The sequence below is a fragment of the Poromitra crassiceps genome (assembly GCF_964638095.1).
Source record: "Poromitra crassiceps genome assembly, contig: HAP1_SCAFFOLD_257, whole genome shotgun sequence".
NCBI classification, from domain to species: Eukaryota; Metazoa; Chordata; class Actinopteri; order Beryciformes; family Melamphaidae; genus Poromitra; species Poromitra crassiceps.
This window is the reverse complement of record NW_028152140.1, coordinates 172,706-284,000: the sequence shown is the minus strand read 5'-3', so window position 1 is coordinate 284,000 and position 111,295 is coordinate 172,706. Positions and strand designations below refer to the sequence as shown.

The window sequence follows — 111,295 nt, the reverse complement described above, 5'->3', positions numbered from 1 at the left end:
GGTCTTAGCCTCTCTGGAGTCAACACTCTCTGATTTTGGATTTTTTTTTTTTTTTTTTTCAAAATCAGACTTGACACCAGAGAGGCTGAAAACCGCACTGAGTCAATGCGGTCTTAGCCTCTCTGGTCTCAACACTCTGTCTGATTTTGGATTTTTTTTTTTTTTCCCAAAATCAGACTTGACACCAGAGAGGCTGAATACCGCACTGAGTCAATGCGGTCTTAGCCTCTCTGGTGTCAACACTCTGTCTGATTTTGGATTTTTTTTTTTTTTTTTTTTTTTCCAAAATCAGACTTGACACCAGAGAGGCTGAATACCGCACTGAGTCAATGCGGTCTTAGCCTCTCTGGTGTCAACACTCTGTCTGATTTTGGATTTTTTTTTTTTTTCTCCAGAGAGGCTAAGACCGCATTGACTCAGTGCGGTATTCAGCCTCTCTGGTGTCAAGTCTGATTTTGGAAAAAAAAAAAAAAATCCAAAATCAGACAGACTGTTGACACCAGAGAGGCTAAGACCGCATTGACTCAGTGCGGTATTCAGCCTCTCTGGTGTCAAGTCTGATTTTGAAAAAAAAAAAAAAAAAAATCCAAAATCAGACAGAGTGTTGAGACCAGAGAGGCTAAGACCGCATTGACTCAGTGCGGTATTCAGCCTCTCTGGTGTCAAGTCTGATTTTGGGGAAAAAAAGAAAAAAAAATCCAAAATCAGACTTGACACCAGAGAGGCTGAAAACCGCACTGAGTCAATGCGGTCTTAGCCTCTCTGGTCTCAACACTCTGTCTGATTTTGGATTTTTTTTTTTTTTTTTTTTTTTCAAAATCAGACTTGACACCAGAGAGGCTGAATACCGCACTGAGTCAATGCGGTATTCAGCCTCTCTGGTGTCAAGTCTGATTTTGAAAAAAAAAAAAAAAAAAATCCAAAATCAGACAGAGTGTTGAGACCAGAGAGGCTAAGACCGCATTGACTCAGTGCGGTATTCAGCCTCTCTGGTGTCAAGTCTGATTTTGGGGAAAAAAAGAAAAAAAAATCCAAAATCAGACTTGACACCAGAGAGGCTGAAAACCGCACTGAGTCAATGCGGTCTTAGCCTCTCTGGTCTCAACACTCTGTCTGATTTTGGATTTTTTTTTTTTTTTTTTTTTTTCAAAATCAGACTTGACACCAGAGAGGCTGAATACCGCACTGAGTCAATGCGGTCTTAGCCTCTCTGGTGTCAACACTCTGTCTGATTTTGGATTTTTTTTTTTTTTCCAAAATCAGACTTGACACCAGAGAGGCTGAATACCGCACTGAGTCAATGCGGTCTTAGCCTCTCTGGTCTCAACACTCTGTCTGATTTTGGATTTTTTTTTTTTTTTTTCCAAAATCAGACTTTACACCAGAGAGGCTGAATACCGCACTGAGTCAATGCGGTCTTAGCCTCTCTGGTCTCAACACTCTGTCTGATTTTGGATTTTTTTTTTTTTTTTCCAAAATCAGACTTGACACCAGAGAGGCTGAATACCGCACTGAGTCAATGCGGTCTTAGCCTCTCTGGTCTCAACACTCTGTCTGATTTTGGATTTTTTTTTTTTTTTTTTTTCCAAAATCAGACTTGACACCAGAGAGGCTGAATACCGCACTGAGTCAATGCGGTCTTAGCCTCTCTGGAGTCAACACTCTCTGATTTTGGATTTTTTTTTTTTTTTTTTTCAAAATCAGACTTGACACCAGAGAGGCTGAAAACCGCACTGAGTCAATGCGGTCTTAGCCTCTCTGGTCTCAACACTCTGTCTGATTTTGGATTTTTTTTTTTTTTCCCAAAATCAGACTTGACACCAGAGAGGCTGAATACCGCACTGAGTCAATGCGGTCTTAGCCTCTCTGGTGTCAACACTCTGTCTGATTTTGGATTTTTTTTTTTTTTTTTTTTTTTCCAAAATCAGACTTGACACCAGAGAGGCTGAATACCGCACTGAGTCAATGCGGTCTTAGCCTCTCTGGTGTCAACACTCTGTCTGATTTTGGATTTTTTTTTTTTTTCTCCAGAGAGGCTAAGACCGCATTGACTCAGTGCGGTATTCAGCCTCTCTGGTGTCAAGTCTGATTTTGGAAAAAAAAAAAAAAATCCAAAATCAGACAGACTGTTGACACCAGAGAGGCTAAGACCGCATTGACTCAGTGCGGTATTCAGCCTCTCTGGTGTCAAGTCTGATTTTGGGGGAAAAAAAAAAAAAAATCCAAAATCAGACTTGACACCAGAGAGGCTGAAAACCGCACTGAGTCAATGCGGTCTTAGCCTCTCTGGTCTCAACACTCTGTCTGATTTTGGATTTTTTTTTTTTTTTTTTTTTTTTCAAAATCAGACTTGACACCAGAGAGGCTGAATACCGCACTGAGTCAATGCGGTCTTAGCCTCTCTGGTGTCAACACTCTGTCTGATTTTGGATTTTTTTTTTTTTTCCAAAATCAGACTTGACACCAGAGAGGCTGAATACCGCACTGAGTCAATGCGGTCTTAGCCTCTCTGGTCTCAACACTCTGTCTGATTTTGGATTTTTTTTTTTTTTTTCCAAAATCAGACTTTACACCAGAGAGGCTGAATACCGCACTGAGTCAATGCGGTCTTAGCCTCTCTGGTCTCAACACTCTGTCTGATTTTGGATTTTTTTTTTTTTTTTCCAAAATCAGACTTGACACCAGAGAGGCTGAATACCGCACTGAGTCAATGCGGTCTTAGCCTCTCTGGTCTCAACACTCTGTCTGATTTTGGATTTTTTTTTTTTTTTTTTTTCCAAAATCAGACTTGACACCAGAGAGGCTGAATACCGCACTGAGTCAATGCGGTCTTAGCCTCTCTGGAGTCAACACTCTCTGATTTTGGATTTTTTTTTTTTTTTTTTTCAAAATCAGACTTGACACCAGAGAGGCTGAAAACCGCACTGAGTCAATGCGGTCTTAGCCTCTCTGGTCTCAACACTCTGTCTGATTTTGGATTTTTTTTTTTTTTCCCAAAATCAGACTTGACACCAGAGAGGCTGAATACCGCACTGAGTCAATGCGGTCTTAGCCTCTCTGGTGTCAACACTCTGTCTGATTTTGGATTTTTTTTTTTTTTTTTTTTTTTCCAAAATCAGACTTGACACCAGAGAGGCTGAATACCGCACTGAGTCAATGCGGTCTTAGCCTCTCTGGTGTCAACACTCTGTCTGATTTTGGATTTTTTTTTTTTCAAAATCAGACTTGACACCAGAGAGGCTGAAAACCGCACTGAGTCAATGCGGTCTTAGCCTCTCTGGTCTCAACACTCTGTCTGATTTTGGATTTTTTTTTTTTTTTTCCCAAAATCAGACTTCACACCAGAGAGGCTGAATACCGCACTGAGTCAATGCGGTCTTAGCCTCTCTGGTGTCAACACTCTGTCTGATTTTGGATTTTTTTTTTTTTTCCAAAATCAGACTTGACACCAGAGAGGCTGAATACCGCACTGAGTCAATGCGGTCTTAGCCTCTCTGGTGTCAACACTCTGTCTGATTTTGGATTTTTTTTTTTTTTCCAAAATCAGACTTGACACCAGAGAGGCTGAATACCGCACTGAGTCAATGCGGTCTTAGCCTCTCTGGTCTCAACACTCTGTCTGATTTTGGATTTTTTTTTTTTTTTCCAAAATCAGACTTTACACCAGAGAGGCTGAATACCGCACTGAGTCAATGCGGTCTTAGCCTCTCTGGTCTCAACACTCTGTCTGATTTTGGATTTTTTTTTTTTTTTTTTCCAAAATCAGACTTGACACCAGAGAGGCTGAATACCGCACTGAGTCAATGCGGTCTTAGCCTCTCTGGTCTCAACACTCTGTCTGATTTTGGATTTTTTTTTTTTTTTTTTTTCCAAAATCAGACTTGACACCAGAGAGGCTGAATACCGCACTGAGTCAATGCCGTCTTAGCCTCTCTGGTGTCAACACTCTGTCTGATTTTGGATTTTTTTTTTTTTTTTTTCAAAATCAGACTTGACACCAGAGAGGCTGAAAACCGCACTGAGTCAATGCGGTCTTAGCCTCTCTGGTCTCAACACTCTGTCTGATTTTGGATTTTTTTTTTTTTCCCAAAATCAGACTTGACACCAGAGAGGCTGAATACCGCACTGAGTCAATGCGGTCTTAGCCTCTCTGGTGTCAACACTCTGTCTGATTTTGGATTTTTTTTTTTTTTCCAAAATCAGACTTGACACCAGAGAGGCTGAATACCGCACTGAGTCAATGCGGTCTTAGCCTCTCTGGTCTCAACACTCTGTCTGATTTTGGATTTTTTTTTTTTTTTTTTTTTTTTCCAAAATCAGACTTGACACCAGAGAGGCTGAATACCGCACTGAGTCAATGCGGTCTTAGCCTCTCTGGTGTCAACACTCTGTCTGATTTTGGATTTTTTTTTTTTTTTTTTCAAAATCAGACTTGACACCAGAGAGGCTGAATACCGCACTGAGTCAATGCGGTCTTAGCCTCTCTGGTGTCAACACTCTGTCTGATTTTTTTTTTCCAAAATCAGACTTGACACCAGAGAGGCTGAATACCGCACTGAGTCAATGCGGTCTTAGCCTCTCTGGTCTCAACACTCTGTCTGATTTTGGATTTTTTTTTTTTTTTTCCAAAATCAGACTTGACACCAGAGAGGCTGAATACCGCACTGAGTCAATGCGGTCTTAGCCTCTCTGGTCTCAACACTCTGTCTGATTTTGGATTTTTTTTTTTTTTTTCCAAAATCAGACTTGACACCAGAGAGGCTGAATACCGCACTGAGTCAATGCGGTCTTAGCCTCTCTGGTCTCAACACTCTGATTTTGGATTTTTTTTTTTTTTCCAAAATCAGACTTGACACCAGAGAGGCTGAATACCGCACTGAGTCAATGCGGTCTTAGCCTCTCTGGTCTCAACACTCTGTCTGATTTTGGATTTTTTTTTTTTTTTTTTTTTTCCAAAATCAGACTTGACACCAGAGAGGCTGAATACCACACTGATCAGACAGAGTGTTGAGACCAGAGAGACTAAGACCGCTTTGACTCAGTGCGGTATTCAGCCTCTCTGGTCTCAAGTCTGATTTTGGAAAAAAAAAAAAAAAAAAATCCAAAATCAGACAGAGTGTTGACACCAGAGAGGCTAAGACCGCATTGACTCAGTGCGGTATTCAGCCTCTCTGGTGTCAAGTCTGATTTTTGAAAAAAAAAATCCAAAATCAGACAGAGTGTTGACACCAGAGAGGCTAAGACCGCATTGACTCAGTGCGGTATTCAGCCTCTCTGGTGTCAAGTCTGATTTTTGAAAAAAAAAAAAAAAATCCAAAATCAGACAGAGTGTTGAGACCAGAGAGGCTAAGACCGCATTGACTCAGTGCGGTATTCAGCCTCTCTGGTGTCAAGTCTGATTTTGGGAAAAAAAAAAAAAAAAAAAATCCAAAATCAGACAGTGTTGAGACCAGAGAGGCTAAGACCGCATTGACTCAGTGCGGTATTCAGCCTCTCTGGTGTCAAGTCTGATTTTTGAAAAAAAAAAAAAAAAAAATCCAAAATCAGACAGAGTGTTGACACCAGAGAGGCTACCCTGGAGAGAAAAATACCCAAATCATAGACAGTTCTCCTGGTTCAAACCAGATGCCTCAATTAAATCTAGAATAGATTATTGGCTAGTGGCAGATACAATGCTTAGCCAGATATCAAGTGTTGAAATCTCCCCTGCTCCACTAACTGATCACTGCAGTATTGATATGTCAGTAACACCTCTAATGCAGTCAACCAAGAATAAAGGATACTGGAAGTTCAATGCCAGTCTCTTGAAATATGACGATTACTGTAACGGCACTAAAGACCTTATTCAAGAAGTCCTACAAGATGATTCCTTAATATCATATACTCAGAAGCGGGAATTTTTTAAATATAAAATCCGCCAATATTCAATCTCCTTCAGTAAACGTATCAAGAATATAATTATATTCTGTATGTATGGGTGGAAACTCAGCAGCTACCGGCAGGGCACGAGCCCCCTCCAGGAAGGCTGGCAGCCGAGACAAAGCGTCTGCATTAATATGTTGTTTTCCAGGGCGATGGACAATTTTATAATTAAAATTAGCCAGCTGCTCCACCCACCGAGCTAGCTGCCCCTCTAAACCCTGGAAATTATGCAACCACCGTAAGGAGCCATGGTCGGTGCGCAAAACAAACTCCTTCCCCAGTAAGTAATGTTTAAAATACTTTGTAAACGCTACCATGGCTAAAAGCTCCTTCTTAGTGGTGGCATAGCGGCACTCTTCCTTAGTTAATGCCCTGCTGGCATACGCCACTACGCGTTCTACGCCACCCTCCTCCTGTGACAGTACTGCCCCTATCCCAGCATCGCTAGCGTCTGTATCTAGGATAAAGCTCTTTTGGGGGTCGGGGTATGCCAGCACTGGGGCTGTACTCAAGCTGGACTTTAACTGTATGAAGGCCTGCTGGCAGTCATCCCCCCACCTAAATCGCTTTCCCATTTCCGTCAGCCGGTGCAAGGGGCGGGCTATGTCTGCAAACCCCTTTACAAACCGCCGGTAATAAGACGCTAACCCCACAAAGCTTTTTACCTCCGTCTGAGTTCTTGGTACTGGCCACTTCCGCACACTCTCCACTTTAGCAGGGTCTGCCCTGATCCCCTGTGCAGAGATTATATGACCTAGATACTTTACTTGGGTGGAGAAAAGGTTGCATTTGGACGGCTTGACTTTTAAATTAGCGGCACACAGCTTTGACAGAACCTCATCCAAACGAGTGAGATGCTCTGTAAAAGTGCGGCCAAAAACGATAATGTCATCTAAATAGACTAAACATGTGGTCCATTGTAGATCTGCTAATACCAAGTCCATAAGCCTTTGAAACGTGCTAGGCGCGTTACACAAGCCAAAGCTCAGGACATTAAACTCAAACAGTCCCTGTCTAGTGGCAAAGGCTGTTTTGGGCCTGTCCTTAGGATCAACCTCGACCTGCCAGTAACCACTGGCAAGATCGAGGGTGGAAAACAGGGTGGCATTGGCTAGGCTATCCAGAGCATCGTCAATTCTGGGGAGGGGGTAAGCATCTTTTGCAGTGACATCATTGAGTTTCCTATAATCCACACAGAATCTAAGGGCACCTCCCTTCTTTCGCACTGGCACAATTGGTGCGGCCCAGGGGCTACATGAGGGCCGTATGATCCCATTTCCCTGCATCTGTTTTATATGGTCTGAAACCTCCTGTTGGATATGCAGGGGAACTCTTCGGGGCCCCATCTTAATAGGTCTTGCATCGCCAGTGTCAATTTGGTGTGTTGTAAGATGAGTTCTCCCTAGGTCAGTGTCGCCAGTGCTGAAGACCGAAACATGCCTGTGCAGGAGGTCACGAACAGACTGCACTTGGACAGGAGTGAGGCCCTTCTCGTCCAAACCAAACTCCCTGAGCAAGGAATCACCTGACCAAGCGCATGTGGTGGAAACCCCTTGCCCACTGTACCATCCATAATGGTTATATCAGAGAACAATTTGCCAATTTTCATGCCCTGTTTTAAGGTGAGGGGGTCGTCTGTGACATTAATTACTCTGACAGGCACTAAACCCTGCTTCACAGTGTTTAGATATAGAGGCCAAAGGCTCCATCATACCAGTAGTACATGCCCCGGGGAGCCCTTCAACAGCCCCTGAAATTATAAATTCACTACGGGCGGGCACAATGGTGTCTGTGTGAACAGTCACCACCTGTGGTGTAACTACATCAGGGGCAGAGACTAGTGGAAACTTTTTCCCCAGCAGATGGCAGCATTGTTTACCCATATCAACAACAGCCCCAAATTTGGACAACAAATCGAAACCCAGTAATATGTCTGGTGTTGGAACATCAGCCACCAAAAACTCTGTGACCAGGGCCAAGGACTCAAATTGGCAAATAGTCTGCCACCGCCCCACTACACACATGGGACCCCCATTGGCGGCAGATGCATCACCAGCATACTCCATTAACTCCCCCCCATTAGTCAGTTTCAACCATATTGATTTGGGGATAATGGAGGCGTTAGCCCCCGTGTCTACTAACACATAAGAATCTAACCCACCTATTTTAGCACGGAGATACATGGCAGACTCATTCTGGTTCGACAAGGCCATCTTGACAGCAGAAGGAAAGGGGGCGGGCATTTGGCCTGCTGTGCACGCCCCCTCTAGTTTCCCGGCAGATAGGGACAGTCTTGCCGCAGATGTCTATTACAGCCGCACTCCCAACACACCTCCCCCCGATTGGGCCCCCAGCTGCTCTGTGTACGGGGAGCTGACGCGCCAGGACGTACAGAAGTAGTGACTGTGGCCCTATCAACAGGTGTTTTAATGGACTGCACAGTGCTCTGTAATGTTTTAACTTCTTGGCGCAGTCCCTCAACTACTCCCAAAAGCAGCTCCATCTGTTTGTCACTTGGGGATTTTTCTATAACCCCATAGCTCAAGTTCTGATGCGAGATTAATTGCAGTCTCTAAAGTGAGGGGCTTGGCGCTACGAAGGTTCACACGCAACTCCCCACTGCCAACATGCTCAATGAAGTGGTCTCTAGCAAAAAGATCGCGAGTATCGGTGTCTGCATTGGGGTATGATTTAATTATCAATCTGCGTAATGCATTATCAAATTCTCGTGCGCTCTCATTGTGCAAGCGCCGCCGGGCGAGAAAACTCGCCCTGTTCCAATCAGCACTGTCACAGGGCTCTAAGCATCTCCCCAATGCGTCTTTCAGCTGTGCATAATCCGCGCGGGACTCTGGAGAGAGACCATTATAGATATCTCGAGCCCGGCCGGCCAATAACAGAGACATACATTTGAGCCTCAAATCCTCATTCCAGTGATTCACCTCCGCAGCTATTTCAAATTGACCTACCCAATCCGACCACTCTCGCCCAATGCCAGTAAAAGTCTCGGGCATAAACACAGGGCGTGCGGTATTCATAGTGGAGGAAGGGTGCTGATTTAACGCAGGTGTGTGGTTCAGCTCAGCTGATGAGCTCGCTGGGATTTGTGCGTCGCCCTCCGTCATAGTGGGACTGGTTCAAATTAAATCCCACCACTGCCACCAGTGTAATAAACCAGCCCGGAAAGGGCTCTGACGGAGGCAAGCAACACAAATCTCAGGAGTATATAAAAATAGATAGCTTTATTATTACAGGCTATTGGCAACAGAGTAAAACACAGAGGTGATCACAGGTGAGTATCAAATACGCTTCCCAACGGTCCCTGGGGTCTATCATAAGGCAACACCACTACACACATGAAGATGAAATCACTGCAAACTGGGCCACAACAGGAGAGGGGGTTGTATCATTTTTTAGTGGTCTGTACAGACCATTGGTCAGTACCACTAGGGGGTGCTAAAGCGAATGGTCCGGACCAGTTGGTGTGGTCCGTCACTGTACCACGGACCACTAGTGTGGTCTGTCACGTGGTCCGTCAGTGTTCCTTCTCCTCTTAATGCATCGCAGTCAGCGTACAGACGCTCTGACCATGGTCCGGACCATCAGTGTGTGGTCAGTCAGGTGGTCAGTGTGGTCTGTCACGTGGTCCGTCAGCGTTCCTTCTCGTCACAATGCATCAGTCAGCGTACAGACGCTCTGACCATGGTCCGGACCACCAGTGTGTGGTCTGTCACGTAGGCTACGTGGTCCGTCAGTGTTCCTTCTCCTCTTAATGCATCGCAGTCAGCGTACAGACGCTCTGACCATGGTCCGGACCACCAGTGTGTGGTCGGTCAGGTAGTCTGTCACGTAGGCTAGTGGTCCGTCAGTGTTAATTCTCCTCTTAATGCATTGCAGTCAGCATACAGACGCTCTGACCATGGTCCGGACCACCAGTGTGTGGTCTGTCACGTAGGCTACGTGGTCCGTCAGTGTTCATTCTCCTCTTACGGCCCAGCCACATCTACGCGTCGTTTGACGCGGGGCTGACGCTGCTGCCCATCCACTTTGTATTGGAACATGCTGCTCGACGCCTCGCAAAGCATGCTGGGAGACCAGACGACGCGTGCAGCATGTTCCAATACAAAGTGGATGGGCAGCAGCGTCAGCCCCGCGTCAAACGACGCGTAGATGTGGCCGGGCCGTGAATGCATCAGTCAGCGTACAGACGCTCTGACCATGGTCCGGCCGTGGTCAGTCAGGTGGTCAGTCAGTGTGGTCTGTCACGTAGGCTACGTGGTCTGTCAGTGTTCCTTCTCCTCTGTGTGTGGTCGGTCATGTGGTCTGTCACACGTGGTCCGTCACGACAAATCCCCCCCAATATTTAAGCCTGATAAAATGTGCCCCCCCAATAAATTGATGTACAAAAATGAGAAAACAGAGATTTACTGCGCGATACAGCTGTTCGTGGCATTACCGCGGAGCCAGCGCTCCTAGGGGAGAGCAGAGCAAGGAACTAACCATTCTACTAACACGGAAATTGATGTAAGGGGTATATATACCACTCCCATAACATGTGTGTATCACTTAGGGTGTCGAGTCATAGTCTATTTTTAATTTATCTTCATTGAATGTTTCAAAACTACATGATCTGGTCCGGCCCATCCACCACCCTGTTGGAGTTTCATACACTCCTCAACACCTGGAATCCACACCTCCGGTTTACCATTGATCACCACCCAGATCGTATCAATTTCCTGGATGTCACTGTATACAAACAGCAAAACAAACTACATTCATCCATCTTTCGAAAACCCACGGACAGAAATACCCTGCTCCATGCCTCCAGTTACCACCCCTCACATCTAAAAGAACCTCCCCACAGGCCAATTCATGCGCCTCCGGAGATTATGCAGCGACAAATGTGACTTCTTGAATAAAGCCACACAGATGAAATTGAGGTTTCAGGAGCGTGGATATGGGCGGAGACCCATCTCACATGCGTACAAACGCGCACTACACTCCCACCGTGACATCCTGCTCCAGCCCAGAACATCAGACCCCCCCTCGCCTAGGGTGACAGCGACCCTGCAGTACTCCCCCTTGGCCAACAGAATCAAGCGGAGCCTGCTCAAATTCTGGAGAGTGCTACAGGTCCATGATGTCTTCGCCACACCCCCCAGGATCGCCTTCTCCCGAAATCAGAACATTAGGGACTGTCTAGTCAAGACGCTTGTCACCCCCAACATAATAACACAAACCACGATCGATTCCCGTCCTCCCCCTATAGGTCATTTCCCGTGCGGACACTGCGCTTGCTGCCCACAGACCACCAAGGTTAAAACACTCATTTTCACCAACGGACACACTGTCCATCTCAAACACCTCACCACCTGCGCCTCGCAGGGAGTGGTGTATGCCATCTCTTGCCCCTGCCCGCTCTGGTACATCGGGAAGACCTTGCGTCCGTTACGCACACGGATCACGGAGCACAAGAGCGCGCTCCGGCGCCAGGACACCAAGGCCCCTATCGTTGATCACTTTATTCGACACGACCATAGTGTTTCAGACCTCCGCTTCTGGGCCATAGACATTGTCAAACCCCACCCGAGGGGTGGCGACCTAGACAGGACGCTTCTCCAGCGCGAAGCGCACTGGATCCACAGGCTGGATACCTCCGCTCCTAACGGACTCAATGAGGAGCTGGACCTTGCATGCTTTATTTAGGTAGATCTTGAAGTCTGTAGTATTGGAAGCGCACTACTGTTATGCTATATTTATATTTATATTATTCATTAATTAGATGCATTGCCCTATGTGATTCTCACATCATATCCTTGCGTGATTTTGCTGATATGTTTGACATCAACATCAACATGATAGGACCTGTATTTTCCTACAGCATTATTGATGTGACATGTAGCCTATTTTTGCATTAGTATTTTTGTAATATATCATCATGTATGTATCTCTGCTAGTTCTGTCTATCCTAGTAGAGCAGACCATTTCCTCTGACGTCAGGGCTCTGCCCCCTTCACGTCACTCCACACTACCTGTGCCACGTAGGCTATGTTCTCTATATAACCTGGTGCGGTGGCCGACGCCCTCCCATACAGCCTGATGAAAACCAACGGTTGAAACGCGTTGCGTTTGTGCCTTGCCCGTATCACCTATTTGAAGATGTACACTGTTAACTGTGAAGTACGCAGGTACAAATTACTTCTTATTAAATTGATTTATCTTTAAAACTCTAAGCAGCTCATTTTTTGCTTTGATATTATAGTTGCCTGCTGAGTTGCTTTGGTCCACACCTTTTTGTGCTTTCCTATATTGTACAGTCTGGCATACTGTCAGTGGACATGACCGGTACCGATACCCACGTACCCGTTTGGGAAAACATACTGAGCTACAGCTCTGAGGACATCGAGTCCCTTCTGGCAACGGGTCCGTCTCTCTTTGAGACCCAACCCGCTTCGCCTGTGTCCCAGGATTGGATTAATATCCTGAGACTGGAGAAAAGAGTAGCTCGCCTCTCACTGCATGCGGGCACCCTGTCTGAATACTGCCGCGCCAAGAGAATCCCCCGTGGACTACGTATACAAAAAGCACCCACGGCATTCCAAGACAATACGGACTTCTCAAACAAATGGTGTGCTATCCTCAATAAATGCTCACTGGACCTGATGATCCTCCTTATCCACACCTCTAACTCTGAGGCCAGTAGGCTCAAAACTGAGATTGCTTCCAACATCACCTCCGTGAAAGACAAGACGACACCTGAGGACTTCAACACCCAGGCCTCCAACATCCAGGAGGCGATCAATAAATTGAAGGAGGAGACAAAAGCCTACAAATATAAGAAATTTGTACGCGACATTAACGACTACCAAAGAAACCACGTCTACCAGTGGCTGAACCCAGCTACACGCAGACCCAGGAGAGTCACCTTTAGGGACTCATCCCCCGACTACACCTGCTCCAGCGGCGATGATTCAGAGGGATATGCACCCTTCCCTGCATCAGCCTCCTCCTCATCGGCCCCTTTTTTTAGACCAAGGCCGTTCCGCGCGGACAGGACGGCAAAAACGAGGCTCCGGCACGAAGCCTCCTCCGTACCGAGGCGGTGTTTCCCAACCCCAGACCCGCTACTACACCAGGAGTGTGTCCCCCAACCCATACCTGTGATAAATCTCTCCTGCAAAGCATTAACACAATCACACCTTGATCTGCTATCTAAAGGTTTGTCTTTTGTCCCCACTGCCAAGTACCAGCCATTTAACACAAGAGTCAATCTACATAAATTCATTCGCAAACTCAGGCTTAGACTGTACTTTAGGCAACATAGCAGCAGTGATAACACCCCTCCAGCTTTGGCACCCCCCTCCTCTTTCATTCCACCTGGACCTATAGACTCTGCCATTGATACCTACAGTAAGCTCATACATCAGGACATTTCCGCGCTGGAACAGAGCATCCCCTCTGTTACACATAACATTACGCGCAGGGAAAGAGCATCTCTTACAGATTTACAAAGGGATGATTCTATTGTCATTCGACCAGCCGACAAAGGTGGAGCTGTTGTGGTCCAGAACCGTGCTGATTATATCACAGAAGCCATGCGTCAACTCTCTGACACATCTACTTATAAGCGTTGCATTAGTGACCCAGGTCCCCGCACCCGTACGACCATTAAATCTGTGATCGACACTGCACTGCAGGCGGGACAGATCACTAAACGCAACCATAGATTCCTGTTACACAAACACTATAGGACCCCAGCATTCTATCTCCTCCCCAAAATCCATAAAAACATAACCCCGCCCCCTGGCCGGCCTATCGTTTCTGGCAACGAGCTTACTCGAGCCTCTTTCTATATTCATCGACCACCACATACAACCTTTTGTACAGAGTCTACCAGCGTATATCCGGGACACGTCTGACTTTTTACGGATCATTGAGCAAATTGACATTGATGTGCCATCTGCCTTACTTGTCACCATGGACATTGAATCCCTGTATACCAACATTCCACAGCAGGGGGCAGTAGATACCATCAATCACACACTGACAGGTAGAATATCCACTCACCCCCCCAATGATTTCATATCCACACTGGCCGACATTAGTCTACGTAACAACTATTTCTTGTTCAACGGAGACTTTTATCTACAGACCTCTGGTGTTGCTATGGGGTGTGCCGCGGCTCCCAGTATTGCCAACCTGTACGTAGGTGCCTTTGAAAGAGACTTTGTTTACAACCCCAGCGTCAACCCCTTCATCTCATCCATCACCCTGTGGCGCAGATATATAGATGATGTGTTCATGATCTGGTCCGGCCCATCCACCACCCTGTTGGAGTTTCATACACTCCTCAACACCTGGAATCCACACCTCCGGTTTACCATTGATCACCACCCAGATCGAATCAATTTCCTGGATGTCACTGTATACAAACAGCAAAACAAACTACATTCATCCATCTATCGAAAACCCACGGACAGAAATACCCTGCTCCATGCCTCCAGTTACCACCCCTCACATCTAAAAGATAACCTCCCCACAGGCCAATTCATGCGCCTCCGGAGATTATGCAGCGACAAATGTGACTTCTTGAATAAAGCCACACAGATGAAATTGAGGTTTCAGGAGCGTGGATATGGGCGGAGACCCATCTCACATGCGTACAAACGCGCACTACACTCCCACCGTGACATCCTGCTCCAGCCCAGAACATCAGACCCCCCCTCGCCTAGGGTGACAGCGACCCTGCAGTACTCCCCCTTGGCCAACAGAATCAAGCGGAGCCTGCTCAAATTCTGGAGAGTGCTACAGGTCCATGATGTCTTCGCCACACCCCCCAGGATCGCCTTCTCCCGAAATCAGAACATTAGGGACTGTCTAGTCAAGACGCTTGTCACCCCCAACATAATAACACAAACCACGATCGATTCCCGTCCTCCCCCTATAGGTCATTTCCCGTGCGGACACTGCGCTTGCTGCCCACAGACCACCAAGGTTAAAACACTCATTTTCACCAACGGACACACTGTCCATCTCAAACACCTCACCACCTGCGCCTCGCAGGGAGTGGTGTATGCCATCTCTTGCCCGCTCTGGTACATCGGGAAGACCTTGCGTCCGTTACGCACACGGATCACGGAGCACAAGAGCGCGCTCCGGCGCCAGGACACCAAGGCCCCTATCGTTGATCACTTTATTCGACACGACCATAGTGTTTCAGACCTCCGCTTCTGGGCCATAGACATTGTCAAACCCCACCCGAGGGGTGGCGACCTAGACAGGACGCTTCTCCAGCGCGAAGCGCACTGGATCCACAGGCTGGATACCTCCGCTCCTAACGGACTCAATGAGGAGCTGGACCTTGCATGCTTTATTTAGGTAGATCTTGAAGTCTGTAGTATTGGAATGCCTACTGTTATGCTATATTTATATTTATATTATTCATTAATTAGATGCATTGCCCTATGTGATTCTCACATCATATCCTTGCGTGATTTTGCTGATATGTTTGACATCAACATCAACATGATAGGACCTGTATTTTCCTACAGCATTATTGATGTGACATGTAGCCTATTTTTGCATTAGTATTTTTGTAATATATCATCATGTATGTATCTCTGCTAGTTCTGTCTATCCTAGTAGAGCAGACCATTTCCTCTGACGTCAGGGCTCTGCCCCCTTCACGTCACTCCACACTACCTGTGCCACGTAGGCTATGTTCTCTATATAACCTGGTGCGGTGGCCGACGCCCTCCCATACAGCCTGATGAAAACCAACGGTTGAAATGCGTTGCGTTTGTGCCTTGCCCGTATCACCTATTTGAAGATGTACACTGTTTGTTAACTGTGAAGTTCGCAGGTACAAATTACTTCTTATTAAATTGATTTATCTTTAAAACTCTAAGCAGCTCATTTTTTGCTTTGATATTATAGTTGCCTGCTGAGTTGCTTTGGTCCACACCTTTTTGTGCTTTCCTAAATAAGAATAGGCTAATTATTATTTTACACCCACCACTCATTTATTTTGGTTAGTTACTTTCATGTAAAAAGGAAGGAACAAGCGGGGAGAAATATGCAAATGTATTTGTCCAATGTGGTCCAATGACATTGCTCTCTGTCAGAACTTGTTTGGATGTCCTTGTTGGTCTTGTTAGTTATGCCACCACTCTGTGTGTCTGATTAGGGGCAGTTCATTCATTCATACTGTGAGCTGCTGTGCTTTTGTTGATGGCTATTGAAAATTGAAAATATTGGAAATGAAATGGCTAAACTTAAATCTTGGTTTGATGAAAATAAGTTATCGTTAAATTTGAAAAAAAACTAAGTTCATGGTTTTTGCTAATAAAAGAAAGGATGAAGTCTCACTATCTATTGATGGAGTTAACATTGAGCAAGTTTCTGAGTTTAGGTTTTTGGGAGTTACAATGGATGAAAAATGTACATGGAAATCCCATATATCATTATGTTAAAAAAAAGGTGTCAAAGAATATTTTTATTTTGAACAAAGCTAATGTGTTAGATTGTAACACAATGAGAATGTTGTACTGTTCACTTAAACTGCCCTATTTTAGTTATTGTGTTGAAGTGTGGGTAACTCATATATAAGCAATATAATGCCATTGTTTTTATTACAGAAAAGAGCAGTTAGAATCATTCACAAAGTTGAATTTAGAGAACATACTAATAGTTTATTTATTAAGTCAGGGTTATTGAAACTTAATGAGATAATAGAACTGCAGACATTATTAGTTACTGTATATGTTTAAAGCCAAAAATAGGGTATTGCCAGAGAACATGCAAAAATTGTTTGTTTACCTCAGAAGATGAAAGTCACAGGAGGAGATTTGATTTTAAGCATCAAGCTACTCGGACCACTTTAAAACAAATGTGTATTTCTGTTATTGGTGTAAAACTTTTGAATTCTCAACAGAAGGACCTAACGGGTTGTACAAATATTTTTCAGTTAAAAAAGTTTTTATAAAGAGAGACAAATTAGACATTATGCACTTGAAACTTAATTGGATGTTAGTTTTATTTGATTTAAGCTTGCAATCTTTTTTTTCCTTTTATAGGTTATTTTTGTTTATGTTGTTGTAATCACGGTGTTGATGGTGTAGGTATCTGTAAATGACAGACCATTTAAGATTCTTTGTGTTCAAGTAAGGGCAGATACAAAATAAGAATTATATTCTTCTTTCTGCTCCTTTTCAGTCATGAAAAGCATTGATTTCAAACATGTATTTTGATGTATTGTGTGACCAAATTTATATTGTACTATTGTGCATTTTCATGACAGGAACAAATAAAAAAATGAAATGAAATGAAAACTAATTACCGGTAGTTCACTTAGTTAAACAAACTTCTCTTCAAAAGTACTTTGAATACTTCTCAATTGACTGCATAAAGTAATTTTACACTTGAAATGATTGGCTACAGATTCCAAACAGCCGACAGTGGTGAGAGTGTTGCTAGCCGACATGGCTTTTGACAGAGTGGACCATGCTAAGCTGCTACAACACCTGGTCGACATGAATCTGTGCCCAAGACTCCTGGCCTGGATACACAGCTACACCACAGGAAGGAGCCAGAGGGTAAAGGCCAATGACACCTATAGCTCCTGGACAGAGGTAATGTCTGGTGTGCCGCAAGGAGGGGTGGCCTCCCCATACAGTACTTATTCCTCCTGTGCATGTCAATCAGAAAAACAGCCTTCAGCGACACTCTGGACACTGGGTATGCTGATGGTATGGCCGGTCTTTCCCGGGCCATACCACTGACCAACATCTACAGCGACAGGTCAATGGAGATGGAGGCCAAGCAGCTGGATGACTGGGCTGCAGAGATGAGAATTTGTTTCTCCACAAACCCTCTGCAGCTGCCCCCTCTCTTCCTGGGAGGACAGGAGGTTCCCATCGTCACCACAACCAAATATCTTGGTTTCCACCTGGACAATGACCTCAGTGGAAACACTCAAGTGGAACAGTCAGTGAAGAAAGCTTCAAAAAGGTTACACTTCCTGACTGTGCTAGCCAGGCAAGGCCTACCCTGCGAAGATCTGGTGACCATCTATACCACCCAGGCCTTGTCTGGAATATGGAGGAGTCCTAGTGGGATGCAACAAAAAACAGACAGCACAACTGGAGAGAGTGCAAAGGAGAGCCATCAAAATCATCTCCAGAGGCAATCTGATTCAGCCTCAACTCCCATCCCTACAAAGCAGGAGAGAAGAGACAACAATAAAACTGGTCAAGGACATGATGAACACACATCACCCACTGCATGACCTGCTCCCACAGGACAGAGCCAGCTGCACTGGCCGGACACTGCGGAGTGGCAGACAGCTCACGACCTTCTTGGCCAGGACAAAACGCCTGACAACAGCAACCCTGCCCACTCCTGTGAGACTCTTTAACACTCAGTCTTAAGAGACTCTTGTGTCTGTGTTTGATGTAGGCTATTATTGTGTTTCTATGTCCTGAAAATGTGACCTGTGATATGTAATCTATTTTTATAATCTATTTTCTTGTTTTTAGCTAGATCTTAACAGTTCTGTGTGTAAATTCTGCTTTTATTCAGTGAATACTGTGAGCAAGAATCAAATAAACTCAAACTCAAATCAACCCCCCCCCCCCCTTTTTTTTTTTTACCCAAATGCATTCTGGAAATAAAGGTGTATGCTACTGTTCTTTCTTTTGTTCAATTCTTTCAGATGTTTTTAAAGGTCCATTTTCATGTACAAGATTTCCCATTTCCTGTTCGTCATTAGTGCTAAGATGTGTAAGGGAAATTAATTTATGATGCTGTAAGGCCTTGGACCATGGCATATAACATATATCCATATAATATACTGTATATGGAAATAACAGGGAAGCATGTGGAAGTCTTGTTTTGATTCAATAAAACTGCCTTAAAAATCTAACTCAGAGTGGGATACTTCCAACACCAATATCTTTTTGATCATAAATTGATCATAAATTACCATTATATTGGTTGATAAGCCTATGATACATATAATCTCAACAGACAACAAAGTATAGAGAGTGATTTCCATAACAACAACTGGCATGTATTTGGCTCATAGTCATAAGGATGTCTTTTGCTTTAACTTGTGTGTTCTGTATGTATCTTAAATAATCAAACATCAAAGCTTAATATTGTCATATCACAGCAGTCATATAGCCTAATAATCTATATAATTATATTTGATGATTCACTATTTTTATTTATTATTATTATTATTATTATTATTATTATTGTAACAGACTGTTCTGTATGTTATTGTGTACTCTTATTGTGAAGTCCGGAAGAGGAAGTGGACAGTTGGTTCACTCTCTGTATCTCTCTCGCCCCTGACCAAGTAAATGAGTGGCTGCAGCTCCCAACAACAAGCGGTCTCTGACTCATTTCTTCACCATAAACAATATATAAAGAACCCAAAACACTCGGTTACATTTGTAATATCCAGTGTACGTTTACATTGAGGCCATCGGCCATTGTTGATGACGTTTCACTGTGCGACACTCAGTTACTCCATGTCAGAAATAAAGATGGACGCACGTCGTATACCAGTCAAACTTATGTCTGTTTATTTAGACAATTATATGTCAATAGAACAGTAAACATAACATTATTATTATTATATTGATATTATTAATTTAGTAACGTTACTTAGTAACGTTAGTAAATGCCCAACAATGATGGTCATTGAAGCATGCATTTAGACGAGAAGGAACACGGACCACGTAGGCTACGTGACAGACCACAGGCACACATGACGGACCACACATCAAGACAAGTGGTCGTGTACACTGACTGACGATGCCTGACGACAAGGAACACTGACGGACCACGTAGCCTACGTGACAGACCACCTGACCGACCACACACTGGTGGTCCGGACCATGGTCAGAGCGTCTGTACGCTGACTGCAATGCATTAAGAGGAGAATTAACACTGACGGACCACGTAGCCTACGTGACAGACCACCTGACCGACCACACACTGGCCTAACCACTGCTCGTCTGTACAAGTCGACGAATCACAGGGCGAAGTCAATCTTTCTAAAGCCAACCACATGCCGAGCCGAATCTTTCAAGAACCAACCACATGGCGAGCCTAATAATTCAGAAGCCTATCAAATGACCAAGTGAATCTTTCACAAAGCCATCCAATCAGAAGGCGAATCCAATCTTTCATTCAGCCAATCCCAGCGAATCCAACCGCCGAGAGGTCACCGCCCTCTTCTTCTTCACTACGGAAGTACCCCAGTGTGTGGTTTGTTTGGCTAACGGATAGCTAGCCATTAGCTCTTATTATTATCCCTACACAACGTTACAGGTAAGCAACTGCCGATCCTTTTCATGTTTTAATTAAATACACATATTTCACGTCCACTTTGGCCATATCGTTGATATTTGCGCATATTTTTGATCGCGGTCTTTGACGTAAATATCACAGCATAACGTAACGAGAAGCTAACTAGCGTTAGCTGTGGCTGTGTTTTCGCTATCTGAACCCAAGTTCACGCTAACGTTAACAGCTAAATAAGAAATAGTAAACCTTGTTATCAGTAATCTGCATAATGAGAAACTCATACACAGATAAAAGTAACAGCAGGTACTGATATAAACAGTAGCCTAAATGCCTGTCTATGCCTGTGTTTCCGTGTGCATGTTTTTAGTATCTAATGTATGTTTGTTTATTGCTGTAAGTATAATTTAGTCTACTGTACATAATTTCAGATGTCATTACGAAACAACAAGGCTATGGCAGGTGACACTGAGTGGCTCTCTACTGGGGCGTCTGGTATGGCCATCCAGTGAGGGAAACATACCTGCTCCTTGCCCAAAAAAAGAGAGATGGCATGACCTTTATAAGGTAAGATTATATATATGGCTTATCCATGTTCAAGTTAACAACATGACCCTAACACAATACACTGTAACATCAGGTACAGTATGTGATGGTACATATATGCAAGTCCAGTTAAGTTACCGTATGTGCATTGTGTGTTTCAGACTGCCACAGCCAGGTATCTGCACAGCTCAGGGATTACTGAAGTATCCCAGCAAGATGGAGCAAGGTGACCCTCTACTCCAAGCAGGGCTTCAGGTATGACCTCACCTTCACCCACTCATGCCTCCTTGGCCAACAAGGTGAAATAGTCATATTTAATTTCACTGGGACTTATTTTTCCCTCTGTGTATCTTTCTCAAGGTGAGCGCCTACACTCCAGACAGCGTGTCCCAGGCATTGGAGTATCTGAAGGAGGTCCTGATCGTCATCCACCAGCACAACCACATCCTGTCTGCACGGGCACACATCCCACCTGCTACAGCGAGCGTGGACCAGCCTGCACAACTCTTGACAGTGAGTACCTGATTGTGTCTCCTGTCCAGATTGTGTTAAAAACATTTTATACAACCTCACACAGACAAGACTCAAGTCATTACTATTGCTTCAGACAAAATCATTTCCAAGGTTGCTCAGTGTTTAACTGTATGGTCTAATCTTAAAAATATTGGTGTTATTTTGATCAAGTTAAGTCATTGTCCTGTACATGCCACCCCCCACCCATTTTAGAAACAAACACTCAGGTCTGTTGTGTCTGGCCTTGGTCCGGACCATGGTCAGAGCGTCTGTACGCTGACTGATGCATTGTGACGAGAAGGAACGCTGACGGACCACGTGACAGACCACACTGACCACACACTGATGGTCCGGACCATGGTCAGAGCGTCTGTACGCTGACTGCGATGCATTAAGAGGAGAAGGAACACTGACGGACCACGTGACAGACCACACTAGTGGTCCGTGGTACAGTGACGGACCACACCAACTGGTCCGGACCATTCGCTTTAGCACCCCCTAGTGGTACTGACCAATGGTCTGTACAGACCACTAAAAAATGATACAACCCCTGCTGCACAACAGGCCAATGATTATGCACACACAGCACACGTGAGAAACTCCAAAGGCACGGTTAGCGTGCAATAGATGCAGTAGCTACACAGCAATTAGGCTACATTTCCACACAGGGCTACCCCAAACCGCCCGGGTTATGCACAGCAAGCAAAGAGCAAACATTCCACACAGGGCTACCCCAAACCGCCCGGGTTATGCACAGCAAGCAAAGAGCAAACAAATATGACACTGACCCCCTTGGAACAATTGGCCGCCTACTAGGACCCCCCGGATCATCTGTGGCTACAAGAAGAATAAACAAATAAACCAAATAAACAAACCAAATAAACAAACAAACATAAACAAGATAAGACTTAAAACTTAACTCGCCTGTCGGCGAGACCCCCCCCCGGGGTCTGAGCTAGGCACCGTCCGACTGGGGATAAACGGCTGGTCGGTGGTGCTGGCAGCGTACGGCGGCGGGCCGGACGCTGGTCTTGGCTGGAGAGCGGGTGGTGACCGAAGTGGACTGTACGGACTCCCCGGCCCTATATCTGCTGAGAGGGAGGCAGCTGTCCTCCTCATGGGCACGGGACACACAAGCACGAAACTCTCCAGCAAACCCCGAATCACTGGCAGGCTCTGCTCTTTAACCCAGAGCCTCACCCCCACCCCACGGCTGGAGGCAATCACCCCAATCAGTCCCCAATCAGTCCTGGCACATAACCCCCCCCCCACACAGGTTTACCACAACATGTTATTCATTTGAACCCAACCTCATTCGGGTGACCGATGCTAGACTGTTGCCCTAGTTGTTGTTTTTCTCATGGTTAAGGTAGTTTTCATTGCATGTACCGGTAGCAGAATTTTAATACTGCAAAATGCTGCTGATTAAACTATACTTGCATCCGAGATGAAGAATGAATGGTGAGTCTCGCTTTGGTTCCCCATGGTGTTCCCCAGCTTTTCTGTTTTATCTTCCCTGACCCATTGGGTGTACATTTTTCCAACTCCAAATTCTATCAAATATAATGAAACCACAAAGATGAACTGTAAAAGACCACACAAAAATATATTGTATAGTCAATTCTATTTAAACGCCCAGCGATGCATCAACATTTTTTTTTTTTTTTACAAATGTCAGATGTCTAAATATTCAGACTTAAACATCATAAACAGTCAGGACACAAAGTGACAAACAGGAGTCATGAGGTAAAGTTGTTTGAAGCCACTGTAGTTATCATAGTCTGAAGTCTCTAGTCGACTAGTCAACGGTGGGACTGTGAGCCGGGTCCCGCCTGCTCTCTGCAGCCCTGTGCAGGTGTTGCTCTCTGGTACAACACACAATCTCCAGCTCTTTCTACGGGTGCTGGTACTGTTCTTTATCAGCCAGCTGGTTGTTATCCAGCCAGGCGATGGCCTGGTGGCACCTCTCCGCACCTTCCTCTGGTCCTCCTCGCTAATCTTGCCCTTCACGTTGAAGGCGTATGACTCCAGGGATTTTTTTTTATTATTTTTTGTGCATTCGTGCAGGACTTCACCTGGGAGGATCGACAGGCAAGGGAACAACTGTGGCCGAAAATCAAGCAAGCCAGATCGCTGGGTAAGGTGGCTTTCTACAAAGGCCACGTCGCAGTAATTGATGGACGTACAGTAAAGGCTTAATGTATTAAATGCAAACAGCAGTCAAAAGAAACAAGAAAAAAAACATATAGACAATATTCCAAGGTTTGGCCTGCCATTAAGAGAACAGTATAAAACTCAATCAATTGCGACTCCAAGAATGAACAGTCTAAATTCTTCGCCATACGGTGCATTACGCAAAACAGCCAGAAGATGGCGATGTTGCCCAAGGCAAACAGCCTGGCAGATAGCTAAAACGTCTAAAACAAGCAGCTATTGACAGCTGTCTATTTTTGAAAGAGCAGTTGGAGTATCAGGATGTTGGAAATAGTCCTGAAAGTGAGACAAATAGTAAAGGGAGAAACTAGGTTTTCTGAAGCTTTGAACCAATTGTGAACCTGGGGACATCTGCTGGTCAAATTTGAAACAGGATGCCCCCTAAAAACAATGATTTAGTAGCCTAGTCTACATTATCCTGAAACAAATCCAATTTGTGGGACTTCATAATAGACATATGTAGGCATTTATAAATGGTGGCGTTGTTCGTGCACGTTTTGGTCCTGGTCTCAGTTGGTGAAGACATGCAGGCGTCCTGAGTTGTTGCCGCCCAGCAAAGCATTCCTTGTAGGATGGAAGGCTGTGATGGACAGCACCGTGCTGAGGTGGTGGTCGTCTCTGAAGGAGTGCTGCAGCTGGCCGCTTTCGTGGAAGACCTGCACCTGGCGAGGCCGCTCCATGCTTCCCACCACAAAGCAGTCCTCTTGTTTAGGGTCCCACACTGCTGATAGCTTCGTCAGCCATCGGCCTGTGTTCAGGTTATGTCTGAAAATAAATTTCAGACAACTTAGCATACAGTATAGTCTGATGAAGAATGTGTTACCCACTTCTAGTAAAATCTGACTGGACTCACTGTAGCAGGAGTAATGGCATGTAAACAATTGCATTGCCTTTTCATGTGGTTTTTTCTACCAAAGAAAAAGAAAAGGAAATCCGCACTGTTTTTTAAGCTCCCACGTGAGTTTTTTAATTACAAAAAAGCAACGGGTCTTCATCAGGCAGTACAGAGAACAAGCTCTCTGTGCATGGGCATATATATAACCTCACATGGGGTGGTGGTGCCCCAATCAGGTGACGACAGACACCTGTGATCATTACAAAATACATAATTGTTGAAAGAGTCCACAAGAATACAACTTTTTTTAAAGATCATATAATAACAGAGGTAAACAAATTCTAAAATACCCGATACAAAAGAAATACAAGAAGTAAAACATGCAGGTGAATATTATTATCCCTATCTATACCAATAAGAAACCAAAGAAATGTAAAAGTATAGTACGGTAGGCCAAGGTAGGTTCAGGCAGGGTTTGAACCCAGGACTCCCAGGTGAGAGTCGTACGTGCTACCCACATGACCGAAGAGCCAGGCACATGTCTACAATGGCCAAGGTGTATACATATAACAACAGAATATAATAAAGTTAAAACATCACAGCAATGGCTTGACGTCTAGTTCTTCATTGAGGCCATACGGTGCCAACGTGTTGAGTGTATATATGTGAAAAGCCACACGTTGTAAAAGTCATTGTTCGTGGTCACCTCCTCTAGGGGGCTTTTCAACCTTCTCTATCCCCATGTACCGGAGTGAGGAGATGCTGTGTCCTGCTTGTTTGAAGTGGACTGCAACAGGGTTACGTTCATCACCGCATCTGATGTTGCTGCAATGCTCGCTAATCCTAGTGCGGAGGGCTCTAGACATTTTCCCCACATAAGCTAATCCACAAGGACATTTTATCTTTAAAAAAGTTGTATTCTTGTGGAAAGACCTACTCTTTCAACAATTATGTATTTTGTAATGATCACAGGTGTCTGTCATCACCTGATTGGGGCACCACCACCCCATGTGAGGTTATATATATGCCCATGCACAGAGAGCTTGTTCTCTGTACTGCCTGATGAAGACCCGTGAGGGTCAAAATGTTGCTTTTTTGTAATTAAAAAACTAACCGTGGGAGCTTAAAAAACAGTGTGCGGATTTCCTTTTCTTTTTCTATACGCGTATTTTTTCCAGCACCTGTTGAAATAATCTTGGATGTGCGTGCACTCTACTCTTCTGCATATTTCTACCAAAGACACACAATTGTTAATTTTGGTTTGACATTTTTTTTATGTACGGTAATTTAAGTGCCGAGTTGGAAAGGCTTGTTGTCGCTGTGATACTGGCTTATAATAAAACTGTAATAAAAATAGAAACAGTGATAAGTATTATGATGACCTGAGATAAACCTTCTACTACCCAAAACTCAAATGTATCAATCACTGTGGCACTGATGAAGATCCGCCATTAGGCCCTCTCTGCACTTTCACACAGAACCAAGCAGCCCTGCCATACAGGAGTGTGCTTTAGATAGCATCCACCCCTCCCGGATTGAAATTAGGCGTGAACCATGGGCGTTAAGCTTATTATGTCTGAGGAGTCTATTTATTTAATTTTATTTTGCCTTTATATAAACAGGTAAATCAGTGCGACCTGAATTTAACGAGCAACTTTCAATATTCGTCTGATCGACTTTATGGATCACAAAGGCAGCATCATGTATTACAAGCTACACGTAACGGAAGGCTTTCTTACCTTTGGTTCCAGTTTTTTTATAAAGCATATACCCATGTTGTGAAGTAGCCTAATTAAGTCCGTTCTGAAAGCGTGTTGACTGGAAGAAAAAAAGTGTGAAACAGCTGCAGTCTGATTTTAATAACGTTATCGACGGCGTCATTATAGACCACTTGGTTTCTACTTCTGGTTATGTCACTTTCAGAAGAACAGAGCGAATCTCAGGCACAGTGGGCAACGCAAGGCACACACCTGCTCAAGTGACTCGGGCTATAGTAGGAGCACAGTCTGAATGCTAACATTAGTTGTTTTTCGTAAGGGAACGCACAACAGGCGAGACAGCCTGCAGATATGCTTCGGTTAACTTATTTCTGATCGGAGAACTTCAATCTGGAGGTTGTTTTCCCTCAGTCCTCCTGTCATTTCTTTATGAATGAGCCGAGATTGCCGTCTTCCCGCGGCTTAGCCTTTTAGACAGACGTCGATTCTGCGCTGATACTACCTCTACCGGGGGAACGAAAGGCGTAACAAAATGACACGCCATTCCGTTCTTGCGACTTTTATACAGGAGGCATCATTCTACAGGCGGCGCCCCCGCCAGGCCAGTAAAATAATTGCAATTTGTTTTTTTGTTTTTCTGCTCTCCCCAAAATTTAAATATACCTTTATGGCATATTATTACAATTACAATATAGCAATAATGGTGTTGACAGTAATAGAAGATGCCAAATCATTCAAAACAATCAGCATTTTGCTTTTAGGAGCATTGTGCCAGCGTGCGGCGCTGTTCCAAAACATGTAAACGTGTCGTTGCCTGCGAAACGCTCATCCCATAATACAAATGTTCGCATCGCATCCCATAATAGTATGATGATACTTGGGATGCCATTGCGAACATAGATGCGAACAGGTTAGCTAAAAGTTTAGCGTCACCAGCGAGGGGCCCCACCGTTGCGGTCGAGGTACATTTCGAAATCCCTCCAGGCCTGAAAATCTTTCTAGGGGAAACACTGCAGGAGGCGAGACATAACGCTGCAACGAACGCGGCTTTCACAGTCTGTGTTAAAGGGGCTATAGATTGAGACAGCTTTCCTGATTTCCCCTCCCCTGATCAGGTAACATAATGACTTTGGAAAAACAGTTAGCAAGCACGACTCCCATAAAGATATATAAAAAGTATACAGGTGCCTGGGTCGGAGGATACTAGTAGGTGACAGATGTCCCGGCACACGCGGTTTAAGAAAAAATATCTTATTTATTGTGGGCAAGCAAGGTGATGAACGTTTCGCCTAGAAGCCTTCTAGGCGAAACGTTCATCACCTTGCTTGTATAATAAGATATTTTTTCTTAAACCGTGTGTGCCGGGACATCTGTAACATAATGACTTTCCCACACTGAGAGGCTATGTTCAAGTGAGTGGATGTACCCGATGGAAGTCAGCAAAGGAGCTGTGGTGGTCATTGCTGAGGTGTCATATATCCTATGGAAAAAGAAAAGAAAATGCACATTCAATTTAGAGATGTAATTCCAAAACAAGTAGTGCAGTGCAAGTGCTTTAAGCTGTGTCAGCCCCACCTAATCGTGTTGTCCATACAGGAGCTGAGCACTCTGTTCCCTGTACTAGGGGAGAAATAAGCACTGGTTATGCTTAAAGAGTGGCCGTGCAGCTGGCAGACCGCCTGGCTCTCGGTCTTCTTCAGACAGCGGCTATCGTAAATACTCACAAGCCTGCAGAGAAGAAGGAAAATTAGTTTGGACTATTTATAGACTGGACAGACTACAGCTGAACTGACTACAAGCAGGCAATCCAATTTAACAACTTTAGAAAACAAATGATCAAAGTGATTACTGCTCTGGAGAAAATATAAATTAATCAAAGATATGAGTCATACCTGCTCTCGGCCACTGCAAAGTACTGCTTGTTTAGTGGATGGACGCTAACACAGTGAAGGCTCTTGGGGTTGAGGGTGTAGAGGGTGTGGAGGGACTCATGGGAGTTGCTGCAGAGAAATTAAAAACATTAAGAGATTAGAAGCAGCTTTGTACCAGTCTGGAAAACATTATGCATGTTTCTGACAATGTTGTTTATGATTAATAAAAAAAGAGAGCAGGCGGTTAGCACTCTTCATGCTTACTGACATTCAACATGATGAAGAGAGATGGTAAAGAATAGAGAAGTGCTGCATTTTTTAAATCATTAATACAACAGTTGAAGAAGATGGCAGTATGTTACCCTGGGGTGCGCCTATCCACAATGGCAACATCTCCACCAAATTGCCCGACAACTAGTGTCATACAGTCATGTGACAGGAAGTCAAAGGTTTTCAGGCCATCTTCAATAGAATACACCTGGTAGGAAGTAGAAAATGATTCAGATCAGCTGGTGAAGTAGGAATATCTTAAAACTGGAGTGGGTTTACAATTCATGCACGATTTTACATCAACTTAATGAGGACATGGAATGTTTTTTTAAACATCTCCACTGATTTATAAGTTTGTTGCAAAGCAGTAATGAGTAAGTCCAGAATATTTCAGCAAAATTAACAGATGTTGTGCTTGAGGGCGGCTGTTCCAACTACAGATTGTTTATTTTTTCTATATGCACACATCCAGGGAGAATCGAATTGAAAACCTTAACAAGCGTTAATGACCCATGCCAGCAGGCGGGGGAGGATTTCTCAATGCAGAAAATATATAGAGAATATATAGAGAAGGTAAACACTGTCCATCTGCTTATATTACGGAGATTGTAAACTGATGCAAAGTGGGTTGAAAATCGGCAAAGCCTTCCTTTAATTACACATAGCTGCATCAAGACTTGTTTGTGTAAAAACTGTTCCTGAAATGGAACTGTACACCTGTGATGTCAGCCCCAGCAGAATGTCCAGCAACAAGTGATGTCACAGGTGTTTAACACCCATTTAGAATCCTACCCTTTTCTCCATACTGTATTTCTGCCCTGGGGGCCTGTATCTTATTATAATATATATAGGGGGGGGGGGGGGTTCATAATGATCATGAGCCCAAAATGTAAATTCATTACCCCCGCCCCCCCCAAAAATAAAATAATAATAACACCGCGCTCTTCAAGTTAAAAGGTATTGGTTCAAACTGTACTTACTGGCTGAAATTATGATTATTATTATCATTATATATACAGTATATATATATTGTTACAGAGTGATATGTGATTGACATGTGATTGTCAGGGACCCCCTTGTTTAACTCATTGAGTGCCAATGACGTCGATCGACGTCAAATGCGTTTTTTGACGGTGGGACGTGGATCAAAGCCTCCTGCATCTCCTGTACAAATATTGTAGCTATTGGATGTGTATAACCTATTTTACGGACTCATTAGGTGGCGACAGTGCTCTCCAGATTAGAGAAAGGTCAGGAAAACAGTAGGAAAAAGCCCCGTGATGAAAGTGAAACCGCTCATGCTGCAGGCGGAGCCATATAGATTGCTCTGGCTGCAGCTGACGTTGGCTGCGAACAGCAGTCAATCCGCTCCCACAACTGAGCCCCTCTGCCTCTGTCTGTCTGTCTGCATAGTTTCTCCACACGATTAGCCGCCAGAAAAGCAGCACCCGACACTGAAAAGCCAAACAATTCTCAGCAGTCCGGTTTGGCTTTTCCGTGTCGCGCTGGGAGCCGGCGCACAAAAACGGAGCACTCCGAAAATAGACGCTGGGTGCGTGAGGCTGTGTGTTAGTGTGGGGAGGAGTTTGCAGCTGAGGGGGGGGGAGAGGGGGGTGGGGCACGCAGGGCACCACACAACTACACCACGTCACTACATCAGAAAATATTAGCTAGAGTCAGTGAATGTGCTTGAAATGCTTCATTTCACAAAAGGCTGAATAACTCAGCTTCTAATTTGAAACGCCTGAAAACGCTGAAAACAACCTATCTTCTCCGGCTCATAACTAAAGAACGGAAAATGGTATCAATAAACTTTTTTTTGCTGATGATACAATAGAGTCTCCTTGTCCTTTGTGCGTGTTCGGTGTTTACATAGTAATATCACACAATATTCTGTGGGCCTCGAGAAATCACTGAAAACGCTCTGAAACTCTGGCACTGGGAGCGTCCGTTCTCCAAAAGTGGCTGGCACTCAATGAGTTAATTATAATATGTCAATTTACGTCTTTGCATCAGAGGATCAAACAGGAAGTGGGAGTGGCTTAGAGATTATATCCGTGGCATTTCAGGTGCGCAGGCCCCCCCCCCCCCTCTCTGCCATGTTGGTCTGCTAGTCTGATCAGGAAGCCATGTATCGCTCCTGTTCCCCAGTGCTCTATTGATCCCTCCGTTTCCACGTGTATGGGTGTGACTGTGTGTGTGAGATATTATTTTGAATTAGCGTCCCCAATCTACTGAACGGGAGCTGCTGATGGCCCGCTCCACACTACCGACTGAGCTGTCCACACAAGCCGGGCTGTCTAGGTGTCATCGCCCCATGCTGATAGCAGGTGAGCTGCTCCCATTCACTTTGTGACTTCTTGTTTGATATTTCTGTGCAAAGACGTTCTGTGTTGTTGTGGCAGGTGTGGACTGACTAGACACGAGCTTGATCCTATTTTGAGAGCCAGATCTGTCACAATATATATATATATATATATATATATATATATATATATATATATATAGTAAATTCGTAGATAGATGCCACTGGGGAAGGGGGGGTGATCAATAAAACTACATTTTATGGAACAAAATTTACATCTTCAAAGAGGGCCTTCTCTACATCCATGCAGCGTAGAGATCCATCGTAGCTGAGGGTCAGCAGGTGGCTAGGATGAGTCCTGGAGAACATCATGCAGCTCACTGGACGCTGAGAGTGGGGCTCAAAAAGCAGCACGCCATCATCACCGTAATCACCACCCTTAACTCATTGAATGCCATGGACGTCCTTCGACGTCCAATTAAATAGTGACGTAGAGTGCCACGGACGTCCTTCGACGTCCAATGCGTTTTTTGACGGTGGGACGTCGATCAAAGCCTTCCGCAGCTCCTGTACAACTATAGTAGCTATTGGAGGTCTATAACCTATTTTACAGAAGCCTTAGGTGGCGACAGTGCTCTCCAGATTACAGAAATGTCAGGAATACACAGCCTGAAATAGCCTTGATGAAAGAGAACCCGCTCATGCTGCAGTCCAGAGCCATGTAGATTGTTCTGGCTGCAACTGACGGTGCGTGCGAACACAGTCAATCCGCGCACACAACTGAGTCCTTCTGCCTCTGTCTGTCTGTCAGCATAGTTTCTCCACATGATTAGCCGCTAGAAAAGCAGCAGCGCGACACTGAAAAGCCAAACCTTTCACTGCAGTCCGCGTGTGGCTTCTCCATGTTGCGCTGCCTGGGAGGCGGCGCTTCCCAGGCTTCCTAGACGCTTGGTGCGAGGCTGTGTGTTACTAGTGTGGGGAGGAGTTTTCAGCTGAGGGGGGGGAGGGGGGGAGGGGGGGTGGGGCACGCAGGGCAGGACACAACTACACCACATCACTACATCAGAAAATATTACCGTATCTAGAGTCAGTGAATGTGCTTGAAATGCTGCATTTCACAAAAGGCTGAATATCTCAGCTTATAATTTGAAATGCCTGAAAACGCTGAAAACAACCTATCTTCTCCGGCTCATAACTAAAGAACGGAAAATGGTATCAATAAACTTTTTTTTGCTGATGATACAATAGAGTCTCCTTGTTCTTTTTGCGTGTTCGGTGTTTACATAGTAATATCACACAATATTCTGTGGGCCTCGAGAAATCACTGAAAACGCTCTGAAAACTCTGGCACTGGGAGCGTCCGTTCTCCAAAAGTGGCTGGCACTCAATGAGTTAAAGAGTAAATAATAAATCAATCAAGTTGTACTGTAACACTGTACTTTTCCCCTAAGTGTCCAGTCATTGATGTTTTACTTCAGGAACTCATTTCCTTGTCATTTTAGCGGACATCCACAGGCTGGCAAAAGTAGGAACCAAATTTATGTATTTTTTGTGTCACTGGAATACGATTCAGAACATCCAAACTCCCAAATTCTAAAAAGATGGTGTTAGCAAATGGTTATGATCAAAGCAAAGAAACTCACCAAGTTCCAGAGTCCTACATGCCCCCATTTATCTCCTGCAGCCATGAGCAGACTGCTAGTGCAGGGGTGGAAGGCAGCAGAGTATATGCGTTGTTGAACCACTTTGGCCACTTGATCTTCAGTTATCCTCATGGTCTTAAGGGAAGAGCGATACCTGCATCACCTGCAACCACAAAGATGAACTGTAAAAGACCACACAAAAATATATTGTATAGTCAATTCTATTTAAACGCCCAGCGATGCATCAACATTTTTTTTTTTTTACAAATGTCAGATGTCTAAATATTCAGACTTAAACATCATAAACAGTCAGGACACAAAGTGACAAACAGGAGTCATGAGGTAAAGTTGTTTGAAGCCACTGTAGTTATCATAGTCTGAAGTCTCTAGTCGACTTCCTCAACGGTGGGACTGTGAGCCAGCTCCCGCCTGCTCTCTGCAGCCCTGTGCAGGTGTTGCTCTCTGGTACAACACACAATCTCCAGCTCTTTCTACGGGTGCTGGTACTGTTCTTTATCAGCCAGCTGGTTGTTATCCAGCCAGGCGATGGCCTGGTGGCACCTCTCCGCACCTTCCTCTGGTCCTCCTCGCTAATCTTGCCCTTCACGTTGAAGGCGTATGACTCCAGGGATTTTTTTTTATTATTTTTTGTGCATTCGTGCAGGACTTCACCTGGGAGGATCGACAGGCAAGGGAACAACTGTGGCCGAAAATCAAGCAAGCCAGATCGCTGGGTAAGGTGGCTTTCTACAAAGGCCACGTCGCAGTAATTGATGGACGTACAGTAAAGGCTTAATGTATTAAATGCAAACAGCAGTCAAAAGAAACAAGAAAAAAAACATATAGACAATATTCCAAGGTTTGGCCTGCCATTAAGAGAACAGTATAAAACTCAATCAATTGCGACTCCAAGAATGAACAGTCTAAATTCTTCGCCATACGGTGCATTACGCAAAACAGCCAGAAGATGGCGATGTTGCCCAAGGCAAACAGCCTGGCAGATAGCTAAAACGTCTAAAACAAGCAGCTATTGACAGCTGTCTATTTTTGAAAGAGCAGTTGGAGTATCAGGATGTTGGAAATAGTCCTGAAAGTGAGACAAATAGTAAAGGGAGAAACTAGGTTTTCTGAAGCTTTGAACCAATTGTGAACCTGGGGACATCTGCTGGTCAAATTTGAAACAGGATGCCCCCTAAAAACAATGATTTAGTAGCCTAGTCTACATTATCCTGAAACAAATCCAATTTGTGGGACTTCATAATAGACATATGTAGGCATTTATAAATGGTGGCGTTGTTCGTGCACGTTTTGGTCCTGGTCTCAGTTGGTGAAGACATGCAGGCGTCCTGAGTTGTTGCCGCCCAGCAAAGCATTCCTTGTAGGATGGAAGGCTGTGATGGACAGCACCGTGCTGAGGTGGTGGTCGTCTCTGAAGGAGTGCTGCAGCTGGCCGCTTTCGTGGAAGACCTGCACCTGGCGAGGCCGCTCCATGCTTCCCACCACAAAGCAGTCCTCTTGTTTAGGGTCCCACACTGCTGATAGCTTCGTCAGCCATCGGCCTGTGTTCAGGTTATGTCTGAAAATAAATTTCAGACAACTTAGCATACAGTATAGTCTGATGAAGAATGTGTTACCCACTTCTAGTAAAATCTGACTGGACTCACTGTAGCAGGAGTAATGGCATGTAAACAATTGCATTGCCTTTTCATGTGGTTTTTTCTACCAAAGAAAAAGAAAAGGAAATCCGCACTGTTTTTTAAGCTCCCACGTGAGTTTTTTAATTACAAAAAAGCAACGGGTCTTCATCAGGCAGTACAGAGAACAAGCTCTCTGTGCATGGGCATATATATAACCTCACATGGGGTGGTGGTGCCCCAATCAGGTGACGACAGACACCTGTGATCATTACAAAATACATAATTGTTGAAAGAGTCCACAAGAATACAACTTTTTTTAAAGATCATATAATAACAGAGGTAAACAAATTCTAAAATACCCGATACAAAAGAAATACAAGAAGTAAAACATGCAGGTGAATATTATTATCCCTATCTATACCAATAAGAAACCAAAGAAATGTAAAAGTATAGTACGGTAGGCCAAGGTAGGTTCAGGCAGGGTTTGAACCCAGGACTCCCAGGTGAGAGTCGTACGTGCTACCCACATGACCGAAGAGCCAGGCACATGTCTACAATGGCCAAGGTGTATACATATAACAACAGAATATAATAAAGTTAAAACATCACAGCAATGGCTTGACGTCTAGTTCTTCATTGAGGCCATACGGTGCCAACGTGTTGAGTGTATATATGTGAAAAGCCACACGTTGTAAAAGTCATTGTTCGTGGTCACCTCCTCTAGGGGGCTTTTCAACCTTCTCTATCCCCATGTACCGGAGTGAGGAGATGCTGTGTCCTGCTTGTTTGAAGTGGACTGCAACAGGGTTACGTTCATCACCGCATCTGATGTTGCTGCAATGCTCGCTAATCCTAGTGCGGAGGGCTCTAGACATTTTCCCCACATAAGCTAATCCACAAGGACATTTTATCTTTAAAAAAGTTGTATTCTTGTGGAAAGACCTACTCTTTCAACAATTATGTATTTTGTAATGATCACAGGTGTCTGTCATCACCTGATTGGGGCACCACCACCCCATGTGAGGTTATATATATGCCCATGCACAGAGAGCTTGTTCTCTGTACTGCCTGATGAAGACCCGTGAGGGTCAAAATGTTGCTTTTTTGTAATTAAAAAACTAACCGTGGGAGCTTAAAAAACAGTGTGCGGATTTCCTTTTCTTTTTCTATACGCGTATTTTTTCCAGCACCTGTTGAAATAATCTTGGATGTGCGTGCACTCTACTCTTCTGCATATTTCTACCAAAGACACACAATTGTTAATTTTGGTTTGACATTTTTTTTATGTACGGTAATTTAAGTGCCGAGTTGGAAAGGCTTGTTGTCGCTGTGATACTGGCTTATAATAAAACTGTAATAAAAATAGAAACAGTGATAAGTATTATGATGACCTGAGATAAACCTTCTACTACCCAAAACTCAAATGTATCAATCACTGTGGCACTGATGAAGATCCGCCATTAGGCCCTCTCTGCACTTTCACACAGAACCAAGCAGCCCTGCCATACAGGAGTGTGCTTTAGATAGCATCCACCCCTCCCGGATTGAAATTAGGCGTGAACCATGGGCGTTAAGCTTATTATGTCTGAGGAGTCTATTTATTTAATTTTATTTTGCCTTTATATAAACAGGTAAATCAGTGCGACCTGAATTTAACGAGCAACTTTCAATATTCGTCTGATCGACTTTATGGATCACAAAGGCAGCATCATGTATTACAAGCTACACGTAACGGAAGGCTTTCTTACCTTTGGTTCCAGTTTTTTTATAAAGCATATACCCATGTTGTGAAGTAGCCTAATTAAGTCCGTTCTGAAAGCGTGTTGACTGGAAGAAAAAAAGTGTGAAACAGCTGCAGTCTGATTTTAATAACGTTATCGACGGCGTCATTATAGACCACTTGGTTTCTACTTCTGGTTATGTCACTTTCAGAAGAACAGAGCGAATCTCAGGCACAGTGGGCAACGCAAGGCACACACCTGCTCAAGTGACTCGGGCTATAGTAGGAGCACAGTCTGAATGCTAACATTAGTTGTTTTTCGTAAGGGAACGCACAACAGGCGAGACAGCCTGCAGATATGCTTCGGTTAACTTATTTCTGATCGGAGAACTTCAATCTGGAGGTTGTTTTCCCTCAGTCCTCCTGTCATTTCTTTATGAATGAGCCGAGATTGCCGTCTTCCCGCGGCTTAGCCTTTTAGACAGACGTCGATTCTGCGCTGATACTACCTCTACCGGGGGAACGAAAGGCGTAACAAAATGACACGCCATTCCGTTCTTGCGACTTTTATACAGGAGGCATCATTCTACAGGCGGCGCCCCCGCCAGGCCAGTAAAATAATTGCAATTTGTTTTTTTGTTTTTCTGCTCTCCCCAAAATTTAAATATACCTTTATGGCATATTATTACAATTACAATATAGCAATAATGGTGTTGACAGTAATAGAAGATGCCAAATCATTCAAAACAATCAGCATTTTGCTTTTAGGAGCATTGTGCCAGCGTGCGGCGCTGTTCCAAAACATGTAAACGTGTCGTTGCCTGCGAAACGCTCATCCCATAATACAAATGTTCGCATCGCATCCCATAATAGTATGATGATACTTGGGATGCCATTGCGAACATAGATGCGAACAGGTTAGCTAAAAGTTTAGCGTCACCAGCGAGGGGCCCCACCGTTGCGGTCGAGGTACATTTCGAAATCCCTCCAGGCCTGAAAATCTTTCTAGGGGAAACACTGCAGGAGGCGAGACATAACGCTGCAACGAACGCGGCTTTCACAGTCTGTGTTAAAGGGGCTATAGATTGAGACAGCTTTCCTGATTTCCCCTCCCCTGATCAGGTAACATAATGACTTTGGAAAAACAGTTAGCAAGCACGACTCCCATAAAGATATATAAAAAGTATACAGGTGCCTGGGTCGGAGGATACTAGTAGGTGACAGATGTCCCGGCACACGCGGTTTAAGAAAAAATATCTTATTTATTGTGGGCAAGCAAGGTGATGAACGTTTCGCCTAGAAGCCTTCTAGGCGAAACGTTCATCACCTTGCTTGTATAATAAGATATTTTTTCTTAAACCGTGTGTGCCGGGACATCTGTAACATAATGACTTTCCCACACTGAGAGGCTATGTTCAAGTGAGTGGATGTACCCGATGGAAGTCAGCAAAGGAGCTGTGGTGGTCATTGCTGAGGTGTCATATATCCTATGGAAAAAGAAAAGAAAATGCACATTCAATTTAGAGATGTAATTCCAAAACAAGTAGTGCAGTGCAAGTGCTTTAAGCTGTGTCAGCCCCACCTAATCGTGTTGTCCATACAGGAGCTGAGCACTCTGTTCCCTGTACTAGGGGAGAAATAAGCACTGGTTATGCTTAAAGAGTGGCCGTGCAGCTGGCAGACCGCCTGGCTCTCGGTCTTCTTCAGACAGCGGCTATCGTAAATACTCACAAGCCTGCAGAGAAGAAGGAAAATTAGTTTGGACTATTTATAGACTGGACAGACTACAGCTGAACTGACTACAAGCAGGCAATCCAATTTAACAACTTTAGAAAACAAATGATCAAAGTGATTACTGCTCTGGAGAAAATATAAATTAATCAAAGATATGAGTCATACCTGCTCTCGGCCACTGCAAAGTACTGCTTGTTTAGTGGATGGACGCTAACACAGTGAAGGCTCTTGGGGTTGAGGGTGTAGAGGGTGTGGAGGGACTCATGGGAGTTGCTGCAGAGAAATTAAAAACATTAAGAGATTAGAAGCAGCTTTGTACCAGTCTGGAAAACATTATGCATGTTTCTGACAATGTTGTTTATGATTAATAAAAAAAGAGAGCAGGCGGTTAGCACTCTTCATGCTTACTGACATTCAACATGATGAAGAGAGATGGTAAAGAATAGAGAAGTGCTGCATTTTTTAAATCATTAATACAACAGTTGAAGAAGATGGCAGTATGTTACCCTGGGGTGCGCCTATCCACAATGGCAACATCTCCACCAAATTGCCCGACAACTAGTGTCATACAGTCATGTGACAGGAAGTCAAAGGTTTTCAGGCCATCTTCAATAGAATACACCTGGTAGGAAGTAGAAAATGATTCAGATCAGCTGGTGAAGTAGGAATATCTTAAAACTGGAGTGGGTTTACAATTCATGCACGATTTTACATCAACTTAATGAGGACATGGAATGTTTTTTTAAACATCTCCACTGATTTATAAGTTTGTTGCAAAGCAGTAATGAGTAAGTCCAGAATATTTCAGCAAAATTAACAGATGTTGTGCTTGAGGGCGGCTGTTCCAACTACAGATTGTTTATTTTTTCTATATGCACACATCCAGGGAGAATCGAATTGAAAACCTTAACAAGCGTTAATGACCCATGCCAGCAGGCGGGGGAGGATTTCTCAATGCAGAAAATATATAGAGAATATATAGAGAAGGTAAACACTGTCCATCTGCTTATATTACGGAGATTGTAAACTGATGCAAAGTGGGTTGAAAATCGGCAAAGCCTTCCTTTAATTACACATAGCTGCATCAAGACTTGTTTGTGTAAAAACTGTTCCTGAAATGGAACTGTACACCTGTGATGTCAGCCCCAGCAGAATGTCCAGCAACAAGTGATGTCACAGGTGTTTAACACCCATTTAGAATCCTACCCTTTTCTCCATACTGTATTTCTGCCCTGGGGGCCTGTATCTTATTATAATATATATAGGGGGGGGGGGGGGGAGGTTCATAATGATCATGAGCCCAAAATGTAAATTCATTACCCCCGCCCCCCCCAAAAATAAAATAATAATAACACCGCGCTCTTCAAGTTAAAAGGTATTGGTTCAAACTGTACTTACTGGCTGAAATTATGATTATTATTATCATTATATATACAGTATATATATATTGTTACAGAGTGATATGTGATTGACATGTGATTGTCAGGGACCCCCTTGTTTAACTCATTGAGTGCCAATGACGTCGATCGACGTCAAATGCGTTTTTTGACGGTGGGACGTGGATCAAAGCCTCCTGCATCTCCTGTACAAATATTGTAGCTATTGGATGTGTATAACCTATTTTACGGACTCATTAGGTGGCGACAGTGCTCTCCAGATTAGAGAAAGGTCAGGAAAACAGTAGGAAAAAGCCCCGTGATGAAAGTGAAACCGCTCATGCTGCAGGCGGAGCCATATAGATTGCTCTGGCTGCAGCTGACGTTGGCTGCGAACAGCAGTCAATCCGCTCCCACAACTGAGCCCCTCTGCCTCTGTCTGTCTGTCTGCATAGTTTCTCCACACGATTAGCCGCCAGAAAAGCAGCACCCGACACTGAAAAGCCAAACAATTCTCAGCAGTCCGGTTTGGCTTTTCCGTGTCGCGCTGGGAGCCGGCGCACAAAAACGGAGCACTCCGAAAATAGACGCTGGGTGCGTGAGGCTGTGTGTTAGTGTGGGGAGGAGTTTGCAGCTGAGGGGGGGGGGGAGGGGGGTGGGGCACGCAGGGCACCACACAACTACACCACGTCACTACATCAGAAAATATTAGCTAGAGTCAGTGAATGTGCTTGAAATGCTTCATTTCACAAAAGGCTGAATAACTCAGCTTCTAATTTGAAACGCCTGAAAACGCTGAAAACAACCTATCTTCTCCGGCTCATAACTAAAGAACGGAAAATGGTATCAATAAACTTTTTTTTGCTGATGATACAATAGAGTCTCCTTGTTCTTTGTGCGTGTTCGGTGTTTACATAGTAATATCACACAATATTCTGTGGGCCTCGAGAAATCACTGAAAACGCTCTGAAACTCTGGCACTGGGAGCGTCCGTTCTCCAAAAGTGGCTGGCACTCAATGAGTTAATTATAATATGTCAATTTACGTCTTTGCATCAGAGGATCAAACAGGAAGTGGGAGTGGCTTAGAGATTATATCCGTGGCATTTCAGGTGCGCAGGCCCCCCCCCCCCCCCTCTCTGCCATGTTGGTCTGCTAGTCTGATCAGGAAGCCATGTATCGCTCCTGTTCCCCAGTGCTCTATTGATCCCTCCGTTTCCACGTGTATGGGTGTGACTGTGTGTGTGAGATATTATTTTGAATTAGCGTCCCCAATCTACTGAACGGGAGCTGCTGATGGCCCGCTCCACACTACCGACTGAGCTGTCCACACAAGCCGGGCTGTCTAGGTGTCATCGCCCCATGCTGATAGCAGGTGAGCTGCTCCCATTCACTTTGTGACTTCTTGTTTGATATTTCTGTGCAAAGACGTTCTGTGTTGTTGTGGCAGGTGTGGACTGACTAGACACGAGCTTGATCCTATTTTGAGAGCCAGATCTGTCACAATATATATATATATATATATATATAGTAAATTCGTAGATAGATGCCACTGGGGAAGGGGGGGTGATCAATAAAACTACATTTTATGGAACAAAATTTACATCTTCAAAGAGGGCCTTCTCTACATCCATGCAGCGTAGAGATCCATCGTAGCTGAGGGTCAGCAGGTGGCTAGGATGAGTCCTGGAGAACATCATGCAGCTCACTGGACGCTGAGAGTGGGGCTCAAAAAGCAGCACGCCATCATCACCGTAATCACCACCCTTAACTCATTGAATGCCATGGACGTCCTTCGACGTCCAATTAAATAGTGACGTAGAGTGCCACGGACGTCCTTCGACGTCCAATGCGTTTTTTGACGGTGGGACGTCGATCAAAGCCTTCCGCAGCTCCTGTACAACTATAGTAGCTATTGGAGGTCTATAACCTATTTTACAGAAGCCTTAGGTGGCGACAGTGCTCTCCAGATTACAGAAATGTCAGGAATACACAGCCTGAAATAGCCTTGATGAAAGAGAACCCGCTCATGCTGCAGTCCAGAGCCATGTAGATTGTTCTGGCTGCAACTGACGGTGCGTGCGAACACAGTCAATCCGCGCACACAACTGAGTCCTTCTGCCTCTGTCTGTCTGTCAGCATAGTTTCTCCACATGATTAGCCGCTAGAAAAGCAGCAGCGCGACACTGAAAAGCCAAACCTTTCACTGCAGTCCGCGTGTGGCTTCTCCATGTTGCGCTGCCTGGGAGGCGGCGCTTCCCAGGCTTCCTAGACGCTTGGTGCGAGGCTGTGTGTTACTAGTGTGGGGAGGAGTTTTCAGCTGAGGGGGGGGAGGGGGGGAGGGGGGGTGGGGCACGCAGGGCAGGACACAACTACACCACATCACTACATCAGAAAATATTACCGTATCTAGAGTCAGTGAATGTGCTTGAAATGCTGCATTTCACAAAAGGCTGAATATCTCAGCTTATAATTTGAAATGCCTGAAAACGCTGAAAACAACCTATCTTCTCCGGCTCATAACTAAAGAACGGAAAATGGTATCAATAAACTTTTTTTTGCTGATGATACAATAGAGTCTCCTTGTTCTTTTTGCGTGTTCGGTGTTTACATAGTAATATCACACAATATTCTGTGGGCCTCGAGAAATCACTGAAAACGCTCTGAAAACTCTGGCACTGGGAGCGTCCGTTCTCCAAAAGTGGCTGGCACTCAATGAGTTAAAGAGTAAATAATAAATCAATCAAGTTGTACTGTAACACTGTACTTTTCCCCTAAGTGTCCAGTCATTGATGTTTTACTTCAGGAACTCATGTCCTTGTCATTTTAGCGGACATCCACAGGCTGGCAAAAGTAGGAACCAAATTTATGTATTTTTTGTGTCACTGGAATACGATTCAGAACATCCAAACTCCCAAATTCTAAAAAGATGGTGTTAGCAAATGGTTATGATCAAAGCAAAGAAACTCACCAAGTTCCAGAGTCCTACATGCCCCCATTTATCTCCTGCAGCCATGAGCAGACTGCTAGTGCAGGGGTGGAAGGCAGCAGAGTATATGCGTTGTTGAACCACTTTGGCCACTTGATCTTCAGTTATCCTCATGGTCTTAAGGGAAGAGCGATACCTGCATCACCTGCAACCACAAAGATGAACTGTAAAAGACCACACAAAAATATATTGTATAGTCAATTCTATTTAAACGCCCAGCGATGCATCAACATTTTTTTTTTTTTACAAATGTCAGATGTCTAAATATTCAGACTTAAACATCATAAACAGTCAGGACACAAAGTGACAAACAGGAGTCATGAGGTAAAGTTGTTTGAAGCCACTGTAGTTATCATAGTCTGAAGTCTCTAGTCGACTTCCTCAACGGTGGGACTGTGAGCCGGCTCCCGCCTGCTCTCTGCAGCCCTGTGCAGGTGTTGCTCTCTGGTACAACACACAATCTCCAGCTCTTTCTACGGGTGCTGGTACTGTTCTTTATCAGCCAGCTGGTTGTTATCCAGCCAGGCGATGGCCTGGTGGCACCTCTCCGCACCTTCCTCTGGTCCTCCTCGCTAATCTTGCCCTTCACGTTGAAGGCGTATGACTCCAGGGATTTTTTTTTATTATTTTTTGTGCATTCGTGCAGGACTTCACCTGGGAGGATCGACAGGCAAGGGAACAACTGTGGCCGAAAATCAAGCAAGCCAGATCGCTGGGTAAGGTGGCTTTCTACAAAGGCCACGTCGCAGTAATTGATGGACGTACAGTAAAGGCTTAATGTATTAAATGCAAACAGCAGTCAAAAGAAACAAGAAAAAAAACATATAGACAATATTCCAAGGTTTGGCCTGCCATTAAGAGAACAGTATAAAACTCAATCAATTGCGACTCCAAGAATGAACAGTCTAAATTCTTCGCCATACGGTGCATTACGCAAAACAGCCAGAAGATGGCGATGTTGCCCAAGGCAAACAGCCTGGCAGATAGCTAAAACGTCTAAAACAAGCAGCTATTGACAGCTGTCTATTTTTGAAAGAGCAGTTGGAGTATCAGGATGTTGGAAATAGTCCTGAAAGTGAGACAAATAGTAAAGGGAGAAACTAGGTTTTCTGAAGCTTTGAACCAATTGTGAACCTGGGGACATCTGCTGGTCAAATTTGAAACAGGATGCCCCCTAAAAACAATGATTTAGTAGCCTAGTCTACATTATCCTGAAACAAATCCAATTTGTGGGACTTCATAATAGACATATGTAGGCATTTATAAATGGTGGCGTTGTTCGTGCACGTTTTGGTCCTGGTCTCAGTTGGTGAAGACATGCAGGCGTCCTGAGTTGTTGCCGCCCAGCAAAGCATTCCTTGTAGGATGGAAGGCTGTGATGGACAGCACCGTGCTGAGGTGGTGGTCGTCTCTGAAGGAGTGCTGCAGCTGGCCGCTTTCGTGGAAGACCTGCACCTGGCGAGGCCGCTCCATGCTTCCCACCACAAAGCAGTCCTCTTGTTTAGGGTCCCACACTGCTGATAGCTTCGTCAGCCATCGGCCTGTGTTCAGGTTATGTCTGAAAATAAATTTCAGACAACTTAGCATACAGTATAGTCTGATGAAGAATGTGTTACCCACTTCTAGTAAAATCTGACTGGACTCACTGTAGCAGGAGTAATGGCATGTAAACAATTGCATTGCCTTTTCATGTGGTTTTTTCTACCAAAGAAAAAGAAAAGGAAATCCGCACTGTTTTTTAAGCTCCCACGTGAGTTTTTTAATTACAAAAAAGCAACGGGTCTTCATCAGGCAGTACAGAGAACAAGCTCTCTGTGCATGGGCATATATATAACCTCACATGGGGTGGTGGTGCCCCAATCAGGTGACGACAGACACCTGTGATCATTACAAAATACATAATTGTTGAAAGAGTCCACAAGAATACAACTTTTTTTAAAGATCATATAATAACAGAGGTAAACAAATTCTAAAATACCCGATACAAAAGAAATACAAGAAGTAAAACATGCAGGTGAATATTATTATCCCTATCTATACCAATAAGAAACCAAAGAAATGTAAAAGTATAGTACGGTAGGCCAAGGTAGGTTCAGGCAGGGTTTGAACCCAGGACTCCCAGGTGAGAGTCGTACGTGCTACCCACATGACCGAAGAGCCAGGCACATGTCTACAATGGCCAAGGTGTATACATATAACAACAGAATATAATAAAGTTAAAACATCACAGCAATGGCTTGACGTCTAGTTCTTCATTGAGGCCATACGGTGCCAACGTGTTGAGTGTATATATGTGAAAAGCCACACGTTGTAAAAGTCATTGTTCGTGGTCACCTCCTCTAGGGGGCTTTTCAACCTTCTCTATCCCCATGTACCGGAGTGAGGAGATGCTGTGTCCTGCTTGTTTGAAGTGGACTGCAACAGGGTTACGTTCATCACCGCATCTGATGTTGCTGCAATGCTCGCTAATCCTAGTGCGGAGGGCTCTAGACATTTTCCCCACATAAGCTAATCCACAAGGACATTTTATCTTTAAAAAAGTTGTATTCTTGTGGAAAGACCTACTCTTTCAACAATTATGTATTTTGTAATGATCACAGGTGTCTGTCATCACCTGATTGGGGCACCACCACCCCATGTGAGGTTATATATATGCCCATGCACAGAGAGCTTGTTCTCTGTACTGCCTGATGAAGACCCGTGAGGGTCAAAATGTTGCTTTTTTGTAATTAAAAAACTAACCGTGGGAGCTTAAAAAACAGTGTGCGGATTTCCTTTTCTTTTTCTATACGCGTATTTTTTCCAGCACCTGTTGAAATAATCTTGGATGTGCGTGCACTCTACTCTTCTGCATATTTCTACCAAAGACACACAATTGTTAATTTTGGTTTGACATTTTTTTTATGTACGGTAATTTAAGTGCCGAGTTGGAAAGGCTTGTTGTCGCTGTGATACTGGCTTATAATAAAACTGTAATAAAAATAGAAACAGTGATAAGTATTATGATGACCTGAGATAAACCTTCTACTACCCAAAACTCAAATGTATCAATCACTGTGGCACTGATGAAGATCCGCCATTAGGCCCTCTCTGCACTTTCACACAGAACCAAGCAGCCCTGCCATACAGGAGTGTGCTTTAGATAGCATCCACCCCTCCCGGATTGAAATTAGGCGTGAACCATGGGCGTTAAGCTTATTATGTCTGAGGAGTCTATTTATTTAATTTTATTTTGCCTTTATATAAACAGGTAAATCAGTGCGACCTGAATTTAACGAGCAACTTTCAATATTCGTCTGATCGACTTTATGGATCACAAAGGCAGCATCATGTATTACAAGCTACACGTAACGGAAGGCTTTCTTACCTTTGGTTCCAGTTTTTTTATAAAGCATATACCCATGTTGTGAAGTAGCCTAATTAAGTCCGTTCTGAAAGCGTGTTGACTGGAAGAAAAAAAGTGTGAAACAGCTGCAGTCTGATTTTAATAACGTTATCGACGGCGTCATTATAGACCACTTGGTTTCTACTTCTGGTTATGTCACTTTCAGAAGAACAGAGCGAATCTCAGGCACAGTGGGCAACGCAAGGCACACACCTGCTCAAGTGACTCGGGCTATAGTAGGAGCACAGTCTGAATGCTAACATTAGTTGTTTTTCGTAAGGGAACGCACAACAGGCGAGACAGCCTGCAGATATGCTTCGGTTAACTTATTTCTGATCGGAGAACTTCAATCTGGAGGTTGTTTTCCCTCAGTCCTCCTGTCATTTCTTTATGAATGAGCCGAGATTGCCGTCTTCCCGCGGCTTAGCCTTTTAGACAGACGTCGATTCTGCGCTGATACTACCTCTACCGGGGGAACGAAAGGCGTAACAAAATGACACGCCATTCCGTTCTTGCGACTTTTATACAGGAGGCATCATTCTACAGGCGGCGCCCCCGCCAGGCCAGTAAAATAATTGCAATTTGTTTTTTTGTTTTTCTGCTCTCCCCAAAATTTAAATATACCTTTATGGCATATTATTACAATTACAATATAGCAATAATGGTGTTGACAGTAATAGAAGATGCCAAATCATTCAAAACAATCAGCATTTTGCTTTTAGGAGCATTGTGCCAGCGTGCGGCGCTGTTCCAAAACATGTAAACGTGTCGTTGCCTGCGAAACGCTCATCCCATAATACAAATGTTCGCATCGCATCCCATAATAGTATGATGATACTTGGGATGCCATTGCGAACATAGATGCGAACAGGTTAGCTAAAAGTTTAGCGTCACCAGCGAGGGGCCCCACCGTTGCGGTCGAGGTACATTTCGAAATCCCTCCAGGCCTGAAAATCTTTCTAGGGGAAACACTGCAGGAGGCGAGACATAACGCTGCAACGAACGCGGCTTTCACAGTCTGTGTTAAAGGGGCTATAGATTGAGACAGCTTTCCTGATTTCCCCTCCCCTGATCAGGTAACATAATGACTTTGGAAAAACAGTTAGCAAGCACGACTCCCATAAAGATATATAAAAAGTATACAGGTGCCTGGGTCGGAGGATACTAGTAGGTGACAGATGTCCCGGCACACGCGGTTTAAGAAAAAATATCTTATTTATTGTGGGCAAGCAAGGTGATGAACGTTTCGCCTAGAAGCCTTCTAGGCGAAACGTTCATCACCTTGCTTGTATAATAAGATATTTTTTCTTAAACCGTGTGTGCCGGGACATCTGTAACATAATGACTTTCCCACACTGAGAGGCTATGTTCAAGTGAGTGGATGTACCCGATGGAAGTCAGCAAAGGAGCTGTGGTGGTCATTGCTGAGGTGTCATATATCCTATGGAAAAAGAAAAGAAAATGCACATTCAATTTAGAGATGTAATTCCAAAACAAGTAGTGCAGTGCAAGTGCTTTAAGCTGTGTCAGCCCCACCTAATCGTGTTGTCCATACAGGAGCTGAGCACTCTGTTCCCTGTACTAGGGGAGAAATAAGCACTGGTTATGCTTAAAGAGTGGCCGTGCAGCTGGCAGACCGCCTGGCTCTCGGTCTTCTTCAGACAGCGGCTATCGTAAATACTCACAAGCCTGCAGAGAAGAAGGAAAATTAGTTTGGACTATTTATAGACTGGACAGACTACAGCTGAACTGACTACAAGCAGGCAATCCAATTTAACAACTTTAGAAAACAAATGATCAAAGTGATTACTGCTCTGGAGAAAATATAAATTAATCAAAGATATGAGTCATACCTGCTCTCGGCCACTGCAAAGTACTGCTTGTTTAGTGGATGGACGCTAACACAGTGAAGGCTCTTGGGGTTGAGGGTGTAGAGGGTGTGGAGGGACTCATGGGAGTTGCTGCAGAGAAATTAAAAACATTAAGAGATTAGAAGCAGCTTTGTACCAGTCTGGAAAACATTATACATGTTTCTGACAATGTTGTTTATGATTAATAAAAAAAGAGAGCAGGCGGTTAGCACTCTTCATGCTTACTGACATTCAACATGATGAAGAGAGATGGTAAAGAATAGAGAAGTGCTGCATTTTTTAAATCATTAATACAACAGTTGAAGAAGATGGCAGTATGTTACCCTGGGGTGCGCCTATCCACAATGGCAACATCTCCACCAAATTGCCCGACAACTAGTGTCATACAGTCATGTGACAGGAAGTCAAAGGTTTTCAGGCCATCTTCAATAGAATACACCTGGTAGGAAGTAGAAAATGATTCAGATCAGCTGGTGAAGTAGGAATATCTTAAAACTGGAGTGGGTTTACAATTCATGCACGATTTTACATCAACTTAATGAGGACATGGAATGTTTTTTTAAACATCTCCACTGATTTATAAGTTTGTTGCAAAGCAGTAATGAGTAAGTCCAGAATATTTCAGCAAAATTAACAGATGTTGTGCTTGAGGGCGGCTGTTCCAACTACAGATTGTTTATTTTTTCTATATGCACACATCCAGGGAGAATCGAATTGAAAACCTTAACAAGCGTTAATGACCCATGCCAGCAGGCGGGGGAGGATTTCTCAATGCAGAAAATATATAGAGAATATATAGAGAAGGTAAACACTGTCCATCTGCTTATATTACGGAGATTGTAAACTGATGCAAAGTGGGTTGAAAATCGGCAAAGCCTTCCTTTAATTACACATAGCTGCATCAAGACTTGTTTGTGTAAAAACTGTTCCTGAAATGGAACTGTACACCTGTGATGTCAGCCCCAGCAGAATGTCCAGCAACAAGTGATGTCACAGGTGTTTAACACCCATTTAGAATCCTACCCTTTTCTCCATACTGTATTTCTGCCCTGGGGGCCTGTATCTTATTATAATATATATAGGGGGGGGGGGGGGGGAGGTTCATAATGATCATGAGCCCAAAATGTAAATTCATTACCCCCGCCCCCCCCAAAAATAAAATAATAATAACACCGCGCTCTTCAAGTTAAAAGGTATTGGTTCAAACTGTACTTACTGGCTGAAATTATGATTATTATTATCATTATATATACAGTATATATATATTGTTACAGAGTGATATGTGATTGACATGTGATTGTCAGGGACCCCCTTGTTTAACTCATTGAGTGCCAATGACGTCGATCGACGTCAAATGCGTTTTTTGACGGTGGGACGTGGATCAAAGCCTCCTGCATCTCCTGTACAAATATTGTAGCTATTGGATGTGTATAACCTATTTTACGGACTCATTAGGTGGCGACAGTGCTCTCCAGATTAGAGAAAGGTCAGGAAAACAGTAGGAAAAAGCCCCGTGATGAAAGTGAAACCGCTCATGCTGCAGGCGGAGCCATATAGATTGCTCTGGCTGCAGCTGACGTTGGCTGCGAACAGCAGTCAATCCGCTCCCACAACTGAGCCCCTCTGCCTCTGTCTGTCTGTCTGCATAGTTTCTCCACACGATTAGCCGCCAGAAAAGCAGCACCCGACACTGAAAAGCCAAACAATTCTCAGCAGTCCGGTTTGGCTTTTCCGTGTCGCGCTGGGAGCCGGCGCACAAAAACGGAGCACTCCGAAAATAGACGCTGGGTGCGTGAGGCTGTGTGTTAGTGTGGGGAGGAGTTTGCAGCTGAGGGGGGGGGAGAGGGGGGTGGGGCACGCAGGGCACCACACAACTACACCACGTCACTACATCAGAAAATATTAGCTAGAGTCAGTGAATGTGCTTGAAATGCTTCATTTCACAAAAGGCTGAATAACTCAGCTTCTAATTTGAAACGCCTGAAAACGCTGAAAACAACCTATCTTCTCCGGCTCATAACTAAAGAACGGAAAATGGTATCAATAAACTTTTTTTTGCTGATGATACAATAGAGTCTCCTTGTTCTTTGTGCGTGTTCGGTGTTTACATAGTAATATCACACAATATTCTGTGGGCCTCGAGAAATCACTGAAAACGCTCTGAAACTCTGGCACTGGGAGCGTCCGTTCTCCAAAAGTGGCTGGCACTCAATGAGTTAATTATAATATGTCAATTTACGTCTTTGCATCAGAGGATCAAACAGGAAGTGGGAGTGGCTTAGAGATTATATCCGTGGCATTTCAGGTGCGCAGGCCCCCCCCCCCCCCTCTCTGCCATGTTGGTCTGCTAGTCTGATCAGGAAGCCATGTATCGCTCCTGTTCCCCAGTGCTCTATTGATCCCTCCGTTTCCACGTGTATGGGTGTGACTGTGTGTGTGAGATATTATTTTGAATTAGCGTCCCCAATCTACTGAACGGGAGCTGCTGATGGCCCGCTCCACACTACCGACTGAGCTGTCCACACAAGCCGGGCTGTCTAGGTGTCATCGCCCCATGCTGATAGCAGGTGAGCTGCTCCCATTCACTTTGTGACTTCTTGTTTGATATTTCTGTGCAAAGACGTTCTGTGTTGTTGTGGCAGGTGTGGACTGACTAGACACGAGCTTGATCCTATTTTGAGAGCCAGATCTGTCACAATATATATATATATATATATATATAGTAAATTCGTAGATAGATGCCACTGGGGAAGGGGGGGTGATCAATAAAACTACATTTTATGGAACAAAATTTACATCTTCAAAGAGGGCCTTCTCTACATCCATGCAGCGTAGAGATCCATCGTAGCTGAGGGTCAGCAGGTGGCTAGGATGAGTCCTGGAGAACATCATGCAGCTCACTGGACGCTGAGAGTGGGGCTCAAAAAGCAGCACGCCATCATCACCGTAATCACCACCCTTAACTCATTGAATGCCATGGACGTCCTTCGACGTCCAATTAAATAGTGACGTAGAGTGCCACGGACGTCCTTCGACGTCCAATGCGTTTTTTGACGGTGGGACGTCGATCAAAGCCTTCCGCAGCTCCTGTACAACTATAGTAGCTATTGGAGGTCTATAACCTATTTTACAGAAGCCTTAGGTGGCGACAGTGCTCTCCAGATTACAGAAATGTCAGGAATACACAGCCTGAAATAGCCTTGATGAAAGAGAACCCGCTCATGCTGCAGTCCAGAGCCATGTAGATTGTTCTGGCTGCAACTGACGGTGCGTGCGAACACAGTCAATCCGCGCACACAACTGAGTCCTTCTGCCTCTGTCTGTCTGTCAGCATAGTTTCTCCACATGATTAGCCGCTAGAAAAGCAGCAGCGCGACACTGAAAAGCCAAACCTTTCACTGCAGTCCGCGTGTGGCTTCTCCATGTTGCGCTGCCTGGGAGGCGGCGCTTCCCAGGCTTCCTAGACGCTTGGTGCGAGGCTGTGTGTTACTAGTGTGGGGAGGAGTTTTCAGCTGAGGGGGGGGAGGGGGGGAGGGGGGGTGGGGCACGCAGGGCAGGACACAACTACACCACATCACTACATCAGAAAATATTACCGTATCTAGAGTCAGTGAATGTGCTTGAAATGCTGCATTTCACAAAAGGCTGAATATCTCAGCTTATAATTTGAAATGCCTGAAAACGCTGAAAACAACCTATCTTCTCCGGCTCATAACTAAAGAACGGAAAATGGTATCAATAAACTTTTTTTTGCTGATGATACAATAGAGTCTCCTTGTTCTTTTTGCGTGTTCGGTGTTTACATAGTAATATCACACAATATTCTGTGGGCCTCGAGAAATCACTGAAAACGCTCTGAAAACTCTGGCACTGGGAGCGTCCGTTCTCCAAAAGTGGCTGGCACTCAATGAGTTAAAGAGTAAATAATAAATCAATCAAGTTGTACTGTAACACTGTACTTTTCCCCTAAGTGTCCAGTCATTGATGTTTTACTTCAGGAACTCATGTCCTTGTCATTTTAGCGGACATCCACAGGCTGGCAAAAGTAGGAACCAAATTTATGTATTTTTTGTGTCACTGGAATACGATTCAGAACATCCAAACTCCCAAATTCTAAAAAGATGGTGTTAGCAAATGGTTATGATCAAAGCAAAGAAACTCACCAAGTTCCAGAGTCCTACATGCCCCCATTTATCTCCTGCAGCCATGAGCAGACTGCTAGTGCAGGGGTGGAAGGCAGCAGAGTATATGCGTTGTTGAACCACTTTGGCCACTTGATCTTCAGTTATCCTCATGGTCTTAAGGGAAGAGCGATACCTGCATCACCTGCAACCACAAAGATGAACTGTAAAAGACCACACAAAAATATATTGTATAGTCAATTCTATTTAAACGCCCAGCGATGCATCAACATTTTTTTTTTTTTACAAATGTCAGATGTCTAAATATTCAGACTTAAACATCATAAACAGTCAGGACACAAAGTGACAAACAGGAGTCATGAGGTAAAGTTGTTTGAAGCCACTGTAGTTATCATAGTCTGAAGTCTCTAGTCGACTTCCTCAACGGTGGGACTGTGAGCCGGCTCCCGCCTGCTCTCTGCAGCCCTGTGCAGGTGTTGCTCTCTGGTACAACACACAATCTCCAGCTCTTTCTACGGGTGCTGGTACTGTTCTTTATCAGCCAGCTGGTTGTTATCCAGCCAGGCGATGGCCTGGTGGCACCTCTCCGCACCTTCCTCTGGTCCTCCTCGCTAATCTTGCCCTTCACGTTGAAGGCGTATGACTCCAGGGATTTTTTTTTATTATTTTTTGTGCATTCGTGCAGGACTTCACCTGGGAGGATCGACAGGCAAGGGAACAACTGTGGCCGAAAATCAAGCAAGCCAGATCGCTGGGTAAGGTGGCTTTCTACAAAGGCCACGTCGCAGTAATTGATGGACGTACAGTAAAGGCTTAATGTATTAAATGCAAACAGCAGTCAAAAGAAACAAGAAAAAAAACATATAGACAATATTCCAAGGTTTGGCCTGCCATTAAGAGAACAGTATAAAACTCAATCAATTGCGACTCCAAGAATGAACAGTCTAAATTCTTCGCCATACGGTGCATTACGCAAAACAGCCAGAAGATGGCGATGTTGCCCAAGGCAAACAGCCTGGCAGATAGCTAAAACGTCTAAAACAAGCAGCTATTGACAGCTGTCTATTTTTGAAAGAGCAGTTGGAGTATCAGGATGTTGGAAATAGTCCTGAAAGTGAGACAAATAGTAAAGGGAGAAACTAGGTTTTCTGAAGCTTTGAACCAATTGTGAACCTGGGGACATCTGCTGGTCAAATTTGAAACAGGATGCCCCCTAAAAACAATGATTTAGTAGCCTAGTCTACATTATCCTGAAACAAATCCAATTTGTGGGACTTCATAATAGACATATGTAGGCATTTATAAATGGTGGCGTTGTTCGTGCACGTTTTGGTCCTGGTCTCAGTTGGTGAAGACATGCAGGCGTCCTGAGTTGTTGCCGCCCAGCAAAGCATTCCTTGTAGGATGGAAGGCTGTGATGGACAGCACCGTGCTGAGGTGGTGGTCGTCTCTGAAGGAGTGCTGCAGCTGGCCGCTTTCGTGGAAGACCTGCACCTGGCGAGGCCGCTCCATGCTTCCCACCACAAAGCAGTCCTCTTGTTTAGGGTCCCACACTGCTGATAGCTTCGTCAGCCATCGGCCTGTGTTCAGGTTATGTCTGAAAATAAATTTCAGACAACTTAGCATACAGTATAGTCTGATGAAGAATGTGTTACCCACTTCTAGTAAAATCTGACTGGACTCACTGTAGCAGGAGTAATGGCATGTAAACAATTGCATTGCCTTTTCATGTGGTTTTTTCTACCAAAGAAAAAGAAAAGGAAATCCGCACTGTTTTTTAAGCTCCCACGTGAGTTTTTTAATTACAAAAAAGCAACGGGTCTTCATCAGGCAGTACAGAGAACAAGCTCTCTGTGCATGGGCATATATATAACCTCACATGGGGTGGTGGTGCCCCAATCAGGTGACGACAGACACCTGTGATCATTACAAAATACATAATTGTTGAAAGAGTCCACAAGAATACAACTTTTTTTAAAGATCATATAATAACAGAGGTAAACAAATTCTAAAATACCCGATACAAAAGAAATACAAGAAGTAAAACATGCAGGTGAATATTATTATCCCTATCTATACCAATAAGAAACCAAAGAAATGTAAAAGTATAGTACGGTAGGCCAAGGTAGGTTCAGGCAGGGTTTGAACCCAGGACTCCCAGGTGAGAGTCGTACGTGCTACCCACATGACCGAAGAGCCAGGCACATGTCTACAATGGCCAAGGTGTATACATATAACAACAGAATATAATAAAGTTAAAACATCACAGCAATGGCTTGACGTCTAGTTCTTCATTGAGGCCATACGGTGCCAACGTGTTGAGTGTATATATGTGAAAAGCCACACGTTGTAAAAGTCATTGTTCGTGGTCACCTCCTCTAGGGGGCTTTTGAACCTTCTCTATCCCCATGTACCGGAGTGAGGAGATGCTGTGTCCTGCTTGTTTGAAGTGGACTGCAACAGGGTTACGTTCATCACCGCATCTGATGTTGCTGCAATGCTCGCTAATCCTAGTGCGGAGGGCTCTAGACATTTTCCCCACATAAGCTAATCCACAAGGACATTTTATCTTTAAAAAAGTTGTATTCTTGTGGAAAGACCTACTCTTTCAACAATTATGTATTTTGTAATGATCACAGGTGTCTGTCATCACCTGATTGGGGCACCACCACCCCATGTGAGGTTATATATATGCCCATGCACAGAGAGCTTGTTCTCTGTACTGCCTGATGAAGACCCGTGAGGGTCAAAATGTTGCTTTTTTGTAATTAAAAAACTAACCGTGGGAGCTTAAAAAACAGTGTGCGGATTTCCTTTTCTTTTTCTATACGCGTATTTTTTCCAGCACCTGTTGAAATAATCTTGGATGTGCGTGCACTCTACTCTTCTGCATATTTCTACCAAAGACACACAATTGTTAATTTTGGTTTGACATTTTTTTTATGTACGGTAATTTAAGTGCCGAGTTGGAAAGGCTTGTTGTCGCTGTGATACTGGCTTATAATAAAACTGTAATAAAAATAGAAACAGTGATAAGTATTATGATGACCTGAGATAAACCTTCTACTACCCAAAACTCAAATGTATCAATCACTGTGGCACTGATGAAGATCCGCCATTAGGCCCTCTCTGCACTTTCACACAGAACCAAGCAGCCCTGCCATACAGGAGTGTGCTTTAGATAGCATCCACCCCTCCCGGATTGAAATTAGGCGTGAACCATGGGCGTTAAGCTTATTATGTCTGAGGAGTCTATTTATTTAATTTTATTTTGCCTTTATATAAACAGGTAAATCAGTGCGACCTGAATTTAACGAGCAACTTTCAATATTCGTCTGATCGACTTTATGGATCACAAAGGCAGCATCATGTATTACAAGCTACACGTAACGGAAGGCTTTCTTACCTTTGGTTCCAGTTTTTTTATAAAGCATATACCCATGTTGTGAAGTAGCCTAATTAAGTCCGTTCTGAAAGCGTGTTGACTGGAAGAAAAAAAGTGTGAAACAGCTGCAGTCTGATTTTAATAACGTTATCGACGGCGTCATTATAGACCACTTGGTTTCTACTTCTGGTTATGTCACTTTCAGAAGAACAGAGCGAATCTCAGGCACAGTGGGCAACGCAAGGCACACACCTGCTCAAGTGACTCGGGCTATAGTAGGAGCACAGTCTGAATGCTAACATTAGTTGTTTTTCGTAAGGGAACGCACAACAGGCGAGACAGCCTGCAGATATGCTTCGGTTAACTTATTTCTGATCGGAGAACTTCAATCTGGAGGTTGTTTTCCCTCAGTCCTCCTGTCATTTCTTTATGAATGAGCCGAGATTGCCGTCTTCCCGCGGCTTAGCCTTTTAGACAGACGTCGATTCTGCGCTGATACTACCTCTACCGGGGGAACGAAAGGCGTAACAAAATGACACGCCATTCCGTTCTTGCGACTTTTATACAGGAGGCATCATTCTACAGGCGGCGCCCCCGCCAGGCCAGTAAAATAATTGCAATTTGTTTTTTTGTTTTTCTGCTCTCCCCAAAATTTAAATATACCTTTATGGCATATTATTACAATTACAATATAGCAATAATGGTGTTGACAGTAATAGAAGATGCCAAATCATTCAAAACAATCAGCATTTTGCTTTTAGGAGCATTGTGCCAGCGTGCGGCGCTGTTCCAAAACATGTAAACGTGTCGTTGCCTGCGAAACGCTCATCCCATAATACAAATGTTCGCATCGCATCCCATAATAGTATGATGATACTTGGGATGCCATTGCGAACATAGATGCGAACAGGTTAGCTAAAAGTTTAGCGTCACCAGCGAGGGGCCCCACCGTTGCGGTCGAGGTACATTTCGAAATCCCTCCAGGCCTGAAAATCTTTCTAGGGGAAACACTGCAGGAGGCGAGACATAACGCTGCAACGAACGCGGCTTTCACAGTCTGTGTTAAAGGGGCTATAGATTGAGACAGCTTTCCTGATTTCCCCTCCCCTGATCAGGTAACATAATGACTTTGGAAAAACAGTTAGCAAGCACGACTCCCATAAAGATATATAAAAAGTATACAGGTGCCTGGGTCGGAGGATACTAGTAGGTGACAGATGTCCCGGCACACGCGGTTTAAGAAAAAATATCTTATTTATTGTGGGCAAGCAAGGTGATGAACGTTTCGCCTAGAAGCCTTCTAGGCGAAACGTTCATCACCTTGCTTGTATAATAAGATATTTTTTCTTAAACCGTGTGTGCCGGGACATCTGTAACATAATGACTTTCCCACACTGAGAGGCTATGTTCAAGTGAGTGGATGTACCCGATGGAAGTCAGCAAAGGAGCTGTGGTGGTCATTGCTGAGGTGTCATATATCCTATGGAAAAAGAAAAGAAAATGCACATTCAATTTAGAGATGTAATTCCAAAACAAGTAGTGCAGTGCAAGTGCTTTAAGCTGTGTCAGCCCCACCTAATCGTGTTGTCCATACAGGAGCTGAGCACTCTGTTCCCTGTACTAGGGGAGAAATAAGCACTGGTTATGCTTAAAGAGTGGCCGTGCAGCTGGCAGACCGCCTGGCTCTCGGTCTTCTTCAGACAGCGGCTATCGTAAATACTCACAAGCCTGCAGAGAAGAAGGAAAATTAGTTTGGACTATTTATAGACTGGACAGACTACAGCTGAACTGACTACAAGCAGGCAATCCAATTTAACAACTTTAGAAAACAAATGATCAAAGTGATTACTGCTCTGGAGAAAATATAAATTAATCAAAGATATGAGTCATACCTGCTCTCGGCCACTGCAAAGTACTGCTTGTTTAGTGGATGGACGCTAACACAGTGAAGGCTCTTGGGGTTGAGGGTGTAGAGGGTGTGGAGGGACTCATGGGAGTTGCTGCAGAGAAATTAAAAACATTAAGAGATTAGAAGCAGCTTTGTACCAGTCTGGAAAACATTATACATGTTTCTGACAATGTTGTTTATGATTAATAAAAAAAGAGAGCAGGCGGTTAGCACTCTTCATGCTTACTGACATTCAACATGATGAAGAGAGATGGTAAAGAATAGAGAAGTGCTGCATTTTTTAAATCATTAATACAACAGTTGAAGAAGATGGCAGTATGTTACCCTGGGGTGCGCCTATCCACAATGGCAACATCTCCACCAAATTGCCCGACAACTAGTGTCATACAGTCATGTGACAGGAAGTCAAAGGTTTTCAGGCCATCTTCAATAGAATACACCTGGTAGGAAGTAGAAAATGATTCAGATCAGCTGGTGAAGTAGGAATATCTTAAAACTGGAGTGGGTTTACAATTCATGCACGATTTTACATCAACTTAATGAGGACATGGAATGTTTTTTTAAACATCTCCACTGATTTATAAGTTTGTTGCAAAGCAGTAATGAGTAAGTCCAGAATATTTCAGCAAAATTAACAGATGTTGTGCTTGAGGGCGGCTGTTCCAACTACAGATTGTTTATTTTTTCTATATGCACACATCCAGGGAGAATCGAATTGAAAACCTTAACAAGCGTTAATGACCCATGCCAGCAGGCGGGGGAGGATTTCTCAATGCAGAAAATATATAGAGAATATATAGAGAAGGTAAACACTGTCCATCTGCTTATATTACGGAGATTGTAAACTGATGCAAAGTGGGTTGAAAATCGGCAAAGCCTTCCTTTAATTACACATAGCTGCATCAAGACTTGTTTGTGTAAAAACTGTTCCTGAAATGGAACTGTACACCTGTGATGTCAGCCCCAGCAGAATGTCCAGCAACAAGTGATGTCACAGGTGTTTAACACCCATTTAGAATCCTACCCTTTTCTCCATACTGTATTTCTGCCCTGGGGGCCTGTATCTTATTATAATATATATAGGGGGGGGGGGGGGGGGAGGTTCATAATGATCATGAGCCCAAAATGTAAATTCATTACCCCCGCCCCCCCCAAAAATAAAATAATAATAACACCGCGCTCTTCAAGTTAAAAGGTATTGGTTCAAACTGTACTTACTGGCTGAAATTATGATTATTATTATCATTATATATACAGTATATATATATTGTTACAGAGTGATATGTGATTGACATGTGATTGTCAGGGACCCCCTTGTTTAACTCATTGAGTGCCAATGACGTCGATCGACGTCAAATGCGTTTTTTGACGGTGGGACGTGGATCAAAGCCTCCTGCATCTCCTGTACAAATATTGTAGCTATTGGATGTGTATAACCTATTTTACGGACTCATTAGGTGGCGACAGTGCTCTCCAGATTAGAGAAAGGTCAGGAAAACAGTAGGAAAAAGCCCCGTGATGAAAGTGAAACCGCTCATGCTGCAGGCGGAGCCATATAGATTGCTCTGGCTGCAGCTGACGTTGGCTGCGAACAGCAGTCAATCCGCTCCCACAACTGAGCCCCTCTGCCTCTGTCTGTCTGTCTGCATAGTTTCTCCACACGATTAGCCGCCAGAAAAGCAGCACCCGACACTGAAAAGCCAAACAATTCTCAGCAGTCCGGTTTGGCTTTTCCGTGTCGCGCTGGGAGCCGGCGCACAAAAACGGAGCACTCCGAAAATAGACGCTGGGTGCGTGAGGCTGTGTGTTAGTGTGGGGAGGAGTTTGCAGCTGAGGGGGGGGGAGAGGGGGGTGGGGCACGCAGGGCACCACACAACTACACCACGTCACTACATCAGAAAATATTAGCTAGAGTCAGTGAATGTGCTTGAAATGCTTCATTTCACAAAAGGCTGAATAACTCAGCTTCTAATTTGAAACGCCTGAAAACGCTGAAAACAACCTATCTTCTCCGGCTCATAACTAAAGAACGGAAAATGGTATCAATAAACTTTTTTTTGCTGATGATACAATAGAGTCTCCTTGTTCTTTGTGCGTGTTCGGTGTTTACATAGTAATATCACACAATATTCTGTGGGCCTCGAGAAATCACTGAAAACGCTCTGAAACTCTGGCACTGGGAGCGTCCGTTCTCCAAAAGTGGCTGGCACTCAATGAGTTAATTATAATATGTCAATTTACGTCTTTGCATCAGAGGATCAAACAGGAAGTGGGAGTGGCTTAGAGATTATATCCGTGGCATTTCAGGTGCGCAGGCCCCCCCCCCCCCCTCTCTGCCATGTTGGTCTGCTAGTCTGATCAGGAAGCCATGTATCGCTCCTGTTCCCCAGTGCTCTATTGATCCCTCCGTTTCCACGTGTATGGGTGTGACTGTGTGTGTGAGATATTATTTTGAATTAGCGTCCCCAATCTACTGAACGGGAGCTGCTGATGGCCCGCTCCACACTACCGACTGAGCTGTCCACACAAGCCGGGCTGTCTAGGTGTCATCGCCCCATGCTGATAGCAGGTGAGCTGCTCCCATTCACTTTGTGACTTCTTGTTTGATATTTCTGTGCAAAGACGTTCTGTGTTGTTGTGGCAGGTGTGGACTGACTAGACACGAGCTTGATCCTATTTTGAGAGCCAGATCTGTCACAATATATATATATATATATATATATATATATATATATATATATAGTAAATTCGTAGATAGATGCCACTGGGGAAGGGGGGGTGATCAATAAAACTACATTTTATGGAACAAAATTTACATCTTCAAAGAGGGCCTTCTCTACATCCATGCAGCGTAGAGATCCATCGTAGCTGAGGGTCAGCAGGTGGCTAGGATGAGTCCTGGAGAACATCATGCAGCTCACTGGACGCTGAGAGTGGGGCTCAAAAAGCAGCACGCCATCATCACCGTAATCACCACCCTTAACTCATTGAATGCCATGGACGTCCTTCGACGTCCAATTAAATAGTGACGTAGAGTGCCACGGACGTCCTTCGACGTCCAATGCGTTTTTTGACGGTGGGACGTCGATCAAAGCCTTCCGCAGCTCCTGTACAACTATAGTAGCTATTGGAGGTCTATAACCTATTTTACAGAAGCCTTAGGTGGCGACAGTGCTCTCCAGATTACAGAAATGTCAGGAATACACAGCCTGAAATAGCCTTGATGAAAGAGAACCCGCTCATGCTGCAGTCCAGAGCCATGTAGATTGTTCTGGCTGCAACTGACGGTGCGTGCGAACACAGTCAATCCGCGCACACAACTGAGTCCTTCTGCCTCTGTCTGTCTGTCAGCATAGTTTCTCCACATGATTAGCCGCTAGAAAAGCAGCAGCGCGACACTGAAAAGCCAAACCTTTCACTGCAGTCCGCGTGTGGCTTCTCCATGTTGCGCTGCCTGGGAGGCGGCGCTTCCCAGGCTTCCTAGACGCTTGGTGCGAGGCTGTGTGTTACTAGTGTGGGGAGGAGTTTTCAGCTGAGGGGGGGGAGGGGGGGAGGGGGGGTGGGGCACGCAGGGCAGGACACAACTACACCACATCACTACATCAGAAAATATTACCGTATCTAGAGTCAGTGAATGTGCTTGAAATGCTGCATTTCACAAAAGGCTGAATATCTCAGCTTATAATTTGAAATGCCTGAAAACGCTGAAAACAACCTATCTTCTCCGGCTCATAACTAAAGAACGGAAAATGGTATCAATAAACTTTTTTTTGCTGATGATACAATAGAGTCTCCTTGTTCTTTTTGCGTGTTCGGTGTTTACATAGTAATATCACACAATATTCTGTGGGCCTCGAGAAATCACTGAAAACGCTCTGAAAACTCTGGCACTGGGAGCGTCCGTTCTCCAAAAGTGGCTGGCACTCAATGAGTTAAAGAGTAAATAATAAATCAATCAAGTTGTACTGTAACACTGTACTTTTCCCCTAAGTGTCCAGTCATTGATGTTTTACTTCAGGAACTCATTTCCTTGTCATTTTAGCGGACATCCACAGGCTGGCAAAAGTAGGAACCAAATTTATGTATTTTTTGTGTCACTGGAATACGATTCAGAACATCCAAACTCCCAAATTCTAAAAAGATGGTGTTAGCAAATGGTTATGATCAAAGCAAAGAAACTCACCAAGTTCCAGAGTCCTACATGCCCCCATTTATCTCCTGCAGCCATGAGCAGACTGCTAGTGCAGGGGTGGAAGGCAGCAGAGTATATGCGTTGTTGAACCACTTTGGCCACTTGATCTTCAGTTATCCTCATGGTCTTAAGGGAAGAGCGATACCTGCATCACCTGCAACCACAAAGATGAACTGTAAAAGACCACACAAAAATATATTGTATAGTCAATTCTATTTAAACGCCCAGCGATGCATCAACATTTTTTTTTTTTTACAAATGTCAGATGTCTAAATATTCAGACTTAAACATCATAAACAGTCAGGACACAAAGTGACAAACAGGAGTCATGAGGTAAAGTTGTTTGAAGCCACTGTAGTTATCATAGTCTGAAGTCTCTAGTCGACTTCCTCAACGGTGGGACTGTGAGCCAGCTCCCGCCTGCTCTCTGCAGCCCTGTGCAGGTGTTGCTCTCTGGTACAACACACAATCTCCAGCTCTTTCTACGGGTGCTGGTACTGTTCTTTATCAGCCAGCTGGTTGTTATCCAGCCAGGCGATGGCCTGGTGGCACCTCTCCGCACCTTCCTCTGGTCCTCCTCGCTAATCTTGCCCTTCACGTTGAAGGCGTATGACTCCAGGGATTTTTTTTTATTATTTTTTGTGCATTCGTGCAGGACTTCACCTGGGAGGATCGACAGGCAAGGGAACAACTGTGGCCGAAAATCAAGCAAGCCAGATCGCTGGGTAAGGTGGCTTTCTACAAAGGCCACGTCGCAGTAATTGATGGACGTACAGTAAAGGCTTAATGTATTAAATGCAAACAGCAGTCAAAAGAAACAAGAAAAAAAACATATAGACAATATTCCAAGGTTTGGCCTGCCATTAAGAGAACAGTATAAAACTCAATCAATTGCGACTCCAAGAATGAACAGTCTAAATTCTTCGCCATACGGTGCATTACGCAAAACAGCCAGAAGATGGCGATGTTGCCCAAGGCAAACAGCCTGGCAGATAGCTAAAACGTCTAAAACAAGCAGCTATTGACAGCTGTCTATTTTTGAAAGAGCAGTTGGAGTATCAGGATGTTGGAAATAGTCCTGAAAGTGAGACAAATAGTAAAGGGAGAAACTAGGTTTTCTGAAGCTTTGAACCAATTGTGAACCTGGGGACATCTGCTGGTCAAATTTGAAACAGGATGCCCCCTAAAAACAATGATTTAGTAGCCTAGTCTACATTATCCTGAAACAAATCCAATTTGTGGGACTTCATAATAGACATATGTAGGCATTTATAAATGGTGGCGTTGTTCGTGCACGTTTTGGTCCTGGTCTCAGTTGGTGAAGACATGCAGGCGTCCTGAGTTGTTGCCGCCCAGCAAAGCATTCCTTGTAGGATGGAAGGCTGTGATGGACAGCACCGTGCTGAGGTGGTGGTCGTCTCTGAAGGAGTGCTGCAGCTGGCCGCTTTCGTGGAAGACCTGCACCTGGCGAGGCCGCTCCATGCTTCCCACCACAAAGCAGTCCTCTTGTTTAGGGTCCCACACTGCTGATAGCTTCGTCAGCCATCGGCCTGTGTTCAGGTTATGTCTGAAAATAAATTTCAGACAACTTAGCATACAGTATAGTCTGATGAAGAATGTGTTACCCACTTCTAGTAAAATCTGACTGGACTCACTGTAGCAGGAGTAATGGCATGTAAACAATTGCATTGCCTTTTCATGTGGTTTTTTCTACCAAAGAAAAAGAAAAGGAAATCCGCACTGTTTTTTAAGCTCCCACGTGAGTTTTTTAATTACAAAAAAGCAACGGGTCTTCATCAGGCAGTACAGAGAACAAGCTCTCTGTGCATGGGCATATATATAACCTCACATGGGGTGGTGGTGCCCCAATCAGGTGACGACAGACACCTGTGATCATTACAAAATACATAATTGTTGAAAGAGTCCACAAGAATACAACTTTTTTTAAAGATCATATAATAACAGAGGTAAACAAATTCTAAAATACCCGATACAAAAGAAATACAAGAAGTAAAACATGCAGGTGAATATTATTATCCCTATCTATACCAATAAGAAACCAAAGAAATGTAAAAGTATAGTACGGTAGGCCAAGGTAGGTTCAGGCAGGGTTTGAACCCAGGACTCCCAGGTGAGAGTCGTACGTGCTACCCACATGACCGAAGAGCCAGGCACATGTCTACAATGGCCAAGGTGTATACATATAACAACAGAATATAATAAAGTTAAAACATCACAGCAATGGCTTGACGTCTAGTTCTTCATTGAGGCCATACGGTGCCAACGTGTTGAGTGTATATATGTGAAAAGCCACACGTTGTAAAAGTCATTGTTCGTGGTCACCTCCTCTAGGGGGCTTTTCAACCTTCTCTATCCCCATGTACCGGAGTGAGGAGATGCTGTGTCCTGCTTGTTTGAAGTGGACTGCAACAGGGTTACGTTCATCACCGCATCTGATGTTGCTGCAATGCTCGCTAATCCTAGTGCGGAGGGCTCTAGACATTTTCCCCACATAAGCTAATCCACAAGGACATTTTATCTTTAAAAAAGTTGTATTCTTGTGGAAAGACCTACTCTTTCAACAATTATGTATTTTGTAATGATCACAGGTGTCTGTCATCACCTGATTGGGGCACCACCACCCCATGTGAGGTTATATATATGCCCATGCACAGAGAGCTTGTTCTCTGTACTGCCTGATGAAGACCCGTGAGGGTCAAAATGTTGCTTTTTTGTAATTAAAAAACTAACCGTGGGAGCTTAAAAAACAGTGTGCGGATTTCCTTTTCTTTTTCTATACGCGTATTTTTTCCAGCACCTGTTGAAATAATCTTGGATGTGCGTGCACTCTACTCTTCTGCATATTTCTACCAAAGACACACAATTGTTAATTTTGGTTTGACATTTTTTTTATGTACGGTAATTTAAGTGCCGAGTTGGAAAGGCTTGTTGTCGCTGTGATACTGGCTTATAATAAAACTGTAATAAAAATAGAAACAGTGATAAGTATTATGATGACCTGAGATAAACCTTCTACTACCCAAAACTCAAATGTATCAATCACTGTGGCACTGATGAAGATCCGCCATTAGGCCCTCTCTGCACTTTCACACAGAACCAAGCAGCCCTGCCATACAGGAGTGTGCTTTAGATAGCATCCACCCCTCCCGGATTGAAATTAGGCGTGAACCATGGGCGTTAAGCTTATTATGTCTGAGGAGTCTATTTATTTAATTTTATTTTGCCTTTATATAAACAGGTAAATCAGTGCGACCTGAATTTAACGAGCAACTTTCAATATTCGTCTGATCGACTTTATGGATCACAAAGGCAGCATCATGTATTACAAGCTACACGTAACGGAAGGCTTTCTTACCTTTGGTTCCAGTTTTTTTATAAAGCATATACCCATGTTGTGAAGTAGCCTAATTAAGTCCGTTCTGAAAGCGTGTTGACTGGAAGAAAAAAAGTGTGAAACAGCTGCAGTCTGATTTTAATAACGTTATCGACGGCGTCATTATAGACCACTTGGTTTCTACTTCTGGTTATGTCACTTTCAGAAGAACAGAGCGAATCTCAGGCACAGTGGGCAACGCAAGGCACACACCTGCTCAAGTGACTCGGGCTATAGTAGGAGCACAGTCTGAATGCTAACATTAGTTGTTTTTCGTAAGGGAACGCACAACAGGCGAGACAGCCTGCAGATATGCTTCGGTTAACTTATTTCTGATCGGAGAACTTCAATCTGGAGGTTGTTTTCCCTCAGTCCTCCTGTCATTTCTTTATGAATGAGCCGAGATTGCCGTCTTCCCGCGGCTTAGCCTTTTAGACAGACGTCGATTCTGCGCTGATACTACCTCTACCGGGGGAACGAAAGGCGTAACAAAATGACACGCCATTCCGTTCTTGCGACTTTTATACAGGAGGCATCATTCTACAGGCGGCGCCCCCGCCAGGCCAGTAAAATAATTGCAATTTGTTTTTTTGTTTTTCTGCTCTCCCCAAAATTTAAATATACCTTTATGGCATATTATTACAATTACAATATAGCAATAATGGTGTTGACAGTAATAGAAGATGCCAAATCATTCAAAACAATCAGCATTTTGCTTTTAGGAGCATTGTGCCAGCGTGCGGCGCTGTTCCAAAACATGTAAACGTGTCGTTGCCTGCGAAACGCTCATCCCATAATACAAATGTTCGCATCGCATCCCATAATAGTATGATGATACTTGGGATGCCATTGCGAACATAGATGCGAACAGGTTAGCTAAAAGTTTAGCGTCACCAGCGAGGGGCCCCACCGTTGCGGTCGAGGTACATTTCGAAATCCCTCCAGGCCTGAAAATCTTTCTAGGGGAAACACTGCAGGAGGCGAGACATAACGCTGCAACGAACGCGGCTTTCACAGTCTGTGTTAAAGGGGCTATAGATTGAGACAGCTTTCCTGATTTCCCCTCCCCTGATCAGGTAACATAATGACTTTGGAAAAACAGTTAGCAAGCACGACTCCCATAAAGATATATAAAAAGTATACAGGTGCCTGGGTCGGAGGATACTAGTAGGTGACAGATGTCCCGGCACACGCGGTTTAAGAAAAAATATCTTATTTATTGTGGGCAAGCAAGGTGATGAACGTTTCGCCTAGAAGCCTTCTAGGCGAAACGTTCATCACCTTGCTTGTATAATAAGATATTTTTTCTTAAACCGTGTGTGCCGGGACATCTGTAACATAATGACTTTCCCACACTGAGAGGCTATGTTCAAGTGAGTGGATGTACCCGATGGAAGTCAGCAAAGGAGCTGTGGTGGTCATTGCTGAGGTGTCATATATCCTATGGAAAAAGAAAAGAAAATGCACATTCAATTTAGAGATGTAATTCCAAAACAAGTAGTGCAGTGCAAGTGCTTTAAGCTGTGTCAGCCCCACCTAATCGTGTTGTCCATACAGGAGCTGAGCACTCTGTTCCCTGTACTAGGGGAGAAATAAGCACTGGTTATGCTTAAAGAGTGGCCGTGCAGCTGGCAGACCGCCTGGCTCTCGGTCTTCTTCAGACAGCGGCTATCGTAAATACTCACAAGCCTGCAGAGAAGAAGGAAAATTAGTTTGGACTATTTATAGACTGGACAGACTACAGCTGAACTGACTACAAGCAGGCAATCCAATTTAACAACTTTAGAAAACAAATGATCAAAGTGATTACTGCTCTGGAGAAAATATAAATTAATCAAAGATATGAGTCATACCTGCTCTCGGCCACTGCAAAGTACTGCTTGTTTAGTGGATGGACGCTAACACAGTGAAGGCTCTTGGGGTTGAGGGTGTAGAGGGTGTGGAGGGACTCATGGGAGTTGCTGCAGAGAAATTAAAAACATTAAGAGATTAGAAGCAGCTTTGTACCAGTCTGGAAAACATTATACATGTTTCTGACAATGTTGTTTATGATTAATAAAAAAAGAGAGCAGGCGGTTAGCACTCTTCATGCTTACTGACATTCAACATGATGAAGAGAGATGGTAAAGAATAGAGAAGTGCTGCATTTTTTAAATCATTAATACAACAGTTGAAGAAGATGGCAGTATGTTACCCTGGGGTGCGCCTATCCACAATGGCAACATCTCCACCAAATTGCCCGACAACTAGTGTCATACAGTCATGTGACAGGAAGTCAAAGGTTTTCAGGCCATCTTCAATAGAATACACCTGGTAGGAAGTAGAAAATGATTCAGATCAGCTGGTGAAGTAGGAATATCTTAAAACTGGAGTGGGTTTACAATTCATGCACGATTTTACATCAACTTAATGAGGACATGGAATGTTTTTTTAAACATCTCCACTGATTTATAAGTTTGTTGCAAAGCAGTAATGAGTAAGTCCAGAATATTTCAGCAAAATTAACAGATGTTGTGCTTGAGGGCGGCTGTTCCAACTACAGATTGTTTATTTTTTCTATATGCACACATCCAGGGAGAATCGAATTGAAAACCTTAACAAGCGTTAATGACCCATGCCAGCAGGCGGGGGAGGATTTCTCAATGCAGAAAATATATAGAGAATATATAGAGAAGGTAAACACTGTCCATCTGCTTATATTACGGAGATTGTAAACTGATGCAAAGTGGGTTGAAAATCGGCAAAGCCTTCCTTTAATTACACATAGCTGCATCAAGACTTGTTTGTGTAAAAACTGTTCCTGAAATGGAACTGTACACCTGTGATGTCAGCCCCAGCAGAATGTCCAGCAACAAGTGATGTCACAGGTGTTTAACACCCATTTAGAATCCTACCCTTTTCTCCATACTGTATTTCTGCCCTGGGGGCCTGTATCTTATTATAATATATATAGGGGGGGGGGGGGGGGGAGGTTCATAATGATCATGAGCCCAAAATGTAAATTCATTACCCCCGCCCCCCCCAAAAATAAAATAATAATAACACCGCGCTCTTCAAGTTAAAAGGTATTGGTTCAAACTGTACTTACTGGCTGAAATTATGATTATTATTATCATTATATATACAGTATATATATATTGTTACAGAGTGATATGTGATTGACATGTGATTGTCAGGGACCCCCTTGTTTAACTCATTGAGTGCCAATGACGTCGATCGACGTCAAATGCGTTTTTTGACGGTGGGACGTGGATCAAAGCCTCCTGCATCTCCTGTACAAATATTGTAGCTATTGGATGTGTATAACCTATTTTACGGACTCATTAGGTGGCGACAGTGCTCTCCAGATTAGAGAAAGGTCAGGAAAACAGTAGGAAAAAGCCCCGTGATGAAAGTGAAACCGCTCATGCTGCAGGCGGAGCCATATAGATTGCTCTGGCTGCAGCTGACGTTGGCTGCGAACAGCAGTCAATCCGCTCCCACAACTGAGCCCCTCTGCCTCTGTCTGTCTGTCTGCATAGTTTCTCCACACGATTAGCCGCCAGAAAAGCAGCACCCGACACTGAAAAGCCAAACAATTCTCAGCAGTCCGGTTTGGCTTTTCCGTGTCGCGCTGGGAGCCGGCGCACAAAAACGGAGCACTCCGAAAATAGACGCTGGGTGCGTGAGGCTGTGTGTTAGTGTGGGGAGGAGTTTGCAGCTGAGGGGGGGGGAGAGGGGGGTGGGGCACGCAGGGCACCACACAACTACACCACGTCACTACATCAGAAAATATTAGCTAGAGTCAGTGAATGTGCTTGAAATGCTTCATTTCACAAAAGGCTGAATAACTCAGCTTCTAATTTGAAACGCCTGAAAACGCTGAAAACAACCTATCTTCTCCGGCTCATAACTAAAGAACGGAAAATGGTATCAATAAACTTTTTTTTGCTGATGATACAATAGAGTCTCCTTGTTCTTTGTGCGTGTTCAGTGTTTACATAGTAATATCACACAATATTCTGTGGGCCTCGAGAAATCACTGAAAACGCTCTGAAACTCTGGCACTGGGAGCGTCCGTTCTCCAAAAGTGGCTGGCACTCAATGAGTTAATTATAATATGTCAATTTACGTCTTTGCATCAGAGGATCAAACAGGAAGTGGGAGTGGCTTAGAGATTATATCCGTGGCATTTCAGGTGCGCAGGCCCCCCCCCCCCCTCTCTGCCATGTTGGTCTGCTAGTCTGATCAGGAAGCCATGTATCGCTCCTGTTCCCCAGTGCTCTATTGATCCCTCCGTTTCCACGTGTATGGGTGTGACTGTGTGTGTGAGATATTATTTTGAATTAGCGTCCCCAATCTACTGAACGGGAGCTGCTGATGGCCCGCTCCACACTACCGACTGAGCTGTCCACACAAGCCGGGCTGTCTAGGTGTCATCGCCCCATGCTGATAGCAGGTGAGCTGCTCCCATTCACTTTGTGACTTCTTGTTTGATATTTCTGTGCAAAGACGTTCTGTGTTGTTGTGGCAGGTGTGGACTGACTAGACACGAGCTTGATCCTATTTTGAGAGCCAGATCTGTCACAATATATATATATATATATATATATATATATATATATATATATAGTAAATTCGTAGATAGATGCCACTGGGGAAGGGGGGGTGATCAATAAAACTACATTTTATGGAACAAAATTTACATCTTCAAAGAGGGCCTTCTCTACATCCATGCAGCGTAGAGATCCATCGTAGCTGAGGGTCAGCAGGTGGCTAGGATGAGTCCTGGAGAACATCATGCAGCTCACTGGACGCTGAGAGTGGGGCTCAAAAAGCAGCACGCCATCATCACCGTAATCACCACCCTTAACTCATTGAATGCCATGGACGTCCTTCGACGTCCAATTAAATAGTGACGTAGAGTGCCACGGACGTCCTTCGACGTCCAATGCGTTTTTTGACGGTGGGACGTCGATCAAAGCCTTCCGCAGCTCCTGTACAACTATAGTAGCTATTGGAGGTCTATAACCTATTTTACAGAAGCCTTAGGTGGCGACAGTGCTCTCCAGATTACAGAAATGTCAGGAATACACAGCCTGAAATAGCCTTGATGAAAGAGAACCCGCTCATGCTGCAGTCCAGAGCCATGTAGATTGTTCTGGCTGCAACTGACGGTGCGTGCGAACACAGTCAATCCGCGCACACAACTGAGTCCTTCTGCCTCTGTCTGTCTGTCAGCATAGTTTCTCCACATGATTAGCCGCTAGAAAAGCAGCAGCGCGACACTGAAAAGCCAAACCTTTCACTGCAGTCCGCGTGTGGCTTCTCCATGTTGCGCTGCCTGGGAGGCGGCGCTTCCCAGGCTTCCTAGACGCTTGGTGCGAGGCTGTGTGTTACTAGTGTGGGGAGGAGTTTTCAGCTGAGGGGGGGGAGGGGGGGAGGGGGGGTGGGGCACGCAGGGCAGGACACAACTACACCACATCACTACATCAGAAAATATTACCGTATCTAGAGTCAGTGAATGTGCTTGAAATGCTGCATTTCACAAAAGGCTGAATATCTCAGCTTATAATTTGAAATGCCTGAAAACGCTGAAAACAACCTATCTTCTCCGGCTCATAACTAAAGAACGGAAAATGGTATCAATAAACTTTTTTTTGCTGATGATACAATAGAGTCTCCTTGTTCTTTTTGCGTGTTCGGTGTTTACATAGTAATATCACACAATATTCTGTGGGCCTCGAGAAATCACTGAAAACGCTCTGAAAACTCTGGCACTGGGAGCGTCCGTTCTCCAAAAGTGGCTGGCACTCAATGAGTTAAAGAGTAAATAATAAATCAATCAAGTTGTACTGTAACACTGTACTTTTCCCCTAAGTGTCCAGTCATTGATGTTTTACTTCAGGAACTCATTTCCTTGTCATTTTAGCGGACATCCACAGGCTGGCAAAAGTAGGAACCAAATTTATGTATTTTTTGTGTCACTGGAATACGATTCAGAACATCCAAACTCCCAAATTCTAAAAAGATGGTGTTAGCAAATGGTTATGATCAAAGCAAAGAAACTCACCAAGTTCCAGAGTCCTACATGCCCCCATTTATCTCCTGCAGCCATGAGCAGACTGCTAGTGCAGGGGTGGAAGGCAGCAGAGTATATGCGTTGTTGAACCACTTTGGCCACTTGATCTTCAGTTATCCTCATGGTCTTAAGGGAAGAGCGATACCTGCATCACCTGCAACCACAAAGATGAACTGTAAAAGACCACACAAAAATATATTGTATAGTCAATTCTATTTAAACGCCCAGCGATGCATCAACATTTTTTTTTTTTTTACAAATGTCAGATGTCTAAATATTCAGACTTAAACATCATAAACAGTCAGGACACAAAGTGACAAACAGGAGTCATGAGGTAAAGTTGTTTGAAGCCACTGTAGTTATCATAGTCTGAAGTCTCTAGTCGACTTCCTCAACGGTGGGACTGTGAGCCGGCTCCCGCCTGCTCTCTGCAGCCCTGTGCAGGTGTTGCTCTCTGGTACAACACACAATCTCCAGCTCTTTCTACGGGTGCTGGTACTGTTCTTTATCAGCCAGCTGGTTGTTATCCAGCCAGGCGATGGCCTGGTGGCACCTCTCCGCACCTTCCTCTGGTCCTCCTCGCTAATCTTGCCCTTCACGTTGAAGGCGTATGACTCCAGGGATTTTTTTTTATTATTTTTTGTGCATTCGTGCAGGACTTCACCTGGGAGGATCGACAGGCAAGGGAACAACTGTGGCCGAAAATCAAGCAAGCCAGATCGCTGGGTAAGGTGGCTTTCTACAAAGGCCACGTCGCAGTAATTGATGGACGTACAGTAAAGGCTTAATGTATTAAATGCAAACAGCAGTCAAAAGAAACAAGAAAAAAAACATATAGACAATATTCCAAGGTTTGGCCTGCCATTAAGAGAACAGTATAAAACTCAATCAATTGCGACTCCAAGAATGAACAGTCTAAATTCTTCGCCATACGGTGCATTACGCAAAACAGCCAGAAGATGGCGATGTTGCCCAAGGCAAACAGCCTGGCAGATAGCTAAAACGTCTAAAACAAGCAGCTATTGACAGCTGTCTATTTTTGAAAGAGCAGTTGGAGTATCAGGATGTTGGAAATAGTCCTGAAAGTGAGACAAATAGTAAAGGGAGAAACTAGGTTTTCTGAAGCTTTGAACCAATTGTGAACCTGGGGACATCTGCTGGTCAAATTTGAAACAGGATGCCCCCTAAAAACAATGATTTAGTAGCCTAGTCTACATTATCCTGAAACAAATCCAATTTGTGGGACTTCATAATAGACATATGTAGGCATTTATAAATGGTGGCGTTGTTCGTGCACGTTTTGGTCCTGGTCTCAGTTGGTGAAGACATGCAGGCGTCCTGAGTTGTTGCCGCCCAGCAAAGCATTCCTTGTAGGATGGAAGGCTGTGATGGACAGCACCGTGCTGAGGTGGTGGTCGTCTCTGAAGGAGTGCTGCAGCTGGCCGCTTTCGTGGAAGACCTGCACCTGGCGAGGCCGCTCCATGCTTCCCACCACAAAGCAGTCCTCTTGTTTAGGGTCCCACACTGCTGATAGCTTCGTCAGCCATCGGCCTGTGTTCAGGTTATGTCTGAAAATAAATTTCAGACAACTTAGCATACAGTATAGTCTGATGAAGAATGTGTTACCCACTTCTAGTAAAATCTGACTGGACTCACTGTAGCAGGAGTAATGGCATGTAAACAATTGCATTGCCTTTTCATGTGGTTTTTTCTACCAAAGAAAAAGAAAAGGAAATCCGCACTGTTTTTTAAGCTCCCACGTGAGTTTTTTAATTACAAAAAAGCAACGGGTCTTCATCAGGCAGTACAGAGAACAAGCTCTCTGTGCATGGGCATATATATAACCTCACATGGGGTGGTGGTGCCCCAATCAGGTGACGACAGACACCTGTGATCATTACAAAATACATAATTGTTGAAAGAGTCCACAAGAATACAACTTTTTTTAAAGATCATATAATAACAGAGGTAAACAAATTCTAAAATACCCGATACAAAAGAAATACAAGAAGTAAAACATGCAGGTGAATATTATTATCCCTATCTATACCAATAAGAAACCAAAGAAATGTAAAAGTATAGTACGGTAGGCCAAGGTAGGTTCAGGCAGGGTTTGAACCCAGGACTCCCAGGTGAGAGTCGTACGTGCTACCCACATGACCGAAGAGCCAGGCACATGTCTACAATGGCCAAGGTGTATACATATAACAACAGAATATAATAAAGTTAAAACATCACAGCAATGGCTTGACGTCTAGTTCTTCATTGAGGCCATACGGTGCCAACGTGTTGAGTGTATATATGTGAAAAGCCACACGTTGTAAAAGTCATTGTTCGTGGTCACCTCCTCTAGGGGGCTTTTCAACCTTCTCTATCCCCATGTACCGGAGTGAGGAGATGCTGTGTCCTGCTTGTTTGAAGTGGACTGCAACAGGGTTACGTTCATCACCGCATCTGATGTTGCTGCAATGCTCGCTAATCCTAGTGCGGAGGGCTCTAGACATTTTCCCCACATAAGCTAATCCACAAGGACATTTTATCTTTAAAAAAGTTGTATTCTTGTGGAAAGACCTACTCTTTCAACAATTATGTATTTTGTAATGATCACAGGTGTCTGTCATCACCTGATTGGGGCACCACCACCCCATGTGAGGTTATATATATGCCCATGCACAGAGAGCTTGTTCTCTGTACTGCCTGATGAAGACCCGTGAGGGTCAAAATGTTGCTTTTTTGTAATTAAAAAACTAACCGTGGGAGCTTAAAAAACAGTGTGCGGATTTCCTTTTCTTTTTCTATACGCGTATTTTTTCCAGCACCTGTTGAAATAATCTTGGATGTGCGTGCACTCTACTCTTCTGCATATTTCTACCAAAGACACACAATTGTTAATTTTGGTTTGACATTTTTTTTATGTACGGTAATTTAAGTGCCGAGTTGGAAAGGCTTGTTGTCGCTGTGATACTGGCTTATAATAAAACTGTAATAAAAATAGAAACAGTGATAAGTATTATGATGACCTGAGATAAACCTTCTACTACCCAAAACTCAAATGTATCAATCACTGTGGCACTGATGAAGATCCGCCATTAGGCCCTCTCTGCACTTTCACACAGAACCAAGCAGCCCTGCCATACAGGAGTGTGCTTTAGATAGCATCCACCCCTCCCGGATTGAAATTAGGCGTGAACCATGGGCGTTAAGCTTATTATGTCTGAGGAGTCTATTTATTTAATTTTATTTTGCCTTTATATAAACAGGTAAATCAGTGCGACCTGAATTTAACGAGCAACTTTCAATATTCGTCTGATCGACTTTATGGATCACAAAGGCAGCATCATGTATTACAAGCTACACGTAACGGAAGGCTTTCTTACCTTTGGTTCCAGTTTTTTTATAAAGCATATACCCATGTTGTGAAGTAGCCTAATTAAGTCCGTTCTGAAAGCGTGTTGACTGGAAGAAAAAAAGTGTGAAACAGCTGCAGTCTGATTTTAATAACGTTATCGACGGCGTCATTATAGACCACTTGGTTTCTACTTCTGGTTATGTCACTTTCAGAAGAACAGAGCGAATCTCAGGCACAGTGGGCAACGCAAGGCACACACCTGCTCAAGTGACTCGGGCTATAGTAGGAGCACAGTCTGAATGCTAACATTAGTTGTTTTTCGTAAGGGAACGCACAACAGGCGAGACAGCCTGCAGATATGCTTCGGTTAACTTATTTCTGATCGGAGAACTTCAATCTGGAGGTTGTTTTCCCTCAGTCCTCCTGTCATTTCTTTATGAATGAGCCGAGATTGCCGTCTTCCCGCGGCTTAGCCTTTTAGACAGACGTCGATTCTGCGCTGATACTACCTCTACCGGGGGAACGAAAGGCGTAACAAAATGACACGCCATTCCGTTCTTGCGACTTTTATACAGGAGGCATCATTCTACAGGCGGCGCCCCCGCCAGGCCAGTAAAATAATTGCAATTTGTTTTTTTGTTTTTCTGCTCTCCCCAAAATTTAAATATACCTTTATGGCATATTATTACAATTACAATATAGCAATAATGGTGTTGACAGTAATAGAAGATGCCAAATCATTCAAAACAATCAGCATTTTGCTTTTAGGAGCATTGTGCCAGCGTGCGGCGCTGTTCCAAAACATGTAAACGTGTCGTTGCCTGCGAAACGCTCATCCCATAATACAAATGTTCGCATCGCATCCCATAATAGTATGATGATACTTGGGATGCCATTGCGAACATAGATGCGAACAGGTTAGCTAAAAGTTTAGCGTCACCAGCGAGGGGCCCCACCGTTGCGGTCGAGGTACATTTCGAAATCCCTCCAGGCCTGAAAATCTTTCTAGGGGAAACACTGCAGGAGGCGAGACATAACGCTGCAACGAACGCGGCTTTCACAGTCTGTGTTAAAGGGGCTATAGATTGAGACAGCTTTCCTGATTTCCCCTCCCCTGATCAGGTAACATAATGACTTTGGAAAAACAGTTAGCAAGCACGACTCCCATAAAGATATATAAAAAGTATACAGGTGCCTGGGTCGGAGGATACTAGTAGGTGACAGATGTCCCGGCACACGCGGTTTAAGAAAAAATATCTTATTTATTGTGGGCAAGCAAGGTGATGAACGTTTCGCCTAGAAGCCTTCTAGGCGAAACGTTCATCACCTTGCTTGTATAATAAGATATTTTTTCTTAAACCGTGTGTGCCGGGACATCTGTAACATAATGACTTTCCCACACTGAGAGGCTATGTTCAAGTGAGTGGATGTACCCGATGGAAGTCAGCAAAGGAGCTGTGGTGGTCATTGCTGAGGTGTCATATATCCTATGGAAAAAGAAAAGAAAATGCACATTCAATTTAGAGATGTAATTCCAAAACAAGTAGTGCAGTGCAAGTGCTTTAAGCTGTGTCAGCCCCACCTAATCGTGTTGTCCATACAGGAGCTGAGCACTCTGTTCCCTGTACTAGGGGAGAAATAAGCACTGGTTATGCTTAAAGAGTGGCCGTGCAGCTGGCAGACCGCCTGGCTCTCGGTCTTCTTCAGACAGCGGCTATCGTAAATACTCACAAGCCTGCAGAGAAGAAGGAAAATTAGTTTGGACTATTTATAGACTGGACAGACTACAGCTGAACTGACTACAAGCAGGCAATCCAATTTAACAACTTTAGAAAACAAATGATCAAAGTGATTACTGCTCTGGAGAAAATATAAATTAATCAAAGATATGAGTCATACCTGCTCTCGGCCACTGCAAAGTACTGCTTGTTTAGTGGATGGACGCTAACACAGTGAAGGCTCTTGGGGTTGAGGGTGTAGAGGGTGTGGAGGGACTCATGGGAGTTGCTGCAGAGAAATTAAAAACATTAAGAGATTAGAAGCAGCTTTGTACCAGTCTGGAAAACATTATACATGTTTCTGACAATGTTGTTTATGATTAATAAAAAAAGAGAGCAGGCGGTTAGCACTCTTCATGCTTACTGACATTCAACATGATGAAGAGAGATGGTAAAGAATAGAGAAGTGCTGCATTTTTTAAATCATTAATACAACAGTTGAAGAAGATGGCAGTATGTTACCCTGGGGTGCGCCTATCCACAATGGCAACATCTCCACCAAATTGCCCGACAACTAGTGTCATACAGTCATGTGACAGGAAGTCAAAGGTTTTCAGGCCATCTTCAATAGAATACACCTGGTAGGAAGTAGAAAATGATTCAGATCAGCTGGTGAAGTAGGAATATCTTAAAACTGGAGTGGGTTTACAATTCATGCACGATTTTACATCAACTTAATGAGGACATGGAATGTTTTTTTAAACATCTCCACTGATTTATAAGTTTGTTGCAAAGCAGTAATGAGTAAGTCCAGAATATTTCAGCAAAATTAACAGATGTTGTGCTTGAGGGCGGCTGTTCCAACTACAGATTGTTTATTTTTTTCTATATGCACACATCCAGGGAGAATCGAATTGAAAACCTTAACAAGCGTTAATGACCCATGCCAGCAGGCGGGGGAGGATTTCTCAATGCAGAAAATATATAGAGAATATATAGAGAAGGTAAACACTGTCCATCTGCTTATATTACGGAGATTGTAAACTGATGCAAAGTGGGTTGAAAATCGGCAAAGCCTTCCTTTAATTACACATAGCTGCATCAAGACTTGTTTGTGTAAAAACTGTTCCTGAAATGGAACTGTACACCTGTGATGTCAGCCCCAGCAGAATGTCCAGCAACAAGTGATGTCACAGGTGTTTAACACCCATTTAGAATCCTACCCTTTTCTCCATACTGTATTTCTGCCCTGGGGGCCTGTATCTTATTATAATATATATAGGGGGGGGGGGGGAGGTTCATAATGATCATGAGCCCAAAATGTAAATTCATTACCCCCGCCCCCCCCAAAAATAAAATAATAATAACACCGCGCTCTTCAAGTTAAAAGGTATTGGTTCAAACTGTACTTACTGGCTGAAATTATGATTATTATTATCATTATATATACAGTATATATATATTGTTACAGAGTGATATGTGATTGACATGTGATTGTCAGGGACCCCCTTGTTTAACTCATTGAGTGCCAATGACGTCGATCGACGTCAAATGCGTTTTTTGACGGTGGGACGTGGATCAAAGCCTCCTGCATCTCCTGTACAAATATTGTAGCTATTGGATGTGTATAACCTATTTTACGGACTCATTAGGTGGCGACAGTGCTCTCCAGATTAGAGAAAGGTCAGGAAAACAGTAGGAAAAAGCCCCGTGATGAAAGTGAAACCGCTCATGCTGCAGGCGGAGCCATATAGATTGCTCTGGCTGCAGCTGACGTTGGCTGCGAACAGCAGTCAATCCGCTCCCACAACTGAGCCCCTCTGCCTCTGTCTGTCTGTCTGCATAGTTTCTCCACACGATTAGCCGCCAGAAAAGCAGCACCCGACACTGAAAAGCCAAACAATTCTCAGCAGTCCGGTTTGGCTTTTCCGTGTCGCGCTGGGAGCCGGCGCACAAAAACGGAGCACTCCGAAAATAGACGCTGGGTGCGTGAGGCTGTGTGTTAGTGTGGGGAGGAGTTTGCAGCTGAGGGGGGGGGAGAGGGGGGTGGGGCACGCAGGGCACCACACAACTACACCACGTCACTACATCAGAAAATATTAGCTAGAGTCAGTGAATGTGCTTGAAATGCTTCATTTCACAAAAGGCTGAATAACTCAGCTTCTAATTTGAAACGCCTGAAAACGCTGAAAACAACCTATCTTCTCCGGCTCATAACTAAAGAACGGAAAATGGTATCAATAAACTTTTTTTTGCTGATGATACAATAGAGTCTCCTTGTTCTTTGTGCGTGTTCGGTGTTTACATAGTAATATCACACAATATTCTGTGGGCCTCGAGAAATCACTGAAAACGCTCTGAAACTCTGGCACTGGGAGCGTCCGTTCTCCAAAAGTGGCTGGCACTCAATGAGTTAATTATAATATGTCAATTTACGTCTTTGCATCAGAGGATCAAACAGGAAGTGGGAGTGGCTTAGAGATTATATCCGTGGCATTTCAGGTGCGCAGGCCCCCCCCCCCCCCTCTCTGCCATGTTGGTCTGCTAGTCTGATCAGGAAGCCATGTATCGCTCCTGTTCCCCAGTGCTCTATTGATCCCTCCGTTTCCACGTGTATGGGTGTGACTGTGTGTGTGAGATATTATTTTGAATTAGCGTCCCCAATCTACTGAACGGGAGCTGCTGATGGCCCGCTCCACACTACCGACTGAGCTGTCCACACAAGCCGGGCTGTCTAGGTGTCATCGCCCCATGCTGATAGCAGGTGAGCTGCTCCCATTCACTTTGTGACTTCTTGTTTGATATTTCTGTGCAAAGACGTTCTGTGTTGTTGTGGCAGGTGTGGACTGACTAGACACGAGCTTGATCCTATTTTGAGAGCCAGATCTGTCACAATATATATATATATATATATATATAGTAAATTCGTAGATAGATGCCACTGGGGAAGGGGGGGTGATCAATAAAACTACATTTTATGGAACAAAATTTACATCTTCAAAGAGGGCCTTCTCTACATCCATGCAGCGTAGAGATCCATCGTAGCTGAGGGTCAGCAGGTGGCTAGGATGAGTCCTGGAGAACATCATGCAGCTCACTGGACGCTGAGAGTGGGGCTCAAAAAGCAGCACGCCATCATCACCGTAATCACCACCCTTAACTCATTGAATGCCATGGACGTCCTTCGACGTCCAATTAAATAGTGACGTAGAGTGCCACGGACGTCCTTCGACGTCCAATGCGTTTTTTGACGGTGGGACGTCGATCAAAGCCTTCCGCAGCTCCTGTACAACTATAGTAGCTATTGGAGGTCTATAACCTATTTTACAGAAGCCTTAGGTGGCGACAGTGCTCTCCAGATTACAGAAATGTCAGGAATACACAGCCTGAAATAGCCTTGATGAAAGAGAACCCGCTCATGCTGCAGTCCAGAGCCATGTAGATTGTTCTGGCTGCAACTGACGGTGCGTGCGAACACAGTCAATCCGCGCACACAACTGAGTCCTTCTGCCTCTGTCTGTCTGTCAGCATAGTTTCTCCACATGATTAGCCGCTAGAAAAGCAGCAGCGCGACACTGAAAAGCCAAACCTTTCACTGCAGTCCGCGTGTGGCTTCTCCATGTTGCGCTGCCTGGGAGGCGGCGCTTCCCAGGCTTCCTAGACGCTTGGTGCGAGGCTGTGTGTTACTAGTGTGGGGAGGAGTTTTCAGCTGAGGGGGGGGAGGGGGGGAGGGGGGGTGGGGCACGCAGGGCAGGACACAACTACACCACATCACTACATCAGAAAATATTACCGTATCTAGAGTCAGTGAATGTGCTTGAAATGCTGCATTTCACAAAAGGCTGAATATCTCAGCTTATAATTTGAAATGCCTGAAAACGCTGAAAACAACCTATCTTCTCCGGCTCATAACTAAAGAACGGAAAATGGTATCAATAAACTTTTTTTTGCTGATGATACAATAGAGTCTCCTTGTTCTTTTTGCGTGTTCGGTGTTTACATAGTAATATCACACAATATTCTGTGGGCCTCGAGAAATCACTGAAAACGCTCTGAAAACTCTGGCACTGGGAGCGTCCGTTCTCCAAAAGTGGCTGGCACTCAATGAGTTAAAGAGTAAATAATAAATCAATCAAGTTGTACTGTAACACTGTACTTTTCCCCTAAGTGTCCAGTCATTGATGTTTTACTTCAGGAACTCATGTCCTTGTCATTTTAGCGGACATCCACAGGCTGGCAAAAGTAGGAACCAAATTTATGTATTTTTTGTGTCACTGGAATACGATTCAGAACATCCAAACTCCCAAATTCTAAAAAGATGGTGTTAGCAAATGGTTATGATCAAAGCAAAGAAACTCACCAAGTTCCAGAGTCCTACATGCCCCCATTTATCTCCTGCAGCCATGAGCAGACTGCTAGTGCAGGGGTGGAAGGCAGCAGAGTATATGCGTTGTTGAACCACTTTGGCCACTTGATCTTCAGTTATCCTCATGGTCTTAAGGGAAGAGCGATACCTGCATCACCTGCAACCACAAAGATGAACTGTAAAAGACCACACAAAAATATATTGTATAGTCAATTCTATTTAAACGCCCAGCGATGCATCAACATTTTTTTTTTTTTACAAATGTCAGATGTCTAAATATTCAGACTTAAACATCATAAACAGTCAGGACACAAAGTGACAAACAGGAGTCATGAGGTAAAGTTGTTTGAAGCCACTGTAGTTATCATAGTCTGAAGTCTCTAGTCGACTTCCTCAACGGTGGGACTGTGAGCCGGCTCCCGCCTGCTCTCTGCAGCCCTGTGCAGGTGTTGCTCTCTGGTACAACACACAATCTCCAGCTCTTTCTACGGGTGCTGGTACTGTTCTTTATCAGCCAGCTGGTTGTTATCCAGCCAGGCGATGGCCTGGTGGCACCTCTCCGCACCTTCCTCTGGTCCTCCTCGCTAATCTTGCCCTTCACGTTGAAGGCGTATGACTCCAGGGATTTTTTTTTATTATTTTTTGTGCATTCGTGCAGGACTTCACCTGGGAGGATCGACAGGCAAGGGAACAACTGTGGCCGAAAATCAAGCAAGCCAGATCGCTGGGTAAGGTGGCTTTCTACAAAGGCCACGTCGCAGTAATTGATGGACGTACAGTAAAGGCTTAATGTATTAAATGCAAACAGCAGTCAAAAGAAACAAGAAAAAAAACATATAGACAATATTCCAAGGTTTGGCCTGCCATTAAGAGAACAGTATAAAACTCAATCAATTGCGACTCCAAGAATGAACAGTCTAAATTCTTCGCCATACGGTGCATTACGCAAAACAGCCAGAAGATGGCGATGTTGCCCAAGGCAAACAGCCTGGCAGATAGCTAAAACGTCTAAAACAAGCAGCTATTGACAGCTGTCTATTTTTGAAAGAGCAGTTGGAGTATCAGGATGTTGGAAATAGTCCTGAAAGTGAGACAAATAGTAAAGGGAGAAACTAGGTTTTCTGAAGCTTTGAACCAATTGTGAACCTGGGGACATCTGCTGGTCAAATTTGAAACAGGATGCCCCCTAAAAACAATGATTTAGTAGCCTAGTCTACATTATCCTGAAACAAATCCAATTTGTGGGACTTCATAATAGACATATGTAGGCATTTATAAATGGTGGCGTTGTTCGTGCACGTTTTGGTCCTGGTCTCAGTTGGTGAAGACATGCAGGCGTCCTGAGTTGTTGCCGCCCAGCAAAGCATTCCTTGTAGGATGGAAGGCTGTGATGGACAGCACCGTGCTGAGGTGGTGGTCGTCTCTGAAGGAGTGCTGCAGCTGGCCGCTTTCGTGGAAGACCTGCACCTGGCGAGGCCGCTCCATGCTTCCCACCACAAAGCAGTCCTCTTGTTTAGGGTCCCACACTGCTGATAGCTTCGTCAGCCATCGGCCTGTGTTCAGGTTATGTCTGAAAATAAATTTCAGACAACTTAGCATACAGTATAGTCTGATGAAGAATGTGTTACCCACTTCTAGTAAAATCTGACTGGACTCACTGTAGCAGGAGTAATGGCATGTAAACAATTGCATTGCCTTTTCATGTGGTTTTTTCTACCAAAGAAAAAGAAAAGGAAATCCGCACTGTTTTTTAAGCTCCCACGTGAGTTTTTTAATTACAAAAAAGCAACGGGTCTTCATCAGGCAGTACAGAGAACAAGCTCTCTGTGCATGGGCATATATATAACCTCACATGGGGTGGTGGTGCCCCAATCAGGTGACGACAGACACCTGTGATCATTACAAAATACATAATTGTTGAAAGAGTCCACAAGAATACAACTTTTTTTAAAGATCATATAATAACAGAGGTAAACAAATTCTAAAATACCCGATACAAAAGAAATACAAGAAGTAAAACATGCAGGTGAATATTATTATCCCTATCTATACCAATAAGAAACCAAAGAAATGTAAAAGTATAGTACGGTAGGCCAAGGTAGGTTCAGGCAGGGTTTGAACCCAGGACTCCCAGGTGAGAGTCGTACGTGCTACCCACATGACCGAAGAGCCAGGCACATGTCTACAATGGCCAAGGTGTATACATATAACAACAGAATATAATAAAGTTAAAACATCACAGCAATGGCTTGACGTCTAGTTCTTCATTGAGGCCATACGGTGCCAACGTGTTGAGTGTATATATGTGAAAAGCCACACGTTGTAAAAGTCATTGTTCGTGGTCACCTCCTCTAGGGGGCTTTTCAACCTTCTCTATCCCCATGTACCGGAGTGAGGAGATGCTGTGTCCTGCTTGTTTGAAGTGGACTGCAACAGGGTTACGTTCATCACCGCATCTGATGTTGCTGCAATGCTCGCTAATCCTAGTGCGGAGGGCTCTAGACATTTTCCCCACATAAGCTAATCCACAAGGACATTTTATCTTTAAAAAAGTTGTATTCTTGTGGAAAGACCTACTCTTTCAACAATTATGTATTTTGTAATGATCACAGGTGTCTGTCATCACCTGATTGGGGCACCACCACCCCATGTGAGGTTATATATATGCCCATGCACAGAGAGCTTGTTCTCTGTACTGCCTGATGAAGACCCGTGAGGGTCAAAATGTTGCTTTTTTGTAATTAAAAAACTAACCGTGGGAGCTTAAAAAACAGTGTGCGGATTTCCTTTTCTTTTTCTATACGCGTATTTTTTCCAGCACCTGTTGAAATAATCTTGGATGTGCGTGCACTCTACTCTTCTGCATATTTCTACCAAAGACACACAATTGTTAATTTTGGTTTGACATTTTTTTTATGTACGGTAATTTAAGTGCCGAGTTGGAAAGGCTTGTTGTCGCTGTGATACTGGCTTATAATAAAACTGTAATAAAAATAGAAACAGTGATAAGTATTATGATGACCTGAGATAAACCTTCTACTACCCAAAACTCAAATGTATCAATCACTGTGGCACTGATGAAGATCCGCCATTAGGCCCTCTCTGCACTTTCACACAGAACCAAGCAGCCCTGCCATACAGGAGTGTGCTTTAGATAGCATCCACCCCTCCCGGATTGAAATTAGGCGTGAACCATGGGCGTTAAGCTTATTATGTCTGAGGAGTCTATTTATTTAATTTTATTTTGCCTTTATATAAACAGGTAAATCAGTGCGACCTGAATTTAACGAGCAACTTTCAATATTCGTCTGATCGACTTTATGGATCACAAAGGCAGCATCATGTATTACAAGCTACACGTAACGGAAGGCTTTCTTACCTTTGGTTCCAGTTTTTTTATAAAGCATATACCCATGTTGTGAAGTAGCCTAATTAAGTCCGTTCTGAAAGCGTGTTGACTGGAAGAAAAAAAGTGTGAAACAGCTGCAGTCTGATTTTAATAACGTTATCGACGGCGTCATTATAGACCACTTGGTTTCTACTTCTGGTTATGTCACTTTCAGAAGAACAGAGCGAATCTCAGGCACAGTGGGCAACGCAAGGCACACACCTGCTCAAGTGACTCGGGCTATAGTAGGAGCACAGTCTGAATGCTAACATTAGTTGTTTTTCGTAAGGGAACGCACAACAGGCGAGACAGCCTGCAGATATGCTTCGGTTAACTTATTTCTGATCGGAGAACTTCAATCTGGAGGTTGTTTTCCCTCAGTCCTCCTGTCATTTCTTTATGAATGAGCCGAGATTGCCGTCTTCCCGCGGCTTAGCCTTTTAGACAGACGTCGATTCTGCGCTGATACTACCTCTACCGGGGGAACGAAAGGCGTAACAAAATGACACGCCATTCCGTTCTTGCGACTTTTATACAGGAGGCATCATTCTACAGGCGGCGCCCCCGCCAGGCCAGTAAAATAATTGCAATTTGTTTTTTTGTTTTTCTGCTCTCCCCAAAATTTAAATATACCTTTATGGCATATTATTACAATTACAATATAGCAATAATGGTGTTGACAGTAATAGAAGATGCCAAATCATTCAAAACAATCAGCATTTTGCTTTTAGGAGCATTGTGCCAGCGTGCGGCGCTGTTCCAAAACATGTAAACGTGTCGTTGCCTGCGAAACGCTCATCCCATAATACAAATGTTCGCATCGCATCCCATAATAGTATGATGATACTTGGGATGCCATTGCGAACATAGATGCGAACAGGTTAGCTAAAAGTTTAGCGTCACCAGCGAGGGGCCCCACCGTTGCGGTCGAGGTACATTTCGAAATCCCTCCAGGCCTGAAAATCTTTCTAGGGGAAACACTGCAGGAGGCGAGACATAACGCTGCAACGAACGCGGCTTTCACAGTCTGTGTTAAAGGGGCTATAGATTGAGACAGCTTTCCTGATTTCCCCTCCCCTGATCAGGTAACATAATGACTTTGGAAAAACAGTTAGCAAGCACGACTCCCATAAAGATATATAAAAAGTATACAGGTGCCTGGGTCGGAGGATACTAGTAGGTGACAGATGTCCCGGCACACGCGGTTTAAGAAAAAATATCTTATTTATTGTGGGCAAGCAAGGTGATGAACGTTTCGCCTAGAAGCCTTCTAGGCGAAACGTTCATCACCTTGCTTGTATAATAAGATATTTTTTCTTAAACCGTGTGTGCCGGGACATCTGTAACATAATGACTTTCCCACACTGAGAGGCTATGTTCAAGTGAGTGGATGTACCCGATGGAAGTCAGCAAAGGAGCTGTGGTGGTCATTGCTGAGGTGTCATATATCCTATGGAAAAAGAAAAGAAAATGCACATTCAATTTAGAGATGTAATTCCAAAACAAGTAGTGCAGTGCAAGTGCTTTAAGCTGTGTCAGCCCCACCTAATCGTGTTGTCCATACAGGAGCTGAGCACTCTGTTCCCTGTACTAGGGGAGAAATAAGCACTGGTTATGCTTAAAGAGTGGCCGTGCAGCTGGCAGACCGCCTGGCTCTCGGTCTTCTTCAGACAGCGGCTATCGTAAATACTCACAAGCCTGCAGAGAAGAAGGAAAATTAGTTTGGACTATTTATAGACTGGACAGACTACAGCTGAACTGACTACAAGCAGGCAATCCAATTTAACAACTTTAGAAAACAAATGATCAAAGTGATTACTGCTCTGGAGAAAATATAAATTAATCAAAGATATGAGTCATACCTGCTCTCGGCCACTGCAAAGTACTGCTTGTTTAGTGGATGGACGCTAACACAGTGAAGGCTCTTGGGGTTGAGGGTGTAGAGGGTGTGGAGGGACTCATGGGAGTTGCTGCAGAGAAATTAAAAACATTAAGAGATTAGAAGCAGCTTTGTACCAGTCTGGAAAACATTATGCATGTTTCTGACAATGTTGTTTATGATTAATAAAAAAAGAGAGCAGGCGGTTAGCACTCTTCATGCTTACTGACATTCAACATGATGAAGAGAGATGGTAAAGAATAGAGAAGTGCTGCATTTTTTAAATCATTAATACAACAGTTGAAGAAGATGGCAGTATGTTACCCTGGGGTGCGCCTATCCACAATGGCAACATCTCCACCAAATTGCCCGACAACTAGTGTCATACAGTCATGTGACAGGAAGTCAAAGGTTTTCAGGCCATCTTCAATAGAATACACCTGGTAGGAAGTAGAAAATGATTCAGATCAGCTGGTGAAGTAGGAATATCTTAAAACTGGAGTGGGTTTACAATTCATGCACGATTTTACATCAACTTAATGAGGACATGGAATGTTTTTTTAAACATCTCCACTGATTTATAAGTTTGTTGCAAAGCAGTAATGAGTAAGTCCAGAATATTTCAGCAAAATTAACAGATGTTGTGCTTGAGGGCGGCTGTTCCAACTACAGATTGTTTATTTTTTCTATATGCACACATCCAGGGAGAATCGAATTGAAAACCTTAACAAGCGTTAATGACCCATGCCAGCAGGCGGGGGAGGATTTCTCAATGCAGAAAATATATAGAGAATATATAGAGAAGGTAAACACTGTCCATCTGCTTATATTACGGAGATTGTAAACTGATGCAAAGTGGGTTGAAAATCGGCAAAGCCTTCCTTTAATTACACATAGCTGCATCAAGACTTGTTTGTGTAAAAACTGTTCCTGAAATGGAACTGTACACCTGTGATGTCAGCCCCAGCAGAATGTCCAGCAACAAGTGATGTCACAGGTGTTTAACACCCATTTAGAATCCTACCCTTTTCTCCATACTGTATTTCTGCCCTGGGGGCCTGTATCTTATTATAATATATATAGGGGGGGGGGGGGGGGGAGGTTCATAATGATCATGAGCCCAAAATGTAAATTCATTACCCCCGCCCCCCCAAAAAATAAAATAATAATAACACCGCGCTCTTCAAGTTAAAAGGTATTGGTTCAAACTGTACTTACTGGCTGAAATTATGATTATTATTATCATTATATATACAGTATATATATATTGTTACAGAGTGATATGTGATTGACATGTGATTGTCAGGGACCCCCTTGTTTAACTCATTGAGTGCCAATGACGTCGATCGACGTCAAATGCGTTTTTTGACGGTGGGACGTGGATCAAAGCCTCCTGCATCTCCTGTACAAATATTGTAGCTATTGGATGTGTATAACCTATTTTACGGACTCATTAGGTGGCGACAGTGCTCTCCAGATTAGAGAAAGGTCAGGAAAACAGTAGGAAAAAGCCCCGTGATGAAAGTGAAACCGCTCATGCTGCAGGCGGAGCCATATAGATTGCTCTGGCTGCAGCTGACGTTGGCTGCGAACAGCAGTCAATCCGCTCCCACAACTGAGCCCCTCTGCCTCTGTCTGTCTGTCTGCATAGTTTCTCCACACGATTAGCCGCCAGAAAAGCAGCACCCGACACTGAAAAGCCAAACAATTCTCAGCAGTCCGGTTTGGCTTTTCCGTGTCGCGCTGGGAGCCGGCGCACAAAAACGGAGCACTCCGAAAATAGACGCTGGGTGCGTGAGGCTGTGTGTTAGTGTGGGGAGGAGTTTGCAGCTGAGGGGGGGGGAGAGGGGGGTGGGGCACGCAGGGCACCACACAACTACACCACATCACTACATCAGAAAATATTAGCTAGAGTCAGTGAATGTGCTTGAAATGCTTCATTTCACAAAAGGCTGAATAACTCAGCTTCTAATTTGAAACGCCTGAAAACGCTGAAAACAACCTATCTTCTCCGGCTCATAACTAAAGAACGGAAAATGGTATCAATAAACTTTTTTTTGCTGATGATACAATAGAGTCTCCTTGTTCTTTGTGCGTGTTCGGTGTTTACATAGTAATATCACACAATATTCTGTGGGCCTCGAGAAATCACTGAAAACGCTCTGAAACTCTGGCACTGGGAGCGTCCGTTCTCCAAAAGTGGCTGGCACTCAATGAGTTAATTATAATATGTCAATTTACGTCTTTGCATCAGAGGATCAAACAGGAAGTGGGAGTGGCTTAGAGATTATATCCGTGGCATTTCAGGTGCGCAGGCCCCCCCCCCCCCTCTCTGCCATGTTGGTCTGCTAGTCTGATCAGGAAGCCATGTATCGCTCCTGTTCCCCAGTGCTCTATTGATCCCTCCGTTTCCACGTGTATGGGTGTGACTGTGTGTGTGAGATATTATTTTGAATTAGCGTCCCCAATCTACTGAACGGGAGCTGCTGATGGCCCGCTCCACACTACCGACTGAGCTGTCCACACAAGCCGGGCTGTCTAGGTGTCATCGCCCCATGCTGATAGCAGGTGAGCTGCTCCCATTCACTTTGTGACTTCTTGTTTGATATTTCTGTGCAAAGACGTTCTGTGTTGTTGTGGCAGGTGTGGACTGACTAGACACGAGCTTGATCCTATTTTGAGAGCCAGATCTGTCACAATATATATATATATATATATATATATAGTAAATTCGTAGATAGATGCCACTGGGGAAGGGGGGGTGATCAATAAAACTACATTTTATGGAACAAAATTTACATCTTCAAAGAGGGCCTTCTCTACATCCATGCAGCGTAGAGATCCATCGTAGCTGAGGGTCAGCAGGTGGCTAGGATGAGTCCTGGAGAACATCATGCAGCTCACTGGACGCTGAGAGTGGGGCTCAAAAAGCAGCACGCCATCATCACCGTAATCACCACCCTTAACTCATTGAATGCCATGGACGTCCTTCGACGTCCAATTAAATAGTGACGTAGAGTGCCACGGACGTCCTTCGACGTCCAATGCGTTTTTTGACGGTGGGACGTCGATCAAAGCCTTCCGCAGCTCCTGTACAACTATAGTAGCTATTGGAGGTCTATAACCTATTTTACAGAAGCCTTAGGTGGCGACAGTGCTCTCCAGATTACAGAAATGTCAGGAATACACAGCCTGAAATAGCCTTGATGAAAGAGAACCCGCTCATGCTGCAGTCCAGAGCCATGTAGATTGTTCTGGCTGCAACTGACGGTGCGTGCGAACACAGTCAATCCGCGCACACAACTGAGTCCTTCTGCCTCTGTCTGTCTGTCAGCATAGTTTCTCCACATGATTAGCCGCTAGAAAAGCAGCAGCGCGACACTGAAAAGCCAAACCTTTCACTGCAGTCCGCGTGTGGCTTCTCCATGTTGCGCTGCCTGGGAGGCGGCGCTTCCCAGGCTTCCTAGACGCTTGGTGCGAGGCTGTGTGTTACTAGTGTGGGGAGGAGTTTTCAGCTGAGGGGGGGGAGGGGGGGAGGGGGGGTGGGGCACGCAGGGCAGGACACAACTACACCACATCACTACATCAGAAAATATTACCGTATCTAGAGTCAGTGAATGTGCTTGAAATGCTGCATTTCACAAAAGGCTGAATATCTCAGCTTATAATTTGAAATGCCTGAAAACGCTGAAAACAACCTATCTTCTCCGGCTCATAACTAAAGAACGGAAAATGGTATCAATAAACTTTTTTTTGCTGATGATACAATAGAGTCTCCTTGTTCTTTTTGCGTGTTCGGTGTTTACATAGTAATATCACACAATATTCTGTGGGCCTCGAGAAATCACTGAAAACGCTCTGAAAACTCTGGCACTGGGAGCGTCCGTTCTCCAAAAGTGGCTGGCACTCAATGAGTTAAAGAGTAAATAATAAATCAATCAAGTTGTACTGTAACACTGTACTTTTCCCCTAAGTGTCCAGTCATTGATGTTTTACTTCAGGAACTCATTTCCTTGTCATTTTAGCGGACATCCACAGGCTGGCAAAAGTAGGAACCAAATTTATGTATTTTTTGTGTCACTGGAATACGATTCAGAACATCCAAACTCCCAAATTCTAAAAAGATGGTGTTAGCAAATGGTTATGATCAAAGCAAAGAAACTCACCAAGTTCCAGAGTCCTACATGCCCCCATTTATCTCCTGCAGCCATGAGCAGACTGCTAGTGCAGGGGTGGAAGGCAGCAGAGTATATGCGTTGTTGAACCACTTTGGCCACTTGATCTTCAGTTATCCTCATGGTCTTAAGGGAAGAGCGATACCTGCATCACCTGCAACCACAAAGATGAACTGTAAAAGACCACACAAAAATATATTGTATAGTCAATTCTATTTAAACGCCCAGCGATGCATCAACATTTTTTTTTTTTTTACAAATGTCAGATGTCTAAATATTCAGACTTAAACATCATAAACAGTCAGGACACAAAGTGACAAACAGGAGTCATGAGGTAAAGTTGTTTGAAGCCACTGTAGTTATCATAGTCTGAAGTCTCTAGTCGACTTCCTCAACGGTGGGACTGTGAGCCGGCTCCCGCCTGCTCTCTGCAGCCCTGTGCAGGTGTTGCTCTCTGGTACAACACACAATCTCCAGCTCTTTCTACGGGTGCTGGTACTGTTCTTTATCAGCCAGCTGGTTGTTATCCAGCCAGGCGATGGCCTGGTGGCACCTCTCCGCACCTTCCTCTGGTCCTCCTCGCTAATCTTGCCCTTCACGTTGAAGGCGTATGACTCCAGGGATTTTTTTTTATTATTTTTTGTGCATTCGTGCAGGACTTCACCTGGGAGGATCGACAGGCAAGGGAACAACTGTGGCCGAAAATCAAGCAAGCCAGATCGCTGGGTAAGGTGGCTTTCTACAAAGGCCACGTCGCAGTAATTGATGGACGTACAGTAAAGGCTTAATGTATTAAATGCAAACAGCAGTCAAAAGAAACAAGAAAAAAAACATATAGACAATATTCCAAGGTTTGGCCTGCCATTAAGAGAACAGTATAAAACTCAATCAATTGCGACTCCAAGAATGAACAGTCTAAATTCTTCGCCATACGGTGCATTACGCAAAACAGCCAGAAGATGGCGATGTTGCCCAAGGCAAACAGCCTGGCAGATAGCTAAAACGTCTAAAACAAGCAGCTATTGACAGCTGTCTATTTTTGAAAGAGCAGTTGGAGTATCAGGATGTTGGAAATAGTCCTGAAAGTGAGACAAATAGTAAAGGGAGAAACTAGGTTTTCTGAAGCTTTGAACCAATTGTGAACCTGGGGACATCTGCTGGTCAAATTTGAAACAGGATGCCCCCTAAAAACAATGATTTAGTAGCCTAGTCTACATTATCCTGAAACAAATCCAATTTGTGGGACTTCATAATAGACATATGTAGGCATTTATAAATGGTGGCGTTGTTCGTGCACGTTTTGGTCCTGGTCTCAGTTGGTGAAGACATGCAGGCGTCCTGAGTTGTTGCCGCCCAGCAAAGCATTCCTTGTAGGATGGAAGGCTGTGATGGACAGCACCGTGCTGAGGTGGTGGTCGTCTCTGAAGGAGTGCTGCAGCTGGCCGCTTTCGTGGAAGACCTGCACCTGGCGAGGCCGCTCCATGCTTCCCACCACAAAGCAGTCCTCTTGTTTAGGGTCCCACACTGCTGATAGCTTCGTCAGCCATCGGCCTGTGTTCAGGTTATGTCTGAAAATAAATTTCAGACAACTTAGCATACAGTATAGTCTGATGAAGAATGTGTTACCCACTTCTAGTAAAATCTGACTGGACTCACTGTAGCAGGAGTAATGGCATGTAAACAATTGCATTGCCTTTTCATGTGGTTTTTTCTACCAAAGAAAAAGAAAAGGAAATCCGCACTGTTTTTTAAGCTCCCACGTGAGTTTTTTAATTACAAAAAAGCAACGGGTCTTCATCAGGCAGTACAGAGAACAAGCTCTCTGTGCATGGGCATATATATAACCTCACATGGGGTGGTGGTGCCCCAATCAGGTGACGACAGACACCTGTGATCATTACAAAATACATAATTGTTGAAAGAGTCCACAAGAATACAACTTTTTTTAAAGATCATATAATAACAGAGGTAAACAAATTCTAAAATACCCGATACAAAAGAAATACAAGAAGTAAAACATGCAGGTGAATATTATTATCCCTATCTATACCAATAAGAAACCAAAGAAATGTAAAAGTATAGTACGGTAGGCCAAGGTAGGTTCAGGCAGGGTTTGAACCCAGGACTCCCAGGTGAGAGTCGTACGTGCTACCCACATGACCGAAGAGCCAGGCACATGTCTACAATGGCCAAGGTGTATACATATAACAACAGAATATAATAAAGTTAAAACATCACAGCAATGGCTTGACGTCTAGTTCTTCATTGAGGCCATACGGTGCCAACGTGTTGAGTGTATATATGTGAAAAGCCACACGTTGTAAAAGTCATTGTTCGTGGTCACCTCCTCTAGGGGGCTTTTCAACCTTCTCTATCCCCATGTACCGGAGTGAGGAGATGCTGTGTCCTGCTTGTTTGAAGTGGACTGCAACAGGGTTACGTTCATCACCGCATCTGATGTTGCTGCAATGCTCGCTAATCCTAGTGCGGAGGGCTCTAGACATTTTCCCCACATAAGCTAATCCACAAGGACATTTTATCTTTAAAAAAGTTGTATTCTTGTGGAAAGACCTACTCTTTCAACAATTATGTATTTTGTAATGATCACAGGTGTCTGTCATCACCTGATTGGGGCACCACCACCCCATGTGAGGTTATATATATGCCCATGCACAGAGAGCTTGTTCTCTGTACTGCCTGATGAAGACCCGTGAGGGTCAAAATGTTGCTTTTTTGTAATTAAAAAACTAACCGTGGGAGCTTAAAAAACAGTGTGCGGATTTCCTTTTCTTTTTCTATACGCGTATTTTTTCCAGCACCTGTTGAAATAATCTTGGATGTGCGTGCACTCTACTCTTCTGCATATTTCTACCAAAGACACACAATTGTTAATTTTGGTTTGACATTTTTTTTATGTACGGTAATTTAAGTGCCGAGTTGGAAAGGCTTGTTGTCGCTGTGATACTGGCTTATAATAAAACTGTAATAAAAATAGAAACAGTGATAAGTATTATGATGACCTGAGATAAACCTTCTACTACCCAAAACTCAAATGTATCAATCACTGTGGCACTGATGAAGATCCGCCATTAGGCCCTCTCTGCACTTTCACACAGAACCAAGCAGCCCTGCCATACAGGAGTGTGCTTTAGATAGCATCCACCCCTCCCGGATTGAAATTAGGCGTGAACCATGGGCGTTAAGCTTATTATGTCTGAGGAGTCTATTTATTTAATTTTATTTTGCCTTTATATAAACAGGTAAATCAGTGCGACCTGAATTTAACGAGCAACTTTCAATATTCGTCTGATCGACTTTATGGATCACAAAGGCAGCATCATGTATTACAAGCTACACGTAACGGAAGGCTTTCTTACCTTTGGTTCCAGTTTTTTTATAAAGCATATACCCATGTTGTGAAGTAGCCTAATTAAGTCCGTTCTGAAAGCGTGTTGACTGGAAGAAAAAAAGTGTGAAACAGCTGCAGTCTGATTTTAATAACGTTATCGACGGCGTCATTATAGACCACTTGGTTTCTACTTCTGGTTATGTCACTTTCAGAAGAACAGAGCGAATCTCAGGCACAGTGGGCAACGCAAGGCACACACCTGCTCAAGTGACTCGGGCTATAGTAGGAGCACAGTCTGAATGCTAACATTAGTTGTTTTTCGTAAGGGAACGCACAACAGGCGAGACAGCCTGCAGATATGCTTCGGTTAACTTATTTCTGATCGGAGAACTTCAATCTGGAGGTTGTTTTCCCTCAGTCCTCCTGTCATTTCTTTATGAATAAGCCGAGATTGCCGTCTTCCCGCGGCTTAGCCTTTTAGACAGACGTCGATTCTGCGCTGATACTACCTCTACCGGGGGAACGAAAGGCGTAACAAAATGACACGCCATTCCGTTCTTGCGACTTTTATACAGGAGGCATCATTCTACAGGCGGCGCCCCCGCCAGGCCAGTAAAATAATTGCAATTTGTTTTTTTGTTTTTCTGCTCTCCCCAAAATTTAAATATACCTTTATGGCATATTATTACAATTACAATATAGCAATAATGGTGTTGACAGTAATAGAAGATGCCAAATCATTCAAAACAATCAGCATTTTGCTTTTAGGAGCATTGTGCCAGCGTGCGGCGCTGTTCCAAAACATGTAAACGTGTCGTTGCCTGCGAAACGCTCATCCCATAATACAAATGTTCGCATCGCATCCCATAATAGTATGATGATACTTGGGATGCCATTGCGAACATAGATGCGAACAGGTTAGCTAAAAGTTTAGCGTCACCAGCGAGGGGCCCCACCGTTGCGGTCGAGGTACATTTCGAAATCCCTCCAGGCCTGAAAATCTTTCTAGGGGAAACACTGCAGGAGGCGAGACATAACGCTGCAACGAACGCGGCTTTCACAGTCTGTGTTAAAGGGGCTATAGATTGAGACAGCTTTCCTGATTTCCCCTCCCCTGATCAGGTAACATAATGACTTTGGAAAAACAGTTAGCAAGCACGACTCCCATAAAGATATATAAAAAGTATACAGGTGCCTGGGTCGGAGGATACTAGTAGGTGACAGATGTCCCGGCACACGCGGTTTAAGAAAAAATATCTTATTTATTGTGGGCAAGCAAGGTGATGAACGTTTCGCCTAGAAGCCTTCTAGGCGAAACGTTCATCACCTTGCTTGTATAATAAGATATTTTTTCTTAAACCGTGTGTGCCGGGACATCTGTAACATAATGACTTTCCCACACTGAGAGGCTATGTTCAAGTGAGTGGATGTACCCGATGGAAGTCAGCAAAGGAGCTGTGGTGGTCATTGCTGAGGTGTCATATATCCTATGGAAAAAGAAAAGAAAATGCACATTCAATTTAGAGATGTAATTCCAAAACAAGTAGTGCAGTGCAAGTGCTTTAAGCTGTGTCAGCCCCACCTAATCGTGTTGTCCATACAGGAGCTGAGCACTCTGTTCCCTGTACTAGGGGAGAAATAAGCACTGGTTATGCTTAAAGAGTGGCCGTGCAGCTGGCAGACCGCCTGGCTCTCGGTCTTCTTCAGACAGCGGCTATCGTAAATACTCACAAGCCTGCAGAGAAGAAGGAAAATTAGTTTGGACTATTTATAGACTGGACAGACTACAGCTGAACTGACTACAAGCAGGCAATCCAATTTAACAACTTTAGAAAACAAATGATCAAAGTGATTACTGCTCTGGAGAAAATATAAATTAATCAAAGATATGAGTCATACCTGCTCTCGGCCACTGCAAAGTACTGCTTGTTTAGTGGATGGACGCTAACACAGTGAAGGCTCTTGGGGTTGAGGGTGTAGAGGGTGTGGAGGGACTCATGGGAGTTGCTGCAGAGAAATTAAAAACATTAAGAGATTAGAAGCAGCTTTGTACCAGTCTGGAAAACATTATGCATGTTTCTGACAATGTTGTTTATGATTAATAAAAAAAGAGAGCAGGCGGTTAGCACTCTTCATGCTTACTGACATTCAACATGATGAAGAGAGATGGTAAAGAATAGAGAAGTGCTGCATTTTTTAAATCATTAATACAACAGTTGAAGAAGATGGCAGTATGTTACCCTGGGGTGCGCCTATCCACAATGGCAACATCTCCACCAAATTGCCCGACAACTAGTGTCATACAGTCATGTGACAGGAAGTCAAAGGTTTTCAGGCCATCTTCAATAGAATACACCTGGTAGGAAGTAGAAAATGATTCAGATCAGCTGGTGAAGTAGGAATATCTTAAAACTGGAGTGGGTTTACAATTCATGCACGATTTTACATCAACTTAATGAGGACATGGAATGTTTTTTTAAACATCTCCACTGATTTATAAGTTTGTTGCAAAGCAGTAATGAGTAAGTCCAGAATATTTCAGCAAAATTAACAGATGTTGTGCTTGAGGGCGGCTGTTCCAACTACAGATTGTTTATTTTTTCTATATGCACACATCCAGGGAGAATCGAATTGAAAACCTTAACAAGCGTTAATGACCCATGCCAGCAGGCGGGGGAGGATTTCTCAATGCAGAAAATATATAGAGAATATATAGAGAAGGTAAACACTGTCCATCTGCTTATATTACGGAGATTGTAAACTGATGCAAAGTGGGTTGAAAATCGGCAAAGCCTTCCTTTAATTACACATAGCTGCATCAAGACTTGTTTGTGTAAAAACTGTTCCTGAAATGGAACTGTACACCTGTGATGTCAGCCCCAGCAGAATGTCCAGCAACAAGTGATGTCACAGGTGTTTAACACCCATTTAGAATCCTACCCTTTTCTCCATACTGTATTTCTGCCCTGGGGGCCTGTATCTTATTATAATATATATAGGGGGGGGGGGGGGGGGAGGTTCATAATGATCATGAGCCCAAAATGTAAATTCATTACCCCCGCCCCCCCAAAAAATAAAATAATAATAACACCGCGCTCTTCAAGTTAAAAGGTATTGGTTCAAACTGTACTTACTGGCTGAAATTATGATTATTATTATCATTATATATACAGTATATATATATTGTTACAGAGTGATATGTGATTGACATGTGATTGTCAGGGACCCCCTTGTTTAACTCATTGAGTGCCAATGACGTCGATCGACGTCAAATGCGTTTTTTGACGGTGGGACGTGGATCAAAGCCTCCTGCATCTCCTGTACAAATATTGTAGCTATTGGATGTGTATAACCTATTTTACGGACTCATTAGGTGGCGACAGTGCTCTCCAGATTAGAGAAAGGTCAGGAAAACAGTAGGAAAAAGCCCCGTGATGAAAGTGAAACCGCTCATGCTGCAGGCGGAGCCATATAGATTGCTCTGGCTGCAGCTGACGTTGGCTGCGAACAGCAGTCAATCCGCTCCCACAACTGAGCCCCTCTGCCTCTGTCTGTCTGTCTGCATAGTTTCTCCACACGATTAGCCGCCAGAAAAGCAGCACCCGACACTGAAAAGCCAAACAATTCTCAGCAGTCCGGTTTGGCTTTTCCGTGTCGCGCTGGGAGCCGGCGCACAAAAACGGAGCACTCCGAAAATAGACGCTGGGTGCGTGAGGCTGTGTGTTAGTGTGGGGAGGAGTTTGCAGCTGAGGGGGGGGGAGAGGGGGGTGGGGCACGCAGGGCACCACACAACTACACCACATCACTACATCAGAAAATATTAGCTAGAGTCAGTGAATGTGCTTGAAATGCTTCATTTCACAAAAGGCTGAATAACTCAGCTTCTAATTTGAAACGCCTGAAAACGCTGAAAACAACCTATCTTCTCCGGCTCATAACTAAAGAACGGAAAATGGTATCAATAAACTTTTTTTTGCTGATGATACAATAGAGTCTCCTTGTTCTTTGTGCGTGTTCGGTGTTTACATAGTAATATCACACAATATTCTGTGGGCCTCGAGAAATCACTGAAAACGCTCTGAAACTCTGGCACTGGGAGCGTCCGTTCTCCAAAAGTGGCTGGCACTCAATGAGTTAATTATAATATGTCAATTTACGTCTTTGCATCAGAGGATCAAACAGGAAGTGGGAGTGGCTTAGAGATTATATCCGTGGCATTTCAGGTGCGCAGGCCCCCCCCCCCCCTCTCTGCCATGTTGGTCTGCTAGTCTGATCAGGAAGCCATGTATCGCTCCTGTTCCCCAGTGCTCTATTGATCCCTCCGTTTCCACGTGTATGGGTGTGACTGTGTGTGTGAGATATTATTTTGAATTAGCGTCCCCAATCTACTGAACGGGAGCTGCTGATGGCCCGCTCCACACTACCGACTGAGCTGTCCACACAAGCCGGGCTGTCTAGGTGTCATCGCCCCATGCTGATAGCAGGTGAGCTGCTCCCATTCACTTTGTGACTTCTTGTTTGATATTTCTGTGCAAAGACGTTCTGTGTTGTTGTGGCAGGTGTGGACTGACTAGACACGAGCTTGATCCTATTTTGAGAGCCAGATCTGTCACAATATATATATATATATATATATATATAGTAAATTCGTAGATAGATGCCACTGGGGAAGGGGGGGTGATCAATAAAACTACATTTTATGGAACAAAATTTACATCTTCAAAGAGGGCCTTCTCTACATCCATGCAGCGTAGAGATCCATCGTAGCTGAGGGTCAGCAGGTGGCTAGGATGAGTCCTGGAGAACATCATGCAGCTCACTGGACGCTGAGAGTGGGGCTCAAAAAGCAGCACGCCATCATCACCGTAATCACCACCCTTAACTCATTGAATGCCATGGACGTCCTTCGACGTCCAATTAAATAGTGACGTAGAGTGCCACGGACGTCCTTCGACGTCCAATGCGTTTTTTGACGGTGGGACGTCGATCAAAGCCTTCCGCAGCTCCTGTACAACTATAGTAGCTATTGGAGGTCTATAACCTATTTTACAGAAGCCTTAGGTGGCGACAGTGCTCTCCAGATTACAGAAATGTCAGGAATACACAGCCTGAAATAGCCTTGATGAAAGAGAACCCGCTCATGCTGCAGTCCAGAGCCATGTAGATTGTTCTGGCTGCAACTGACGGTGCGTGCGAACACAGTCAATCCGCGCACACAACTGAGTCCTTCTGCCTCTGTCTGTCTGTCAGCATAGTTTCTCCACATGATTAGCCGCTAGAAAAGCAGCAGCGCGACACTGAAAAGCCAAACCTTTCACTGCAGTCCGCGTGTGGCTTCTCCATGTTGCGCTGCCTGGGAGGCGGCGCTTCCCAGGCTTCCTAGACGCTTGGTGCGAGGCTGTGTGTTACTAGTGTGGGGAGGAGTTTTCAGCTGAGGGGGGGGAGGGGGGGAGGGGGGGTGGGGCACGCAGGGCAGGACACAACTACACCACATCACTACATCAGAAAATATTACCGTATCTAGAGTCAGTGAATGTGCTTGAAATGCTGCATTTCACAAAAGGCTGAATATCTCAGCTTATAATTTGAAATGCCTGAAAACGCTGAAAACAACCTATCTTCTCCGGCTCATAACTAAAGAACGGAAAATGGTATCAATAAACTTTTTTTTGCTGATGATACAATAGAGTCTCCTTGTTCTTTTTGCGTGTTCGGTGTTTACATAGTAATATCACACAATATTCTGTGGGCCTCGAGAAATCACTGAAAACGCTCTGAAAACTCTGGCACTGGGAGCGTCCGTTCTCCAAAAGTGGCTGGCACTCAATGAGTTAAAGAGTAAATAATAAATCAATCAAGTTGTACTGTAACACTGTACTTTTCCCCTAAGTGTCCAGTCATTGATGTTTTACTTCAGGAACTCATTTCCTTGTCATTTTAGCGGACATCCACAGGCTGGCAAAAGTAGGAACCAAATTTATGTATTTTTTGTGTCACTGGAATACGATTCAGAACATCCAAACTCCCAAATTCTAAAAAGATGGTGTTAGCAAATGGTTATGATCAAAGCAAAGAAACTCACCAAGTTCCAGAGTCCTACATGCCCCCATTTATCTCCTGCAGCCATGAGCAGACTGCTAGTGCAGGGGTGGAAGGCAGCAGAGTATATGCGTTGTTGAACCACTTTGGCCACTTGATCTTCAGTTATCCTCATGGTCTTAAGGGAAGAGCGATACCTGCATCACCTGCAACCACAAAGATGAACTGTAAAAGACCACACAAAAATATATTGTATAGTCAATTCTATTTAAACGCCCAGCGATGCATCAACATTTTTTTTTTTTTACAAATGTCAGATGTCTAAATATTCAGACTTAAACATCATAAACAGTCAGGACACAAAGTGACAAACAGGAGTCATGAGGTAAAGTTGTTTGAAGCCACTGTAGTTATCATAGTCTGAAGTCTCTAGTCGACTTCCTCAACGGTGGGACTGTGAGCCGGCTCCCGCCTGCTCTCTGCAGCCCTGTGCAGGTGTTGCTCTCTGGTACAACACACAATCTCCAGCTCTTTCTACGGGTGCTGGTACTGTTCTTTATCAGCCAGCTGGTTGTTATCCAGCCAGGCGATGGCCTGGTGGCACCTCTCCGCACCTTCCTCTGGTCCTCCTCGCTAATCTTGCCCTTCACGTTGAAGGCGTATGACTCCAGGGATTTTTTTTTATTATTTTTTGTGCATTCGTGCAGGACTTCACCTGGGAGGATCGACAGGCAAGGGAACAACTGTGGCCGAAAATCAAGCAAGCCAGATCGCTGGGTAAGGTGGCTTTCTACAAAGGCCACGTCGCAGTAATTGATGGACGTACAGTAAAGGCTTAATGTATTAAATGCAAACAGCAGTCAAAAGAAACAAGAAAAAAAACATATAGACAATATTCCAAGGTTTGGCCTGCCATTAAGAGAACAGTATAAAACTCAATCAATTGCGACTCCAAGAATGAACAGTCTAAATTCTTCGCCATACGGTGCATTACGCAAAACAGCCAGAAGATGGCGATGTTGCCCAAGGCAAACAGCCTGGCAGATAGCTAAAACGTCTAAAACAAGCAGCTATTGACAGCTGTCTATTTTTGAAAGAGCAGTTGGAGTATCAGGATGTTGGAAATAGTCCTGAAAGTGAGACAAATAGTAAAGGGAGAAACTAGGTTTTCTGAAGCTTTGAACCAATTGTGAACCTGGGGACATCTGCTGGTCAAATTTGAAACAGGATGCCCCCTAAAAACAATGATTTAGTAGCCTAGTCTACATTATCCTGAAACAAATCCAATTTGTGGGACTTCATAATAGACATATGTAGGCATTTATAAATGGTGGCGTTGTTCGTGCACGTTTTGGTCCTGGTCTCAGTTGGTGAAGACATGCAGGCGTCCTGAGTTGTTGCCGCCCAGCAAAGCATTCCTTGTAGGATGGAAGGCTGTGATGGACAGCACCGTGCTGAGGTGGTGGTCGTCTCTGAAGGAGTGCTGCAGCTGGCCGCTTTCGTGGAAGACCTGCACCTGGCGAGGCCGCTCCATGCTTCCCACCACAAAGCAGTCCTCTTGTTTAGGGTCCCACACTGCTGATAGCTTCGTCAGCCATCGGCCTGTGTTCAGGTTATGTCTGAAAATAAATTTCAGACAACTTAGCATACAGTATAGTCTGATGAAGAATGTGTTACCCACTTCTAGTAAAATCTGACTGGACTCACTGTAGCAGGAGTAATGGCATGTAAACAATTGCATTGCCTTTTCATGTGGTTTTTTCTACCAAAGAAAAAGAAAAGGAAATCCGCACTGTTTTTTAAGCTCCCACGTGAGTTTTTTAATTACAAAAAAGCAACGGGTCTTCATCAGGCAGTACAGAGAACAAGCTCTCTGTGCATGGGCATATATATAACCTCACATGGGGTGGTGGTGCCCCAATCAGGTGACGACAGACACCTGTGATCATTACAAAATACATAATTGTTGAAAGAGTCCACAAGAATACAACTTTTTTTAAAGATCATATAATAACAGAGGTAAACAAATTCTAAAATACCCGATACAAAAGAAATACAAGAAGTAAAACATGCAGGTGAATATTATTATCCCTATCTATACCAATAAGAAACCAAAGAAATGTAAAAGTATAGTACGGTAGGCCAAGGTAGGTTCAGGCAGGGTTTGAACCCAGGACTCCCAGGTGAGAGTCGTACGTGCTACCCACATGACCGAAGAGCCAGGCACATGTCTACAATGGCCAAGGTGTATACATATAACAACAGAATATAATAAAGTTAAAACATCACAGCAATGGCTTGACGTCTAGTTCTTCATTGAGGCCATACGGTGCCAACGTGTTGAGTGTATATATGTGAAAAGCCACACGTTGTAAAAGTCATTGTTCGTGGTCACCTCCTCTAGGGGGCTTTTCAACCTTCTCTATCCCCATGTACCGGAGTGAGGAGATGCTGTGTCCTGCTTGTTTGAAGTGGACTGCAACAGGGTTACGTTCATCACCGCATCTGATGTTGCTGCAATGCTCGCTAATCCTAGTGCGGAGGGCTCTAGACATTTTCCCCACATAAGCTAATCCACAAGGACATTTTATCTTTAAAAAAGTTGTATTCTTGTGGAAAGACCTACTCTTTCAACAATTATGTATTTTGTAATGATCACAGGTGTCTGTCATCACCTGATTGGGGCACCACCACCCCATGTGAGGTTATATATATGCCCATGCACAGAGAGCTTGTTCTCTGTACTGCCTGATGAAGACCCGTGAGGGTCAAAATGTTGCTTTTTTGTAATTAAAAAACTAACCGTGGGAGCTTAAAAAACAGTGTGCGGATTTCCTTTTCTTTTTCTATACGCGTATTTTTTCCAGCACCTGTTGAAATAATCTTGGATGTGCGTGCACTCTACTCTTCTGCATATTTCTACCAAAGACACACAATTGTTAATTTTGGTTTGACATTTTTTTTATGTACGGTAATTTAAGTGCCGAGTTGGAAAGGCTTGTTGTCGCTGTGATACTGGCTTATAATAAAACTGTAATAAAAATAGAAACAGTGATAAGTATTATGATGACCTGAGATAAACCTTCTACTACCCAAAACTCAAATGTATCAATCACTGTGGCACTGATGAAGATCCGCCATTAGGCCCTCTCTGCACTTTCACACAGAACCAAGCAGCCCTGCCATACAGGAGTGTGCTTTAGATAGCATCCACCCCTCCCGGATTGAAATTAGGCGTGAACCATGGGCGTTAAGCTTATTATGTCTGAGGAGTCTATTTATTTAATTTTATTTTGCCTTTATATAAACAGGTAAATCAGTGCGACCTGAATTTAACGAGCAACTTTCAATATTCGTCTGATCGACTTTATGGATCACAAAGGCAGCATCATGTATTACAAGCTACACGTAACGGAAGGCTTTCTTACCTTTGGTTCCAGTTTTTTTATAAAGCATATACCCATGTTGTGAAGTAGCCTAATTAAGTCCGTTCTGAAAGCGTGTTGACTGGAAGAAAAAAAGTGTGAAACAGCTGCAGTCTGATTTTAATAACGTTATCGACGGCGTCATTATAGACCACTTGGTTTCTACTTCTGGTTATGTCACTTTCAGAAGAACAGAGCGAATCTCAGGCACAGTGGGCAACGCAAGGCACACACCTGCTCAAGTGACTCGGGCTATAGTAGGAGCACAGTCTGAATGCTAACATTAGTTGTTTTTCGTAAGGGAACGCACAACAGGCGAGACAGCCTGCAGATATGCTTCGGTTAACTTATTTCTGATCGGAGAACTTCAATCTGGAGGTTGTTTTCCCTCAGTCCTCCTGTCATTTCTTTATGAATGAGCCGAGATTGCCGTCTTCCCGCGGCTTAGCCTTTTAGACAGACGTCGATTCTGCGCTGATACTACCTCTACCGGGGGAACGAAAGGCGTAACAAAATGACACGCCATTCCGTTCTTGCGACTTTTATACAGGAGGCATCATTCTACAGGCGGCGCCCCCGCCAGGCCAGTAAAATAATTGCAATTTGTTTTTTTGTTTTTCTGCTCTCCCCAAAATTTAAATATACCTTTATGGCATATTATTACAATTACAATATAGCAATAATGGTGTTGACAGTAATAGAAGATGCCAAATCATTCAAAACAATCAGCATTTTGCTTTTAGGAGCATTGTGCCAGCGTGCGGCGCTGTTCCAAAACATGTAAACGTGTCGTTGCCTGCGAAACGCTCATCCCATAATACAAATGTTCGCATCGCATCCCATAATAGTATGATGATACTTGGGATGCCATTGCGAACATAGATGCGAACAGGTTAGCTAAAAGTTTAGCGTCACCAGCGAGGGGCCCCACCGTTGCGGTCGAGGTACATTTCGAAATCCCTCCAGGCCTGAAAATCTTTCTAGGGGAAACACTGCAGGAGGCGAGACATAACGCTGCAACGAACGCGGCTTTCACAGTCTGTGTTAAAGGGGCTATAGATTGAGACAGCTTTCCTGATTTCCCCTCCCCTGATCAGGTAACATAATGACTTTGGAAAAACAGTTAGCAAGCACGACTCCCATAAAGATATATAAAAAGTATACAGGTGCCTGGGTCGGAGGATACTAGTAGGTGACAGATGTCCCGGCACACGCGGTTTAAGAAAAAATATCTTATTTATTGTGGGCAAGCAAGGTGATGAACGTTTCGCCTAGAAGCCTTCTAGGCGAAACGTTCATCACCTTGCTTGTATAATAAGATATTTTTTCTTAAACCGTGTGTGCCGGGACATCTGTAACATAATGACTTTCCCACACTGAGAGGCTATGTTCAAGTGAGTGGATGTACCCGATGGAAGTCAGCAAAGGAGCTGTGGTGGTCATTGCTGAGGTGTCATATATCCTATGGAAAAAGAAAAGAAAATGCACATTCAATTTAGAGATGTAATTCCAAAACAAGTAGTGCAGTGCAAGTGCTTTAAGCTGTGTCAGCCCCACCTAATCGTGTTGTCCATACAGGAGCTGAGCACTCTGTTCCCTGTACTAGGGGAGAAATAAGCACTGGTTATGCTTAAAGAGTGGCCGTGCAGCTGGCAGACCGCCTGGCTCTCGGTCTTCTTCAGACAGCGGCTATCGTAAATACTCACAAGCCTGCAGAGAAGAAGGAAAATTAGTTTGGACTATTTATAGACTGGACAGACTACAGCTGAACTGACTACAAGCAGGCAATCCAATTTAACAACTTTAGAAAACAAATGATCAAAGTGATTACTGCTCTGGAGAAAATATAAATTAATCAAAGATATGAGTCATACCTGCTCTCGGCCACTGCAAAGTACTGCTTGTTTAGTGGATGGACGCTAACACAGTGAAGGCTCTTGGGGTTGAGGGTGTAGAGGGTGTGGAGGGACTCATGGGAGTTGCTGCAGAGAAATTAAAAACATTAAGAGATTAGAAGCAGCTTTGTACCAGTCTGGAAAACATTATACATGTTTCTGACAATGTTGTTTATGATTAATAAAAAAAGAGAGCAGGCGGTTAGCACTCTTCATGCTTACTGACATTCAACATGATGAAGAGAGATGGTAAAGAATAGAGAAGTGCTGCATTTTTTAAATCATTAATACAACAGTTGAAGAAGATGGCAGTATGTTACCCTGGGGTGCGCCTATCCACAATGGCAACATCTCCACCAAATTGCCCGACAACTAGTGTCATACAGTCATGTGACAGGAAGTCAAAGGTTTTCAGGCCATCTTCAATAGAATACACCTGGTAGGAAGTAGAAAATGATTCAGATCAGCTGGTGAAGTAGGAATATCTTAAAACTGGAGTGGGTTTACAATTCATGCACGATTTTACATCAACTTAATGAGGACATGGAATGTTTTTTTAAACATCTCCACTGATTTATAAGTTTGTTGCAAAGCAGTAATGAGTAAGTCCAGAATATTTCAGCAAAATTAACAGATGTTGTGCTTGAGGGCGGCTGTTCCAACTACAGATTGTTTATTTTTTCTATATGCACACATCCAGGGAGAATCGAATTGAAAACCTTAACAAGCGTTAATGACCCATGCCAGCAGGCGGGGGAGGATTTCTCAATGCAGAAAATATATAGAGAATATATAGAGAAGGTAAACACTGTCCATCTGCTTATATTACGGAGATTGTAAACTGATGCAAAGTGGGTTGAAAATCGGCAAAGCCTTCCTTTAATTACACATAGCTGCATCAAGACTTGTTTGTGTAAAAACTGTTCCTGAAATGGAACTGTACACCTGTGATGTCAGCCCCAGCAGAATGTCCAGCAACAAGTGATGTCACAGGTGTTTAACACCCATTTAGAATCCTACCCTTTTCTCCATACTGTATTTCTGCCCTGGGGGCCTGTATCTTATTATAATATATATAGGGGGGGGGGGGGGGGAGGTTCATAATGATCATGAGCCCAAAATGTAAATTCATTACCCCCGCCCCCCCCAAAAATAAAATAATAATAACACCGCGCTCTTCAAGTTAAAAGGTATTGGTTCAAACTGTACTTACTGGCTGAAATTATGATTATTATTATCATTATATATACAGTATATATATATTGTTACAGAGTGATATGTGATTGACATGTGATTGTCAGGGACCCCCTTGTTTAACTCATTGAGTGCCAATGACGTCGATCGACGTCAAATGCGTTTTTTGACGGTGGGACGTGGATCAAAGCCTCCTGCATCTCCTGTACAAATATTGTAGCTATTGGATGTGTATAACCTATTTTACGGACTCATTAGGTGGCGACAGTGCTCTCCAGATTAGAGAAAGGTCAGGAAAACAGTAGGAAAAAGCCCCGTGATGAAAGTGAAACCGCTCATGCTGCAGGCGGAGCCATATAGATTGCTCTGGCTGCAGCTGACGTTGGCTGCGAACAGCAGTCAATCCGCTCCCACAACTGAGCCCCTCTGCCTCTGTCTGTCTGTCTGCATAGTTTCTCCACACGATTAGCCGCCAGAAAAGCAGCACCCGACACTGAAAAGCCAAACAATTCTCAGCAGTCCGGTTTGGCTTTTCCGTGTCGCGCTGGGAGCCGGCGCACAAAAACGGAGCACTCCGAAAATAGACGCTGGGTGCGTGAGGCTGTGTGTTAGTGTGGGGAGGAGTTTGCAGCTGAGGGGGGGGGGGAGGGGGGTGGGGCACGCAGGGCACCACACAACTACACCACGTCACTACATCAGAAAATATTAGCTAGAGTCAGTGAATGTGCTTGAAATGCTTCATTTCACAAAAGGCTGAATAACTCAGCTTCTAATTTGAAACGCCTGAAAACGCTGAAAACAACCTATCTTCTCCGGCTCATAACTAAAGAACGGAAAATGGTATCAATAAACTTTTTTTTGCTGATGATACAATAGAGTCTCCTTGTTCTTTGTGCGTGTTCGGTGTTTACATAGTAATATCACACAATATTCTGTGGGCCTCGAGAAATCACTGAAAACGCTCTGAAACTCTGGCACTGGGAGCGTCCGTTCTCCAAAAGTGGCTGGCACTCAATGAGTTAATTATAATATGTCAATTTACGTCTTTGCATCAGAGGATCAAACAGGAAGTGGGAGTGGCTTAGAGATTATATCCGTGGCATTTCAGGTGCGCAGGCCCCCCCCCCCCCCCTCTCTGCCATGTTGGTCTGCTAGTCTGATCAGGAAGCCATGTATCGCTCCTGTTCCCCAGTGCTCTATTGATCCCTCCGTTTCCACGTGTATGGGTGTGACTGTGTGTGTGAGATATTATTTTGAATTAGCGTCCCCAATCTACTGAACGGGAGCTGCTGATGGCCCGCTCCACACTACCGACTGAGCTGTCCACACAAGCCGGGCTGTCTAGGTGTCATCGCCCCATGCTGATAGCAGGTGAGCTGCTCCCATTCACTTTGTGACTTCTTGTTTGATATTTCTGTGCAAAGACGTTCTGTGTTGTTGTGGCAGGTGTGGACTGACTAGACACGAGCTTGATCCTATTTTGAGAGCCAGATCTGTCACAATATATATATATATATATATGGTGAAGAGAGGATTCCCATGTGCACAGCCAGTAGAAAAATCAGGTGCTGGTCGGTTGCAGGATAAACATGAAATGAAAAATTAAAGGAACCACCGCAACACTGAAAATGACTTACTGATGTTTATTTGTGAACAACGCGTTTCGCGTGCAGCTTCATCAGGTTCACAGAGAATGCAATTAACACCGACAGGTGAGTTAAATACATTAGGCAGGGTCACATGACCAATTATCACAGTCATCTTTTTTAAAGATACAAGTTACAAAACGAGTTTTTCAAAAGAGTGACATGTATTTACCAATATATCACAATTATGGCAGTTAATTTACATAGTATATCAAATATTTTTGAAGATATTTAAGATTTTTCAAAGGAAAAAATACATTAAGAAAAGTAAAGAGTTAATATTCAGTTACAGAATGAGAACATATTTTTTTTAAGACTAAGCATCTGCACTCCTTCTATCACTAAAGGGGGGGAAAAGTGTAATGGGACTTAGTGGCTCGTCTCTTCCTAGGCTCCAGATCACCTGTAGGAAGAGACAAATATTAATATAGGTCACAAAAAACAACTAAAATCTTGCATTTCATTAAGGCCAAAGGGTTCAATGGTGTGTAATTCAAAAATCCAGAAAGCCTCTCGTCTCAGAAGTTGATTGACCAGATTGCCTCCTCTTGGGTTGGGCTGTATTTTTTCTATGCCAACAAACTTGAGGGAAGTGGCTGCACCGTGATTCTTTTCTTTATAGTGTCTGGCAATTGCATAGTCCATGTTACCATTTCTGATAGCAGCTTTATGCTCGGCAATTCTCACTTTAAGATGGCGTTTAGTTTGCTAACAATATAACAATATTGTAACATTATCATTATGCTAACAATATCTTGTTTTTCAGAATGTATATTGATGACATCATTATGGGGTTTGCAGGCTCTGTAAATGAACTTAGGGCTTTTAGTGACTATATAAATAGCACTCACCCCACTTTGCATTTTACCATGGAATACAGTTGTGAAAATATCCATTTCCTGGATCTTTCGATAACTATCAATGAAAACAGAAAATTGGATACATCTATTTATCGAAAAGAAACTGACAGAAACACCATTCTGCATTCTACCAGTTTCCATCCTGACCATATGATCAGCAACATCCCTTATGGTCAGTTTGTGAGACTGAGGAGGATCTGCAGCAAAGTGGAGGATTATCAATCCAAAGCTAACGAAATGTCCCAGCGCTTTAAACAAAGGGGGTACAACCAAAAACTTATTGATCAAGCGGTTGAAAAAGCCAGTAGACGAGACAGGGGAGAATTACTGCACCCTGTCCCTAGACAGACTGAAAGTAGAGTCACTTTTGTGTCTGAGTATTCAACTGCTTCTAAACAAATCAAACGCATCATAAGTAAACATTGGCGTATTTTAGAATGCGACCCTAGTTTAAATCATTTGTCATCCTCTAGACCTCAGTTTTGTTTTAAAAGAGGCAGAAATGTAAGAGATGGTGTTATTAATTCTATGTATAAAGAACCTACTCCAACTAATTGGCTTTCTCAACAAGTATATGGTAATTACAGATGTGGAAAATGTGCACACTGCTCTAACACATTTGACACCAAGTCATTTAACCATCCACATTCAGGTAAGAAATATGCAATAAAAGAATTTATTAATTGTCTTTCCACCCATGTTGTTTATGCCTTGAAATGCCCCTGTGGCCTCATGTATGTGGGTCAAACTAAACGCCATCTTAAAGTGAGAATTGCCGAGCATAAAGCTGCTATCAGAAATGGTAACATGGACTATGCAATTGCCAGACACTATAAAGAAAAGAATCACGGTGCAGCCACTTCCCTCAAGTTTGTTGGCATAGAAAAAATACAGCCCAACCCAAGAGGAGGCAATCTGGTCAATCAACTTCTGAGACGAGAGGCTTTCTGGATTTTTGAATTACACACCATTGAACCCTTTGGCCTTAATGAAATGCAAGATTTTAGTTGTTTTTTGTGACCTATATTAATATTTGTCTCTTCCTACAGGTGATCTGGAGCCTAGGAAGAGACGAGCCACTAAGTCCCATTACACTTTTCCCCCCCTTTAGTGATAGAAGGAGTGCAGATGCTTAGTCTTAAAAAAATATGTTCTCATTCTGTAACTGAATATTAACTCTTTACTTTTCTTAATGTATTTTTTCCTTTGAAAAATCTTAAATATCTTCAAAAATATTTGATATACTATGTAAATTAACTGCCATAATTGTGATATATTGGTAAATACATGTCACTCTTTTGAAAAACTCGTTTTGTAACTTGTATCTTTAAAAAAGATGACTGTGATAATTGGTCATGTGACCCTGCCTAATGTATTTAACTCACCTGTCGGTGTTAATTGCATTCTCTGTGAACCTGATGAAGCTGCACGCGAAACGCGTTGTTCACAAATAAACATCAGTAAGTCATTTTCAGTGTTGCGGTGGTTCCTTTAATTTTTCATATATATATATATATATAGTAAATTCCTAGATAGATGCCACTGGGGAAGGGGGGGTGATCAATAAAACTACATTTTATGGAACAAAATTTACATCTTCAAAGAGGGCCTTCTCTACATCCATGCAGCGTAGAGATCCATCGTAGCTGAGGGTCAGCAGGTGGCTAGGATGAGTCCTGGAGAACATCATGCAGCTCACTGGACGCTGAGAGTGGGGCTCAAAAAGCAGCACGCCATCATCACCGTAATCACCACCCTTAACTCATTGAATGCCATGGACGTCCTTCGACGTCCAATTAAATAGTGACGTAGAGTGCCACGGACGTCCTTCGACGTCCAATGCGTTTTTTGACGGTGGGACGTCGATCAAAGCCTTCCGCAGCTCCTGTACAACTATAGTAGCTATTGGAGGTCTATAACCTATTTTACAGAAGCCTTAGGTGGCGACAGTGCTCTCCAGATTACAGAAATGTCAGGAATACACAGCCTGAAATAGCCTTGATGAAAGAGAACCCGCTCATGCTGCAGTCCAGAGCCATGTAGATTGTTCTGGCTGCAACTGACGGTGCGTGCGAACACAGTCAATCCGCGCACACAACTGAGTCCTTCTGCCTCTGTCTGTCTGTCAGCATAGTTTCTCCACATGATTAGCCGCTAGAAAAGCAGCAGCGCGACACTGAAAAGCCAAACCTTTCACTGCAGTCCGCGTGTGGCTTCTCCATGTTGCGCTGCCTGGGAGGCGGCGCTTCCCAGGCTTCCTAGACGCTTGGTGCGAGGCTGTGTGTTACTAGTGTGGGGAGGAGTTTTCAGCTGAGGGGGGGGAGGGGGGGAGGGGGGGTGGGGCACGCAGGGCAGGACACAACTACACCACATCACTACATCAGAAAATATTACCGTATCTAGAGTCAGTGAATGTGCTTGAAATGCTGCATTTCACAAAAGGCTGAATATCTCAGCTTATAATTTGAAATGCCTGAAAACGCTGAAAACAACCTATCTTCTCCGGCTCATAACTAAAGAACGGAAAATGGTATCAATAAACTTTTTTTTGCTGATGATACAATAGAGTCTCCTTGTTCTTTTTGCGTGTTCGGTGTTTACATAGTAATATCACACAATATTCTGTGGGCCTCGAGAAATCACTGAAAACGCTCTGAAAACTCTGGCACTGGGAGCGTCCGTTCTCCAAAAGTGGCTGGCACTCAATGAGTTAAAGAGTAAATAATAAATCAATCAAGTTGTACTGTAACACTGTACTTTTCCCCTAAGTGTCCAGTCATTGATGTTTTACTTCAGGAACTCATTTCCTTGTCATTTTAGCGGACATCCACAGGCTGGCAAAAGTAGGAACCAAATTTATGTATTTTTTGTGTCACTGGAATACGATTCAGAACATCCAAACTCCCAAATTCTAAAAAGATGGTGTTAGCAAATGGTTATGATCAAAGCAAAGAAACTCACCAAGTTCCAGAGTCCTACATGCCCCCATTTATCTCCTGCAGCCATGAGCAGACTGCTAGTGCAGGGGTGGAAGGCAGCAGAGTATATGCGTTGTTGAACCACTTTGGCCACTTGATCTTCAGTTATCCTCATGGTCTTAAGGGAAGAGCGATACCTGCATCACCTGCAACCACAAAGATGAACTGTAAAAGACCACACAAAAATATATTGTATAGTCAATTCTATTTAAACGCCCAGCGATGCATCAACATTTTTTTTTTTTTTTACAAATGTCAGATGTCTAAATATTCAGACTTAAACATCATAAACAGTCAGGACACAAAGTGACAAACAGGAGTCATGAGGTAAAGTTGTTTGAAGCCACTGTAGTTATCATAGTCTGAAGTCTCTAGTCGACTAGTCAACGGTGGGACTGTGAGCCGGGTCCCGCCTGCTCTCTGCAGCCCTGTGCAGGTGTTGCTCTCTGGTACAACACACAATCTCCAGCTCTTTCTACGGGTGCTGGTACTGTTCTTTATCAGCCAGCTGGTTGTTATCCAGCCAGGCGATGGCCTGGTGGCACCTCTCCGCACCTTCCTCTGGTCCTCCTCGCTAATCTTGCCCTTCACGTTGAAGGCGTATGACTCCAGGGATTTTTATTTTTTATTTTTTGTGCATTCGTGCAGGACTTCACCTGGGAGGATCGACAGGCAAGGGAACAACTGTGGCCGAAAATCAAGCAAGCCAGATCGCTGGGTAAGGTGGCTTTCTACAAAGGCCACGTCGCAGTAATTGATGGACGTACAGTAAAGGCTTAATGTATTAAATGCAAACAGCAGTCAAAAGAAACAAGAAAAAAAACATATAGACAATATTCCAAGGTTTGGCCTGCCATTAAGAGAACAGTATAAAACTCAATCAATTGCGACTCCAAGAATGAACAGTCTAAATTCTTCGCCATACGGTGCATTACGCAAAACAGCCAGAAGATGGCGATGTTGCCCAAGGCAAACAGCCTGGCAGATAGCTAAAACGTCTAAAACAAGCAGCTATTGACAGCTGTCTATTTTTGAAAGAGCAGTTGGAGTATCAGGATGTTGGAAATAGTCCTGAAAGTGAGACAAATAG

At 43.9% G+C, this 111,295-nt stretch overlaps 8 protein-coding genes across 8 annotated transcripts; all 8 read right to left on the bottom strand.

Annotated features, from left to right (window-relative positions):
• Positions 1 to 24,017: 24,017 nt before the first annotated feature.
• Positions 24,018 to 32,372, bottom strand: LOC310770915 (WD repeat-containing protein 76-like; the record flags this gene model as incomplete). Its single annotated transcript, XM_083663611.1, has 7 exons — positions 32,151 to 32,372; positions 30,784 to 30,945; positions 28,295 to 28,410; positions 27,954 to 28,061; positions 27,637 to 27,789; positions 27,488 to 27,541; positions 24,018 to 24,273 (listed from the first exon to the last, which is right to left on the bottom strand). Exons 1-7 carry the CDS (start codon positions 32,280 to 32,282, stop codon positions 24,018 to 24,020), a joined length of 981 nt encoding a protein of 326 aa, XP_083519737.1. The 5' UTR covers positions 32,283 to 32,372.
• A 1,098-nt stretch (positions 32,373 to 33,470) lies between these two features.
• Positions 33,471 to 41,809, bottom strand: LOC310770914 (WD repeat-containing protein 76-like; the record flags this gene model as incomplete). Its single annotated transcript, XM_083663610.1, has 7 exons — positions 41,588 to 41,809; positions 40,221 to 40,382; positions 37,748 to 37,863; positions 37,407 to 37,514; positions 37,090 to 37,242; positions 36,941 to 36,994; positions 33,471 to 33,726 (listed from the first exon to the last, which is right to left on the bottom strand). The coding sequence occupies exons 1-7, from the start codon at positions 41,717 to 41,719 to the stop codon at positions 33,471 to 33,473; spliced, it is 981 nt and encodes a 326-aa protein (XP_083519736.1). The 5' UTR covers positions 41,720 to 41,809.
• A 1,098-nt stretch (positions 41,810 to 42,907) lies between these two features.
• LOC310770913 (WD repeat-containing protein 76-like) lies at positions 42,908 to 51,246 on the bottom strand (the record flags this gene model as incomplete). Its single annotated transcript, XM_083663609.1, has 7 exons — positions 51,025 to 51,246; positions 49,658 to 49,819; positions 47,185 to 47,300; positions 46,844 to 46,951; positions 46,527 to 46,679; positions 46,378 to 46,431; positions 42,908 to 43,163 (listed from the first exon to the last, which is right to left on the bottom strand). The coding sequence occupies exons 1-7, from the start codon at positions 51,154 to 51,156 to the stop codon at positions 42,908 to 42,910; spliced, it is 981 nt and encodes a 326-aa protein (XP_083519735.1). The 5' UTR covers positions 51,157 to 51,246.
• Positions 51,247 to 52,344: 1,098 nt separating this feature from the next.
• Positions 52,345 to 60,702, bottom strand: LOC310770911 (WD repeat-containing protein 76-like; the record flags this gene model as incomplete). Its single annotated transcript, XM_083663608.1, has 7 exons — positions 60,481 to 60,702; positions 59,114 to 59,275; positions 56,622 to 56,737; positions 56,281 to 56,388; positions 55,964 to 56,116; positions 55,815 to 55,868; positions 52,345 to 52,600 (listed from the first exon to the last, which is right to left on the bottom strand). The coding sequence occupies exons 1-7, from the start codon at positions 60,610 to 60,612 to the stop codon at positions 52,345 to 52,347; spliced, it is 981 nt and encodes a 326-aa protein (XP_083519734.1). The 5' UTR covers positions 60,613 to 60,702.
• A 1,098-nt stretch (positions 60,703 to 61,800) lies between these two features.
• LOC310770910 (WD repeat-containing protein 76-like) lies at positions 61,801 to 70,624 on the bottom strand (the record flags this gene model as incomplete). The annotated part of the gene is made up of 7 exons (XM_083663607.1): positions 69,936 to 70,624; positions 68,569 to 68,730; positions 66,078 to 66,193; positions 65,737 to 65,844; positions 65,420 to 65,572; positions 65,271 to 65,324; positions 61,801 to 62,056 (listed from the first exon to the last, which is right to left on the bottom strand). Exons 1-7 carry the CDS (start codon positions 70,065 to 70,067, stop codon positions 61,801 to 61,803), a joined length of 981 nt encoding a protein of 326 aa, XP_083519733.1. The 5' UTR covers positions 70,068 to 70,624.
• Positions 70,625 to 71,256: 632 nt separating this feature from the next.
• LOC310770909 (WD repeat-containing protein 76-like) lies at positions 71,257 to 79,593 on the bottom strand (the record flags this gene model as incomplete). The annotated part of the gene is made up of 7 exons (XM_083663606.1): positions 79,372 to 79,593; positions 78,005 to 78,166; positions 75,534 to 75,649; positions 75,193 to 75,300; positions 74,876 to 75,028; positions 74,727 to 74,780; positions 71,257 to 71,512 (listed from the first exon to the last, which is right to left on the bottom strand). Exons 1-7 carry the CDS (start codon positions 79,501 to 79,503, stop codon positions 71,257 to 71,259), a joined length of 981 nt encoding a protein of 326 aa, XP_083519732.1. The 5' UTR covers positions 79,504 to 79,593.
• Positions 79,594 to 80,691: 1,098 nt separating this feature from the next.
• On the bottom strand, positions 80,692 to 89,499 carry LOC310770908 (WD repeat-containing protein 76-like; the record flags this gene model as incomplete). The annotated part of the gene is made up of 7 exons (XM_083663605.1): positions 88,811 to 89,499; positions 87,444 to 87,605; positions 84,969 to 85,084; positions 84,628 to 84,735; positions 84,311 to 84,463; positions 84,162 to 84,215; positions 80,692 to 80,947 (listed from the first exon to the last, which is right to left on the bottom strand). Exons 1-7 carry the CDS (start codon positions 88,940 to 88,942, stop codon positions 80,692 to 80,694), a joined length of 981 nt encoding a protein of 326 aa, XP_083519731.1. The 5' UTR covers positions 88,943 to 89,499.
• A 632-nt stretch (positions 89,500 to 90,131) lies between these two features.
• Positions 90,132 to 98,472, bottom strand: LOC310770907 (WD repeat-containing protein 76-like; the record flags this gene model as incomplete). Its single annotated transcript, XM_083663604.1, has 7 exons — positions 98,251 to 98,472; positions 96,884 to 97,045; positions 94,409 to 94,524; positions 94,068 to 94,175; positions 93,751 to 93,903; positions 93,602 to 93,655; positions 90,132 to 90,387 (listed from the first exon to the last, which is right to left on the bottom strand). The coding sequence occupies exons 1-7, from the start codon at positions 98,380 to 98,382 to the stop codon at positions 90,132 to 90,134; spliced, it is 981 nt and encodes a 326-aa protein (XP_083519730.1). The 5' UTR covers positions 98,383 to 98,472.
• Positions 98,473 to 111,295: the final 12,823 nt, after the last annotated feature.